Below are 140,683 nucleotides of genomic sequence, written 5' to 3' on the forward strand. Positions count from 1 at the left end.
GATGGTTATCAAAGCCCTAACCTTGTTTGCACTTGCTGCCTTCACTCCCAGGTTCCTTCCCACAGAAACCACATTCAAGGCTCTGGGCCACGCACACACTCTCCTCTTGTTGACCTGCCCTGTGCTTCCCCATAGAAACATCCAGGGGGTGTGTGTGTGGGGGGGGGGTACTGTGAGTTCAGGGTGTGTGTGTGCGCGTGTGGGGTGTACTCTGAGTTATAAACTCCACCGCACAGACCTCACGGATATCATCTCTGTAAATTAAGTCCCAGGCACAATTAAATTACCGAATGACAGGACTGGAGGCAAAGCTCAGCCCTTGCCTGTAACAGGAAGGAGACTGGAGCTGATGGATCTTCAGTACACCCAAAACAATATCAATAATACAAAAGCTGTTGGTCATTTCAAGGTTTTTTAATGTTTCACAGTTTTTGGAAGCAGAACCAAACATCTTTGTATGTAAATTATACTCTATTTTCTTAAGAAATATTTATTTACTTATTTATTTATTTATTTATTTGGTTTTTCCAGACAGGGTTTCTCTGTGTAGTCCTGGCTGTCCTGGAACTTGCTCTGTAGAGCAACCTGGCCTCCAACTCTGAAATCCACTTACATCTGCCTCCTGCGTGTTGGGATTAAACGCATGAGCCACCAGGTCCAGCACTTTTCCTTTCTTTTTTTTAAAGATGAAATCTCAGGTATTCCAGTCTAGCCTCAGGTTCACTGTATAGCCAGGGATGACCTTGAAGTTCTGATCTTTCTGTCTCCATCTCTCCAGTGCTGGGGTTACAAGCACAGGTCATCACACCCGGGGTTTTATGTGATGCTAAGTGTCCCAGACTTTGTGTGTGCTCAGTGAGCACTCTGAGCCGTGTCTCCAACCCACAAGTATCACCTAGAGTAAGAGCTGTCAGATAGGGTTGGAGATATGTCTTCCAGAAGACCTGGGTTCAATTCCCAGCACCCATCTCATGGCTCACAACCATCTGTAACTCCAGTTCCAGAGGCTCTAACACTGTCTTCCGGCTTCTGTGGACGCCAGGCACACAAGTGATTCATAGAGGAACAAGCAGGCAAAACACCCAGACATATGAAATAAATAAAATTTTAAAAGTAAAAAACAATAGCCAGGTAATAAAGACTTGTCCATCTCCATAGGACAGTGCCCCTTTCAAAGTTGAGGCTCTGCTATTACTGCCAGGGATGTTGGCTGATGCAAGGATTCTATTTCCCTTTCTAGATGTGTCCAGCCCCAGAGCTGTCAGCAGGAGGTCCCTGGGCTCAGGATGAACCCATCTTGGAAAACATCTCAAGAGCTGTACAGTGAGATCACTATTGAGAGGAAGGGTCTAGAAGAGAAACCCAAAGAGCTGCCTGTCCCAGCTGAACCTCACACAGAGCAGCAGTGTCACTCACTGAGCAGCTGTGTCACCCACTCCACCTGAGTCAGGGTCTCACCTGGCCAGCCCGCTCTCAACAGCCCAGGTCTCCAGGCTGGGGCTCCTCACTCATGGTAGTAAGTCCACCCAAGACAAAGCGGCCTACTAAGTGCTCAGAACAAGAGAGACAGAGACACAGATAGAGACAGAGAGACAGAGAGAGAAAGAAAGAGAGACAGAGACACAGAGAGAGAACACAGTAGAGGTTCCTTAGGGATCGGTAATAGTAATAGTAATAGCCAGAGCCTGAGTACCTACTGTGTGCTAGATGCTCTACTGAAACTTTCATCCATTTCTCAAAACATATTAAGGGTCTATGTGATGGTTAGTGTTGAATCTCAGTTGGGTGAGATCTAGAATTATCTAGGAGACAAAGTTCTGGACATATCTGTAAGTTTCTAGATTCGCTTAACCGGGAAAGGAAGGCCAACACTAACCATAGGTGGCACCGCTCCACGGACTGGGGTCCCAAGCTGAATGTTAGGGGTGGCGAGGAAGGTGTCTGAGCACCAGCGTTCTCAGCTCCCTGCCTGTGGCTCACTTGCTCTAGCCTCAGCCCGTCTGCGAGCCAATGAGCCCTTCCTCCCTTAAGTTGCTCTCTTTTTTTTTTTTTTGATTTTTCGAGACAGGGTTTCTCTGTGTAGTTCTGGCTGTCTTGGAACTCACTCTGTAGACCAGGCTGGCCTCGAACTCAGAAATCCGCCTGTCTCTGCCTCCCAAGTGCTGGGATTAAAGGCGTGTGCCACCACCGCCCAGCCCTTAAGTTGCTCTTATCGGGTGTTTTGTTACAGAGGAGAAACATGATTAATGCCATCTCCCGTATGCCGTTACCTTTCGGGATCCCAGATACAGCCCTGAAAGAAGCAGACAAGGACACTCCCCGCTTAGAGCTGCTGTCCTCGTATTCACCTGGGAGTTAGCACCAGCTCCCACCCAGTTCTCCTACTGATTTGTTTTGGATTTTGTTTTACTTTGAAGCAGGGTCTCCTTACTCAGCCCAGGCTGCTCTGGAACTGGCAATGCCCCAGCTGTAGACCATATGTGCTGAGATTACAGGAGAACGTCTCCATACTGGGCTCTGCTTAGATAAGGATACAGAGGACCAGGAATAGGCGCCAAAGGTACCAGCCGCTGAGCGCTGAGACATGACTTGAACCCAGACATGCCAGGCCTCTCAGCTAGAGCATCAGCTCAGGGAACTATGGTTCTCTGAGAGGCAGCCACCTGAGAGGAGGGTCCCTGGAGCCCACAGGAGGGGTGCCAGGTTCCATCTGTGCCCCAGATGCAAGCAGTGACTGAGGCATGGAGTCAGGGGCTGAGGTGGCCACAGCTGTGGAGGGATAGATGCTCTCTGAACACAGGCTGTTCGTTGTCCTTGTTTGGAATTTCCTTCTTGACGTAAAAGCTGTGAGTCACGGTCTCAACACTTGTCTTGATTGCACAACCCACAGAGATGATTGCAGACACTGTCATGCCTCCTGCCAGCCCGGTTTCAACGGTCACGATTCCCTTTCTCTCCCCCGGACGTGAGGGATTTCATTTGGAAGGATGACAGAGCAATACAGGAAGAGGTGAGCCTAGGACCTCGTGTGCCATTCAACGGGCCCTCATGCTAATCCTCTGGAATGGCTCGAACAGCTCAGTCAGCACTCTTCCAAAACCCAAGCCGCCATCCTTACACTAACGCCCCTGATGAGCAGATAGTCTCAGCCAACGGTTACATCTATGGCTTCTGGATCAATTGAGCGTAGGTCAAGCTCTGCTGTGTGATCACAGGAAAGACAGCATACCTCTCTGAGCCTCAATCATCTTACCCGTAAAATGATGAATAATGGTTAAGAAAAAAAAAGAAAGGAAATATAGGAGGCGGGGCTTGTGAGTCCTGTTCTACTCTAGGCAGTTAATAACTGCTGGGGAGGGGAACTCATACTCCTCAGTGCTTTACTAGTAAGTTAACCTTGCTCAAGTAATTAAGTGCTCCCCCTATTCATTTTCAAGCAAACGGCTATAATAAAATCCCCCCCCCTTTAAAAAAAAAAAGACATCGATGTAGGAAGAAGGATGTTAGGATGAAAGAGGGGCTCGGGAGTAGGAGGAGCTTGGGAGTAGGAGGGGCTCGGGAGTAGGAGGAGCTCGGGAGTAGGAGGAGCTAAGAGAGAATAATGAGGTCGAAATACATTATGTACAGATAAGATTGTGAACATTTTTAATTTAAAAATTGTAAAAAAATGGGCCTGGTGATGGTGGCACACATCTTTAATCCCAGCAGAGGTGGAGGCGGGTGGATCTCTGTGAGTTCGAGGCCAGCCTGGTCTACAGAGTGAGTTTCAGGACAGCCAGGGCCACACAGGGAAACCCTGTCTCAACAAACAAACAACAAAAGAGATTATCGCTGGGCCTTTCCCTTTTGATTTATCTCATTGCTTACTTATGGATGCCCTTAGAATGCGGGTCTCCGTGAGAGCAGAAGTCTGACAGTGCATTTCTCCTGGCTGTTCCCGAAGCTGGGGGCACTCAGATTTGCTCTTTGCTCTTTTCTTTTTTTTCTTTTCTTTTCTTTTTTTTTTTTTGTATTATGCCTGTCTAGCATGTGCAAAGTCTTGGGTTCAATCCCCAGCAGCACAGAAACTGGGTGTGGCTGTATCTGGTAGTAACCCCAGCTGTCCGGAGAGACAGGAGGATCAGAGACTCTAACTTCTGCTGCTTCACGGGTTCAAGGATAGCTTGGGCTGCTTGTGATCTTGTCTTACAAAAACAATCCTTTGGGTCAGAACTGTCCAAGATGGAGGAGTAGGGGAAGAGGCCAGACTGGCAGTTTAGATGAAGGGATTCCCTCAGTGCTTCCAGTCTGGTAGAAGGGAGGCAGCTACAGTCCCTGAGGGTGAGGCTGAGGCTGGGGACTTTCATACAGATGCCTGCTGCCTATTACAGCCTTATTTCTCTGCCAAGGTTCAGGAATCCCTGATCTTCATTGGGAATCTTGTAACTCATTTTAAGTCACGCTGGGTTTTGGTCAGCTTCTTGATGGGTCCTGGAGCTGCTGATATATGGACTTGCTCTCTCTGTCTCTGTCTTTCTCTGTCTCTGTCTGTCTCTCTCTCTCTGGTTGGTTTCTCTCTGGTTTTCAAGACAGGGTCTCTCTATATAACCCTGATTGTCCTGGAACTCACTCTGTAGACCAGTCTAACCTCCGACTCATAGATAATCCCCCTTCCTCTGCTTCCTGAGTGCCGGGATTAAAGGCGCGGACCACTATGCCCAGCCCCAGATGTTTCGTTCTTTAGGAATGCCCACTCAGGTGACCAGGGTCCTGTTTCCTCTTCCCCTTGCTCACACAGAGCGTATCTAGAGCTCATGGTAGTAGTCCTTGTCTGGAAAATCTCCATAAAGGTGGGTAAGGGTCACCCACAGTGCAGGCAGGTCACACCAGCTATGGGGTCTCCCTGTTCTCCAGTGGGACAGTACTCTTGTCTGGGCTCAGAGAGAACACCACCTTCCAGCCTGTTTTCACTTCCTTGGACACCAAGGACTTGTGAATTTTTGAGTCACAGAAAAACTTGATGACTTCATCAGATATAGCTACAGTGGATGCCACTTTTCAAGAAGCAAAAAAAGAGGCCAGGAAGTGCGCCACAGGAGACACAAGCCGCCATTGCACATGTGTGTAGTGTGTGTGGTATGTGTGTAGGCATACTCATCTCTCGAGTGGAAGCAGAGGACAACTTTGTAGAGTTGTTTCTTCCTTCCGTCTGTAAGTGCATTCTGGGATAGGACTCAGACCATTATGCTTTGCTCCGAGTGAGCCATTGTGCTTATTATTATTACTTTTTCTATTGTATATGTGTGAGTGTTTTGCCTGCACACATGCAGCACATGTGTGTGCCTGGTACCCATGGAGGTCAGATGAGAGCATCAGATCCCCTGGAGTTATGGATATCTGTGAGCTGCCATGTGGGTGCTGGGAACCAAACCTGGGTGCTCAGAGAGACTAGCATATGCTTTTAATTGCTGATTCATCTCTCCAGCCTCTTATTTTAACAGGACTTAATTTGTATGCCATGTAAGATCAGGGGTTCTAGAATGTTCTTTGGTCACAGAATGTGTTGTTTCCATTCTAGGTTTCATAGGAAGAGCCAATATCTGGACAAGACGAAAGCAGAGGGCTCCGGATGCTGGAGAGAGCGGCTCAGAAGGTGCCTGCTCATGAGACCTGTTTGTCCTTATCCTCAGGCTCCCCAGCCTCACCAACCCCAAGTTCTTCCACAGACCCCCAGGACTTAGAAGAACTCAGCTTAAAAATCACTGGACAAGAGCCATTCTCTATGGTTCCTCCCAGAGTACCAGAGCCACAGTGCACGGGAGAGGCCGCTGTTCCCAACTTACAGATGAGGGCTCTTCATTGAGTCAGAGTCCAGCTGCCTCCCGAGGTCATGAGAAAGAAGATGAGGGCAGGCACGGGGCACAGGAAGTGGAGCTGGCCAGCTGGGAGGCAGAAGCAGGCTCGGGTACTGTGGCCTCCTGGATGGGCCAGTGACATCACAACCCCAGGAAACAGCTGCCCACGAGGCCCTCACTGTCCCTCATTCCTCCTCTGGGAAAACCGGCCACCAGCTGTTCTTACTCTGGCTCTTCCTAGACTGTCCCTGGGCGATCCGTCATCCTGAGGAATGGCGTCCACTTGCTCTCGGATGGTCTACTACGTGCAGCACAGCTCACAGTTGTGTGTGTTCTCCAATGTCATTGCATCAGGGGAGGGGAGCAGTACTGTCTCCATCTCTCCAATGATGGAGGGGTTAGAGCAGTGGTCCTCAACCTGTGGGTCATGACCCCCTCGGGAGTCACATATTTACATTACGATTCATAACAGTAGCAAAACTATAGTTATGAAGCAGCAAAGAAATAATTCTATGGTTAAAGGTCACCACAACACAAGGAACTGTATTACAGGGCAGTTGAGAACCACTAGTTTAAGAGGGGCCAGGTTGATGACACAGGTTCACCCAGCCTGGTTCTGTCTGACTGCGAGGTTTCTTCTCATTTCATGAGCTAGCCTGTTCGATTTGATGCAAAGTGGCTTCTTCATGCGTGGCAACACGGAGCTGTGAATTGCAAAGCCAGTGTCTTCGTTGATGGTACCCCAGGCCTGCCATTCGGTCTGTCTTAGGGGTCAGTAAAGGGCAAAGGGTAACACCGAGGCTCGGGAGAGCAGCGGCAGGAACTAAAGATTTGGAGTAGGCGGGTGCCAGGACCCATCTGCAGAGCCTCCAGAAACACCAAACGTCAACTCACAAAGAAGAACGAGCCATGCAGCCTGGGATGGGACGAGCAGGAGCATGTATCAATCAGTCAGTCAGTCAGTCAGTCAGTCAGTCAGTCAGTCAATACCTACTTACTAATCATTCACTATGTATGAATCACTTTAGGAGAAAAATGTGTATTTGTCAAAAAGCAGGAAGGAACCGGGCACAGTGGTGGCGCACACCTTTAATCCCAGCATTTGGGAGGCAGAGGCAGGCGGATTTGTGAGTTCGAGGCCAGCCTGGTCTATAGAGTGAGTTCCAGGACAGCCCGAGCTACACAGAGAAACCCTGTCTCGAAAAACCAAAAACCAAAGACCGAAAAAAAAAAAAAAAAAAAAAGCAGGAAGGAGTAGGAAGATGGCTCAGTCATTAAAATGTCTGCTATATAGGCAAGAAGAATCAATCTCAGCTCACCATCATCCTGGCATAGGTAACACATCTGTAATCCCATTTGGTGTGGGAGAGACGGCTGCAGAGGCAGGTGGATCCTAAGCACTTGATGGTCTAGCCAATCAGTGAGCTCCAGGTTAAAGGACATATCAAAATATAAAGTAGAGACTGACATTCCAAGGCACTCAGTGTCAAACTCTGAAACTCTGGCTCTTAACATGTGCACACACATGAACACACACCTAAATGTATGTGCACACATGAACACACGCACACAACATACACACTAACAGAAAAGCCTAACTCCCAGCTTTCGAGTCAGAAAGAGCTCACATGTAGTCTGCCTGTCAGTGCCTCAGTTTCCCTATCTGCAACGTGGCAGAGCTGACAATATTTACCTCCCAGAGGTACAGCTAAAGTGAAATCACTCCAGCCTTCACCCGGCAAAGCACTTGGACTTTTCCCACGAACAGGAACCATGCTCTATAATAAGGAGCTAGCAAGATGCCAGGTATTGAAAAAGGACCAAATGGCATGCCAAGCCCTGTCCCTGTCCCCTGTCCCTTGATTTGTAAATTGGGTAACAGGCAGATATATGTATAACTGAGGTCCCAGGGAGGGTGTGGCCATGCCAATCTGTGCATGTTTCCTACAGGAAGCAGGGTGTGAATAAGACCCTGGAGGACCCGTAAAAAGAGAATCAAACATGGTGGTTCACAGCCGCAAGCTCAGCACCTAGAGGACCGAGGCAGGAGGATTGCCGTGAGCTTGAGGCTAGCTAAGCTAGATAGCAAGACTGCTTCCAAACAAAACAAACAAAGAAAGAAAACATGGTGACCTTTTCAGAAAGATCCTGGACTCCGGCAGGACAAATGAGCGTATATAAAAGTGAGAGGCTTTCTAAGTCTAAAAAGAAAAAGGGAAAAAAAGCCCCAGGGGTAAGTACAGAGGCAGAGACCGTACTTAACTGTGGCACAAACATTTGCATTTCTTTCAATTTTGCTCCAATTTTGGTGTCATGTTTTATGCAGGGAATTTCCTATAGTGAACAGATTCATATATTAATATACATATGTAATTAATTTTTGAGATAAGGTCTCACAATATAGTCCCGTCTAACTTAGAATTCACTATGTAGATCAGGCTGGCCTCAAACTCACAGGAATCCTCCTACGTCTGCCTCCTGAGTGCTGGCGTTACAGATGTGCACCACCACACGCCTTGGCCTCACATGTTTGTAGCATATGTAGAATTATGTATACAGTAAGCACTCAATGAGTATTGTGTTGAGTGAATATTTATCATCATCATCACCACCACCACTACCATCATCAGGCAGTGCTAGGAACAGAACCCAGGGCAGCGTGGGCGATAGGCAAGCAGGCTACCCCTTAAACTACACCCTCAGTTCATAGTTTACTTTCATATTTCTTTCTTTCTTTCTTCCTTTTTTTTTTTTTTTTTGATTTTTCGAGACAGGGTTTCTCTGTATAGCCCGGGCTGTCCTGGAACTCACTCTGTAGACCAGGCTGGCCTCGAACTCAGAAATCTACCTGCCTCTGCCTCCCAAGTGCTGGGATTAAAGGCGTGCGCCACCACCGCCCGGCTATACTTTCATATTTATTTCTATTTTACATAAAACATGACGTCTTAAGTGGTATGCTAAAATTCATGTTTCCTTCCTGGGACAAGAGGAATGTTCTTATCCACAGGCAAAGGCAGACCCTGGGCACAGCTGGAAACAGTGGTGGGCACAGCTGGAAACAGTGGTGGGCATGCCCCAGTCTCAGTGCTGTTAGGGCAAAGCCACACAAAAGCCTCAGGAATCTGAACCTGAGACAGCAAAGGCCATACACTGCTGGGCTGTGTGGCTCTGAACTTGGCCAGCCGAGGGGAGGTGGGTGCAAAGCCTTTCTCTGAGCAAGCCTGCAGATGGAGGCCTGACACTCGAGAGAACAGGAATTCATGCCTTGTCCTCTGCTCGGAGCCCTTGAGGTCTGTGCACACTGCTCTTGCCTTGAGATAAGAAACTGGGCGGTCTCTTGAAGGTTTATTTTGTTTCTGGAGCTGCTGCCAGATCCAGTGGGTGGATTGTGTCTTGAAATAGAAGCATCTCAAAAGGCCTGTGAATCATTCCTCCGAGCGGGTTTGCCTGAGAGGTTTCATATCCTGTTCTCAGCTATACCTTGAGCAATGGGTGTGTGTTGTGTGTGTGTGTTGTGTATGTGGGGTATGTGTGTGGTATGTGTGTGTGGTGTGTGTGTCTGTGTATATGTGATATGTGTGTGTGTGTGAGTATGGTGTGTGAGAGTGTGTGGTATGTGTGTGTATGTGTTGTGTGTGTGTTGTATGTGCATGTCTGTGTGTGTGTATCTGTGGTGTGTTTGTATGTGTGTGTGTCTGGGTGTGTTATTTTCAGGCCCATTTGCTTAGGATTTGGTTTTGAAACTTTTACTTTCTTTTAATAGCCTTTTTTTTTCAAGCTGGAAGAAGTTTTCAAATGTTTTTTTTTTCGAGAAAGTTCAAACCCTAGAATGACTAAGGCCCTGGGAGGAATTTGGACTTTGTGAGGGGAATTTGTATCGGCAGTGAATCATCCAGTTCCTGAGTTCAGCAGAGAGGGACCTTTTGAAAGGCTTCTGGGTTAGCCCCTCATTATGCAAACGGGGAAACTGAGGCTTGGGGTGGGAAAGGAGCTCTGCCTAGGTCCCTTGGGCTGTCAGTGGCAGGGGCTTCGAAGGCATTAGGACTGACTTCCAGATAAGCTTTGGGTTTCAGGGAACTCATGGACATCCTGTATCTATTTAGTGGCACATTTTTAAAATTAGTAGGAAGATCAGTGCTGGGAACACAGACTTCAAGGGGTTGATGAAGAGGGACAGCGTAGGACACATGCAGCTGTGGCACCCATGTTAGGCCACTTAACTCCCCAGGGTCCTGTTAGGCAGTGATTTTCAAACAGGGGACATTTGACAAAATCTGAAGGGTTTTGGTTTGTCACAGCTCCGATGGGGACTGCTACAGGCATCTGGTAGAGGTGGAGCCCAGGACGACATTGAGCATCCTAACACACACAGGATAGACAGGAAGAGTTGAATTATCTGCTCCAAAGGTCCACAGTATCAGGGCTGACGAGAGTTCTGTGTGGAGGTCCTTACTCTCACAGTACCTCAGCTTCCTATTCTATAAAGGATGTAACAATACCTCCGTTGATAATCATTATAAAGATTTAATAAATTAACATATATAAATCACTTAGAACAATGCCTAGCATATAGTAAATATGGAATGAATCGTTAACACACACACGCACACAGAAAAGGAAGCGTGGAGCCAGGCAGTGGTGGCTCACTCTTTAAATCTCAGCCCTAAGTAGGCAGGGGAGCCAGGCAGTGGTGGCTCACACTTTAATCCCAGTCCAAAGGCAGGATCCCTGTGAGTTTGAGGGCAGCCTGGTCTAACAGAGTGAGTCTCAGGACAGCCAGAGCTACACACAGAAACCCTGTCTCAAAAAACTAACCAACTAACCAACCATCCAACCAACCAAAAACAAACATCCGAAAAAAGTATTAGGTGCACCCCTGTAATCCTGGTACTCAGGAGGCAGTAGGATCTCCAAAAATCTGAAGCCAGCTTGGGCCACACTGTAAGGTTCAACCCAGCCAGGGCTGCAGGGAAGACCCTGTCCCAAACAAAATACACAGAGCTGACTAACAAATTAATGAGTCCAAGCTTGCCCTGATTCACAGAAAGTGGATGGAAGAATTATAATTAATGCCCTTTTTTTGGGGGGTGGGGGAGTGGGTATTGTCATTTTAAGGGCACAATAGATGAAGGACTAGAAGTCTGCTAGGCAGTGGGGGCCTGTCAGCAATGGAGGCACATCTATGTAGCATCCTAGTGTCCCCCAAGTTTTGCTTTTCAGACAGTCCGCCTTAAATTTCACTTCATGTTTTAAGATACAGTGACATGAACTTCCTCAGCAGGTTGAACTCAGGTCTTTCATAATGGCTCACGATGAACTCATTTTTCAGTCCCCTTCTGACATGCAGGCAACAACGAGGTCAGTAGACTCCCGCTGGCAAGTTTAGCTGGTGTTCAGAAACAGGCAAAAGGCAACGCAGACAGGCGTGAGGCTGCCAGACCATCTGTCCTAGTCAGGGTCACTGTCGCTGTGATGAAACACCATGAGAAAAAGCAACTCGGGGAGGAAAGGATTTATTTGGCTCACACTTCCACATTACGGTTGGTTCATCATTAGAGGAAGTCAGGGTAGGAACTCAGGCAGGGCAGGAACCTGGAGGCAGGAGCTGATACAGAGGCCATGGAGGGATGCTGCTTACTGGCTTGCTCCCTGTGGCTTGCTCAGCCTGCTTTCTTATAGAACCCAGGACCACCAGCCCAGGGATGGCCCCACCCACAATGAGGTGGGCCCTCCTCCATCAATCACTAATTGAGAAAATGCCCTACAGGGTTGTCTACAGCCTGATCTTATGGAGGCATTTTCTCAGTTGAGGTTCGTTTCTCTCAGAAGACTTTAACTTGTGTCAAGTCACCATCAGTCATTCCCTCAACATGATAGCAAGGCCTGAAAAAGGCCTTCAGATGAGATCATGGACCCGGGGCCTTGCACCTCCCTCAGGGCCTGCATCCGATCCTCCTATCTCGAGCTTTGATGCCCTTTTACCCAGTCTGGGCATGTTCCACACTGTCCACTTTAACCCTCTAATCCTGTTCTCAGCCAGAGGTGAAATTCCTGAACTGGCTACTGAGACTGCCAGCTAACTGGAACCTTCCTGTGTGCAGCCCCAGGCCTCACATCCCTAGAACACTCTCAGCATGCCTCTGCTCTGCCTGAGACGCTCTTTCCCAGTTTTCATTGAAATAGTGGATGGTTAAGTAGTCTAAGCATTTGCTACACAAGAGTGAGGACCAGATTTCAGATCCCTAGAACCTGGGTAAAGGCAGAGAGAGCATGTTGGCCAGTGGATACTCGGATGATCAGGGGTTGGAAATAGAAGATCCCAGGAGCAAGCTGGCTACCCAGGCTAGCTCTATCTGTGAGCTCTGAGTTCTTTTGAGAGATCCTGTCTCAGTGAATATGGCAGAGGACTCCCAATAGTCAACTCTGAGCCTTAATATGCCTGTGCACATATCTGCATCTTACACACGAATATGCACCCATGCTTAGGCATTACACACTCACATGCAAAAACAAACAAACAAACAAAAATTAGCTGTTGTTTCCTAAGCATTGGAAGTTAGGCACGTTACACACAGCATCTCTCCCGGCTGAACACTCTTTATCTATTGTATTGAGTGTCCATTGCTCGTCTAACAAACACTCCAGCCGGATGGCTTGAGATAACACAGTCCTGTCAGTTAGAGCACTGACCTGACCCCACTGGGCCAGAATCAAAATGCCAGCAGGACCACACTCCTTTTTGGAGGCTCAAGTTAAAACCTACTTCCTGGCTTTTCTGGCTTCTAAATTGGTCCCTATGTCTTGGCTGGTGGCTCTATCATCAAGAGCAAAGGTGTGGTATCCCCTCTCTCTATCCAGTGCCCATTTCTCTCCCTGATTTCTCTCCCCGCCCCATTTCTCTCCCTGATTCCATTCCACTCCTTGTTCATATTGAAGACATTGGCGAATTGTACAAAATGCCCCATCCCTGATAAACTAATGAATGGCCTTAGTTTTTTGTTTTGCTTGTTTTTGTTTGTTTGGTTTGGTTTGGTCTTGGTTTTTCTACCTGCCTGTCTCTGCTTCCCCAGTGCTGTGATTAAAGGCATGCACCACCACTGGCTGAATGCCCTTAATTGTCTCTGCAAACTAATGCCCGTTTGCTGTGTAAAGCAAAGGCATGCCTTTCATGACGGGGCTTTAGGCTTTTGTGAAGTGTTACTCTTTAACCCACTGCATTAACCCACACAGGGAGGGGTGAAGACCATGCCAACCCAGAGAGCCCATGCTCCTCCTAAAGGGAGCAATGCTATTCACTTACGGTGATGTCACTGGGCATGACGGCCGGCTTGGTGTGACCAGGTGTGCCGGTATTTTGGGTAAATATAGAAAATCAGATTCTTAGGTGAAACATTCTAATTTTGAAATCACTGTGAAGATAAGAGAAAAAAAGAAAGGGGGGGAAAACATCAAACCAATTTAGGGGCTATATCCGATCCTCAGCCACTCAGGTGTATTCTCTGGGACTCTTCAGTCTCATCAGCCTGGGTCAGAAGATAAGAAATCACTCAGTACATGCCCTGGGGATAAGGCACCATCTGAGCCTGGAGGTAAGAGGGGAACTGGTCAGAAGCACAGTGGGTACCTGTGGGGATGCCTCAGGGGAAGGCTCTGAGGGAGAAGGGACCAACCATCTCCCTGAGGGACCAGCTATCACCTGCTGTAGGGAGCAGCAGAGCATCAAAGAGGACAGGAACTCAGGCTGAGGTCAAGCTGCAGAAATCCTGCAGAACAAGGTGGCTTCGCGCCTCGGGGCCTCAGAGCAAACCAAGCAGAGCTGCTCTAGCAGCAAGGCACTGGATTCTTTTCTTCCCTAAAACCTTAGCTGCCCTACAGCTGGGGTATGGCAGGCATGGGCACGAGAAGGAAGTTTCCCACCCTGTTTATTCCTTTATTTATTATTTGTGTTTGTGCACCTTTGCATCTGTACCTGGAGGCAGGAGGTCAAGGCTGGGGCATCCTTCTTAACTTCTCTCTACCTTATCTTCTGAGAAAAGGCCTCACTCAACCTGGAGCTCGCTCATCCTGCTAGACTAACTGGCCAGCCGAGCCGAGGGACCCGCCTGTCCCCATCTCTGTGGTACTTGGATGGCACACATCCTGTCCAGCTGAGCCGAGGGACCCGCCTGTCCCATCTCTGTGGTACTTGGATGACACACATCCTGTCCTTTTTTCATGAGTTCTGGGATTCTGAACCCAGGTCTTCATACTTGAATGGTTCATACTTTAGCAACTGAGCCATTGCCCAGCCCCCACTTTAATCTTCTTAGTTATCTTTTAGTACTAGCGATCAAACCCAGGGCCTTAGACAGGATAGCTAGGGCTGTGCCTTTGAGCATAGCCCCAGCCTAACCTTTCGATTTTCTTGTTTGTTCTGTTTTGTTTTTTAATGACTATTTATTTGTTAGTTAGTTTATTTGTTTATCTTTGAGTTAGGGTTTCTCTGTGTAGTTCTGGTTGTTCTGGAACCAGAACTTTGTAGACCAGGCTGGCCTCAAACTCAGAAATCCGCCTGCCTCTGCCTCCCGAGAGCTGGGATTAAAGGCGTGCGCCACTGCCAGCTCTTAATAGTTTCAAAATTTTGAACCCAACAACATTATCACATACTTAAACATTCACCAAACATTCACGGGAACCCTTTCATTCATTAAGAATATTATTTATTTATTTTGAGACAGGGTCTTATTATGTAACACTAGCTAGCCTGGAACACAATATGTAAACCAGGCCAGCTTTGAACTCATTGAGATCCTCCTGCCTGCCTCTTCCTCTCCAGTGCTGGGATTAAAGGCATGTGACACAACTATATGTGACCCCAAAATATTTTAAATGCTTTGCATTAGAAGTAAAAATAAGATTGCTGTTTGGATGATGACTGCTTTCCTTTTATGAAAGTGGTATGTGTGGTCTTGCTACAGGATGGCCTAGGAAGGGGAATCTGTCCATTGACCAATCACCTGTCACCCATAGACCAATCATCTGTCACCTAAACCCATGGCTGCTTTTTCTTCATCCTCATCTTTTAAAACCTAATGACTCAGGTTTGTGCCTCCAGAGATCTGTTCTGCATTCTGACTGGAGGAGAGCTAAGAACCTAGAGGAGTCAGCTGGCTTGTTCCTCCAAGGCTGTAAGTCACTTACTTAACCTCTCTGAGCCAGCTTCCTTATCTGTAATATGGGAGGAGAAGTTCGGCCTACTCCACAGTGTGGGTGTGAAGATTAATGAGTCAATGTGTACAAAGCACTGGAAATGGTTCTAAGATCAGGACCCATAAACACTGACTTTGTGTGCTGGTCCCTTTTCTGTAGTCAGGTAGGACAAAGGCAACCTCAGGAAGAAAGGATGGAATCTGGCTCACAGTTCTAGAGGGACCCAGTCCATCACCTGGAGGGGCAGCTGGAAGGGGATGAGGGGGTGGGGGAAAAGGGGAGAGGGCCCAAAACAGTGGCTGACTCAAATCCACAGACAGGAAACAGAAAGAGGTTAGCTGGAGCTAGCTCCTAGTGAGCTTTCACCATTTTATACAAACCAAAATCTCTGGCCCAGGGAACAGTCCCCTCCACAGTTAAGATGGGTTTCCCCAAATCAGAGAAGATTATCTCTATCAAGATAACTCCTAGCTGTGCCCAGAGGGGCCCCCACCTCAGTGACTCTTGACTATTAACGCTAACCACCACAGTCTTCTTAGTGCCTGTGTTCATTATTTTACCTCTCTCTTTTGTGTTGATCTTTCTTTTTTTTTCTTTAAAGATTTATTTATTTTATGTATATGAGTACACTATAGCTCTCTTCAGAGACGTCAGAAGAGGGCATCAGATCTCATTACAGGTGGTTGTGAGCCACCATGTGGTTCTTGGGAATTGAACTCAGGACCTCTGGAAGAACAGTCAGTGCTCTTAACTGCTGAGCCATCTCTCCAGTCCCCTGCGTTGATCTTTCTTAAGACAGGGTCTCACAATGTAGCTCTAACTGGCCTAGAACTTACCACATAGACCAGTCTGGCTCCAATGTGTGCTGACTCTCCTGCCTTTGCCTCCTGAGTATTGAGAATAGGAGTGCAGGCCACCACACCAGTTTCCTCAAACTTCTTTTATTTCCATTTATATTTATTTTATTTTTACAAGTGTTTGTTTGTTTATGTTTTGTTTTTTTGATAGGGGTTCTCTGTGTAACAACCTTGGCAGTCCTGGAACTCACTTTGTAGACCAGGCTGGCTTTTAACTCATAGAGATCGACTCGCCCCTTATCTCTTGAGTGCTGGGTTTAAAGGACAGTGCCACCATGCCTAACTACATATATGTATATGTGTATGTGTATATATACATATATATGTTCTTCTGCCTGTCTCTGCCTCCTGAGTGCTGGGATTAAATGCAGGAGAACAGATCTCTGAAGGCATGAATCTGAGTCATTAGGTCTTGGAAGATGAGGATGAAGAAATGGAATGTCTATATCCATATCTAATCTATATCTAATCTATATCTATCTATCTATCTATCTATCTATCGATCTATCATCTATATATCTATATATCTCCACTTCCCGAGCCATGTGGCTAGCCCTTTTTCTCTAAGCTTTCTTGATGAATGGGGGAATTTTTTAAACTCTGACAGTTTAAGCAGGTCATGGGGACACTTGCCTGAAATCCTAGCATTCAGGAGACAGAGGCAGGAGGATCATGAGTTCAAGACCAGCCTGAGCTACCTAACCAGACCTTGTATAAAATCAAAACCCCAAATTTAGCAACTTACATTGTACTGAGGTGATCTATATGACATGGTAAAATAAAGTGAACTGACTTCACTTATTGTCTTCAAATCTTTACAAGCAATCTGAGGGAAGTATAGTGTTCAGTTTTTGTTTTGTTTTGCTTTGTTTGTTAGTTGTTTCGTGTGTGTGTGTGTGTGTGTGTGTGTTTTGTCTGTCTTGTATGTGTCTGTGCACCATGTGTGTGCAGTGCCTAAGGAGGCCAGAAGGAGTGTCAGGTCTCCTGGAACTACATTGTAGATGGTTGACAGCATCCATGTTGGTGCTGGAAATAGAGATTGACTATTCTGGAAGAGCAGCTGCTGCTCTCAACTGGTGAGCCCCTAATATTGGTATTTTATAAACAGGGAGGTGAGGCTTGCTTGACATCGGTCAGTAAGTTGCTCATTGACATTGAGTCTGGAAACAGGGACTACTAGGCTTCCAAGACATAGTCCCGTGGTCCCATAACTCAGGAAGGGAAGGGAAGGGAATTATAGTTTCTGCACCCTGGGCTACAGAAAGTGAATTGGAGCCCAGCCTGGGCTTCATGAGACACGAGGGGAGGGATGTTAGGGGCAGAAAAAGGGGGAACATGGGGTTTGAATTAGGTTTCCAGGACTCTTGACTTGAGGGTGTCCTACAGAAAAAGTAGAATCAGAAGCCAGAGGAGTGTCTGTTGATTTGATTTGAGGTCAGATCTTTGCCTTCATGGTCCCAGATGCAGGAGGCTCCAGGGTGGGGATCAGGTCAAGGCTCTGGATCAGATTTTAGCCTCAGTTTTGAAGCCAAGTTTCTCCTTCCCTTGAGAGAGGAGAGTACTAGGGAAGGGGTGTCAGAGGAAAGAGCTTGCTGCATGTGACTGGACCAGCTGCTACCAAAGTGTTCTCACCAGGAGGCTTTCCCAGCAACTCAAATGTATCTTAGGACTTCCTAGATCTTCAGCATCTGATAAACAGTAGTATAACTTGAAAACCTAGAAATGTATGGATAGACCCTGAGCACCAAATGAACTGGGTGTGGGAGCAGACACTTGCAAACCCAGCATATGGGAAGTTGAGGCAGGAGGATCAGAAATTCAAGGCTGGTTCTTAGTTACCTAAGGAACATGAGACCAGCCAGGGCTACATGACATCTTATCTCAAAAAAAAAAAAAAAAAGTAATAAAAAAGTTAGCTGGGCAGCGGTGGTGCACGCATTTAATCCCACCACTTGGGAGGCCGAGGCCGGCAGGATTTCTGAGTTCGAGGCCAGCCCGGTCTAAAGAGTGTGTTCCCGGCCCGCCAGGACTACACAGCCAAACCCTGTATTGAAAAACCAAAAAAAAAAAAAAAAAAAAAAAGTTAAAGGTGCACACCTTTAATCCTAGCACCCAGCAGAGATAAGCATTGACAGGCATTGTCCCTTTTCTCAGCTGTGACAAATTATGGCTAAAGATAATAAAGGCATAATTGCCAAAAGGTATTGGGAAAATTCCCTTCCTCCTCCTTCTGCTGTTCCTCCTCCTCCTCCTCCTCCTCTTCCTCCTCTTCTTCTTCTTCCTCCTGCTCCTCCTCCATCTTCTTCCTCCCCTCTCCCTCAGACTCAAGATCTCAGTCAGTCTAGGTGGAAACCTGTAGATAGAGGTGATCCTCCTACCTCTGTCTCCTCTTGGATGATAAGCCTCTATTACTATAAACAGCTTTTTCTTTTATTTCCTATGAGTTTTCTTGAGCTGAAATTTACATAAGATTCTTCTGCTTTAAGGACACAGTAATTTTTTTTTGCATCCGCTGTAAGTACACAGTAAATTTTTTGCATATTTACAGAGTGGAACGACTATGTCCACATCAGTTTGAGAATATTTTGTCATCCCCCACAAACCCGGTTCCCATTAGGATTCACTCCCCATTTCCCCTCCTTCCCCACAAGCCCCAGACAACCACTAATCTACCCTGTGTCTCTCTAGATTTGCCATTTATGGAAATTTCATGTAAGTGGAACCATACATTATGTGACCTTGAGAGTATGTTACCCTCACTTAGCACAGCTCTGGAGGTCCACCCATGAGGCTGCATGTTTCAGTAGTTTTTAATGGCTGAATAATATTCCACTGTGTGACTCTATCATACTTGGGTGATGTAGTCATCCATTATGAACATTTGAGTCATTCCTGATTCTCAGTGGTTATGAACTGTGGCCATGAGCATCCTCACAAGTCCTTGGGTGCTTCTGGGTATACGAGAGCTAGGAGGAGCTTGCTCAGTCACATGGTAAACTTGGGTTTAACTTAAAAACAAACACATCAGCCTTTTCAAAAAGTGCATGTGAGCCGGGCAGTGGTGGCACATGCCTTTAATCCCAGCACTTAGGAGGCAGAGGCAGGAGGATTTCTGAGTTCAAGGCCAGCCTGGTCTACAGAGTGAGTTCCAGGACAGCCAAGACTACACTGAGAAACCCTGTCTCAAAAAAACAAAACAAAACAAAAACAAAAAACAAAAAAAGCGCATGTGTGTGCATTCACATGCATGAGTTCATGTGTGCCACCACATGCATGCAGGAACTGGAGTTACAGCTAGTTGTGAGCTGCGTCTTATGAATACTGGGAATAGAACCCATGTCCTCTGGGAGAGCAGTGAGCACCCTTAGCCCCTGAGCCACTTCCAACCCCTTGCCAACATTTTGTTTGTTTTAATGTATTCTCTTGAGCAACATGTGAGAATTTATTGAGAAAATTAAAATGATGAGCTTAGGATGGGATCTGGTTATAGGACCTGTTAAAAATGGGTGGCTAATACTAATAAGCTTTTTTTCTTTTCTTTTTGATTCTTTATTTTCCACCCCTGCCCCCAAACCCAGGAATTCCTAAGCCCCGGAATTCCAGCAGGCCTAGGTGAGACTCAGCTCCAGACCTAGGAGAGGGTTCCAATGGGAACAACAGAGTTATAGTACCCAGAGTACTATTGCTTCCCTCACCGAATAAAGCAGCTGTCAATCTCTCCCTCCCCCCCTCTCCTTCCCCCTTCCCTGTCCAGAGCTCTCCCCCCTCCTCCTCCCCTCTCTTCTTCTTCACTCTCTGCTTCTTTTTTCCACCACTGAGGATTAACTCCAAGGCCCTGCATGCTAGGCAAGCGCTCTACCGCTGAGCTACGTCCCCAGTCCAATAAAGTGAAGCCCATCCAGACAGACACACCGACCTGTTGGGCCCCTTTTCTTTATCTGTTTAGATGCCCTTTAGCCTGGCTCCCAGAGTTCTCTGGATATCTCACCCTCATCTACCTACCCAGTTTTGGCTAGTCTGCTCTCCCCTCGACCCCTGTCCGTCTGTCTCATGGAGTTGCTCTCACATCATCCTGTGTCTACCTTCCCTCTCTTCTTGTGTCAAAATACCAGCCATCCTCAAGGCTCAGTGACACTTAATGTCCGCCAGCATCATCCAATCAGTAGCCAGGGTCCTAGTGGGCCTTTCAGTGAAATGTGTTTGGTCCAAACTGAGACATGCTGAGCTTTCAAACACTCACACATCTTAATGACTTACCATGAAAAATAGTGTTAAAAAAAAAAAAAAAAGAATAGCTGGGCAGTGGTGGCGCACGCCTTTAATCCCAGCACTTGGGAGGCAGAGGCAGGTGGATTTCTGAGTTCGAGGCCAGCCTGGTCTACACAGTGAGTTCCAGGACAGCCAGGGCTACACAGAGAAACCCTGTCTAGAACCCCCCTCCCCCCAAAAAAAAACCTTAAAAAAAAAAGAACAGTTTTTATATCAATTATGGTTTGGAATAATAAGTTCTGATGATTGTTAAAACCAACTTCAGGTGGGTGGGGGATGGGGTAAGGGGACAACATATGAAATGTAAATAAAACATCCAATAAAAAAATTAAAAAAAAAACCAACTTCACTCTTGCTAAAATTATTTATCCATTTATCTAGTCATTTATTTTTGTTTTCTTGAAACAAGAGCCTCATGTAACCCAGGTTGGCCTTGAACACCTGGTATAGCTAAGAATAACCTTGAATTCTTGATCCTCCTCCCGATACTTCCCTCGTGTTAGAATTACGAGCTTGTGTCACCCTACCGCGATCTCCTCTTTAAAAGACAACAAAAATATCCTTATTAATCTTTAATTTGCTAAGAACAAAAACACAGGACCTTCTGTAAGTACTCTACACTGAGGGACACCTCCCCCAGCCCTTCCGTATGTTTTTTAAATATTTCTACTAGCTAACGTAAAGTTACATATGTGGCTCACATTTGCAGCTCACATGTGGACGTGGGATATTTGCTGTGCACTTGTAGAGGTCAGAGGACAACCTTTAGGGATCTCTTCCTGCACCACGTGGGTCCCGGAGAGCCATCCTGCCAGCAGTATTTCTTACATTTTAATGTCTGTTGCCTTGCGTGCTTGTATCTGGCACAAAGCTCACCGCACTCCCGTGGGGTGGATGTTGTGACTATCTTTCTTTACAGAGAAGGAAATCCAAGGGAGAGGGTGACCTGGCCGAGGTCACAGATTCCAGTTTCAACCCTAAGCTGCCTGACTCCAAAGCCTATCTTCTCCGGTGGGGCCTTGCTGACCAGGTTACTATCGGGGTGTCTAGAGCTGGAGTGGACTTGTCCTTAGATTAGACCAGTTAAGCGTGGTAATCAATCTTGTTAATCAGCGCCCAAATGGAATGCATGTCTTTCATACAGACTAAATGAGAAAACAGATTAATATAACAACACGTTTGCTATCTATTGACTCTTGGAATACGTGGGTAAAATAAAAGGCAGAGGACCGCTGATCTGGGCAAGCATCCTATATTGCCAAGTATGGAGACTGATACCCCGGGAGGAGGGTGGATTTACCAAGGCTCTGCTGTGCCGGCAGTCCTTGGAGTTGTGTTTGCAAAATTCCGGGCTGAGAGTCCTTGGGGACATCAGTCTTTACTGGAAATGTTTCTGCCCTCAACCACCTAGAAGCCCTTTTCTTGAGCCAGTTCCCTTTTCCCCTTTCTTCCCTTCCTCTTCTTAAGGACTAGAATGAGGAAGGTCTCAATCTACTTTCCACCAGGGTCTCAAAGCCACCATGCGGTGCTGGGCCAGGAATTCCTTCAGAGACTTAAACAGAGCCAGAGATAATTGTGAACCCTTGGAGGTCTTCAAGAGCCCTCTCTGATCCTTTACTATCTCGACTTAGCTGACTCAGTCTCCCTAAAGTGTCTTTCCCGAGGTTGTCCTAGACTTTCCAGCTCTGCCTTGATTTGCTCTCACTCATGGTGAGGAGGTGTTGAAACAACCACCTACCTCCCCCTGTGCCCTCTTCCCAGCCCTGTCCAATGAAGCAGGAGAAACCGCAACAGAGACTCGCTGAATCCATCAAACCCCCGAACCCAGGAAACCACAGGCAGAGACTGAGAAGGCGCCGCTGAAATAGAGGCGCGGAAACAAAGGCTCAGAAAGAATGTCCGGGACAAAGAGGGAGAAAAAAAAAATGGTTGTAGACTCGGGAAAAAGCCTGGGGAGAGCGACGAATGGGGCCAGAAATGAGAGAATCTAGAGATGAGAGAACCAGACGAGAGAGTAGAAGGGAAGACGGAGAAGTCAGAGTTTGAGAAAGGGGGCGGACGATGGAGACAGCGCTGGCAGGAGACCTAGGCGCGCGGGGCCGGGCGCGGGTCCCAGGTCCCCGGGGGCGGACCCTACTGGCGGCGCCTGGCCCCGCTGCGGCCGTCGGAGCAGCCACATTCCTCCGGGTTTCCCACACATTCGCCATCAAAGCGTCCCCAAAGCCCCAGCTTTTCCCGCGCCCCTCCCCCGCCACTGGCTAGAGAAGCTATTTTTCACCCCCTCCTGGTCTTTAATCTGTTGTGGGAAAAGAAAGCGGCTTTTGTTGAACGAGGGGCTGCGCGGGGGGGGGGGGGGTGGGGGGGGGGGAGGAGGCGCAGGCGATTGTGTGTCCCGCAGCTGCGCGCCAACGCTGGGGTGGGGGCTGCCGGGGTGCAGGACGAGCTGGGGTGCCTGGAAAGGTGGGCCAGGGCGATAGGGACAGCCTGGTCGAGGGTTCCGGCCAAGTTGGGGCTAACCATGAAGGTATGTTAGGGCTATAGGTTGTAGGAACAGCCAGGGTGCGGTGTGCGCACAGGGAGGGTGGCAGTGGAGAGGGAACGGAGGAAAAGGCTGCCAGAGTGCCATTGGCCAAGAGTTTGCAAGGAGACGAGTCACATTGGGCTGGGCACATAGAACTCTGCCCAGGCTGGGGCTGCAGCACTGCAGAGAACTGGGCGCCATTAATTTGTTTGGTTTTTCTGGTGCTGGAGATAGCGCCCAGGGTCGCTTGTATGCTGGACAAACACTCCACCCTCAACCAGACAGCTTCCATTTAATCCGGCTTGCATGCAATCCTCACCTGTAGCCCAGACACACAACTAACACTCAGGAGGTCTCACACCAGAGTGGGACAACACATGCTGCTTGACCCCAAACGTTCTGTGAGGCTTTGAAGTGGTTTCCTTCGAATTCCATGCCCACAGCGTAACTTTGCTACCCTCACCGTTCGGTATCTCGACAGCTGGACAGCTGTGTGGCCTTACTCAGGTTCTGTCACCTCTTGGAGCCTCAGTCAATATGAGGATTGGTCCACGCTGATTCATGTAAAATGCCTGCTCAGTTAGGTTTGGTGGGGCCTGGCCTATAATCAAAGCACTCACAAGGCTGGGGCAGGAGGATGGAAAATTTAAGGACAGCCTGGGCTACATAGCAAGACTCTGTCTCATAAAACATGAAGAAACAAATGAGCTGTCAGCTCCTGACTGGCACTCAGCAGACGCCTTCACCACAGAAGTCAGCTTGGTGGCGCACTATTCTGTTGGAGCAATGTGGCCTGCTGGAGACTCCCTGTGAGCTGAGGCCCAGCCTCTGCCTTCTGGCACTCCAGCCTTTTCAGTCCTGCAGAGCTGGGGTCCGGTGTGGGGTGGGGGTGGGATGTCTCTTTCCTCTCTGGCAGAGTTAACCCTGTAGCCAGGCCCATTCCTCCCTCCCCTCCCATCTCCTTCCCCTGGCAGCTTTTGAACTGGTGCTGGGCCTCAGGCCAAAGCAGGACAATGTCTGGGCAGGGTGGACACTGCCCTTCAAGGTCTTTTTTGTCTTTGTCCTTCCTTGCTGTGGACTCTGGACCTCACCATCCTAGGATGTTTCCTGAACCCCCAAACTAAACTCTCTGCTGCAGGGAGCGTTATGCCTGCAAGTCACAGAACCAAAGGACAACCTGAATTTGAACTTTCACGTCTTTATTTTATTTGCAGCATGGGACATCAAATGTTTGAGCCCCTCCACTGCTGTACTATATTCTCTCTGCCCAACCTCCACCTCCCAGGCCACCATTCCTAATTTAACCCTGCAGGCCAGGACCTGGTGGTCTATAAGTATAATTTCAGCACTCAGGGAGCAGAGGCAGGAGGATCTCCACAAGTCATAGGCCAGGCTGGTCTACATATGAGTTCTAAGCCAGTCATGGGTTGGAGCACATAGAAAGACCTGACTCAAAAGAACAAGCAAAGTAAAAGCAAATCCTATCTCTAAGTGGTGTGAGTCCAAAAGTGCTGAAGATCATGGGGAGGAATGGAATTGAACTCAGTTGTCATTTATGTGCGTGCGCTCGTGTGTGTGTGTGTGTGTGTGAGTGTGTGTGTGAGTGTATGAGTGTGTATGCGTGCGCACGCATGCGTGTGCGTTCATGTTCACTTTGGTAGCACATATGCTAAAGTTGGAACAATACAGAGAAATTAGGCTTGGGCTCTGAGAAAGACAGTAAGACCCTCAAGTTAGTGAAGCATGCTGTACTAAAATGACTTTCCTATTAGCATGTGTATCCATGATGTAAGGATATACATGTCACATGTCACGGCATGAGTGTGGAGATGAGATTTCTTTATAGAATTGATTTTCTCATTCCAGCTTCACATGGGTTCCAGAATGAACTCGATTCATCAGGGTTGCTCAGCAGGTGCCTTTATCCATTGAAGAATTTTACCACGCAGACCATCCTCTTGCCTCTGCCTCCCGAGTGCTGTGACTATTAAGTGTATGCCACCAGGCCCTGGCCTGAAGGACCTAAAGCTGCCAGTACTTATCAGGGACTCAGACGAAGGCAAGGTCATATTGGACTACAGAGTTAGAATCCATTTCAAAAACACCTACAGCTTCCCCTCCATAAAACTAATATCTTGCACAGGGTAGGTGTTCAGAAAATAGCTCCTTCTGGCTTACCCTATGCTAGAAGCAGAGCCAGCCCTGGAGCAGCCTGTAAGTAATTGTTTGGTGACGGGTGGTATTGCTTGACTAAGCGTGGCCAAAAGACAAAGGCAGTCAACTCCAAGGTTGATCCCTAAATTTAACAATAGTCACCATGTTGTTTCTGTAGTGGTTATCACGTTTGCCTCACACTCGAAAGGTCCCTGGTTCGAAGCTGGGCAGAAACAATTAAGTTTACTATTTGCCGGGCAGTGGTGGCGCACACCTTTAATCCTAGCACTTGGGAGGCAGAGGGAGGCAGATTTCTGAGTTCAAGGCCAGCCTGGTCTACAGAGTGAGTTCCAGGATAGCCAGGGCTACACAGAGAAACCCTGTCTCAAAAAACAAAAAAACAAAACAAAACAAAAAAAACAGTAGTCACTGTGCAACTTCTGAGGAAGTATCAAACTGGAAGGATGGATGGGATGGTAGTAGAGGTGGAGATGTGTGTGTGTGTGTGTGTGTGTGTGTGTGTGCACGTGCTCGCTAGGCTCTTGAGTTTTGTCCCTAGCACCTAAATAAATATACCTTGTCTGTCACCCTACCTAATGAGCCCAATTTACTTTATCTGGTGAAAGACAGTCTTCTCAAGGAGCTGGTAAAATGGCTCATCAAACAAGGTTGCTTGCCACCAAGCCTGAGGACCTGGGTTTGATCCCCCTGGAGTCACATAGTGGAGGGAGAGAAACACGTTTTGTCTTCTGATCACCACACATTCATCATGGTGCATGCGCATGTATGGGCGTGTGAACACACACACACATACACACACACACACACACACATACACACCAATAATTCCCAAGAATTCCTTTGGAAAGATGGAGAGAATGAATACACACAGAAGGATAAACACTTTGGAGACAGGATGAAAACCTTGGATTTGCCACCCAATAGCTCTGGGAGCTGCACACAACAAGCACATTCGCCTCCCTGAGCCTCTCTCTACTCATCTAGAAAATGGGTCGATGAAGCCAGGCATGGTGGAGCATATTTGTAATCCCCGCATTGAGGAGGCTTAGGTGAGAGAATTTGAAGTTTGAGGCAGCTCAGGCTACACCATGAGACACCATCTCAGAACAGGCTAAGGTTGAGAGTGGAGGGGTTTGCCTCTCACTCACAATGCCACAGATTCCATCCCCAGCACTGTAAAAACAAAACAAAACAAACCAACAAACAAAACAAAACCAACAAAGATTAGGTAAACAGTCCCCGGCAAACAGGACTCAGCAGCAAATTGGTGACAGCTCTGAGTGTTTCTGAAGTGTTTAAAAGACCACTTAACACCCCCCCATCTCCAACTCTATTAAGAACTTAGGTTCCCCCCAACCCCCATCTTCTCGGTGTTCCTCATACTGTCTTTCTTAGTAATGTCCATGTTTTTGGCAACTACTTCCAGAGGAAGACTAACGTCCAGGGCACCTTGGATCCCACCAAACACATCATCTGACAGAAAGGTCTCCACTTCCCATCCTCTTTCTCCTATGGTCCTCTCAGCTGTCAGGTGGTAAATATAATTTCTTCCCAATTTTATGAAGCTGATAAGTGAGAAGGAGCAGCCTATGTGTAATAAGTTATAAGTGACCATGGATAGCCTAGCCAACGCCAGGATCTCTGCCTTCTTTGTATCCTCTGGTTCTTAGATTGTACTTTGGGGTTTGAATTTGCTGAGGAGAACAGGGACAGGCTCCCAGTGTATGGCTAGAAAGCTCCCAGAACATCTTTAAGGCTGCTTTCTGAACAAATAGGTAGATATCAGAAAACGCATGGGCTGACAAGATGGCTCAGTATAAGGATGCTTGCCCTGGAACCCTGAAGGTCTGCATTTGATCCCTGGACCCAGAGTAGAAGGAAAGAACCCAATTCCCAAAAGTTGTAGTCTGATGTTCTCGAATATGCTGTGGCATGTACACATTGTGGCACATGTGTGACCACAGTTACATACATATACATCATTTACACATTTTTTTAAAAAAATACAGCTTCTGAGAACCTTGAACCCACATAGAGCACTAACATTTATGAGAACCAGGGCCAGAGGAGTCAGGGAGTCAGGAGAGCAGAAGGGCTGGATCTTAGCCACAGGGCAGTCACAGACATTCGACATAACCTTGGAGAAGGTTCTAAGGTCACCTGAACCCCCTCATCTACACATGGAGAAAAGATAGCCAGCGAGGGTGACGGAAGCCCAGTTTAAGGGACACATCTGCAAACCTCATCATCATGACAGTGACTTTGAAATTCACAACCCAGAGACCCCACTACCACCACAATCTTAAATTTCTAAAGACGAAACAGTAATAGCTTACAGTTCTGCCAGCTCTTCAAAAAAAAAAATCAGAGAGCACAATATTGTCTTTTTTTTTTTCTTTTTATAATTTTGGCAGAGGAAGATGCAGTTCCTGGAAATGCTTACAAAATGATTCCTGACACTAGGAGGAGATAGTTAAAAGAGGAGAAAAGGAAAGAGAAAAGTTATCTATGTATACAGATAGAAAGGAGGAAGGTGGAAAGAAAAGGGAGAAACAAAAGAACTAAAAGAGAAAGGGGGGCTTTAAAGGGCCCCAATTCAGGGGACGTTATCAAGGTCTCAGCATCTGCTATTCACAAGCCGCTCGCCGGCTGGGGTGGCGCAGGCCCCGCCCCTATCTCGGGTGTCCGGCGCTCATTGGTGGGAGAGCCAGTCGCCGGCCGGTGACTGCCCGAGGAAAGGTTGCCTGGGACACGCATCCCTGTGTGAACGCATGACGTCCCACCCTGGCGCCAGGCTGTCTGGGGCTGAGTCTTAGATCAACACAGCTGTGGGACCCGGACCCACAGCTGGGCAAAGGAGCGGATTCCTCAACAAAAAATAGGATTGTGGGAAAAGTTCTGAAACAAAAACAGCGCAGACAAAAGCCTTAATGACATCCTTTCATAAAAATAAAAAATGCAAGAGGGGGGAAAAAGCTGGTAAAAGGAGCAGAACTGGGAACAGAAAGTTCAGAGGCGTTTGGAGTAAGAGGCTGAGGCCCCGCCACCGCTAAACAAGTTGCAGAAGGCCAGGGCGAGCCGGCCAGTCTGCTGTGCAGGCAAGAGAGAGTCTTTGGGGTTTAAAATCTATTCAGTGATCCCAACCCGACTGAAACCCACTCCTTTCAGACTTAGACTCTTAGGTCAGAAAAGACCCTTAAAGGTCATTTGCCCTCCCCCGCCCCCAAAGTAAAGTCCAGGAAGAAAGGATTTGTGCCCAAAGGTAAGTTATTAGCATGGAAAGGAACAGAATGCGGCTTGATAACCCCACAGCACCTTTCTACCCTATCCCACACAGCCTATGGCCATTTCAGCCTGGAAGCATCCCGAGGAAATAATGAATGCTATGAAGGTACTTTGCAAATTATAAACCAAGTGAATCTGCTATCCAACCCTGAGGCAACAGAAGTCGTAATAATGGAGGACTGGAGAAGAGAGGGCGGACCTGGGTGGGCTAAGCACCTACAGCACATCTGGGCCCATGATGAACTAATGCAGACCAGGAAGCATCCCCTTCTCAGAGAAGAGATGTTTAAGATTCTTTCCTTTATGGAGACAGGGTCTCACTAGTCATTCCCTGGCTGTCCTGACACTCACTATTGTAGACCAGGTTGGCCAGGAACTCACAACTTTCTGCCTGCTTCTGCCTTCTGAGTGCTGGGATCAAAGCCCCCTCCCCCTTTTAAAAATAAATTAGATCAGAGCTGGGTACCCCTTTACTGATGTACCCCTTTACTCCCAGCACTAGGGAGGCAGACAACTCCAGAGTTTGAGGTCAGCCTGATCTACACAGAGAGTTCCAGGACAACCAGGGTTACACAGAGAAACCCTGTCTCAAAAATAAATAAATAAGTAAATAAATAAATGTAAGGTAAATAAATAAATGAGGTCAGTTTTATTAGCTCCATTTAACAGGCCTGGAAATTGAGGTTCAGAGAGTAATTTATTCCAAATTCACCCTGTTAGTGAAATAAAACAAGTTTTGAACATAGGTCTACCAGTCACTGAAGGCCATGATTTTTCTAGAAGCTCCTGACTTGACTATTTTGCACACACATACAGAAGTCTTCATGACAACCAAAGAAAGGATCCTCTGTTCAGTTTTCAGGAGTCCACACAGCCACGGAGGTTTCCCTTCCCGTGACCAAATAGCTGGCATTTAATTTCTTCAGCATATAGAGCCTGCCTTGTGTTTTCCCAGGTTAGATCCTTTTGTCTTATACTGAAATAGCTGTCCTTGAAAACTTTAATATTCCTAGGAGAAAACTTTTCAGAGACTTCTTTCTTGGGACTCGGGCCTGTGGTATGATGGAAAAGAATGGGGTCTCCAGACTGGCTTACCTGTGATGTGATATTCAACCTGTTTTATATGCCCTGTCTCAGCCCTATGCTGGTCTACACTCCTCGTCCAACTGCCAGACAAGTATCTGGAGTTCTGAGTCAGAAAGTATTTGTAACAATCCCCCAGTGCCATCTCTCTCCTCTGCTTCTTTCCTCATGCAGCTAATCAAAGCCAGGGTATCTGGGTTTGCTCAAGATTATCTGTAGATAACCAGTAAATAGCAGAGCTGTCTGTTGAATCTAGGGTTCTGGCTCCCTAGACCAGTGTCCTTCAAACTATTGGAATTGTCCCAGCTCAGGGGTCCCATTGTCCAATTGATCAGTGCCACACACTACTGAACACTTAATTGTTTCCTGTGTTAATCTTGTCCCCAGACATTGTGATAGTCTGGAGAGCAGGAGCCTCTGTTTCATGTGAAACAACTCCATAAATATTTACCAGGCTGATTGTTGAAGAAAGCAGTCATGGCTGCGAAACCCCACCTGTTCTCGTCTAAGATGGAAACCAGAATTTTGGAACTGCAGAGGCTTCAGGGACTGGAAAGCAGAGACCGGCAAAGAATAGAGTGCACTGTCCTTTTGCAATGTGGGATTGCCTGCCTGCTGGCTCCTCTCCTGCTCTCTCAGATGGTGACTGGGGCTACTTCAGCAGGACTAGAGATAATCACGTCCAGGTGCTGCCCTTCCAAGGCAGAAAGGGACAGACGACGCAGCGATGAAATTGCTATGGTTTTCTGCACAGACTGTGCAAAGTGCACAGAGGGAGGGTGGCTGTGCGAGCGTTGGACTGCTGGCCCATTTGGTGTATGTACGCACGTGGAGGGGACCTTCTAAAAGGGTCTATCTAGCAAGCATTCCTTCTAGTCCCCATATTTGAAACCTTGTCCAAAATTCTAACCTAATTCACTTCCAAAGCACAACTGGGCATGTATTTAGTTCCTTAAGGACTTCATGGTGCAAAAGATCCATGCTTTTCCTTTCTCCATGGAAAAGGATTAGATTCAAGCTGCTTTCTTCTCTCTCTTACCCCCTTTTCCCCTGTTGCTCAGTGTTCTTTGCTCAAACCTCCCCTTCCCTCCTCCTTCTGCAATCTCAGCGCCTAGCCCAAATCTGTTTTCTTCATTGTAACCTCAGCTTCACCGCAATTAATTTTTTCCCCCTCTGGTCACAAGATAATTCCTGACGCCAGTGAGTCTGGAGGTCAGACGAGCAGCAAATTGGGGAACAAGGCGGCACTAATTCCTTACAAGTTTCCCTTGAAACTTCTTGAGAGAGGAGAGGAGAGGGAGAGAGAGTTCTTTAGTTGTTCAAGGGATTTATGACCTCAGAGTTATGGGTTCGAACCAGTATTGGACAGGGGGGTTTGGAGACCTCAAAGAACTTGGGCGCCTCCAGAAAAGGCAAATTCTTAAAAGTTAATGGTTTTAAGTGATTTTTTTTTTTTTCCCAAATCTGTGCGGGCTCAAGAGCCCCGCCTCTCCTCGGTATCAGCGCTTCCTCATTCCTCGCATCCGAGGCTCAGCGGTCCTCGGCGTCAGACCAGCCTGAGGAAGCCTGTTAGCAATTTAAACCCACTGTGAAGGCCCAGGGCTGAGGAGGCGGTGCCCAGGGCGGGCGGGGGTGGGGCCTTGGCGGTCTGTTTTGAATAAGGGGGTGTGTCCTAGAGCGGACTCTATAAAAGCCGGCCGCTGCAGGCGTGCGCGCACTGTTTGCTGCTTTAGGTGTCTTTTTCCCTACGCTTTAGCTTTACTCTCCAGCATGAAGGCGCTGACCCCGGTGCGCGGTTGCTACGAGGCGGTGTGCTGCCTGTCGGAACGTAGCCTGGCCATTGCGCGAGGCCGCGGTAAGAGCCCGTCGGCCGAGGAGCCTCTTAGCCTCTTGGACGACATGAACCACTGCTACTCGCGCCTGCGGGAACTGGTGCCGGGAGTCCCGCGAGGCACTCAGCTTAGCCAGGTGGAAATCCTGCAGCGTGTCATAGACTACATCCTCGACCTTCAGGTGGTCCTGGCAGAGCCGGCGCCTGGACCCCCGGACGGTCCGCATCTCCCGATCCAGGTGCGAGAGGGAGCCAGACCAGGCTGCTCGGAGCGTGCGGGCTGGGATGCTGCGGGTCTTCTCCACCGCGTCCCCGTGTACCTTTGCTAACTCGTCTCTTTATCCTCCTTTCACAGACAGCTGAGCTCACTCCGGAACTTGTGATCTCCAAGGACAAGAGGAGCTTTTGCCACTGACCCGGTCGTCCTGGCACCTCCCGGTAAGTTTTCTCCTGAGGCGGGAGAGGAGGGAGGCTTGCATGGGAAATCCTGCCTTTGACAGAACATTGTAAGGCGTAGGGTTCAATCGGTTTAGGGAAAGCCAAGCCACTGAGCGGCAAAAGACTTATCCATGATCACTTAGAATAAACGACAGAACCAATGTCAAAATCGCGTGCATTCCTAAGGCACGCAGTCTCTGTTCATCCCGGGTGGCCAGAGAGCCCAGGGCAAGTGGGCCCGCGGGTCGCACCAAATAAGCCTTTCAGTTATGGGAGCCCCCTTCTTAACACTAGTGTTATTTCCAAGCGGGAGGGGGAGTGGTGACTCCGCCTGTGGTCCTTTGGCGCCAACTGGGTGGAGGCAATGTGGGGCGCGGAGTTATCAGCTGGAGGTAGAGACCGAGTTTCCTCCCTGGCGCCGGCCAGTCTGCGGCATCCTCCGCCTGGGCGCGCTCGGCGGAAACTGACGGGTCCCTCTCTTCTCTCCTCCCCCGCCCAGAACGCAGGTGCTGGCGCCCGTTCCGCTTGGGACCCTGGGACCCTGGGACCCTCTCTCCAGCCGGAAGCCTGAGGGCATGGATGAGCTTCGATCTTACCCAGCCCTCTTCACTTACCCTGAACTCATGCCTCGAGGCTGGACCTGGAGCCCGAGAGCGAAGGACTGAACTTGGGTGGCCCGAAGAGCTAGCACTCGCTGGTCAGCAGCTGGGCAACGTCACTCTGTCCCCACCCTGACTCGAGTCTGAAAAGACTGGCTTTTCCGAGAATGGGGTGTCGAGGGTGTGGGGGGATGCGAGAGGCTGCCCCGCACACTCTGCCAAGGCAGCATAAGAGCTGGTCTTCTGGTTTCCTTGGGGAAAAAGCTCTGCTGCCCTGTTTATGAACTCTATAATAGAGTATATAGCTTTTGTACCTTTTTTACAGGAAGGTGACTTTCTGTAATCATGTGATGTATATTAAACTTTTTATAAAAGTTAACATTTTGCATAATAAACAATTTTTGAACACTTTGTGTATCATATCTTGCGTCATCTCCTAGGAGCTTGGAACGAGCAAATTGGCATACCCTTTTTAGGGATTGAGAAAGTTCCCCAGCTGAAGCTGAGGGATAGGGTGGCTTGGTAGGAAGGGCTTGGGATAGGATTCTCCAAATCCTTTGGAGGTTGAAAGCAAGGGTTTGTGATCCTACCCTCAATTACAGGAGCCTCACCTTCAAGCCTGCAAGTCTTGAGGCTGAATCTTTTTTCAGTCCCTTGAAACTTTGTAGCAGCTTTTTTTTTTTTTTTGGCTTTTCGAGACAGGGCTTCTCTGTGTAGCCCTGGCTGTCCTGGAACTCACTCTGTAGACCAGGCTGGCCTCGAACTCAGAAATCCGCTTGCCTCTGCCTCCCAAGTACTGGGATTAAAGGCGTGTGCCACCATTCCCCGGCTTGTAGCAGCTCCTAAATGCTGCAAATTATTGGACATCCCTTCTTGGCTCCTTTGGATCAAGTGTGGTGATGAGCCATTTAGTATATGAGTAAGCTGCTCCCGCTAACATCACGCTTTCTGATCTGGCTTCCAGACTTCAAAACTTGGAAAAAGGAACGTTTGGGGTGGGGGGTATGTATAGTGATGTACTTTAATCCCAGCACTTGTGAGGCAGAAGCACACAGAGCTCTTGAGTTTGAAACCAGGCTATTATATAGCGAGTTCCAGGATAGCCAGAGCTACGGAGTTAAGACCCTGTATAGGAAACCAAACCAGGGTCTTGCAGATCTGCAGCCACTTTTCAGGGATGCAGGCTAGCTGGGAAACACTTTCAAACTCCCTTAATGTTTAGTAAATTTTGACCTGGGATTTTGAGAGTAGTATCGTGGTTGGCAGGAATAAGACCTTAAACTGGCCATTTTGGGGGTCAGGCCTGGGAGTTGGGCAAAAGGACAGGTATCAACCCATTCTCCATCTATCCACCCCAACATGGTTTCTCCCCAGGTGGGCTGCATCAGGCCTCCATCTTCACAGGATTCCTGTTTATATGATCTCATCTGTGTCGGCCTTGGCATGTGTTACTTCTGTTTCATAACATTTCATTACCCTTTGTGCATTAACACTAGTGAGCTTTCTGGGGTGAAACAGGGTCGTGGGGAGGGGGGAGGAGCAACCTCTTTGCCAATCGTCCTTCCAGTCTGATTAATAGTTTTTAACCTGTTCTGGGACCTGGTTTCCTCTGATGAGCTGATGGAAGGAAGATATGATCGTCCTTCAGAAATCACACATGAAATTTTGCAGAGTAATAGCAGACCTCCCACCTTCTGGAGGTCCTGTTTCCATGTAAGAAAACTGCCTTAAATTTAATACTAATGGCATCCATCTTGGACTGTGTGTTAAGGTATGCCGTGTTCTCTGAATACAGCCCATCAAGCATGAAAGTCCTGGACTGGCTGAGTGCTGCAGGCTACAAGGCTACGCCCCCAGTGAACCCGTTTCCACAGTTGTACCAGGCAACAGTTCTGAGGGGTCTGCCTTCTGTTCAAGGAAGGATTGAAAGCTTCATCGGAGCAGGCGACTTCTCTCTGAGCCCAGCTGCCTTCAAGCACAGAAGATAATGATGGGAAACCTCTTTGAAATGCATCACACACCTACGAGGCATTATTAAGCTAATTCCAAGGAAATTGCTTGTCAAGACTCCCAGGGCTGAGCAGTTCAGGTGGCCAGGACAAAAGCTCAGACCATCTCGCCAAGCCATTAGTCATTAGAAACTGAAAGCAGTTTAGCCTTAGGTCAGAAACCTCTGAGACTGTCTGCTGTTGTAATCATTTAGGGGCGTGCCTACCAGGTGCTCCGAGTCCATTTCATCCTAATCTTTTTTTCTAATCAGCAAGGTGTGTATCTTGACTTGGTTGATTAAGGTCACAGCAAGGAAGTGGAAGATGGTATTTAGGAAAGCCAGCTTCCTCTAGCGTCAAAGTCCGGGTTCTCGGTCTCTACTTCAGACAGCTCTCTCCCCCATCAACTGCTTCGTGAATGGGGTACAAATTAGGAGCCCAGTAAGAGCTTGTTGGAAAAAAAAAAAAACCCACGAAGGTTATCTTAGCTCTGCATGAAATGGGATGACGGTACATCCCTTGAAATTGTATGGTTCGGATAAAAGTCCACTCATGAACTATCTTCCTGGCTCTCCTTGAACTATGCAATTTAGAGTCCTGAGGTGATCTCGCAGCCCTGAAGCACACACACGCACATACATGTTAACACATGGCCACACAATTGCTAAGTGACAAAGCAGGGATTCAAATTCACGTCCGCGACACTTGCAATGGCGGCCTTCCAAGAAGGCAGTTCACCACCCGAAGTACACAGAATGGGACGATCCTCCTCAATTTTAAGTCTTCCGAGTAGTTATGGCAGTCCGGGGTTACCACTCTTTCCCAGCCCCCGCGCCTCCCGGCTGCACCCTTTAAAACTTCTCTCGTTCACTTTCCCGCAAAACTGCAGCTCTACCCGACTAGCCCGCCTCCAGGCAAGAAGCGGCTCCGCGGCGCCAGGGCAGGGCTGAGTCTCGGCCCACGTGGCCCAGAGGCTGGGAGGGCGGGGCTCCGGGTCCCGCCCCCAGCTCGGCCCCGCCCCCGGCCCGCTGCCCGCGCTCCCCCGCCCCCCGCGGGCCCTGGGGGCCGCTCGCAGGTGTTCGCTGGCGCCCGGATGTCTGAGCTCTGGCTCCACTCTGGCTCCGGCTCCCTCCGCAGCCTGCGGGCGGGGCTTGCAGCCCATCCGGAGCCTCGCGGCGCCCCCGCTGCTCTGCCAGCAGCGAGGCTCGCAGCTTCCAATCCGGCCTGGGGGAGCCCACCCCCCCGGCCCAGTCACTGACCCCACTGCTCTCGCGCTGCCCCCATCGGCGATCGGGCCGCTGCAGCATTAGCCGCACCCCCACCCGGGTTTCCTGACTCGGCCGGGAGGCCGCCTGCATCGCACCCCGCTCCTTCCTTCCTTCATTCTTTCAGGCAGCGCACATTCCTCGGGCGCCTGCGACATGCCCTGCACAAGGCCTTGCCGACCTTCCGAGAGTGGCCTCCGGCCACCAGGCTTCCCTGTCCTCCCTCCCCAACCCCGCCCGAAGCTGGCCATGACACCCTACTTCACTCCACAGTTCTCTGATTATTCTCCATTCAGTTAGGATTCACTCCGAGGCAAGGCTAAGGGGTCGCTGTTGTAATTATGATGGGGTCAGCCTGCAAGCCCACTGATGGGTCAGAGAGTGGAACTGGGGTTCCAACTAGCTTTAGTAATAGTTTGTGGTCTGGCCTCATGGACTAGGTGTGGGATCAGAATAAGGGGACTTGGAGACCAAGATTTGGGGGTTGCCTTTGACAAGTTATGTAAGGAGGGGCAGCTCTTCCCCTAGCACATCCCTCTCTGATGGGGGCTTGTCTTAGCCACCCATATTGGCCTTCCTGCTGGAGACACCTCTGTCCTGACCAGCATTTTGCTATTCTGAGCCAGATATCATAGGCCAAAGCCTCCTTGGGCCTGAAGCCCTATTGTCAATAGAAACCCATGTTGGCCAGGGTGGGGAGGGACAATCACCCAAGAGCCACATATGATTAGCAGCAAGCTGCCATTCCTCCCAGTACCTTTCCCCATTTGTTCACAGGTCTAAAGCCTGTCAGGATGGAAAGTCCCCCAGAATTGACATATGCGGCCTGTTCAGAGACATCCAGCAAGTTAGAGGTCAAGACAAGACTCTTAAATTGTGGTGTCATGTGCCTAGCATAGGAGGTTGAGGCAGGAGGATACTGAGTTTAAAGTCAGCCTAGGATAGAAAGCAAGAACTAATCTTAAAAATAAAAATAAGAGGTTGGAGAGGTGGCTCACAAGTTTTTTTGTTTGCTTGTTTTTTGTTTTTGTTTGTTTCTTTGTTTGTTTTGGTTTTTTTGAGACAGAGTTTCTCTGTGTAGCTCTGGCTGTCCTCGAACTCACTCTAGACCAGGCTGGCCTCAAACTCAGAAATCTGCCTGCCTCTGCCTCTCAAGTGCTGGGATTAAAGGCGTGTGCCATCACTGCCTGGCTTGTTTTTGTTTTTTTTGTTTTTTTGTTTTTTAAAAAAAGAGCAACCGGGTCTTCCAAAAAGCCAGAGTTTGGTTCCCAGCACACACACTGCAGATCCAGAGGATCCAACGCCCTCTTGTGGCCACCAGAGGCATGAACACATATTAAACACACAGATAACAATGAAAATAAGTCTCTAAACAAACAAACAAACAAACAAACGGAGTCAGGTGTGGCGGTGCATATCTGTTTTTCCTATACTTGGAAGGCAGAGTCAGAAAGATCAAGAATTCAAGGCCATCTTCCACTACATTGAGAACTGGAGGCCAAGTCCAGTAGGTCAAAGGAGCTAGCTGCCAAGACTGATGACCCAAATTCAATCCCCAGGGTGTCCATAGTGAAAAGAACACACTCCCACATTGTCCTCTGACCTTACATGCACGCTGCAGCATGTACATACCCCAAACATACTCACACATAATAATCCACTTTATAAAGTCAGAGACCAATCTGAGCAAAAAGAACTATGGACGGGGGCTAGGTCAGCAGTTAAGAGCAGTAGATGCTCTTCCAGAGGACCTGAGTTCGAATCCCAGCACCCATATGACAACTCACAAGTGCCCGTAGCTCCAGTTCCAGGGTATCCAACACTCTCACACAGATATACATTCAGGCAAAACACCAATGCACATGAAATAAATAAACTAGTTTTAAAAAGAACAGGATTCAGGAAAAAACTGAATGATCTAGGCAAAAAAGACAAAGTCTGAGTACAAGGAAGGCAGAAAAATCTCTGAGTTCAAGACCAGCCTGGTCCACCGAGTTCCAGGATAGCCAGGGCTACACAGAGAAACCCTGTCTCAAAAAGCCAAAAGAAGAAAAAGAAAAAGGCTTGAGCCTAAACCTCCTAGATTTGAATCTAGGTCTCTTTCCTACCACGGAGGTGTCCCTAAGCCAGAATGGGTCGTTATTATTCCTGCTTTGGGGATGGGGTGGGCTGGTGTCTTGGCAAGCCAAGGACTTCACCCACAGCTCTTATAGAGCAACTGCCAGGGCCTGCTGGAAGGCACAGCCCTTCAGAGGCTCTGGAAGAGAGTGGTCAGGAAGGCACTTGTCCTCTGTTCCTTCCCAGCATCCCTTGCCAGGAACAAACAGAGGAAGGGAGACCAAGCCGGACCTCAGAGCTGGGAGGGAGGGAAAGCTGTGAGAGGCGCTTGCTCGGCAGCTGAGTTGGGCTCTTACAGACACACACGGAACTCATTACCGTACATCAAGGTGGTCGCTGGCCAGCTGGCAGGGATGGGTTTGGGGCTAGAAGTGTGTATTGTATGGCAGGAAAGTACTTACAGCCCAGCTGAGTCCCCAGGATAACTCACCCACTCCATGACCCTGGTTCTTACTGAGCCTTGTTTGGTTTTCAACCTGTGTTGTTTCTAGCATCCCAACAAACTTCTTTAAGACACAGGTCTCTGTACCCTGTGCCAAGCCCCTGTAGGTTATGTGGGACACTTGGTGGGGGCACCAATACAGACAAATACATTCTCCCCAACTCGCACCCGATCCTCAGCATATGGGTCTGTGAGCACATCCAGATGTGTGACATGCTGCACTCTCCGTGATCTCTTGGTTTTTCTCCCAGGACTTACCCTGCTGGGAGGTCCTACAACCTGCCAATCACCTCTTTCAATGCAGATGCATCTGCATAGACTGGAACAGCCAGACATTGTTCAAAAGAGCCTGTTAGGAGTCCACAGCACCTTACAGTCTACACGGCAACACAGTCTGAAGGAAGGGTGTGCCTTCCATCTCACCCCATGAGGTTGTGTGACCCTAAGCTATTAGGGTTAACTTGGAGTGACCAGTGTGTTTGCTGTCTGCAGTGCTTTGGAACTTTTGCCCAGCTTGGGGACCCAGCTGAGCAGTAGACCCTTAACTCAGTTCCCAGCATCCTCAAGTAAAAAGAGAAAGAACTTTTCACTTAAAACTTTGAGACTCGCCGGGCAGTGGTGGCGCACGCCTTTAATCCCAGCACTTGGGAGGCAGAGGCAGGTGGATTTCTGAGTTCGAGGCCATCCTGGTCTACAGAGTGAGTTCCAGGACAGCCCGAGCTATAAAGAGAAACCCTGTCTTGAAAAAACAAAAACAAAAAAAAACAAACAAAAACTTTGAGACTCAGAAGATGGCTCGGTTAGGAAAGAGCCTACTGCGCAGGCTTGAGGACCTGAATTTGGATCTCCAACACTCACATTAAAAAGCCAGTGCAGCAGCAGCCCATGCCTGTAATTTCAGTACCAAAGAAGGAAGGGACAGGAAAACCCCAGGGGTTTACTGATAAACCATTCTAGCCCAATCCCGGAGCTCCAGGTTCAGTGAGAGGCCCTGTCTTAAAATATAAGTTGAACTACCGTGGAAGAAGATGCCTGACTCCGACCTCCGGCTCCTGCACGCACATGCCCTCGTACACACACCTGTGTACACACACATACACACACTAACCCTGCAAAAGTCCATCCCAGTCCACATAGCATACAAACGGTCACAGCCACGGCAGTTCTTCTGGGCCTTTCCTTCTGGGAGCCTGGGAAGCAGACACACCTGGCTGGATTCCCGGCTTTGTCATGTATCAGCTTTGCTACCACAGGTAGGTAATTTTTCCTCTCAGAGCCTCCCTGGATTGATGCTCTGATTGTATTTGATGACATGTGTAAAGCTCCTGACACTTGATGGGCCCTGGGTGACCCCCCACCAGAGAGTCTGTGGGGTGTAGTGTCACATTCCCTCACAGGGTTCCTCCCCAGCTTCTTAGGTACTGCTGTTGGCAGAACTCAGCGTCTCAGGACCACCTACCCAGCCTGTGTGTTCTCCACAGCCCATCCAGGAGAGCAGACTGGGACTTAAGGAATGAACAGCGCAGGGAAGCCATCGTCTGGACTCCACTCCTGAGCTCTGCCATCTTGGACATACTACCTAACCCTCTCTGTGTCTGGAGTGCCTCTCTGCCATCCTGTGAGAAGAAACTGAGTCCCAGAGTAGATGACAACTTAGACAAGGTCATATGGAAAAGCAATACTCACAAACCTGGAGCTAAAAAGCCGGACTCTAGGGGTCAGGGATCAGAATGCCTGGTCTAAGTGAACCGTTCACTGTGAGCAGCCTCTATCCTTCTAGCCAAAAAGTCCAGGAGAGGCTCTGTATTCTCCTCCCTGCTCTGTCCTCCCCTCCCTCCTGTCCTTCCTACCCCGCCCCCTCTTCTTCTTTCCAGGCTCCTCTCCAACTCTCTATATAGCCAAAAATGGCCTTGAATTTTTTTTAAAGATGTGTTTATTTTTACCATAAGTGTGTAAGTGTTCTGCCAGCAGTGTGCCTGTGCAACAGATGCATGCAGTGTCTGAAGAGGCCAGAAGAGGGCATCAGTTCCCCTGGAACTAGAGTTACAGACAGCTGTTAGCTGTTCATACCTTTACTAGGTAAGCACTTTACTGACTGAGTTTCACCCTAACCTGCTTATCACCCTCATTCTGTTAAAACTTCTGTTTGAACATGTGATGCCTAACACAGATATTCAGGGTTTTTTTTTTTGTTGTTGCTTTTCGAGATGCACAGAGTTTCTTTATGCATCCCTGGGTGTCCTGGAACTCACTCAGTAAACCAGGCTGGTCTTAAACTCACTAAGATCTGCCTGCCTCTGCCTCAAAAGTGCTGGGATCAAAGGCCTGCACCACTGTTGCCTGGCCAGATATTCTAATATTTGTGTATTAAATACCTGTGCATTTTAGATTGTCCCATTTACTGGCTATGTGCATTTGGACATATGGCTTAACTGTTTCTGTCCTCAGTATCTCCATCTGTACAATGGGAGCAATAGAAGTTTCTCTCATGGACAGTTATGAGGACCAGTTAGCATATGGTACCTAAGAACTGTCCTCCCTCCTCCCTCCTTCCCTCTTCCTTCCCGCCTCCCTCCTTCCACCTGGCTGTTATCCACTATCTCTGATGCCAGGAGAGGACTCTGTTCTCAAACATTCTGTAGCCATCTGTGTTGTCTTCATGTAAAGATGTGGCATCTCTTTTCTCTTTTCTCTTTAAGTTAAATTGACATCTCAGGAAGATATACCAGATTTTTATCACATGGTTTTCATGAGACCCGGCACCAGGCCAGCTTCACACGGCCACACATGTGCCTGCATGACACAGCCCCGCGGACACACATGATCTGAGAAGCCTGAGCCACGCTCAACTCCTTTCCAAATGGGCCGGAACAGGCCATGACGAGCTGCAGGCAGGCTGAGCGAGGCAAGGCCGCCACGCCCAGCCCCGCCTCTGTCCCGCCTAGCTGTGCAGTCTGTGCAGAAAGCTTCCTCTCTCTTGGACTTAGCTTCCTGGTCCCACCTGTAAAAAGGGTTCATAATATCTACAATTTGGGGTTCTTCTGTGTACTGTTGGGGATTGAACCCACAGTCTGGTGCATGCTAAGCAAGCGTTCTTCCATCAAGACACATCTCGGGCTGGAGAGATGGCTCAGTGGTTAAGAGCAGTGACTGCACTTCCAGAGGTCCTGAGTTCAAATCCCAGCAACCACATGGTGGCTCACAACCATCTGTAATGAGATCTGACGCCCTCTTCTGGTGTGTCTGAAGACAGCTACAGTGTATTCATATATAATAAATAAATAAATCTTTAAAAAAAAAAAAAAGACACATCTCTAGTCCCTTTTGGATTCTTGCAAGGTCTACAGAAAAATGTAGAGTTCTCCACTCAGCTATTGCCATGTGCCCAGCCAACGAGGGCCCAGCCAACGAGGGCCCAGCTAACGAGGGCTCTGAGGCATCTGGCTTGATTTCAGTTGAGTAAAAATTGTTTGAAGAAAATGGGTCTAAGGTCTATGTACCGTATTTGAATAGGTCTACATTATTACCTCTTAACACCCCCGTTAAGCCAATGAAAGGCTTTCCCCATAAACTTATTTTATTTCATCCTCAATTTTGAATAAGAGATTAAGTGTCTGGGCCAGAGAAGGAAGGCCAGTGTGGCAGGTTTTTCACTCTAAAACGGACATTTCTTCTGAGGCATAGCATCTCTCTCTCTCTCTCTCTCTCTCTCTCTCTCTCTCTCTCTCTTTCTCTCTGTGCGTGCGTGTGTGTGTGTGTGTGTGTGTGTGTGTAAATACCTAATAACTTTCTCTATTGGTTGAGGTTTTTGTTGTTGTTGTTGTCCATGGTAATGGGAATTGAACCTAGGGACTCTGGTATGCCAGGCAAACCCTCTCACCACTAGGCTATCACCCTAGTTCCCCTTCCACCCCCCAGTAATTCTGAACCCAGGCACAAAGGTGCACTCCTGTAATCCTGGCACTCAGGAGTCAGAGGCTAGAGCATCAGTAAAAGATTCAGCCTGGGCTACAGAGCGAGGCCCTGTCTCTCTCAGGCTACAGAGTGCGTCTCTGTCTCAGCAGACTAGAGAAAAACAAAACCAAGATTATTTCGAGAACTCACGGAGGGAGGTGGTGAATGTAAGGCTGTGTGACCAGGGAGCGAGCAGGGTCTGCCGTCCCTCCCCCCAGGTGATGTTCTCAGAGAGCGCCAGGGTTTCACTCAGCCTTGTGATGAGCACTGCCGATGCAGTAATAAACTCAGTGACGCTAACGAGGGCAACGTTCATTATCAGACACTTGGTGTGCGGGAGGCTCTGAGCTACATGCACACTGGGGTCGACGTGGTAAGGTACCTGAGGTGCCAGCCTGGTGACCTGAGTCGGGTCCCACAGTGAAAGAACAGAAGTGACTCCTACAACCTGTCCTCTGACCTTGACGTGTGCCTGGCCTGACAGCACACACACACGTGATTACAAATGTTATAGAATAGGGATACAGATGCAGAGTGAACATTGAAAGCATTTAAATTTTCTTTGCTGATTCCATATTTAAAATGCTTTTGCTTTTTGAGGCAGGTTCTTACTCTAGTCTAAGCTAGCCTGGAACTTCCTATACAACAATCCACTGTCTAGCTTCTCAAATGCTGGGATTGGGTATGAGCCACCACCGTGTTCCACTTCTTGCTGGTTTCGTTTGTTTGTTTTGTATTTGTTTTGAGGTAGAGCCTCCTGTAGCCTTGTCTATCCTTGAACTCAATATGCAGTCAGGAATACCCTTGAACTTCTACTCCTCCTGCCTGTATTGAGAAATCTTACAGGGGCGTAACTGGAGATGGAACCCAGGGCTTCATTTATGCGAGGTGAGCACTCTACCAACAGAGCTACTTTTGTAGATGTTTGTATTGTTTTTTTTTTTACATGCAGAGCATCTATTTTACTTTTTTCTTGTGTGTTTTCCATACGCAGACTAGAAAGTTTTTTGCTTGAGAGACTTATGCATTTGCGGCCCAATCTGTTGGGTAGCATGGCAATCTGGGTTGCAGCTGGAGTGCTGTTTGCCTAGCTTGTAGGAGGCCTTCGGTTCCGTCACCAGCGCCGCCTTGGGTATATCTGTATGTCCTCACTTCCTTAACATTAATATGGAGTTAGTGATCAACTGGTCTTAGGCAAGGGGTCCCAGGAGTGGGATACAGTGATGACAGCTCCCAGACTCCTTCCTCCCTCCTCTCTTACTCATGACCTCCTTTGGTGAGGTCTGGTCGACCAGGTGACAAAGCCCTTCTGAAGTTCTATTTCTCCCTTACACGGTGTAACCCCTTCTGCAACGATTCCCCTATTCTGAGACCCTGGGCCTGCTGCTCAAGTCCCGTGTTCACCAGCAAGCTCCTTGAGCTCCGGTGCCCTGACTACCACAACCACCCCTGCCACCCTGGATAGTCCAACACCATGGAATAGATGTTAGTACCAAACAGGTGATAGAGAGAGAAAAAGAGAGAGAGAGAGACAGGCAGACAGACACAGAGGGAGGCAGAGACAAAGAAAAGAAAGAGAAACAGAAACCTGGAGAGATGGCTCAGTGGTCAAAAGTGCTATACTGCTCTTGCCGAGGACCCAGGTTCAGTTCCCAGCACTTACAGACAGCTCACAACTGTAACTCAAAAGACAAACTCTGGCCTCTGTGGGCACACACACACACACACACACACATTATTGAAAACAATTACACATACATAGACACACACATACAAACACACATTTTAAGAAATCAGGGCACGGCCCGGCAATGGTGGCACACACCTTTAATCCCAGCACTTGGGAGGCAGAGGCAGGCGGATTTCTGAGTTCGAGAGTTCGAGGCCAGCCTTGTCTACAGAGTGAGTTCCAGGACAGCCCGGGCTACACAGAGAAACCCTGTCTTGAAAAACAAAAAAAAAAAAAAAAAAAAAAAAAAGAGAGAGAGAGAAAGAAATCAGGGCATGGTGGCGCTTGTCTTTAATCCCAGCACTCAGGAAGCAGAGCTAGATGGATCTCTGTGAGTTCCAGGAAGCCATCTTGGGCTACATAGTAAGTTTCAGACCAGCCAGGATATACAGTGATAACCTGTTTAAAGAAAAAAAAAGAAAAGAACACAAATTTGGACTGGCAAGATGGCTCATTTGGAAAAGTACCTGATGGGATAACAGGAGGACCTGAGTTCAATACCCAGCACCCACGTAAAATGCCAGAGCAGGGGGCTAAAGATACAGCTCAGAAGTTAAAAGCACTGGCTGCTTTTCCAGAGTGCCTGGGTTTAATTCCCAGCACCCACGTGGCAGCTCACAACTCTCTGTAACTCCAGGATCCAGCAACCTCACACAGATGTACATGCAGGCAAAACATCAATGCACAATCAATAAAGACAGACAGACAGACGGATGGACGGACGGACGGACGGACGGGCAAACAGACAGACAGACACCAGGGCAGCACCCTTGTGGTCTCAGCTCTGTGGACCTGGAGATAGAAAGATCCTTGGAGCTCGCTGGCTACCTAGTCTGGCTAAGTCAGCAAGCTCTGGGTTCAACGAGTGACCCACTGACCCACTCTCAGAAAACAAAACAAAGCAAAACTGCGGTCTGGAGCGATGGCTCTGCGGTTAAGAGCATTTGCTCTTGTGGAGGTGCTGTTCCTAGTACCTAGATGGTGTCTCCTGACCAGCTCTAGTTCCAGGGGATCCCATGCTCTCTTCTGACCTCTGCCGGCAACAGGTATTCATCTTGTGCACTACGTTCACAAAAGCAAAACACTCGCACACATCAAATACATTTTAAAAAGTTAAAAATTAAAAAAAAAAGGTGGACTGTAACTGAGAAAAACAATGTCAACCACTGGCCTATACACACGCATGTGCACACATATAAACATACACATACATGTGCACACATACACATACAGACATGCACACATGCAAAGACATACATACACTCACATATACACACAGATACACATACATACATACATACACACACAGATGGACGGCTGGACAGATGGACACAGGGACACACACACAGAAAAAAAAGTTATTACTATTATTCTGATGCTGGATATCAAAGTAAGCCTGTGCATGCCATGCCAGGCAATGCAATGGCTCTAAGACTAAACTACACCCTCAGCCTAAGAACTTTGTATAAGCTCATCGATGTATTTTACCCCTTAAACCTTTCTAAGTCCCCAAGTCATAGATGGTCACCTGAGGCCCAGAGAGAGGGTTCTTGGTCAATGTTCTGTCCCAGGCATGCCTCAACCTCTCTGAACTCCTGGACTCACTCTGAGCACCTTCCTGTCTGCAGGCTTTGCCTGACATCTTCTACAGCAGTTTAATAAAATGGGTGGTGTTCACATGTGTTAAGGATGTTGAGACTCGGGTAGGTAAAATAACTCACCCAGTCACACAGTGAGGGAGGGAACAGCCTCGTGAGCTTATCAAAGCAAGCTCCCCCCACCCCCAGTGCATCAGTGCATGCCTTCTATTTAGTGCCCGGAGGCCTCCGTGTCTTATTGTTAGGGACCCTTAGGCCTAACTCCCATGGCCCTATGAAGCAGTGTGGTACCCCAAGGCAAGGCTGGCTACAAAGCCTGCCCCATTACCGTCCTCCTTCAGCCTCAGCAGCTAGGGTCAGGGGGCTCACAGAGAGGGCACACAAGGCCAGGCTGCAGCTATGATCCATACATACAGCCCAGCAACCCCCAAGGCCCATTGTCTCCGGGAGAGACAATATAGATAAAGGACCTAGCCTAGCGGGCTGCTTGCATCAATCTGTAGCCATGGAAACCCCTAGGGAGACAATTCCAAAGCCCTCTCTGTTACCTCCCCTACACCCTGCAGCTGTGTCCCAGCCCCCTGCGGGAGGGGAACTGTTGGTAATTGCCAGCTCCCCTTCCCACTGCCACCTCCAAATGGGACACAGCTGGATTCCCCTCAAGTCCCCTCCCCTAGCAGAGCTGATACTGCTGAAGGGTCCTTGGCCTTAAGTTCTAAGCCTTCTGGGTCAGCTTAAGGTTCCAAGGGGATGAGAAAAGCTGTTGATCTCAGGGTCAACTACCAGAGAAAAGGCTCAATAGAATCAGCCAACTTAGGAACAGTGATAGCGCAGGTTTTTTGAATGTGACTGCCCTCGTGTGGCCAATCCGTGCAACTGCCGGCTGCGGCACTGGAGAGAGAAATGTGTTTCTACAGTGTTCTGATGCCGTGCCTATAGATTTTATTCTCACCCTGTGGGGTGGGAGTTCTTATCCTACTTACGAAAGCTTAAGCCGAGGCTTCCAGAGAAGATTCCAAGGGGAAAAAAAGTAGGCAGTTAAGAGAGTCAACCTAAACAGCATTAACTCAAAAATACCAGCCACTGCTGTTACCGGCCTCAAGACTGGGTGAGGACGAAATGACCAGGATGGGTGGAGGAGTAGGAGTGGGAAGTGGGTTAGAGGGAGAAGCTAAGGTAGAAGCTAAGGTTCTTTTTCCAGGGGTCTGGAGAAGGAGATACGGGAGAATGTTAGCCTCCGCGGTGACCTATGACCCTTCCAGGGCCCTGACTCAGTATTTCCAGACACAAAGCTCCAGAGACTGTGTCAGTGGCCTGCAACTATTTCCGGGAAGGGGCTTGCATCTACTTCCCCTTCGCCATGTGAAGACTAAGCCTGACAGGACACATGGAGCTGGACAAGAATATCTTTAATCTAACGGGGCAAGCGGAGTGTGTAAACAGCCATAATTATTAAGGAATTGCTGTTGGGCTAAGATACAACAGGATGGTGTGAACTGGGGTCAGAGTCAGCTTCTGGGGATGGCCATTAGCCATCAGCACCCAACACCAGTGAGATTCCAAAGGCTGGCTGGCCTGGGATTCACAGAGATCCTGCCTCCCCAGAGCTGGGAGTAAATTTGTGTGCCATCACACCTGTGGTTGTTTTGTTTTTGGGGTTTTTTTTGTTGATTCTTTTGTTCTTTTGTTTGTTTGTTTTGACACAGGGTTTCTCTGCGTAGCCCTGGCTGTCCTGGAACTCATTCTGTAGACCAGGCTGGCCTCGAACTCTCGAACTCAGAAATCCACCTGCAACCTGTAGTCCCTTTCTCCTAGTGTCCAAGGCAGGGGGGTTTCGAGTTTGGGGTCAGCCTGGGCTATACATTGAGGTTTTCTCCAAGAATCAAGAAACTGAGTCTGGTGATTCACATCTGTAATTCCAGCACACGGGAGGTAGAGACAGATGCCTCAAGAACTCAAGGGAAACCTTGGCTACATAGAATGTTGGAGGCCAGCCTGGGCTACCTGATGCCCCATCTCAAAAACATCTGCAAAAAAAGATGAGAGAGAGAGAGAGAGAGAGAGAGAGAGAGCGCTAGCAAGCATAGGGTGTTTTCCCTGGGGTTGGAGATGAAGAACGACATTTTAAGCAGAACACTGCGAGTCATGGAGGAGCAGAGAGGTGGCAGAGGCAGTTAGACAAGTGTGTTATCAGAACTCAGGGCCAAAATGTGAAGAGGCTGGAGGTCAAAGGTGCTGGGGGCAGGACAAGGTCCAGCCATGGTGGGGCGCTGCTTGCTAGACCTTAAGCCAGAAAGAGACAAGGTGAGGCGCTATCAGGAATATGAGGGGAAAACATACTGAGCATAGAGCTCCCCCAAACTGCTCCAGGCACCTCTATTGGTTCTCTCTCTGACTCTAGACTGGCCTTGAGCTACTGGCAATCCTCCTGCCTCATCCTCCCAAGTGCTGGGATTATGAACATGAACCACTAAATCCAGAAAAAAAAAAAATTGAACTAGACCAGCAGTAAAAAATTTTTAAAATAGCTGATGTTTAGATTAAATTTATTCTTTGACAATTCCATGCATATATACATATATATATATATATATATATATATATATATATATATATATATAATGCGTTCTGATTACTCTTATCCTACCTACCCTTTTCTCTACCTCCCACTCCTGCCCCCTTGCCCCAAGAGCAGCATTTTTTCCCCTTAGTTCTGGAGAGTAAACAAACCCCTCATCAAGTGCCCTGTCACTGAGCTGTACGTGCGGATGGATGCCCCCTTTCGTGTGTGGTCACCTCCACAGGTCCCAGCATCTGTGAAAAACATAGTCAGCGTCTGGAAACATCTGGAAAGAATCTGCCCAAACTGGAAGCCCGGGCTTTCCCACCAGGGCGGCATTTTTCCCTCCACCGTCTTACGCGTGCGCCCGGTGGGTGCGGCAGCTGCCCTCTAGATGGCAGCCTTCCCCTTTCGCCCCAGCCCTTCATCAAAGGCACCGAGAAGGAAGCCAGGCAAGCCGGAGGATTTGCAGAGCCCACTGGTTGAAAGAATGCAGGTTCACCAGCAGAGCATGGCCCTTGAACCTGATAAAACAAAGACTTAAAATCTCACAGATACGTGGGAGCAGGACCCATTCTGCGCTTTCCTTCCCTCATCTATAATGAAGATAATGAAGACCGACCCATCCTCAGCAAACGCTGGTTCTTTCTCTGTCTCTATGTAGACTGCCCATTCCTGGACTTGTCTTAGTGTTTCACATAAACTAGATCCTATCATATGTAGCTCCTTTGGTGTTCAGCGTCTTCCACTTGGCAAAATATTTTAAAGGTTCATTCATGTTGGAGTATAAATGGTCCTTCTCTTTTCATGGCTAGCTAGCTAGCTAGATACACTGGGCCTATAATCCCAGTACTCAGGAGGCAGAGGCAGGTAGGTGAACTCTGTGAGTTCAAGGCTGTACTGGTCTAAAGAGTGAGTTCCAGGACAGTCAGAGAGAGATCCTGTCTCAAAAAAAAAAAAAAAAAAACCAGATGCACACACTGATTGTATGGCTATGATTTATAGTTTACTTAATTTATCCGTTTATTGGTTAATGGCACCTGGGTTATTTTTACTCTGGAGTCATTAAAAACAGTGGCTACTAATACTTGTGTACACACTTGTTTGTTTGTTTGTTTGACAGGGTCTCCCTTATGTAGCCCTGGCTGGCTTGGAACTCATGCCTGCCTCTGCCTCTGTTAGAACCAAACGCACGCACTGCAATGCCTAGTTTGTGTACACACTTTTATGTAGAGAAGGGTTTTCTTCTTCTCCTTTGTTTTGTTTCTTGAGACAGGGTTTCTCTGTGTTTCCTGGCTAGCCTGGAATGAGCTCTGTAGACCAGGCTGGCCTCAAACTCACAGAGATCTGTCTGCCTCTGTCTCCTGAGTGCTAAGACTAAAGGCGTGCACCACCAACACTAGGCTGGGTTTTCAGTTCTCTTAAGTTTATATCTGGGATCACTATTGCTGGAGCATACTAGGTGGTTTGCCTTTATATTTTTGAGATAAAGTCTCACTGTGTAGCCAAGGATGGCCCTGAACGCATAGAGATCTGCCTGCCTCCCAACTGCTGTGATTAAAGGTGTGTGCCATGCTCAGACTTTCTGCTTCATTCATTTATCTATATATTTGATTTAACGGAAGAGGGGGTCTGCTGAGTTTTGGCCACACTGTGTAGGCTGAGTCCAGAGATTACAGGCCCGCTCTGTCTGTGTGTGGGTTTTTGAGAAACCGCCAAATTGTTTATGAAGCAGCTGTGCACGAGGCTCGGATTTCTTCACATCCTGGCCGACACTTGCTGGTGTCCATCTCTCTCATGTCGGCCATGCCAGTGAGTGGGAAACAGATTCTCATGGTGGTTTTGTCACCTCCCAAGTGACCGAGGATGTTAACTGTGTGCTGATGTACATCTTCCCTGGAGAATCATCCTTCTTTTTTTGTTTTGTTTTGTTTTTCGAGACAGGGTTTCTCTGTATAGCCTGGGCTGCCCTGGAACTCACTCTGTAGACCAGGCTAGCCTCAAACTCTCGAACTCAGAAATCCGCTTGCCTCTGCCTCCCAAGTGCTGGGATTAAAGGTGTGCGCCACCACCGCCTAGTGAAAATCATCCTTCTAAATCTCCAGACGGCTTAAGAAATGTTCCTGTACCCTCAGCGAATCCCCAGGACCCACGAGGAAGAAGGAGAAAACCAATTCCTGCAAGTTGTCCTCTGACCTCCATACACACACTAGTCATTGCACATGAAACACACACGCACACACACACAACCACACACACACACACCAGGAGCATTCACATCTCCATCCCAGATTCACTTCAGTACAATAACCTGCGAGACTGCCACAATCAGCCTCATTTCTCAAGGGAAGAATGGAGGCGCAGGGTGGTGCAGTGGTCTGCATAAGAGCACATGACTTGGGCTGGAGAGATGGCTTAGTGGTTAAGAGCACTGACTGTTCTTCCAGAGGTCCTGAGTTCAATTCCCAGCACCCACAAGGTGGCTCACAACCATCTATAATGGGATCTGTTGCCCTCAGAGTAACAGGGTACTCATATGCATAAAATAAATAAATAAATCTTTAAAACAGAGAGCGAGCAAGCACAGGACTTTATATGAAGTACTTCAAAGTCTTAACTCTCCATACTGAATGGATGTACCAGGTACAACAGGAAGGCCAGGACCCAAGCTTCATTGCAGTGCCCTAGCTCCCAGCAATGGTGTTCTCCTTTGGCCTAGTTTCACTGAGGCAGCAACTTTTTTCCTCCTTCATACGCTTCCTGCTTTTCAGTGCCAGGATCGAACCCAGGGCCTTATACGTTCTAGGTCAATGCTGTACTACCAGGAGCATGTTTCCACCCACCCCCCCTTAACATCTCCTCTTCCCATCCACTGAATAGAAAGCACAAAGATGAGGGTAAGTGGGGATTTTCCTCCTTGGTACACCTGCTCAACTTCTATCCATCTGGACAGGTGACATGTGGTAACAGGGGACTGGAACAGGGGGACTAGGCTTTCAGGATGCCTGGCACTTTTTTGGCCTTTTGTTTATGGTTTTTGTTGTCATTTGTTTGTTTGTTTTAAGATTCTAAAATTTGGGGCTGGCTCAGCAGTTAAGAGCACTGACTCTTCACTCAGAGGTCCTGAGTTCAATTCCCAGCAAACATGTGGTGGCTTACAAACATCTTGTAATTCCAGGATCCAACACTTTCACACAGACATGCACGCAGGCTAAACACCAATGCACACAGAATAAATATAAAAAATTTGAAAACTAGAACAGAGATTCTAAATTTTATTTTTATTTATGTATATGGCGTTTATGTGTGAGTGTGTGTGTGTGTGTGTGTGTGTGTGTGCCTGTCCAATTTATGATGGGGGTGCTGGCCCATGACTTAAATAATCCCAACACTTGGGAGGCAGAGGCAGATAGATCTCTGTGAGTTCGAGGCCAGCTTGGTCTACATAGCAAGTACCAAGAGATTCAGGACTATATAGAGAAACACAGTTTCAAAGAATCAAAATATAAAATAAAAATATTTTTATTTATATGTGTGTATGTGTGTGTGTGTGTGTGTGCATGCTTGTGTGTGATTGTGTGTACCATATAGAAGCAAGATCCCCTGGAACTAGAGATTGCAGGCAGTTGTAAGCTACTATGTGGATGCTGGAACACTATGTAGATGGTGGGAACCAAGCCTGGGTCTCATCCTCTACGAAAACACTGTGTTCTTTTTTTTTTTTTTTTTTTTGGTTTTTTGAGACGGGGTTTCTCTGTGGAGCCCTGGCTGTCCTGGAACTCATTCTGTAGACCAGGCTGGCCTCGAACTCAGAAATCCGCCTGTCTTTGCCTCCCAAGTGCTGGGATTAAAGGCGAGTGCCACCACCAAAACACTGTGTTCTTAACTGCTGAGCCATCTCTCTGGTCCCATGAATGCTCTCTAATTCTGAGAAAGAGAGAGAGAGAGAGAGAGAGAGAGAGAGAGAGAGAGAGAGAGAGACAGGTTCTAGAACTCTAGTTGGTCTGGTATTTGCTATGTAGCCTGTTCTAGAACTCTAGTTGGTCTGGTATTTGCTATGTAGCCTGTAGTCTAGGGTGATCTAGACTCAAGGCAATCCTCCTGGTTTAGTCTAGTAGGTGCCAGGATTGCAGGTATGAATCACCACATCTGGCTCTCCCAGAAGCCTGTACCAAGTATTCCAGGCTTTGATAAACAGGATTGATTTTTTTTTTAATTTATTTTTCAAGACAGGGCTTCTCTGTGTAGCCATGGCTATCCTGGAACGCGATCTCTCACTCTATAGACCAGGTTGGCCTCCAACCTGGCAATCCACCTGCCTCTGCCTCTTGAATGCTGGGATTAAAGGTGTGTGCCACCATGACCTGGATGCTAAACAGGGTTTTGAGCCGAGGAGTCTGAGATATTTTTCAGGAGACACACCAGCAGATGATTCACATGGAGAATGGACGTTTGCACTGGCTTAGGGACTTTTCCAAGGCTCTTTGTGCCCAGCTTGGACAAGGACTTTATCAGCTCTGTGCCTCAGGCAGGTCCTTAATATCCTGAGTCATAATTTCATCATCTGGTAAATGGTTTGAAGCATCTCTCATGTACCCAGTTGTGAGCAGTGTGTATGTATGTATGTATGTATGTATGTATGTATGTATGTATGCATGCAGGGTCTCATATGGTCCAGACTATCCTAAGACTATGTAGTTGAGGCTGACCTTGAACCGCTGCTTCACCTCCAGCCTCCATGTGCCGGGATTGCACATTCTTTCTGCAGTCCCGGAGCCCCTGGCTCACTGGCAAGGCATGGATTTCTGAGACTGGTGCTTTGTTTAGCGTTCTTGGTATACGGCCCCATAGAGATGGCTCAGCAGTTAGGAGCACTTGTTGCTCTTGTGAAGGACTCAGGTTCAGTTCCCAGCACCCACACGAAGGCTCACAACCATCACTAACTCCCTCTAGCACCAGGCATGCACACGGCACCGAAAAAAAAAAATACACAAGCAAAGCAATTGTACACATAAAACCTTTTTTACGAGTACATCTTTTTAAAAGACCTCAGTGTCTTGAGAGACAGAGATCCCCTGAAACCTTCCCTATACAACCTTTTCTCACGTGCCTTTATATCAGTAGTCCTCAGCCTGTGGGGCGTGACTCCTTTAGGGTGGGGGAGTGGGGAGGCATGTCAAATGACCCTTTCACAGGGGTTGCTTAAGGTTGCCTAAGACCAAGCTGGGCGGTGGTGGCGCATGCCTGTAATCCCAGCACTTGGGAAGCAGAGGCAGGCGGATTTCTGAGTTCGAGGCCAGCCTGGTCTACAGAGTGAGTTCTAGGACAGCCAGGACTACACAGAGAAACCCTGTCTCGAAAAAACCAAAAAAAAAAAAAAAAAAAAAAAAGTTGCCTAAGACCATCAGACAACACAGATACACAGATACTTACACCACAATCTATAGCAGTAGCAAAAGCACAGTTATGAAGCAGCAGTGAAATTGATGTATGGTGGGGGGGGTCACTACAACATGAGGAGCTGTATTAAAGGACCTCAGTCAGCATAAGGAAGGTAGAGCGTCACTGCTTACACGGCTCATCCTGAGTTTTCTCATGTGCTCATGAGCTGTTACAAGAGAACTCAGAGACTTCAGTAAAATAAGCATGGTGGCACATGCTTTCATTTTTGTTTTTTTGAAACAGGGTCTCAGTTTTAGAACTCACTATGTAGATCAGGCTGGCCTCAAACTCAGAGATCGGCCTGCCTTCTGCCTCCCAACTGCTGAGGTTAAAAGGTGCAGGCCACCATACTGGGTTGATGCCATATGAATTTTAATCCCAATACTTGGGAAGCAGAGGCAGGTGGATCTCTGTGAGTTTGAGACCAGCCTGGGCTACAGAGAGAGGCTAGCCACGGCTGCATAGTGAGACCCTGTTTCAGAAGCACCACAACTACCACCAAACAATAAAAATAAGCTAATGTTAAGTGCACAGCTGGGTGTTTACATCAAGCACCCAGGGTGCACCTGGCACCCTTCTGTGGATTCCGTACTCAACATATGGGGCGTCCCAGAAAACGAATGGAAAGGCCACTTTTTGCTGTCCGACTTCAAAGGTGTAGGTGTTGCAGTCCAGCGCCCTGACTGATACAACACGAAGCAGGGACGGATGAATGGACGGATGGACGGATGGCCGGATGGCCGAAGCAAGAACTCAAGCTGCAGGGGACCTGCTTGATGCATGCCCACACCTCTCACAGGAATCCATCCGTTCCCAGGGAGTGAAACTCCAAAGCCAACCCCAACCACCCGAAACTCAACCACAGAGAACTGGCTCTCAGCCCCCTCACTGGCTGCTGGCTCTCTCCTCTGCTCCCAGCCCCACCCTGCCACCTCCATTCCCTCCCTGGCCCTGGGGCCCTGCTTCGGCTCCAAACCTGCTCAGCCACAATTCCTTCCAGGTTCCCTCATCTGTAGAATGGGGATAATGACTGTGCTGTGTGTTGTGGGGATCAGGAGACCCCGGGGGTGAAGTGCGTGTGGTGGGGCCTTGCTACAGACCCGTGGCCATCATTTCCACTGTCCTGTGAACGGTGCCTCTGAAGACCTTGGCTGAAAGTCGAGTGGCAGCTTAATCTGTATTGGGTGACTGAAGACATGGAGGTTCAGAGAGGTGGGCCGACAGCTCACCTGCCCAGGGTTGTTCAGCCAGAAGTAGGGGACAGGACTTTGCGAGGGACCCCTAGACTTTATGACTTCAAGTCTCACTCACTACCTTTCTTAGCCGGACACACAAGCAAGTCATAATGTTTATTGTCCACCTACTGCATTCCAAGCCAGGCCTCATTCGAAGAGAGACTTGACAGGGAGCATTGAACCAACGGAGATAGAAAGCAATGACTTACAAGGCAAGAAAGCCAAGTCTAGCTTGAGGCAAACCACAATAAACATTTAAAGTGTAAAGGCCTTCAGGGTGAGAGAGGGCAAACAGGCAGGGAAGACTTCCTGGAGGAGGAGAGGTTTAAACTGGGAGTTGAAGAACCAGTGAGATAGCCGACTAGTTTTTTATTTGTTTATTTATTGGTTTCCCATGACAGTGTAGTCCTGGCTGGCCTGGAACTCACTCTGTAGACCAGGTCGCCCTTGAACTCAGAGATCTACCTACCTCTGCCTCTCAAGGGCTGGGATTAAAGTCATGTGCCACCACCCCTTGTTGTTCTGCTATAGACTAAGGGGTCTGTGTGTTTCAGATCAAACTCCCGTATAGCAACAGCTGCCAGTTCTCACGGACCAGGCTCTGTGCAGAAGGCTTTGCGTATACTATCTCATGGGATTTCTCCGTGACCGCCAAGAGGTGTCATTAGGAATGAGAAAAAGAGACCCAGAGAATGGAGAAGAAATCTTGTCAATCAGCTTTTGTAGAAGGGTTAGGGTCCTGGATGTGAATTAAGAAGACAAAGCCTGGGCCACCTGATTTGTGATGATCTGATGAGGTCTTAACCTGGGGACTCACTCTGGAGGGCTTCGAATGCTAAGATCCAAACTGGAAACATTAAACCGAACCAAACCCAACCCACACAGCAGTAAAGTAGGCCAGCACCTGCTGATGCCCCGTCTCTCCCTGCCTCACACTCCTCTAGCCTCTCTTCTCTTGGGAGACAGTAAGTGGATGATCAGTAAGGGAACTTTATGAATGAGAGAGACTGTTGCAGTAAAATAATTGTTTAGAAGAAACCTGGAGGTGTTTGACTCAGTAACCGTGTTGGGCCCTGGGAAAAGGACTGTGTCTGACAACCTCTGGACCCTCACCCCTGCTGTGCCTATCAAGGGCAGGGCAGAGCTAGGGAGAGTCCGGAGGAGCTCTTTTCTAGAACAAAGACTCCCAACCTGGACTGTCCTACATTTGACTGCCAACTCTCAGATCAGCAAATGTGTGAATGACCCTAGGCAAATTATCCCGCCCCTCCGACTTTCTGGTCTTACCCATCCTACTGCTCAGGACTTATGGGATAAATTAAACAACATAGCACATGTAATGGTCTAGACTTGGTGTACTGTGCTAGTGTACAGTAGGCACTCAATAGAGGTTAGTTTTTTCCTGAAGAAAAACATAAATGGGAGGTGCCACCCTTTCCTTCCCCTCTGTCAACTAAAGCCAGGAGGAACAGGTTCCTGGGTTTCAATTGAAGAGAAAGGGGACATAATGATTATATTAATTAATATGTTAATAAACGATTTAATTTAATCAAGCAACAAAGAGAACAAACAAAAGATTTTGTGGCCTCAGAAATGCACTTGAGGGTCAAGGCTCAGGTCCAGGTTCTGACTCTCCTTTAAGTGTTTGGCACCACCCCAAGGAAGTGAGGTCCACTCCTCAGCGCTCTTCGCTGTACTGTCGTCGGTCGTTGTGTTGGGAGTTCCAGATGCACCTCCTAACTCAATTTCGCCGGCTGTTACGAGACGCTGAAGTCAGCAGATGTCGCGGCCCCTTTAAGCTACTAAGCTCCTGTCGTAATCGTTGTTTCTGGGACTAAGCCTTTCCGGGGGTGGGAGGGTGGGAGGAGCTTATATATGCTGTAGCAGCCAATCGAGGCGCGGCATTTTCCGCGGGAGATCCGAATTTGGCGGCACTTAGTTTGGCGCTAAAGAAAAAAAAAAAAAGAAAGAAAAGAAAAAAGAAAGACGAAAAAAGAAAGGAAAAGAAAAAGGAGTCCAAGCAAGGGACGGGAACTAGAGGGTGAACGGAGAGCTCAGCGGGGCGCACAGGACACCCTTCGCGGGTCAGAGCACACGCGTGTCGGTGGAGTCCGTGGGCATCCCGGGACGCTTTCACGCACCGGGGCGACCCCAGGCGCCCAGACATTCGCGGCGCGGACCGGGCCGGGCCAGCCCCTGGCAGTGCCACCCGCGCCACGCGATCTCCGAGTGGCGATCTCAGAGCTCCGCAGCGCTGGGCGGCGGGCCAGGAGGGGAGGGTCCGGCCTTGCCCGGCGGGCGTCCATTGGCGGCTGCTCCCGGCGTCCGCGGTGCAGCCGGCTGCAAAGCCCGCAGGTGCCCCGCGCGCGCGCGCCAGACCCGAGTGGGTAGGGGGCGCCGCACTCGCCATGCTGCGCGCGCCGCGGACCCTGGCTCCGGCCACGGCGCAACCCACAAAGAGCTTGCCGACGTTGAACCCCACCGAGCTGTGGCCTTCGGGTCTGAGCAGCCCCCAGCTCTGCCCGGTCACCACCGCCACCACCTACTACACTTCGCTTTACACGCAGACGGTGCCTTCCTCTGCGGCGCTGGGCACCTGCCTCGACGCCACTCCCCACGGACCCGAGGGCCAAATTGTGCGATGTGTACCCGCAGGCCGGCTGCCGGTAATGCTGGGGACCCCCCGTACTTCCCGTATACGTGTCTGGGTGGGGGAAAAGGAGACAGGGTGCTCGGGACGCCGTACAGCTTGATTACAGCTGGTTGAGGTGGGGAAGCGGGACTGGCAACAGAGAGAACCCCTTCATTTTCCGACTCCATGAAGTAATCTCGCCTGCTGTTGCGGAGTGGAATGAGCACTGGACAGTTGATCCTGGAGACCCAGCCCAGTGTCCCTAGCGCCTGCGTGACCTTGAGGGAGCCCACTAGGCATCGACGTTGCTACAGTTCATTCATTCTTTCATTGTTTACGCCAGAGCCAACACCTGCTATTTCAGGCCAGGGGCTTGGCCTGTGGGATTTCCTGGTGACTTTAAATACAGATAGGTCTCCCAGGTCTCTTGGTCCAGCCTGGTATGGACAAAGTTGTCTAGCCAGCTCTTTCTCACGTGTTGTCCTCAGGTCCTCCCCACAGCCTGGTCATCTTCCGAAATAGCCAGTAGCAGATGCAAATGGGGTTAGACTCTTGGGTTTCCTGTTCAGATGGACTGTGTCCTCTGTAGAGCTGCAGATGTGTTGTCAGGGAGAGCCTGGTGTGGTAGCGTTGGACTGGAGTACGGGGTGTGTGGAAATGGTTAGGAAAGGGCCTGAGGGAGTTGGAGGGAGGGTTGGAGTGGCTGGTTTCAGCTCTGGTCATCACTGTGTATATTTGGATAACTCAGGGCCTCTGTTTCCTCTTCTTCTTCTTCTTCTTTTTTTTTTTAAGAAAAAAAAATTTTAAAATTACATTTATGTGGGGGATGGGGCTGTTTGTGCCACATTGCGTTTGGAGGTCAGAGCAACAACTTTCCAGAGTTGGTTTTCTTTTTCTGACTGGGTCCTGGGGATCAAACTCAAGCTGTTTAGCTTAGTGACAAGCTCTCTACCCACTGAGCCATCTTGACAGCCCCACCCCCCACCCCGTTTCCTCTTCTAGAAAATATACCTTCCTCGGCTTCTCTGCTCCAGGTTTGGAAGCAGGTGCCAAGGAGGGGAGATGATGTTTGTAGGGTAGGGTAAGTGTAGGGGCAGGGATAAGACCACTCTGTGTCCCCAGGGCATTTTGTCCAGCCAGCCCGTGGATCTGTCTCTGGCCCTCAAGGGCAGGCTCAGAGCTCAGTAGTCTCAGGAGCTACAGAGATCAACTCTCTGGCTACGGGCAGAGCCTCATTTTCTGCCTTTGGAGCCAAGCTTTATTTTTACCTCTCATGATCCCTTTCCTGGGAGTGCAGGAAGTGGCACATGGCAGTATTGTCATGCCCATTTTACAGATCAAGAAATTGAGGATAACTGCTCTGTTGCTCTGTCTGGTCTTCAGCATTTTCCAGCAGAATGCATTTGTGTTAGCTTGTGAAGTAAACTGAACAGGAAGAAGCTTCATGTTGTAGAAGTGGAAAACTGAGAGTCAGAGGCCATCCAGAGAAATGACCCACAAGGCAGCTCTCTCCATGCAGCCGTGCTTTACCCCTGAACTGCTCATTTTAGGAGCTAGGTGCCCCCAGGAAAGGGGACTCTGGAGGACTAATCTCTCCTTTGACCACCTGCTTTTGGATGTGGAGTGTCAGTAACAGCTGGGGTTTTTTAACTTCCCCACCAACTCTGCATCTGTCTGTTCTATTCTCCCAGGGCGGGCTCAGGGACCTTAGCCAGAGTGGCTCTTGCATGCCAGACACTGCTTGGCACTCTGCACTAGTTATCTTGGTTAAGGGATGAGGCTCTCTGTAGGTGAGGAAACCAAACCGAGGTGAAGTCACTTGCCTAACTCACAAGGCCAAGAAGTGGGGGTGTCATCCTTGCATCAGACTCCCTAAAAGCCTGCCAGGCTCAGAGACCATCTCTGGTCCATCTCCAGATGCTGGGGCCCCAGTGCCCCGTGGGCAGGCCTAACCCCCTGCTTACTCATTTTACAAGGGTGTGACCTGGAGCTGCTCCAAACCCAACCCTGGGTGTGGCCTTCTGCTTTGTGGCTACAAAGTGTGGGGTGAGCAAGATTTGTTGGGGAGCTGGCCTCTGAAGGGATGACAACTGTGAAGCTGTAGAAGTCAGGCCAGGACTTAGGTCTCCTCGCTTCCTGCCCATTGGTCCTGCTGTCTGCTAGTAAAGACTCCAAAACATTCCCTATTGAGTCTCACCTCTGGCCAGGCTCCTGGCATTTTCTGTGGGTCCTACAGCTGGTTTCTGTGATGACAGTGGAGGAGGCTCTTCTGAGTTTCTCTTTGCCCCTTAATTTGTCGGTGTTGTCCACATGACTGTCCAGGAACTCTGTGTAGACCAGGTTGGCCTCAAACTCAGTCACCTGCTTCTGCCTCCTGAGGGCTGGGATTAAAGGCATGTGCCACACACCTGGATAATGTTGAGATAGGGTCTCGATGTTGCCAGGCTGGTCCTGAATGCCTAGGTTCAAATGATCCAGCTAAGCTGGGCATACACTCCTGAAGTCCTAGCACTGGGGAAACTGAGGCAGGAAGACTGTTGACCCAGCTGAGAGTGGTGGTGTGGGTCTTTAATCCCAGTACTCTGGCAGCAAAGGCAGGTGGATCTATGAGTTTTGAGGACAGCCTGGTCTACATACAGAGTGCTGGGACAGCCAGGGCTACATAATAAGACCCTGTCTCAAAACAAACAAAAGGATTCTGCCTCAGCCTCTCCAATGGCTTAGATTGTAAGACAACTTTTTTTAAAAAACAAAACAAGCCGGGCAGTGGTGGTGCATGCCTTTGATCCCAGTACTTGGGAGGCAGAGGCAGGCGGATTTCTGAGTTCGAGGCCACCCTGGTCTACAGAGTGAGTTCCAGGACAGCCAGGGCTACACAGAGAAACCCTGTCTCCAAAAAAAAAAAAAAAAACAACAAAAAAAAACCAAAAAACAAACAAACAAACAACCCCAAAACTCTAACTACACCAGGCCAGGAGATGACATGTCCTAGGCTGTCCTTTGGAGCTAACAGCAAAGTGGTTCCTAAATTTGTTTTCACCTCAGTGCCTGCCCTAGATTGGAAAGGAGACCCAGGTCCCTGCCTGTGTGACCCTTCTCTTCTCTGGTCCTGGTGTTCCCTTTGTTTCCCTGCTAGCTATTCTGTTCCTCTGGGGCTCCTGAGCAAGGGGTGTGTTCTACATTTAAAGGCTTGGCAAGTAGATTAAATCCTAACTGGGGGCTGCTTCAGGGGGTCCAGATTAGAGCCGCGTGCACTGGTCTCTGGGTGTGGTCACAGACCTTTGCTCTCCCTGGCCCCTGCTGTCTTGTCAAAGTTCACTCTTGAACTTCACTCAGGGGGATACTCATGGCTGAGTGGCTGCAGCCGCTGCCCCAGCCTGCTGCATTGCTTTACTGACTCCTCGGCACGAGCAGACTGGCCCAACTCTGTAAGTGGGTCAAGGTTATCTGACCTCCCAGCTCACCTAGCTAAGGAGGGAGAGGTCTAGCTTTGACCCCATCTGACCCCAAGGCCTGTGCTCAGCCTCTCCTGGTGCCACCTGGCCTTTGCAAACTCAACCCAACCACATGCTGACTTTTTTTTCTGGGCAGCACCCAAAGGTGTTAGGCTGGTGTCCTTAGGTGGAGGACACATTGCTACTTAGGGACCCTGGGGTTGCAATGAGTGTGCATCCAGTGCGGGAGGGTGAGAGAGGAGGAGGCAGCCTGTGAACGTGTGAGGTGCTGGGAGTAGATGGCATAGCGGGACCTTGGTCCACATTCTAGCTGTTCTTGGGGGAGTGTGCACGGATGGCTCTTGGAGCCTGGCACATGGCTTTGGAGTTGGACAGACCTGGGTCTGCACTCTGGCTCTGCTTTTTGTCCGTGTGACTTAACCTCTCTGTCCCCACTTGTCTGTCAAGACAGAGTGTCCGTGCCGATACACTTCAGGACTATGAGAGAATGTGACAGGCTGGTCCGTGCCCCCTGCCTTGCAGACGGCCAGTAAGATTCTGATGGGGGGTCTGCAGCATAGGATGAGCTGGAACCAGGCTTGACCAGTCCTTTTGTCAACTTGCCCTTGTTTGGTGGGAGGGATCAAAATGAACCATTTTGATCAAGACAGAGTCCGTTGAGCCCACCTGGCCTTGATTATAACAGCCATACAATGGGTACTGGTGGGGCTGGAGGCTTGATTAGAACTGAGTGCTGGAGCTTAGCTTGGATTGTATAGTGGGTCTCAGTGGGTGCCTGATGCGGGGTGAGCTCTCTCTGGTGACAGGATGGGGCTGCCTCCCTAGAGTCAAGGACTTGGTTGGTTACGAGGTAGGTGAAGAATACTCAGGAGACTCTTTCAGAGGGATGAGCAGACAAGTGTTTGGATTCTGTGTGAGCCTTGGTATGGAGGCGTGGAGGAGAGAAGTTAGACATTCAGGCTCCTGGAAGCAGTGAGTATAATTTTTGTGCCAGTCCAGGGAGACTTCCTGGAGGGGGCAGGAGTCAGGGAGGGGGCTGACACCTGTCAGGCCAGCTGTGCTCAGCAGCAGTTAGAAGGCTCAGCCCTGCTGAGCGTGACCTCACCACCAAGTGTTAAAACAGATCTCTCAAGTGGGTGGAGGTATCTAGGGGTCAGGGAAGGAAGGAAACAGAGGCTCAATGGCTCCAGAGGGTGTGTCCAGGAAGATGCTGGGATCGTGTTTGGGGAATAGACTATGCATTTCCTGAGCCCCTACTGTGTATCTCTCACTGAGAACTTCATAGGAGTCCTCACCACAGCCCTCCAGGTCGTGATGTTCTGCCCATTTTACTGAGCAGGAAACTGAGGCCCTTAGTGATGGTGGCACATGTCCCTAGGTCACACAGTGAGACTTCAGACTTGCTGGAGATTCCAGCTGGCCCTTTGCCCAGTGTCCCAGTGCCCTAGTGTCTCTGCCCCACCCCTGCCCAGCCCTTAACCATCAGGGAGGGCTTTTCTGGGCAGTGCAGCTAGAAGCCTCATTGTGGCCCTGTGGTGGTGGTGGTGGTGGTGGTGGGTGGTGTCTGGGTAGAGCTGAGCAGATGGGCTGTGGTTTGGTTTCCCCAGCAGGTGTTTCCCAAGCTTGGCGGGAACGGGGAGGGGCGGCAGGGCCTCAGCTGCTTGTCCTCAAGACACTGGGGAAGGGCTCATTGTGTCTTAGTAAAGAAAGAATGACAAGCAGTTCATTCAGGAGGCCCTGGATCCTCAAGCTGGAGCCCAAACGGGGAGGGGGCAAGTGTTTGCACTGTTTCCCAATGTGGGCACCTCCCTGGGGTGTGGCACTGAGCCAGGAAGTCCCCTGGGCCTGGGCGGATGCTGGCCCCACCCTGATAAGGGCCAGCTGTGGAGCTGTGATGGGCACCAGGTCTGTCGGAACCAGCAGCTTCTGAAAGGGACAGGTCCCCAGCTTGATGTAGTTTAGGTCCCACCCATTTCTTCTTGTGTGTGTGTGTGTGTGTGAGTGTGTGTGTGTGTATTTATGTGTTTGTGTGTGTATGTATGTCTGTGTGTTTTGCATTTGGTAGTACCTATAGGGTCTGGACCACAGAGGTGGAAATTTTATTTGCCCGTCAGAAAATGTAGCACTCACTTCAGTGGGCATTGAAATTTCATTGCCAAGTTCAGCCGGCCAAGCCGCACTGAGAGCTTGTGGCAAGCACATAGGAGATGGTGGTGATGGCTTCTTGGCCTTGCTGCAGTTCATACAAAAGGCCAAGGAAGGCCTGATCTCTAACTCTTCCTCTCCCCTTCTCTCCCTGTCTGTCAAAGGCCAAAAGGAAGCTGGACCTGGAGGGCATTGGGAGGCCTACAGTCCCTGAATTCCGGACTCCCAAGGGGAAGTGCATCCGTGTGGATGGTTTGCCAAGCCCCAAAAGTAAGAGCTTCCGATGGGCACCTACGGGGTGTGTGTGTGTGTGGCAGAGGCAGGAGGCCCTACCCGAGTCACCAGCACAGGAGGCTATCAGACAGTTTCCTTTTCCAAGGTTTCCTGTGTAATCTCACACTTGATTCTGTTCAGTAATTAGGATTATGTCCCGATTACTGAGGAGGTAACTCAGGCCAGGGTCACACAGCCAATCAGTGGAGTCAGGACCAAGGCCTCGAATGGCTTCCTGTACTCTGGGCACCTGCCCCCTCAGGGCTAACCACCATGACTAGTGTTTATTTGGGAACCTAGTTTATTATTATTTTTTTTAAGTTTTCATATTTGGGTTAGTCAGACCTTTTTCTAAAAGAGAACTCTGGGAGAATTAGTAGCTAACCAGGGTCTGCCTCCCACATACAGACTGCTAAGTGATTCAAAGGAAGTGAAACTTGGAATAATCCAGCCCGTACCACCCGAAGGTTTCCAGGCTGTCTGCCTAGAACAATGGTTCTCAACCTGTGGGTCGAGGCCCCCGTGGGGGGGGGTCAAGACAGGGGGAGGGGGTCAAATGTCTCTTTCACAGGGCTCACCTAAGGCCACCAGAAAACACAGATACTTACCTCATGATTCATAACAGTGAGATTACAGTTATGAAGTAGTAGCAAAAATAACTTTATGGTTGTGGGTCACCACAACATAAGGAACTGTATTAAAGGCTTGCAGCATTTGGAAGATTGAGAACCACAGGGCTGGAGCCTTCCTAAAGCTAGGGTGGAGGGGATTCCTACCTCTGAGATTTTTCCAGTCAATATTCTGGTTAACCTGGGAGTTTAAGCCAGTATGTCTAGGAGATATATGGATTTACCCAGAGACCTAGCGAGGGCATAAGGTTAGGTAGAATGTAGATGTCAGGAATTAGGGAAGCAGGTAAGGGCTCCCATCTGATGTTCCTGTGAACCCTCATTATCGCTTTTAATTGAGGCACAGGTAGATCAGGATGATGAGGAAGTTTACTCTCCAGTTGGTTAATTGGAGGTGACCTAGAACCAAGACTGAAGGACCCAAAGCCCAGTAGGACAACAGAGAATAATATACTGATCGATTATTAATGTCTGCCATGAGCACAAAACTGGAGTAAGCAGTATGTGTGTCAAATGCTTGGCCTCTGAGTGTTAAGGGATTCTCAAGTCCCCTTCTTGAGGGATCTGAGACTAAAACTTAGTTCCCATGACTAGTTTGGACGCCAGCTTCTGTGAGACTTAAAGTCATTTGATTGCAAAAGTCCCCTTGTGGTTTTAATTCGCTTCAGCTGAGAAGTGATGTTGCAACAGCATCTTTGTTGAGAAAGGGACCTTTTCCATGGACCTGGCCCCCATTTGATGTTTGATGTTACATGATTCCCCTCAGATAATTATCGGGCTACACATGGAAAGAAAAGGCAAGTGTGGATCTATAAAAATGCTCTCAAATCCAGGCTTGTCCTTTCCTCCCAACCGTAACTCCTAATTCCTGGTATAATTGTTAGGAGACGGTAATGGTTGAGGAGGAAAGCAGGAGCCTGCCTGGATTTGACTCCTGCTTTGCCATCTGCTGAGTGAAACGAACAAATGACTTAACCAGTCTGTGCTTCTGTACTGCCTTGTAGGGTATTCCCTTAAAGTGCCCACCCAGAGCAGCGACCCTCCCAACAGTTGTTGGAGCTGTTGCTGTCTGCTCTAAACTATGGCGGAAAGGTACTCTGAACCGGGAGTCGGGACCCTTGGCTTCCGGTCTCGACAGCGCACCCTAGCGGAGAGACCTGGAGCAAGTCTCCTTCCCCCGAGGCTACAGGTTGCAGGGCTTTGTGGCAGTGGAGAACCCCCTGCCTGGGTGCTCTGCGCGCTGGACAGCTCTCGGTGAAGGGTGGGATAAGGTGTTTTTGAATGGATCTGAACTCATGGAGAGAATTCAGGCTGGCTTCCCCAGAGCAGTGTGTGAGTGGGGTCCTTTTCTCCTCAGCCCCCAAGTCTCCTGGGGAGAAGACACGCTATGACACGTCTCTGGGGCTGCTGACCAAGAAGTTCATTTACCTCCTGAGCGAGTCGGAGGATGGAGTCCTGGACCTGAACTGGGCAGCCGAGGTGCTGGATGTGCAGAAGCGGCGCATATATGACATCACCAACGTGCTGGAGGGCATCCAGCTCATCCGCAAGAAGTCCAAAAACAACATCCAGTGGGTGTGAGTGCTGGGCCCCGGCCGTGGCGCCATCCAATGGGTGCATGTGGGGGGAGGCGGGGCCAGGACCAGTAGCCAATAGGTGTGAGTCTTAGGGTGCCCTCCCCAGCAACAGGCAATTCGCACAAGTACAGGGTGGGGGTGGTGGTAGGTGGTAGGTGGCCAAAGGGGCATAGCCTGTGTGTTTGAGTGGGGTGGAGCAGGTGTTAAATGCTGGCATAGTAGCGAGAGCGAGCCAAGGGACTGGGCAGAGCGGAGGAGTTCTAGGGATTGTACAGGCCAGAGAGGACCCTAGCTCCTTGTATTAGGGGTCCCAGGATCCCCCTCTTGACTTAGGAAGGCCTTTGGGAATTGCTCAGGTCAGACTCCTCCCCACTGCTCCAGGGTCTGAAAGCACCCTGGCATGAACCCTTAAGGAAACCCAGGAACGGAGCCAAGGCTAAAGTCAACAACTTCTTACCATCTGATGGAGGCTGGGGCCTAAGGGTTGGACGCTGGGGTTCAGGCTTATCTTTAACCTAGCCCCAAACTTCAAGTGCTAGTCCATGATGGTTCCCAGGGAGCCGGGCATCCCCACTGATTTGCATAACAGGGGAGGGGGGCACTGCTGGTGACTAGCCCTGCCTTGGCGTTTCGCCAGCCCTGCTATGCAGTTGTGCAAGGCAGTCCTGAGGTGGGGACCATGACGTTGGGGGTTGCTCTGTTCCCAGAGGCAGGGGAATATTTGAAGACCCCACCCGACCCACCAAGCAGCAGCAGCTGGGGCAGGAGCTGAAGGAGCTGATGAACGCGGAGCAGACCTTGGACCAGCTCATTCAGAGTTGCTCGCTGAGTTTCAAGCACCTGACCGAAGATAATGCCAACAAGAAATATCCTTTCTGCGGGGTGGGGGTGGAGGGGGAGGGAGCAGGGCTGCTGGCTGTACACTCAGTTGATTTCTTACTTCTTTACAGGGACTAGCTCCCTCTAGGGGACAGTCACAGCTGTATCTCCCTGTCAAGTGTAGGGAAGTTTGGGGTTTGTTTTGGGTTTTTTTCTTTGGTGAGATCCTGCGGAGGAGATTTAGGTACTATGCTTGGTACCCACTGTATATGCTGAAAAGACTTCCAATGGGTGTTAGGATCCAGCCTGTAATTTATTTTTTAGTTATGCTTTATTTGCGTGTGGAGGGGTGCACTGTGCTATGGGATATGTATGGAGGCCAGAGGATGACTGCTTATGGAAGTTGGTTCTCTCTTTCTACCACGAAGTCCCAAGCATCAAATTGGTGTGCTTGCAGGCAAGTGTTTATTCCCTGCGACATCTCACCGGCCCAGAGAGTTTGTTTTGTATTTCTTCTCCTTTTATTTAGTCTTTGAGGGTTTCATAAATGGTATAGATTGATCATATGTACTTTCAATTTCCCTATCTCACCCTCCCCAAAGCAGCCCCTCCCACCTCTTCATATCCTATCCCCCTCTCTCCCCCTTCCTTCCTTCCTTCCTTCCTTCCTTCCTTCCTTCCTTCCTTCCTTTCTTTCTTTCATTCTTTCATTCTTTCATTCTTTCATTCTTTCCCTGAGACATGGTTCTCTGTGTAGCCCAGGCTGTCCTGGAACTCACTCTGTAGACCAGGCTGGCTTCAAACTCAGAGATCTGCCTGCCTCTGCCTCCCAAATGCTGGGATTAAAGGGGTGCACTACTGTGCACGGGTTTTTTTTTGTTTTGTTTTGTTTTGTTTTTTTGTTTATCAAGACAAGGTCTCTCTTGATAGCCCTGGCTTTCCTAGAACTCACTCTGTAGGCCAGGCTGGCCTCCACCTTATTTTATTTAGTTTGCATGTATGTAGGTGCATGCATGTCAGGACTCATGTGTGCAGGTCTGAGAACAACTCTCAGGAGTCAACTCTTTTACCACGTAAGGTTTAAAGATCCAACTGAAGACCTTCAGGCTTGCTGAGCTCTGGCTGTCCGTATTATTTTATTTTTTAAGATTTGTTGCCGGGCAGTGGTGGCGCACACCTTTAATCCCAGCACTTGGGAGGCAGAGGCAGGTGGATTTCTGAGTTCAAGGCCAGCCTGGTCTACAGAGTGAGTTCCAGGACAGGACAGCCAGGGCTACACAGAGAAACCCTGTCCTGAAAAACCAAAAAAAAAAAAAATTGTTTATTGTATTTATATGAGTACATTGTAGCTGTCTTCAGATAGACCAGAAGATGGCATCAGAGCCTATTACAGATGGTTGTGAGCCACCACATAGTTGCTGGGAATTGAACTCAGGACCTCTGGAAGAACAGCCAGTGCTCTTAACTGCTGAGTCATCTCTCTCCAGCACTGCCAGCCTTTCTTTCTTTCTTTCTTTCTTTTTTTTTTTTTTTTTCGAGACAGGGTTTCTCTGTATAGCCCTGGCTGTCCTGGAACTCACTCTGTAGACCAGGCTGGCCTCGAACTCAGAAATTCGCCTCCCTCTGCCTCCCAAGTGCTGGGATTAAAGGCGTGTGCTACCACCGCCCGGCCAGCCTTTATTTCTAAAAACATATGTACTTAACTGAGGTGGACCTTCTCATCTCCCACCATCTCCTTTCCCCCAACCCCTACTTGTAACCCAACCCTAGAATCCCTCTTTTGGCTTCCAGAAGGGTCCAGTGTAGGGCCTTGTGTGTGACAGTTGAGGGCTCTGCCCCTGCTCTCCAGCCCCTGCCCCTCTCATTAAATCTTGTAACCCCAAAGAGAGCAAAAAAGCTGTCACCCTAAACTATTTTCTTTGACTGGGTCATCCCAAATTAGAGTTTAAAGTTACTCTCATACCTGGCTTACTGAATTATATATTCATTGCTCTGTAGCACGAGACAAACAGTCACCTACAAACTTCCCCAGGTTTGGGGGCCGCTTGGCAGCAAGAGTCCGACCTCTAGGGTCTCCTAGGCAGCTGCCATTCAGGCAAGCTGCTCCTGGCCGGGCCTCGGGAGCATTTTTACCTAGTTGACTGGCTTCTTACCTCTGCTTTCCAGCTTCTTGTAACCCCTAGGATTCCCGCTTTGGCTTCCATATTCCATTACTTGTGTTCTATAACCCTTCCCACTCCCTTCCTTAAAGCTTCCCCCATCTTCTCTTTCTAACTTTCTGACCACTACCCTCCCTCCCCCACTCATATATAACACACACACATAAAAATTAGCAGTTAGGAGCCACTCATAAGAGAGAACAGTGTCTCTCTCCCTTTTTGGGAGAAGATTGGCTTATTTTATTATTATTATTATTATTTTTTTTTTGAGACAAGGTTTCTCTGTGTAGCCCCGGCTGTCCTAGAACTCCCTCTGTAGACCAGGCTGGTCTCAGAAACTCCGAGATCCACCTGCATCAGCCCCCTGAGTGCTGAGATTAAAGGTGTGCACCACCATCATGGCCAGACCAATGTTTGGTTTTTTTAAGCCTGAGTTACCTTGCTTCCTATAACATTTTCCTGTATATTTCTTTTTTCATTTTCCTTTATGCTGATATAATTCGTTGAGAACATACTATATTTTCAGCATCCGTTCATCTGTTGATGGGCACCTAAGCCAATCCCATTTCCTTGTGGTTGCAAACAGCTATACTGACCCCGGATATACAATCTGTTTGCTTCCAGGGATGGAAGGTTGCTTGTGCTACTCAAAGAACAGTCTATGGTCGTTTGCAGTTTTTCTGAGCTGTCGTGTGTGAGGATTCAGGGGCTTAGAAGAGGAGAGGAAAGCCCTGGCAGGCTGGGATGTATATTTTGACTAGGTTGCTTTTCTTAACTTTCCTGCCCCTACGCTGGCCTATGTGACTTACCAGGATATCCGTGCTGTGGGTAACTTCAAGGAGCAGACAGTGATTGCGATCAAGGCCCCTCCACAGACAAGGTTGGAAGTACCGGACAGACCGGAGGTAAGAAGGGTGGAGGGTAGGGTGGGAAGGCCCTGGGTGGCTCTGTAGTCTGTCTGGCACTCCTAGTCCCAAGCTCTGCTGGTCCACTCTGGAGTCTACGGCAGAAGTGTCCGAAACTGGAAGAAACAATGGAGACTAATTTCTGGCCCGAGGGCATCGCTGATTTTACAAGGGTTTTCTTCTTTGCAGTTAGGGCTGGGAAGAGTCCTCAGTCCTTGAAGGTGAGGACTGAAGCCTTCAGTGCTGAGGCTGGAGCCCAGTGCCTCGATGTGCTAGCACATTCTCTACAACTGAGCTGTACCTGTACCCTTGGCTTTTTTAAGACAGGGCCTGTCTATGTGGGTTAGTATGGCTTTAAACATACTGTGTATCCCAGCCTAACCCCAAATTCATGGTCATCCTGCCTCTGCCTCTGAAATGCTGGCGTTAAAGGCAGATACCACCATTCCTGGCAAAAGATCAAATTTAAAAAAATTTTTTTTTAAATTTTATTTATCTAGTCACTGTGTGTGCGCGCGTGTGTGCATGTGTGGACAACTAGTGGGAGTCAGTTTTCTCATTCACATATTATTAGTCTTGACAGAAGGTATTTTTCTCTTAAGGGATCTCTATTCCAAGACCAAAGTTCTTTTTTTTTTGTTGTTTTTTGGGTTTTTTTGTTTGTTTGTTTGTTTTTGGAGACAGGGTTACTCTGTGTAGTCCTGGCTGTCCTGGAACTCACTCTGTAGACCAGGCTGGCCTCAAACTCTCAGAAATCCGCCTGCCTCTGCCTCCCAAGTGCTGGGATTAAAGGCGTACACCACCACTGCCCAGCTCAAAATTCTTTTTTATTTATTTTTTTAATTAATTTTTGGAGATTTATTTAGATTTTCTATATATGTTTGGGTGTTTTGCCTGCATATGTTCTCTGTGTGTTACATGCGTGCCCCTTGAGACCGGAAGAGGGCGTTGGGTCTCCTTGCAGCCGGTTGTTTCAAGCTCTTGTTAATTGCCATGTGAGCACTCTGGGAGTCAAATCTGGGTCCCCTGAAAGAGCAGTGGGTACCTATAAACCACTGAGCCATCTCTCTAGCTCCAGACAGAAATCTTTCATAGTCCCGTAAAGCCCGTGGCACTCTGAGCCCAGAGGATTCCTGGTTTCCTCTCCTAAGCTGCCTTCATATCTCTGTTCTTGGCCACGTCAGCCCGTCTGGAACTCGGCCTCCTCAGTGTAGGGCCTTTGCGCATCCTGCTCCTCTCCCTGCTGGTGGACTGCCGTCCTCAGCTCTCAGTCTGAGGCTGAGTCCTGAGTCACTTCCTTCCTCACGAGCCCCAGACCAACTGGACTAGATCCTCCTTTTTGTTAACCACACTAAATCTCAGTTCTCTGGTCCGTCTTTGACAAAATTCCTCACAAACTCACTATGTAACCAAAGACAACCTGGAAATTCTGGTCCTCTTGCCTCTGCTTCCAGAATACTGGGATTATAAGCACATCTACCATCTGTTTAGATGGTCCAGGGGCTAGAGCTCAGGGCCTTATACCTGCTAGGCAAACCCTCCACTAAGGGAGCTAGATGCCAGCCTGTTGGTATCCTAAGCTTTACGGAAGAATGTGCTGCTCAACTTGTTTCAGGGCGTGGCACATCCAGAAATGATATTTGAAGGAATCCATACTGCAGAGGTAAGCCCCACCCCTCAGCTCAGGACCTATGTGTTTGTTACAGGAGACCCAGTCAATGTGACAGGTAAACTAAGCATCAGAAGTTACAAGGGTTTCTGCCAAGCGAAGTGATGCATAGAGTCCTGAACTACGTGTGTGTGTGTGTGTGTGTGTGTGTGTGTGTGTGTGTGTGTATTCACTGTGTCTTATATAGAAACACAGTGGAAAGGGACAGGAGTGGAGAAACCTAGTCCAACTGGTTTAAGCCTGTGGGCAAGGGGAAGACTGGTGACAAGCCCAGGATCTGAAGATTGAAAACAAAGTTTAATTCAATGACTCAGTGATGATTCCCATCTGCCTAGGGCTGTCTACCCCTGCCTGCCTCTCTCTGCTATTCTCAAGAAGGCCCCCATCCTGTGGTAGAAAGCTCGTGTGACTGCAGCTCAGCCACCCTGGTAGGAAGGGACCTTCTGTTCTCCTGTCCAGCAAGAGTCCTGTGCCTAATGCTGGTTCGGTTGACCTCAGCCGTGTGACACCCTGGGGGAGCCATGTAACCCTGACTCTCCTAACTGCATCACAAGTGGGGCCCCTGGCGTTGGAGGGTGATTTCCACAGTCTTCATGGCAGGATGTAGGTAGGGAAGGCTGATTTCAAGGTGTCCTCCGTACAAGGAGACGTGCAGGCCGGACAGTGGAACGGTGATGTCCAAGCAGGGCAGGGCGGTGTCAGGCTTGGGCTGAGCTTGCTTGCGTGAGTAGCGCTACCTGTGTCCACTGGAACCGCCTGACCTGTGGGCCTGTGTCCAGTGGTGTAAGATGGTTTCTCTTCCTCCTCCAGGAGAACTTGCAGATTTATCTAAAGAGTACCCAAGGCCCCATTGAAGTCTACCTGTGCCCGGAGGAGGAGCAGGAGCCAGACAGTCCTGCCAAGGAGGCCCTCCCCGCCACCTCTACCCTCAGCCCCGTCCCTGACTGCGCTCAGCCCAGCTGCAGCACTGACTCTGGGATGGCAGAGACCATAGAGTCTTCAGGTAGGCCTCCTCTGGGAGGGGGTGTGGGCGTGGCTCTAATTCTTCCCGGTCTGCCTTTGTCGGTTACCCAGCCTACTCCCAGCAGAGGAGCCCGGTGTCCTCATGTGTGATCTCTGAGCTTCACGCTTTGCGAAGTCCACATGTATCCCTGCCTCACCAGGGAGCTGGGGCTGCTCTGGGGCAGCTCAGCTGCTTATCCCCTCAGCTGTGTGGCCTCCGACAATTTCTGCTTCCATTTCCTTATCTGTAAGTTGGGCAAGAGTAGTTAATATTTAACTCTCAGGCTAGTAAAAGGATTAGTGAACTAATGTAAACCGAATGCTTGGCCTGGCAATAACTGTTATTTCTACTGCCGTAACTGCTGTGAGGGTGGCTTGCAGCCAAGCACGTGGCAATCAGGGAGCCACGGTAAGTGGTGGCATGTGTGTGGGGTGGGAGTTGGACTCAGGCACGATACATCCTAGGTAAGTGGGCACCGAGCCACGGCCTGTGGGTTTTTAAAATATTTTAATTAAAAGTTTATCATAAAGACTTTGAAAATGAAAAACACCATGCACTGAAATGAACCAAATCCAAAGCCTATATATACATTTCAATGTACTTCTGTACCGTTAGGATAGCCAAGGCTGAAGAGATGGCTCAGCAGCTAAGAGCACAAAAGGACGAAGGTTCAGTTCCCAACACCCACATGGTGGCTTACAGCCATCCATAAGTATAGCTCCAGAGGAGCCAATGCTTTTTCGGATACCTTCCAGCACAGTAAGAGTGTGAGTACACGCATGTACTCATACACACACATGTGCTCACTCTCTCACACACACATGCACATATATATACACATGCACTCATACACACACATGCACACACTCGCACACGTATACACACCACACACACACTCCCCACACAATGTACATACATATGTGCATACACACACACACACACACACATACACACAGAGGCAACATACTCATACACATAACACAAATACAATTTTGTTTTGGTTTTTCTGAGACAGGGTTTCTCTGTGTGGCCCTGGCTGGCCTAGAACTCACTCTGTAGACCAGGCTGGCCTCGAACCTGGAGATCCGCCTGCCTCTGCCTCCCAAGTGCTGGGGTTAAAGCCCCACACCACCACCGCAGGGCTGAAATTAGTTTAGATAGCCATTCCGAAGCTGTGGGGCTTCACCTTAGATCACACACTTTCGCTACTGAACACTTCATGCTCTTAGCTGCCGCCAAAAAACCCCAGTGAGCTAGATACGTAATTACCTTTATATCCTTGGTCATTAGCTGAAGATTAGGCTGGCTTTGAACTCTCGGAGACTGTCTCTGCCTTGAGTTTTGAGACTAAAGGCCTATGCCGCTCTTCTTGGTGAAGTTTTTTGTTTTGTTTTGACATAGGGTCTCATGTAGCTCAGGCTAGCCTCAAACTTTCTGTGTCTGACAATAAATTCTCATCCTCTTGCCCCTAACCCCTGAGTGCTAGAATTATAGATATGCACCAGTATGCTTAGCATATGTACTGTTGGGAAGCAAACCCAGGGCTTTGCACGCAATCGGCAAACATCCTACCAACCGAGTCACGTCCCTAGCCTGAGTCTTTACTGCTGTTTTACAAATTACTTATTTATATATTTATTTTACATTTATTTATTGTTATATGTGTAGGTGTGTGTATGTGGGCAGGAGCAGGCCATGACACTTGTAGAGGGCAGAGGACAACTTTCCTTGTGCCATGTGGGTCCTAAGGGTTGAACCCAGATCAGTAGACTTTACCTGCAAAGCCATCTTGCTGGTCCCAGGTCTTTTTAATTGTTTGAGACAAGGTCTCTAACCCAAGTCATAGCTGAGGTCCTCTGTCTTCTCCTCCCCGGTGATGGGATTACTAAGGGGTTACCTCTATACCTGCTTAACTGGATTTCCAGAGGAAGGCTCAGAACTTTCTCTGGTGACAATAGCTAAGTACTTTTTTTTTTTTTTCCTACCATGACTCCATATTGGGCTGTCCCTCTCCATACCACACCTTGAAGGAGGTCTCAGCTCTCCTGGTTTAGCATTAGATAGCCAAGGTGGAGAGATGACAGTTTAGCCAAGGACAGACAGCTGGGAGGCAGCCCAGTGGTGTGTTGACCTTTGGTCTACAGAGGCCCAGTGCTGTGTCCTCGGGCACAGGATAATCCAGGAAGGGCTCCTGGCTGCTGGGCCCACACCTGGCTGGGAGGTGGGTGGTACAGCTAATGACTCAAGGGAGCCAGAAGCCACCTCTGCAGAATGGCCTTGCCTTCTACGGATAGTCTGCCCCAGGTCACGTGAACGGGTTCTTCCGGACTGTGGAGGCCAGCATTATACTTTTTTAATGTTCTGAAGTAGAACCCTAGTGGTTTGTTGTTTAATTTTTGTTATAGTTATTTATTAGGGGTGGTGGTGCGCATACCACCCACATGTAGAAGTCAGGGAATAACTTTCAGGAAACGGTTTTTCTATTTCCACCCTGTGGGGCCTGGGCTTGAACTCAGGTCACTAGGCTTTGCTGCAAGCGCCTTGAACCATAGTGCCTTGTCCCATAGTGTCTAAAGAAAGGAAAACTAGGATTGGTCTGGTAGTAAAGGCTTGGTGTGAAGTTCTACAGAACAGAGGTTGACTTCCGTCTAGGCCAGTAAGCTGATGGTTTTGAATTTCATTTTTCTTTTTATTTAGTTGGTCAGGCTAGGAACTGAATCCAGGATTTTGCACATGCCCAGCAAGCCCTCTATCACTGAGCTACACCTTAGCTTGGTTTTTACACTTTTCAAGGGTTGAGGAGTGGGGCTAGAGAGATGGCTCAGTTGTTAGGAACATTTATTTATTTACATGTGTATGAGTGATCTGTCTTCACACATACACACGCATGCGCGCACACACACAAGAGGGAATCAGATCCTATTACAGATGCTTGTGAGCTACCTTGTGGCTGCTGGTAATTGAACCTTGGTCCTTTAAGAAAAACAGTCAGTGCTTTTAACCAGAGCTCTTAACCTCTGAGCCATCTCTCCAGCCCCTAACATTTGCTGTTTTTGCAGAGGACATGAGTTAATTACTGGCATTTACATGGTGATTATAACTCCAGGTCTAGGGGATCTGACGCCCTCTTCTGGCTTTTGCTGACACTGCATGCATATGGTACCATTCACACATGCAGACAAAATAAAATGCTTATACACATAAAATATAGTCAATAAACCTTAAAAAAAAAAGAGTTGGGTAGAGGGCAACTGTGTCGCACACACTGTACATGTCCCCCCAAACAGGAAATACTGTCCAGCCCTTTACAGAAGCTTCTTGACCTTGAGCTATTCTATATGATTCTATTAAAGCCCAAAGACAGCAAGTGGCTTCCTTAGGGTCTCACAGCAAGTCAACAGAAGCTCTGGGCCAAGAACCCATGCTTTAACTCTTCCATGGATCTCTCTAGTGTTGTTGTTCAGGGACCAGGGCTCCTCTGTGTGCCAGCCATCTGTCCCTTTGGGCACCTCCCTAGTCACTATCTTTTAACCCAGACCTGTGCCTCCTGTGCCCCACCCTCTCACCCCTCCTGCGGTTCTGCCTTCTCGCTCAGCTGTCAACGTGTACATGGCTCTCCAGAGTTAGAACTTCCTATGTGTTAGCTGTCCTCCGAGACCTTGTGTGGAGACAGTGGTAAAAGCTTCCTGTCAACTTTCTGGTGTAAGACCTGAAGCTCAGAGGCCACAGCTGAGCTTAGGGGTAGAGCACTACCCTGCCACTGAGGCCCTGGTTCTGACCCCAATGGTGGGAGCTGGCAAGAAAACCCGGAGGCCCTGGGACAGGCAAGGGTGGAGCCAGTTTGCTTGCTACCTTCTCGCCACTGAAGGGAGGAAAAGGAAATTGTTCTGAAGTTGTACACTTACACACTTACACTGAAAGGATGAAAAGGAAAGTGTTATGAAGTATACTCTCACACACATACACTTCCATGCACACTCTCACATATATACTTCCATGCACACTCACTTAACACTCACACAATACACTTCCATGCACACTCACATACATACACTAACATGCACGCTCACACATACACTTAAATGAACACTCACTCACACTTCTGTGCACACTCATTCACAAAGATACAGATATGGGCTGTGTGTTCCAGCTTAAAGTAGAGGTTTTTGGTTGTTGTTGTTTTTAAAGATGGACAGACATTGCAGGGCCCATTCCCACCAGAGTGTGGTTTTTATAAATAATTAATATGAACTGAGCACCCGTGTGGGGCCTACTGTAGTTTAGAGCTGTTCTGAGGACTGGAGAGATGGCTCAGTGGTTAAGAGCACTGACTGTTCTTCCAGAGGTCCTGAGTTCAAATCCCAGCAACCACATGGTGGCTCACAACCATCTGCAATGGGATCTGATGGCCTCTTCTGGTGTGTCTGAAGATAGCGACAGTGTACTCATATATATATAAATAATGTTTTTTTTAAAAAAGGGAAAAAAACCCACATAGCTGTTGAGAGCAGGAAGAGCAATAGGTATTACAAAGAACAACCCTAGCCGGGCGGTGGTGGCGCACACCTTTAATCCCAGCACTTGGGAGGCAGAGGCAGGCGGATTTCTGAGTTCGAGGCCAGCCTGGTCTACAGAGGGAGTTCCAGGACAGCCAGGGCTACACAGAGAAACCCTGTCTCAAACAAACAAACAAAGAACAACCCCAGTCCGGTGGTGGTCAGCAGCAGGAAGGAGAACAGGGTTCACCTTACCCTAGGGCCTCCCAAGCTTTGCCTCAGTTTCTGCTCCCCACGATTTTAAGTAGTTTCCACTTTAGCCTCCTGAGGAGGTTGGGGCACCAAGTCCACAGCTGATAAGAAGCGGGGCTGGGGTTTGCAGCCTCATTCTTGTTCCCTCTGCCAGGCCCCTTGCTGTAATCTCAGCAATGTGGTAGGATCGTGATGTGCTGGGGATCGAACCCGGGGCCTGTGCATACTAGGCAAATGCTCCAGTGTTGAGTTCTGCCTCAGCCCCAAGCTTCGGTGAAAATGGTGATTATAATGGATGTGGAGGGTGTGTGTGTGTGTGTGCTCGTGTGCATCCATGCATGTAAAACTGTGCATACACATTCACACCTGTGCAGAGGCAGAGCAGAACATCAGGTGTCTCCCGCTGTCACCCTCTGAGTTGTTGTCTTGAGATGGAGTCCTTATATCTAAAATTGCTATTATTTGGCCTGTGAGCTCTCAGGATCCCCTGTCTCGGTCTTCCAGTCCTACGGTTATAGGCACTCACAGCCACGCTAGCTTTTATGTGGGCACTGGGGATTTGAACTCAGGTCCTCCTCCTTGCAGTGCAGGCAGTCTTAACCACTAAGCTGTCTTCCCACCCCTTGTTCAGGATCTTGTTCTGTAGTCTCAAATGTATGATGCTTCTGCCTCTGCCTGCCAAGGGCCAGAATGAGAGGTATAAGCCACCACACGTGGCATGAAACTTTGCTCTAGGTTTTCCTGTAAGAATTTAATGGACCGAGATCTTGGGTTTGGTCTTTAGTCCTCTCTGAGCTAATTTTGAGAAGTGGTATAAGGCCTGCTTCATTCCTCTGCACATGGACATCCCACTCTCCTGGGACCGTTTGTTGAAAGGACGGCCCCTTGGGGGTGGGAGGGTCAATGCTTTAAAAAAAAAAGGTTTATTTTATCTTTTGTTGCTTATTTGTGTGGGGTATGTGCATATGAACACAGGTACTCAAAGAGGCCAAGGAAGGCATCTGATCTCTGGGATCAGGAGCTCATTGTGAGCTGCCACATGTAGGCCCTGTGAACCCAACTCAGGCCCTCTGCATGAACAGCAAACTGCCCTGCCTCTTCAGCTCAGGGGGATTCTGGTTAAAGATAGGCGTTATCAGGGTGTCATGCGTGCGTGTGCTGACGTAAGGAGAGTTGGGGAAGCTGGAAACGTAGGAACCAAAAACTGGCTTCAGTAGCAGTCCACAGGTAGCAAGGTGGACTGGATACAGAAGCCTGGGAGGGGTAGGCTTTTTGGGAGCAGGTCACTGTACCCAGTGGAGGGGAGAAGACGAGAATGGGAGAATGAGGTTTCTGTGACTGGTGCCTGGAGAGATCGGGTGTCCCCAGGCCGTTAAGTGGAATAGATGGAGGAGAGGCCAGCCATCTGGAGAGCGAGCAGGAAGACTGCCCTGTGTACTCAAAGCCAGACATGACCCTTGTCTATTTGTTTCCAAAACCAGTACTGATGCCCGAGCCGGTACCACCACCACCACCGCCGCCACCGCCGCCAGCACCATCCCTCATCCCCTTGGAAGCCACTGACAACATGCTGGAGCTGTCACACCCACTTCTGCAACAGACTGAGGACCAGTTCCTGTCCCCGATCCTGGCGGCCAGCTCACCCCTGATCAGTTTCTCCCCGCCCTTGGACCAGGACGAGTACCTGTGGGGCATGGATGAGGGGGAGGGTATCAGTGACCTCTTCGACTCCTATGACCTTGGGGACCTGTTGATTAATTGAAGAGTCCTGCATCTGTCTCTACCTCCTCACAGACAGATTGACAGGCTCTCTGCCCAGATTGGGGACACCAGGTGTCACCCTCCGTATGCAAGCGACTCCATTACAGCCTTCCTTCGGATGGAGGCCAGCTAGGGAGATGTGGAGGAGATGGCTGAGGAGTGTATCGGGCTAAGCTCTGATCCTCCTCTTCTGACCTCTGACCCCTTCATGAAGGACTTCAGGTGCAGGTGGCCATGTTCAGGGAAAGGGTCCACTGCCTCCCTCTGAGGGGCAGTCGGGCCCTGGCTTTTTCAAGAAGCACTTAATGCCTTTGTATTTATTTCAAGTTGAGTTGTGTTTGTTTGTCCACCCTGAGTTTTAGCAGGGAGATTTGTTCTAGTTTCTCCTCAGACCCATGCCCAGTGCCTAAGGGCACATCTGAGTTTCCAGGGGTCTAAGCCACCTCCTTGCCCCCTGCCCCCATAGTGGTACCTGGGTCTTGAGGAGACTATTCAGTTTGCTTGAATATTAATTGCACTTAGGTTTTGATTTTAGTAAGTGCCGGGCCCAGCCAAGGCATAGGCTTGGGATCCTCCATCTCCTCCATCTTAGAGAAGGTTCCAGTAGCTATCCTGGGGGAGGTAGCCAAGGAGGCTCGCTTCCTGTTGGATCTCTTATCTTTCCTGAGTCTCAGAATGTAAATGTAGGCCTTCAGGAACTAGCCCAGAAGAGCTGGGAAAAGCAGGAAGTGTGTGTGTTTCATGGCTCCTAGATGCCTTTCCTCAGAGCTTCTGTCTTGGTCAGAGACTTGGAAGGTGGAGGCAGAGAGAAGTGTGAGGAGAAAGGAGAATCATCCTGGGGGCTGCCCTTGGTTCCCTGGAATATTTTGTTTCTTGTGGTTGTTGGAGGGGGAGGTTTACATCTACCGTCCCAAGCCCTCATTTCACTTCCAAGGTCAGACATGACAGGAGCTTGGGAGCGGGTTTGCACCTTTCCCCGCTGGAGTGCTGAGGGGGAGATGGGGCAGGAGTGGGGTGCTCTTCACCGCAGACTAGGCCTTAGCAGTTCATGAGGAGATAGGCCAGCAGCTGCCACCTCTCCTGGCATGGGGATCTGGAAAGAGCTCTGGGTCTCACTTGTTTTTCCCATCAACTGACCATCCAGGGTCCCTGTGGTCAGACAGGGACAGGAGTCTGCTTTTCTCCTTTGCCTTTCTGGGGATGGAGAATGAGCTTAACCAATGCCATGTGTCTGGAGAGGTGACCCAGGGGTGAGGGGGTCTGAGAGGCCTTCCACCTACCCTCAGGGAGCCTGGGTTCCTCAGGGGCTCAATGGGGCAGCACTTTTTTTTGTTGTTGTTGTAAGTTTGTAGCATTAAATTGATTTAAAAGATGAAGTTGGCTATGCCAGGTAGCTCCTAGCTAGCTGACTGGCATTTTGAAGTTTGGATGTAAAGCTAATATGTACTGGTGCCCATTTGGGTCAATTTGTCTTATCCTTGGCTCAGTTTCCTGGGTCCAGGAGTTAGTCCTGTCCGAGGAGTGGTCAGTGACTCACAACTCCCCCACTTGAAATTTGTCTACTCTTTACACCAAGTGTCCAACCTTTTGACACATGTGACTTTGTTGTCTCTAAAGTTCACCCTCAAGAACCGCATAGATAAGCTACCAAAAAAAAAAAAACTCATGTTTTACGTACGTTTACAACTATGTGTTGGGCTGTGTTTGTAGGTGTCTGTGGCCCATGCTGCAGGTTGGACACAACCTGCCACAGAGATGTCCTTGGTCTCTACCAAGCATGGGGGTTTCTCAGACCACCTGGAAACCCAGTGTGCTCTAGACACAAGGGGACCCTTGAGTGATGAGGGTGCTACCTGGGATCTGGTTTGATGCACGTGAGGCTGGAGGCAGCATTACCGTTTCCTGGTCTTTGCTGTTGAGCCATGTGCCAACTCTGAGAACAGAGATGCCTGACCTCTGTGCCTTGGGCTCTGGGTGGAGAGCTAGCGCTGGGGGAAGAGGGCTGTAGTTCCTGTCTGGGGTGAGGTTGGGAATGCAGTCCAGATTTAAGTTCAGTCACCAAAGGCCCAGCACAGGGATGGAGGGGGCCTTCCCAGCAGCTGTCTTTTGCTCTCTGTGCTGTCTCTTTTCAACCCTGTCTGGTCAAGGGGCTGGGCCTCCTGGGAGAAGCCCGAGGCCAGCATGGGCTCATGCCTCTTTCTTGCCAATGGTACTTGAGACCTCTGAATTCCTTCGAGTGCTTTAAAAGAATAGGGTGTACCCGGCTTGGAACACTGTTTCGAGTGGTATGTCTTTTAGGCCCTAGGGAAACTTTCACGCTAGGGTGGGAAAGATACCAGTTTCTTTCTGAGGGGAATACTTTCTTCAGGGAGGTTTCCCAGCCTTACCAGTGTCCCCTGGTGATGTCCCTGGGGACCCCAGAGCACTTAGCAGAATTAAACTTGTAAATAGGCTTGGAAATGCACCATGAAGATGTCGGGATGCATCCCTTCTCTGTGGTGACATGGCCAGCTCGTGTGGCTGTGAGCAGCGGGAGTTTGGGGAGTTTACAGAATGTGCAGCTTGGTTTCCCCTCCCTGCGTGTTCTCAGCCTCTCTTCTGCACAGATTAGTGTTGTACAGAGTTTGCTCATGCCGCCATCTGGTGTTCTGTAGCTTTAGGACATCTGAAACCTCTGGGGTTGATTAGAAGCGGTGTTTTTGGTTTCTGTCTTACCCAGAGGCCCCACCTCACCCAGGTCATCTCTTCTCCTACAAGGCTCTTCAGGGATCATCATGGCTATAGGTCTGGCCAGCCTCTGACTCCTGGGAGATATGAAGTCTTGTGGGTTTTGATCATTTTGAGGATGCCTGGAGGTTGAGGGGGGCAGTCTGGAGTCCCTGGGTTGGGATTCCATGTGGGTCACCTACCTCCTGGTTTTACCCAAAGTCCTGCCTTGAACAACCAGCAAGTTTCATTCTGTTGTGATAATTGGGCATTAAATAATGGCAGCTCTGGTAAGCTTTGTCTTTGTGTGATTTCTTTTTGCAGAACTGGGGATCCCACCCCTCATACACGTTAGATATGTGCCCAACCATTGAACTGTACCTCAGCCCTCTTGTGCTTCCTGAATGACACTTATTACTGACTGAGGGTCTGGTCTCTTGGTTGGGGTAAGGACCGTATTTCCCAGCTGATGTCCCCCTCCCCGGTGTCCTCCCTTCCCTGCCTTACTGTTCTCCTGCCTGGAGTTAGCGGTGCCAAGTTCTTGCAGTGTGGTCCACCTGCCTACGCCACTCCTCACCAGGGTGTGCTGTCACCTCCCTCATAACCTCCCTGTTTCTAACCACCTCCAGCATGTCTTCTGTATCTCAAAGTGGGGTCCCCAGACAGAGGCTTCAGCATCATACACATGGGTGTGGGTGCACAGAAGCCAAAGACTGGATTTCAAGGCCAGCTGCAATGACCTAGGAAACTTGAGGCTAGCCTGAACTACTTGAGATATCAAAAAAAAAAAAAAAGGAACCAAGTTAAAATTAAACAAGCAAACCAGAACATCATCTTTAATGTGAAAAGGTATCTTATAGAATGGGAGAAAATATTTTCAAATTATATATCCAATTAGGGACTTGTATTCGGAAGAGAAAATACTCAGTGCTGGAGAGACAGCTCAAAGGTTAAGAGCCCTGGCTGCTTTTGCAGAGGGCCCAGTTCAATTCCTAGCACCCACATGGCCTTATGACTTCTCTGGGAACATACAGGCAAAACACTTGTACTCATAAAATAATCTCTTTTAAAAAGTGATTTTATTTTATGTGTATGAGTATCTTGCTTACATATATATCTGTGAACCACCTGCAGGTAATGCCCACCAAAGTCAGAAGAGGGTATTGGATCTCTTGAAACTGGAATTAGAGACAGTCCCATGTGGGTGCTGGGAATTGAACCTGGGTCCAATGGGCAGCGAGTGCTCTTAACTACTGAGCCATCTCTCCAGCCCCCACATAAAATAATCTTAAGAAAATGAGCTCATATAACTAATAAAAAGACAATCTAAAGCTAACCATGGAGTGAACACCTTTAATCCCATCACTTGAGAAGCAGAGGCAGGCGGATCTCTGAGTGAGTGTGAGGCCAGTCTGACCTACATGGGAAGTTCCAGGCCAGCAAAGCTACACAGTAAGAGCCTGTCTCAAAAGGCCAACCAAAAATAAATAAAAATAGACAAATGGCGGTGATGGTGTATACCTTTAATCCCAGCACTCAGGAGGCAGAGGCAGGCAGATCTCTGAGTTTGAGGGTAGCCTGGTCTACAGAGCAAGTTTCAGGACACCCAAGGCTACTTAGGGAAACCGTTTTGAAGAACCAGAAGAACGTCAATATATGGGTATGGGTGGGACAGAGCACACCTGAGACAACCCCTGCCTACCGCCACAGGGTGAGGGCAGGGTGAAAGATCCAGAGGCCTGGGTACCACTAAGATGAGCGAGCAAGTGGTGGGAGAGGGAAGCAGAACCGTGTGCACAATGAGGAGAGGCAGAACTGGAGCCAAGGGTATCAAGGAAGAACCTGATGTTTCCTGCAGCCATGATGAGGTCCTGGCCCATGCTGCAGACGAGGGCCATGTTTGAATCCATGGTGTGTGTGTATGTATGTGTGTGTGTACACACGCATGAACGCACGTGCTTGCCTGTCTGTTTGCCTGTCTATGTCGATGTCCTTAGCCCATGGGAATGTCCCTGGTCTGGGCTGCTGTCTGGTGCCATGATGATGTCCAAGGGCTGTACAGAGCTGGCCTTAGTCCCTCAACAGCTGCAGCACTCAGAAAAGCATGCTCCAAACCTTGCCTGGTCAGCACAGCAGAGCTGGCCCTGGTTTCTTGGGCTACCAGTGAGCTGGCCCTGAGGATGTGATGGAGAGGGAGCTGGCCCCTTCCCTCGCTTGGGCAGCACAGTAGAGCTGGCCCTGGTGGCATGAGTGAAGAAGGGCCTTGGAAGCTGCGGTGTGTCACCATGTGTCACACAGTGTACCTTTTTGCCCAAACAGCTGCACTAGCAAATGTTCATTGCAGTGAGTCGTTGGTCTGGTTTCAGACCTCTGGCTTCTGCTACACTGTCAACACTGGCTCCTGCCGAGACTCCGCTCAGATACCCTGTTGTTGCTCTGTGTCATGGAGAGCCTGCGGCTTTGGATCTGCATGAGCAGCCCCTTCATGCACTCCAGCAGTTCAAAGATGAGGTAGATGTTGGAGTGAGCCAACTCAAAGCCCTGAATCTCAGCTGGTAGCTGAGTTGGTCAGCAGCCAGCTCTCCCAAGCTCACGCTATTGAACCTACACTACCACAGGCCAGCTGTCGATGTCGGGGGGCTGCAAGAACATTTGCGGTATGTTCTCGATATGACAGATATCAAGGCATGTTGAGAAGATGAGTGGGATTGGGGCACATGATGTGACATTGACAAAGAATCAATAAAAAGTCTTTTTAAAGGCCAATATATACATTTAAAAAATTAATGCCATTAGCCATCAGGGAAATGCAAATCAAAGCTATAAGGTATCCGAAAACTCCCAACTACAGAAACAGCTCGACAGAATAAGGACCATGTGCTGTGAAGGGAGGAACTGGGAGGCCCCAGGGCCACCAATGGTTTATGAAACAGAGCAGCCAGTCACTTAGGGAAAAGACAGTTCCTCAGTAGGTAAACACAGTCCAATCACTGGATAGAGACCCAGGACAATGAGGAAGTGAGTACATAAAAATGTACATACTGTTCACAGCACGATTAGTGGTAAGAATCTAAAGATGGGACAGCTCAAGGGATCAGCTGGTGAGGACATAGATGTGCCCACATAGCAGGAAGAAGCCAGGTCCGCCCACCTCTACCACCTGAGCTACCACCACCTGGCCTCAAACGAGTCTCAGTGAGGGGTTGTCTGCATTGGGTTGGCCTTTGGGCATATCTGGGGGAGGGGGGACAGTCTTTTTTTTTTTTTGGTTTTTCGAGACAGGGTTTCTCTTGTAGCCCTGGCTGTCCTGGAACTCACTCTGTAGACCAGGTTGGCCTCGAACTCAGAAATCCACCTGCCTCTGCCTCCCAAGTGCTGGAATTAAAGGCGTGGGCCACCACTGCCCGGCATGGGGGGACAGTCTTAGTTAAGTGAATCGATGTGGGAAGACCTAACCCATCATGGGCAGCACTATTCCCTAGGCAGGTTGATCCGAACAGTGTGAGAGCGGCGAAGTCCAGCTGAACACTAGGAAGCAGGCAAGCATGCTGCATTCATTTCTGCCCTTGACTGAGGATGTGATACCTTGCCTGCCTTGACTTCCCTGCAATGATGAACTGTAACCCAAAACTGTAAGCTGAAGTAAGTCCTGTAAGCTGAAGTGAGTCCACTTTCCCCGTTACTTTTTTAAAAAGGTTTATTTATTCTATGTATGTTAATATACTGTCACTGTCTTCTGACATACAAGAAGAGGGCTTCGGATCCCATTACAGATGGTTGTGAGCCTCCATGTGGTTGCTAGGAATTGAACTCAGGACCTCTGGAAGAACAGTCAGTGCTCTTAACCACTGAGCCATCTCTCCATCTCTCTCCCCAGCTTTTTGTCAGGATATTGAATCACAACATCAGAAATGAAACTAGGACAGTCTTTCTTTTTGTTTTTGTTTGTTTGGTCATTGCTGTTGTCATCGTCTTTATTGTTAGTAGGATTCCCTGGGGGGGGGGCTGGAGAGTACAAGCCTGTACTACCACGCGGAGCTCCTTTTTGTTTGTTTGTTTATTTGTTTTTTGTTTTTGTTTGTTTTGAGACAGGGTTTCTCTGTGTAGCCCTGGCTGTCCTGGAACTCACTCTGTAGACCAGGCTGGCCTCAAACTCAGAGATTTGCCTGCCTCTGCCTCTCGAGTGCTGGGATCAAAGGCGCACATTGCTGCCTCCCCTGTGGCTACCCCCTTCCCCGCTCATGCCCAGCTTTCTGAGTATCTTGGAAAACCTCGAACTGCACTCCTGAAGTAGATATAACAGGTGTACAGCCCATCAAAGAAGAAACACAAAAAAATTATAGGTTAGTTATTTTAAACATAGAGACAAAAATCTAAATAAAAATCAACCAAGTAAATATAGCCTTGCAAAATAAAAAGGATTCATAGCCAAGTAGGATTGAGACAGGGATGCAAAGAATTCATCAGCACAGTTACTGGAAAACTCCAGGCCTGTCTTACAGAACGCAAGTGTAAGCATATGAAGAAGGTTGGGGGATATCAGTGGTAGGGCCTGTGCAAGCATCAGACCCTAGGTTCCATTGCCTGCACCTTCCCCTGTGATAAAGGAAGAGGAAAAAAAAAAAAAACCCGCTGCTTGCCCAGGACATGTGAAATTAGCTCCTTTGAGCAAGGGTCACACGCTTATCAGACATTTATGGATGGAGCATCTATCCCTTGCCTGGATAGGGTCAGAAGTCTCCTTCCTGGTCCACACTGTGCACCTGCTTTCAGCTTTTGCTTCCTCTTTGCCGAGGTAGCCACAGCCTGGCAGGCCTGGCAGCAGTGGAGCCCTGGGCGCTCTGGTTAAAATCAAGGTCAAAGTCCACAGAGGAGAGGGTGTCAGGGCTCAGCAGGGGGGACTTTTGATTATGTCTGTCCATTCAGATGTTTAGTAATGCAGATGAAAATGTAAGATATGTAGAATCATAAAACAAGACAAAACCCAGAGGCTGGTGGAGATGCTGCATACCTATAGTTCCAGTTCCTGGAAGGTGGAGGGAGGTGGGGGTTCAGGAGTTCAAGGCCAGCAGCTGTGGTTACATCAGACCCAATTTCAAACAAGACTGGAAAGGATCTTCACTCATTTATTCCATGAATTTTTTTTTCTTTTTTAGTTTTCGGAATTGGGGCTCAAACCCAGGGTCTCACACATGCTAGTCAGAACATTTAAACACTCACCTGGGCACCCCATTTTTTGTTTGTTTGTTTGTTTGTTTGTTTTTACTGTGTTTTCAGTCTTGCTAAAATTGCCCATGATGGCTTTGAATTCACAATCCTCCTGCTTCAGGTTGCAGAGTAGCTAGGATCACTGGTGTGTACTATCACACCTGGCTCACAAACATTTTCCGTGGACTTACTATGTGCCTGCATCTGTTAGGTGATGGGGGAAACCATAGCAACCTCCCTCACTTTGTGGTGCTTACAGCCAGTTCTAATTTAAACCACGGGGTTTATAAATTGCTACATTCATTTAAACCACAATACACAGGCTCTATATGGGGTGAAATATCTGAATGGGGGGGGTGAGGTCACACAAGAGGGGCAGGGCAACAACGAACAGTTTCTGAATGTATAGTGACCAAAAAATGAATTTAAAACCAAATCTATAAAAATCTTGAGGTGTTTCTGGCCAAGCTGGCGAGAGACGCATTGTGGGGTTTCACAGCCTCCATGGCTCTGAACACAGTAATCACACCCTGCACGGGTGTATATTCTTGTGCCGTGCACAGTGAACTCTATCTCAACCATCTCTCTTGAACTGGAGACGGTGGAAAGTTTCTACCTTCAGTAAGAGGTCGTTGCTGTGCATATGAGGTTTTTCTGTTCTTACAGAAACGTAATGGCTTTTAATTATATAACGTAATGTAATTACAGAGACTAGGTCGGAGGCTCACACCAAATGGTCCCTGTAGGCCGGAGGCAGGAGGGGAGGATGCTGGGTTGATCTATTGGCTGGTCCAGGCAAGGACAAACTTCCTTTCAGAAGTATGTGGTCCTTTCATGAACTTCATTAGAAACTACCAATAAGTATTCCAGAGGCAGAGGCAGGAGGATGGAGAGTTATAGGTCATCCTGGGCTACATAGTGAGATGTTTCTGCAAAAAAAAAAAAAAAATGAGTGAAGTGAAGGGAAAAGGACAGAAAATAAAAGCAACACAGCCCTCTTAAGGTGTGAGTTCTGTCTGGGTGCCAGATATTTGTTCATCCAGGGTGTGCACTACTGCCCTCTGGTGGCCACAAGGAAAGGCGCTACTTTCAAAACCTATGTCGAAGTCTGAGGCCCAGAAAGACCGGTGAGGCTCAGAAAGGTGAATTTACTTTTCTGAAGTCACACAGATGGCAAGTGGCCATGACAAGGTAAATAAGAAAGCTTGCTGATCGATCTCATCCTTGGTGAACGGAGTTCGAAGCTGACACTGGGCATCCAATCACATCCAATCACTGGATGCTGGCTTCCTCACTTCCCGGCTAATGAAGTTAGGCTTTGCTACAGTGCTAGGAATCAAATTCAGGCTCTCACCATGCTACCCAAACATTCCACCCCTGAGCTATGTCAACCGACCTTTGGATAAGTTACCTTTGTGAGGATTCCTAAGTTTGTTGTTGTTTGTTTTTGAGACAGAAACAGGCTCTCTCTCCCTTTAGCTCTGACTGTTCTAACCTTTAGCTCAGAGACATCCACCTGCCTCTGCCTGCCTTGCTGGGATTAAAGGCATGTGCCACCCTACCTGGCACAAAGTAAGGTTTTGATAAGTTTCAATTTGATAATTATTTCATGTCCTGGGATACCCATCCCACCCCAACTCCTCTCATTTCCTTTAAATATATTATTGTTGTTGGTACTGCTGTTGTTATTGTTGTAATTAATTTATATGTCTGCATATGAAGTTGTCAAGGGAGTGTTAGATCACTTGGAACTGGAGTTCCGGGCAGCTGTGGCTTGTCTGATGCGTGTTGAGTTTGGTCCTTTGCTATGTATTGTAATGCTAAATACTGGCTGCCTAGGCCTGGTTACTTCCAGGGACTAAAGAATCTGCACAAACTCAAGTGGCGCTGTGTAACCTTGCCTGCCAAATTATCCCTGATTGGTAAATAAAGATGCCTACAGCCTGTAGCTGGGCAGAAGAGAGATAGGTGGGGTTTGGGTTCCCAGGCTTGGAGTCTGAGGAGAGTGTGGAAAGAGAAGATGCCATGGGGTAGGTGAGTCATGAAAACACGGCCATTAGGGTTAGCCAATTGGAGTTAAGAGCGGCCCAGACAGAACATGGCGAGTTATAACTCAGGGGTATTGGCAGGGAAGTAGATTCTAATAGCTTAGAGGGTAGATATCTGCCCAGCTCTAGTGCTGATTAGGCTTATTATAAATATAAAGGTTGTGTGTCTTTTTCTGTGAACTGAATGATAAGAGGTGGGGTAGAAACCCTTGACTTGAGATGAAGTAATTATTACAACAGATATGGTTGCTGGGAATCAAACTCGGGTCCTCTGCAAGAACGGTTTGTGCTCTAAGCCACTGAGCCCTCTCTCCAGTTTTACCTTTTTCTGAGACAGGGTCTCATGTAGCCCAGGCTGGCTTCAAGCTCTCATTGTAGCAGAGGATGACCTTGATTTTATCAGTCTTCTTTCCCGGACTCTTCAGTGCTGGAATCACAGGCATTATTGGCACGCACTGCCACACATTGTTTTCATGACTTGCTGGAATGGAATCCAGGGCTCTGAGCACGTGAGACACGAAATCACACCCACAGCCTCTCAATCCCTCCATCTTAGGAGATGAGCTACTGAGGACTGGAGAGAGGGCTCTGTGGTTAAAAGCATCTGTTGTTCTTGCAGAGAACATGGGTTAGGTTCCCAGCACCCATATGACAACTCTAATTCCAGGGGATTTATGACATCTTATGGTTTCCATAGGTGCCAGCCACATGTGTGCTATACATACATATATGCAGGCAAAACTCATACGCATAAAATTTAAAAAAAAAAATTTTTTTTTTGGTTTTTCGAGACAGGGTTTCTCTATGTAGCCCTGGCTGTCCTGGAACTCACTCTGTAGACCAGGCTGGCCTCGAACTCAGAAATCCGCCTGCCTCTGTCTCCCAAGTGCTGAGATTAAAGGCATGCACCACCGCTGCCCGGCTTAAAAAAAATCTTTTAAAAAAAATTTTTAAAAATCATCATAGATATCTTTTACAATTTATTTGTTATTTGTGTGTGTGTGTGCACATGTGTGGAGCATGTATAATGCATGGGTCCTGGGGATCATGTGTATGTGTGTACATGTGTGCCAGAGCATGTACTAGACATGGGTTCTGGGGATCAAACTCAGATCCTCCAAATCTCCGGCTCTCAAAGAAATCATGCCTTTTTTTGTTTTGTTTCTTTGTTTTTGAGCTAGGGTCTCACTATGAGCCATGGCTGGCCTGGAACTCTCTACCTAGATGAAGCTGACTTCCAGCCTACAAGACATCTGCCTGCCTCTGCTTCTCAAGTTTGGCAAGAAGCAAGTATCTTTTGGCACAGAGCCATCTCACTGACCCTCAGTCCTGTTCTTAAGCTCTGTGGTGGTGACTGCCTGTGCAGAAGTACTCTGATATACATTCCTGTATCATATGTTTTTATGTAACTACCAAATATCTCTTTAGAAGATTCCAACCTTGTTCACTGATTCCCTGACCCTTTGAGAATCTGATTTTGAAGTATCTAATCCATTCACATTGTTCTCTGGAAATTGACATGTGTGGGAGAAAATTATGCTTCTGCTCTGTGGGTGGGCGTGCCCCTTCTGCCGGTTCTGCCCACCCTAATGGATACTCAAAACAGCTGCTTACTGTGTTCTGCTTTCCAGCTGTGTAGGCTGTGCACTATTCAACGCTAGGGGGCGCCATGACACCAACTATGGTGCTCAAGTTTGGGGGTTGTCCTCTTCTAAGTCTCTTTCTGGCAGGAAATATCTAGTTTCTCTCTTAAAGAATTTTTTTTTTTGGGGGGGGTTTCGAGACAGGGTTTCTCTGTATAGCCCTGGCTGTCCTGGAACTCACTCTGTAGACCAGGCTGGCCTCAAACTCAGAAATCTGCCTGCCTCTGCCTCCCAAGTGCTGGGATTAAAGGCGTGAGCCACCACCGCCCGGCTCTCTTAAAGAAATTTAAGAATTGAGATTCAAAGATTAGGGTCAGCTAGGTGGCTTGAACTGAGGTTATACAAAAAAATCACTGAGCCCTGGAAGCAACTGTGTTTGACTCGGGTACTTTTCAGTTCCTTGGTGGGGAACTCCTGGGTACAGTTGAGGTCAGGGACTTACCAAGCTGGTAGATGAGAAAAGAGAGAAAGTAGGGTCCCTCTATGTCTCAGCAGATAGTGTTAGCATGCCTTCTAGGCTTCGCCCCACAGTTCCCTGGCAACAGCCAGGTATACCTGACTCACTCACTATAAAAGGGGCTGTTTGCCCCCTTCTTACCCTCTTTCACCCCCTTACTCTCTTACCTTCTCTGTCCCTTCTCTCCCCATTCCCCTCCCCCGTCTCTCCACTTGTTCCTGGATGGTTTCTACTCTTTCTCTCTCCCCTAGTCTCTCTTCTCCCTCTCTCTCCCTTTCTCTGCCTCTCTTCCCTCAACTCTCCTCCCCATCCCCCTAAATCAACTCTATTCTATACTATCTATACTATGGCTGGTACCTCAAGGGAAAGGGATGCCTCCACATGGGCCCACAGAGGCCCTCCCTTCCACATCACCATACTGTGTTTCAACAAACACATCCTGGTTCTTTCTTTTATATAAAACACAACAGTGTGAAGGATAAACAAGAAGACAAAGTGTGCCACATGGGGAGCTAATTTTGAGAAGATTGTATGGACTGGACCTAGGATCAAGACAAAGAGCATCTCTGAGAAACAGCTTCACTTTCATTATTAGTTCATGTCCTGGGGACATGAAAATCCCCTTCTTAGGAACTCCAGCTGTATAAATATAGATTGACACTTATACCTTCTTATTAGATTTATTTTTTTAAGTTATGTGCCTGTGCATAGGTATGTACCCTGGTGTGCAGGTGCCTGTGGAGGACAGAGAGGGTGTTGGATCTCCTGGAGTTGGAATTACAGGTGGCTCTGAGCTGGCGGGCAATAGGGACAGGCTTTGGGGCAGACAGGTGACAAGAGCAGCCAGATGTCAGTTTGGTGCCCTCAGAACTGTGTGGAGGTTGGTTCTTTTCTCTTGAGAGAGGGAAGAGGTGGAAGAGGCAGGCGGATCATGCTAGTTCAAGAAGGTGCTGGGAGCCCAGATCCTCAGGGTAAGGAATCCTCGTCCCTGCCAGCCACATGGCCCCTCATCAGTTCTCATTTGAACTAGAAAGTATGGATTACCTACATCCTGGAGATGAGCCTGGAACTTGTCCCCGGAAGGTAGCTCCCATGGCACCAAAGGAAGCAGGGAGTCTGACCTCAGATAAGCCTGGATTCAGATTCTGCCCTTTCTGCTCATGGGTCAGCTGGCTTTGAGCACAGGGAAGCTGCCATGCCAGCCTGTGTTCATTGCTCGCCCACTGTGTATCAGCTGTGGGACCGATGATTGACATGGTAAAGGCCTTCCAAGGCTTAACCCTGTATTTTGTTTAACATCCACTCAATTTGATGATCTTAGGAGGGAAGGCATCCTCATCCCACCAGTGAGAGGAAACTGGCACACACAGAAATGAAGCTACTTACCTAAGGCAGATAGCAAAGACAGGATTCAACCAGACAGGCTGTGCCTCTGGACCCTAACCTGGTCTCCCACAAAGCCCTCACCTAAACAAAACCCTTCTTTTCTTACAGAACTTACATGGTAGTAGGAGAGAGAGCGAAGGGTAGATGATCGACAAATAAGAAAGCAGCATGATATAGACATGGTGGCACGTGCCTTTATCCCTGCAGAGGCAGGCAGAGCTCTGGTGAGGTGGAGCTCAGCCTGCTAAATATACTGAGTTTCAGGACATCCAGGGCTTCATAGTAAGACTCTTTCTCAAAAAGAAAGATAGAAAATGGAGGAAGGAAAGAGGAAGGGAGGAAGCAGTATCCTGGACAGCTCTCAGAGTTGTAGTGCATTAGAGTTCTGGGCTAGCACAGAGAGCATCTCAGAACCCTGGTGTGGTGGTCCATGTCTGCAGTCACATTCAGAAGGTGGAAAGATGTAGGTCAGGAGTCTGAGGTTACCCATGGCTACACATTAAGTCTGAGTCTGTATAAAACCCTATCTCGAGGTAAATAAACAGATAAGAAAGGGAGCCCGCTCTCAAGCCTGATGCCCCGAGTTCAGTCCTTGGAACGCACGTGGGAAGGAGAGTCAACTCCAGAAAGAACACATGTGGGAAAGAGAGCCAACTCCTGAAAACTGTCCTCTGCCCTCTTGAGTTCAGTGTCCTGCCAGTGTACACGTGCGAGCACACACACATACATTCATGCACACTGCAAATTTCTAAAAGTGAACATTTTAAAAAGGGGATGGATAGATATCTCAGTGGCTAAAGAACATCTGTTCTTACAGATGACTCTGGTTCAATTCCTGGCACCTACATGGTGGCTCACCGTCATCTGTGGCTCTAGTTTCAGGGGATCTGATACCCTTTTCTGGCCTCCAAGAGCACCCAGTATTCATTCACAAAAACCAAGCAGAATAAAGATGATTATGGATGGGGCGAATGGGGAGTGAGGGGCTGGAGAGGCAGCGGGCGACTAGTTTTGAACAGAGTGGTCAGGATAAGCCTAGTGGTAACGTTTGAAACTTTTAGGCTAAACTTAAAAAGAAAAAAAAAAAACCAACCCAAAATCAAATAAACCAAAACTGAGGGATGCAGACCAGAAGAAAATTTAGAGGACTCAGCATGGAGCCTGAACAACTGCTGGAGTCATTTAGCATCTGGTCTAGGAAAAGGGGACCAGATGCTAGGCGCCAGGTTGGGCAGTGAAGGTGTCAAGAAGAAGACCCTGAAAGAGCCCAGTGAGAAGATAAGGCTTTCAAGCAGAAGCAGAAAGAGATGCTGTTGCCAAGGCAATGAGAAGGGACCCTGGCTCACAGCTGGAATTAAGAAATCGGGCAAAACCAAACCAAAACAAAAAACTCCGCAAAACAACAACAACAACAACGAAACCCGACCTATTCTGTGTACCTGCGATAAGGGTGAACCTCTTCCATTCCTATTTAAACGTATTCTGGGTTATGACACGATTACTTCTAAAAACCAGAGGGACAATTGATTCAATAGCACATAGCTGGCTGATGGCGGAGATCTTATATGGCCTGGTGGCACAGGCCTTGCCTTTAATCTCAGCACCCGTGAGGTAGAGGGAGACGACTGCTCTGAAGAACCAAGAGAAAGGAGAAGTGAACAAGTGAACAAGGAGCCAGCCAGAGCACGGTGGGCAGAGCATCGAGCTAGGGGCGGGGCTGGATGAAGCCGGACTGGCTGCGAGCGTGTGTGCCGCACTCAGAAGCTGGTAGGCCTTGGGGGCGGGGCTAGGAAGGGAAGCGGATCGGGGGCGGGGCCTGGGAGTCAAGAGCAGAGCCCCGGGAGAACGCTCCCCAACTGTAGGTCTTGGAGGCAGGACAGAGTGGGGCCAAAGCGAGGTTGGGGCGTGACCAGGGAGTTAGGGGCGCGGCTGGGGTGTGGCCGGAGCGTGAGGGCTGGGGGCGTGGCCAGGGATTAGGTGAGGCAATGGGTCTTGGCCAGGGAGTTACTGCGAGTAGGGGGTGTGGCCAGGGAGGTAGACAAGCGGGCCAGGGGCGTGGCCGAAGAGAAAGGCCCGCGGCCGGGGGCGTGGCAGAGAAGTTAGGGGCGGGGCGGGGCAGAGAGTGAAGAGGCCTCGACTGGGACGCTGCGGGCAGTGAGACAGGGCCTGCGGGAAGCAGCTATACCAGCACGGTTAAGTGCAGCGTCCCCCGCGCTCTAGGCAGCCCCGGCGTCTCCTCCTCGCGCCCGCCATGCCCGAACAGCTCAGTGTCGCGGAGTTCCTGGCCGTCACCGCGGAGGACCTCAATTCCCCAGCCGGGGCAGCTGCCTTCGCCGCCAAGATGCCCCGGTGCCGCGGGGCGGCGCTGGCACGGGAGGAGGTGAGGGGCCGAGGCGGGAGGGGACCTCACGTCAACTTGGGGCCTGGCTTTGACCTTTGCAGGAATGCTTGGAGCTAGGATGGCTCTTCGCTGCGCTCCAGAAACGCGCCCCTCCTAGATCTGTGGGAACCGAGCTCATCTCAAACATCTGCGTCCCCACGGTGGAGCCGGGGAGAGAAGACCAGATGGACTTTGTGGGGGATCTCGGGGTCACCTCGAAACAGACTCCACATGTCGGGGCACATCTCCCAAATACTTTGGGCGACCTGCCCATTATATGTGTATTTGCTCAGCGGCTTACAGTTCTGTGTTTTCGCTTTTAGAGCCCCACAAATATGCAACCCCTCAGGTCACTCCCTTTCTGAGAAGCAGGCTCAGTCCTGACTTACCTCTCTCCCAGGCTGCAGGAGAGAGGAGGCCCCCTCCTCCTGGCCGCTGGTTCTGAGACTTGGCTCGCCTTGTGGTATGACTGTGAATGGGAAGGCGCCAGGAGCCGGGGTTCACCTTGGCTGTCGCGGGCAAGTTTATAGGCTCCTCTCCCCTCCCCTCTCCTCTTTGTGTTTCCAGTCAAAGTGTCCCAGGCTCTTTCTTTCGCCCTTGTATGCTGCCCCACCCCATTCCCAAGCTCACTGGAGTTCATTCCTCTTCTCTGAACTCGCTGAAGGTTTTCGTCCACTAGGAATATTCTGGAGCAGACAGCCTGTAGTCTGGGGCCAGAGGGGGGGATAATATGAGCCCAGCTCTCTTCTAGAGGATGCCCTGGATTGAAGTGGCATTTTGGACCTCAGTGGTCAGTCTGGTCCCCCTACCCTTCCTCGTAAATTGTACCTACTGTGTGGCAGATACAAAGCTACACAGAAATACTCTGAGCCGAGATCTTAGGAAATCTCCCTTCCTCTTTTCCCCTGCCTGGCTGGCTCTCTGTCTGGACTTTTTCCTCCTTGGTAAGGAAGGCAGAGAATTATACAAAGACTGTCAATTTTGAGTGATGTATAGCTTCAGAGCCACCATGTCTCAGGACCCTTCCGCATCTTTAGGGATTTTTTACCCATTATCCTCTTCTCCAGGTGGTCCATTAGAGCGTTGAATCAGAGCACAGGGGTCCGCTCTGGCTGTAAGTGCCTGTGCATTTGACTGACCTTACCTGGCTGTGTAAACTCAGATTTGCTTCAGGTCAGGCCAGACAAAATCCAGTTTCTTTTCTTCTTTTCTTTCCCTTCAGATTTGTGTGCTTGCAAGCTCTCACTTTTGCAACGGAAAAGCACAAGATCCCCAAGCTCATCTTTCCCTTCAACATTCCAGTGTCTCAAAATTTAAGAGTCTGACTTATGACTTATGACTTAGATTTTGCTGGAGTTTTCTGGTTGGTTTTGTGGTCATGTCTCTCTGTGATTGTGCTGTGATTACATGTAGTTTGATACTGGGATTTTTTTTTTTTTCCTCCCTCCAGTACTGAGTATGACTAACTCAACACCAGGATTGAAACTGCAGTTGCTTCCCAAATCAAGGCTCTTAGTTCTAACCAGTTTCCTGGAAATAACTAGGGACTCTGTCCCAGGACCTGAAGACCTTTCTTTGTAAACCTTACTGGGAAAGACCCTGGACAGGAACTAAGAATGTCCAGGCTGAAGGACCCCAGTAAAAAAGAACACAGCTAGAATTTCTCTCATTTAAGATGGAGAAGCCAGTACAGAGAGAAGGCAAGACACTGCCTGAGCTCCCAGAGGGAGAGAGTGGGGCAGTTGGCATTCCTTCATCATTGTCTTAGCCTCTGGTCCTGCTGCCTTTCTTGCAAACATCACCTTTCAGAACGTCTCCAGACCTCAATTATTTCATCTTGAAACGGAATCTCATGATTCCTCCCTGCTTAAAACCTCACTGAATTGCTAAATGCTGCCCGTTTTTCATTGTGACTTTCTGTGCAACATGAGGAAGTATTACAATAATTCCTGCATCAGACAACCCTGCCTGTCCTGGACCCCTCTATAGCCATCACCCCATTGACTTTCACAGGGAAAGTAAGGCAGCTGCCCCGTGGGGCACAGCAGGCCCGGCTAGCTGCTGTGCTCTGTGCTGTTCTCTGTGCTGTTTCTGTGCTGGGCACCAAGGGCATAATGATCCTGCTTTGAGAAGGCCAGTTGTCCTGAGTATCCAGTGAAAGACACAGTCAGTGCTGTCGGAGGCCAAAGGAACAGGCTAGGGAGAGAGCCAGTGAGGACCAGTGCACCATGGGAACTTCCTGGAGGAAGTTCTGTTTCCAGGTGGAAGACTAAGTGACCTTTAGTGGAGAGCACAAGTGAATGGATTTGGGAGCCGGTTGGAAGAAAGCATGTCAGGAAGCCAGGAGACCATCTTGACCCATGCTCTGTGACAGGCAGTCCTTGTGGACACGTGCATTCTTCCAGTGCTTATCTTCAGAGCTGATAGGTGGGGGAAGGGTCATGGCTGGGGGAATGTTTACCTAAAATCCATATCATGTCATACATTGCATAGCTGAAATTCTGATGGAGTCAAAATTACCGTTTCTTTGTTGTGTGTGTGTGTGTGTGTGTGTGTGTATTTTGAGACATGGTCTAGCCTAAGCGATCCTGAAATTCATGATACCCCCATCTCTCTGACTACTGAAAGCTAGGATTACAGGTGTGTACCACCACAACTGTACCCATAGGATTTCTTTTCTTTCTTTTTTCCTTTCTTTCCTTTTCTTTTTGACACAGGGTCTTGCTACGTAGTTCCAGGCTGGCCCCAAGTTCTGCCTCAGCTTCCTGTTATAATTGTGGATATGTACCACCTCCTCTGGCTAAGGATTTCATTCTCAAGTTTTAATATTTGTAAGATGGAGATATAGTACAGCTTAGCATCTTAGGTCTAGTCTTTTTTTTTTTTTTTTTTGGTTTTTCGAGACAGAGTTTCTCTGTATAGCCCTGGCTGTCCTGGAACTCACTCTGTAGACCAGGCTGGCCTCGAACTCAGAAATCCACCTGCCTCTGCCTCCCAAGTGCTGGGATTAAAGGCGTGCGCCACCACCGCCCGGCAGGTCTAGTCTTAAGTACCGTAAAAATTAGAGCAAAATGGCAGCGTACGCAGTATGAATGTCCTTATGGTTTGCCTCATGGTGTGTCTTTTTGTTTTAGTGTAAAGTATTATGTAGACTGGGCATGGTGGCTCTTGTCTTTAGTCCCAGCACTCCAGAGGGAGGCAGAGGCAGGAGGATCTCTATGAGTTTGAAGCCAGCCTGGTCGTCATAGCGAGTTCCAGGACAGGCAAGGCTACATAATAGAGACCCTGTCTCAAGAAAAAATAAAAATAAAAAAATAAATTAAAAAAAATTCCAGGATCCTGGAGACCAGGAGGATACAAACACTCCTGGCCAGTTTCTGTGGAAAGGAAGCTTGTTTTAGAGAAACAGAGATGCCTCTTGGAACTGGACCCCATGTGGCCCAGGAGTTCCGGCTTGGGAGGAGTCAGGAGCTCGGGAGCCGCCTCATCCACCTTGTCTTACACTCTAATCTGATTGTTGCTTCTGCTCCTTTCTCATTGGTTAGGCCTCAGAGTGCAGCTTCGGTCCCCATGGTTATGTGACCTCACTTGTCCCGTGTCTAAAGGTAACCCAGCCAGTCTCCCATGTCCCACTTCCAAGTTCCTGACAGCCCAGCCCAGCTTCTGGACTGATTACAGAAGCTGGGTCTCCACCCCCGGTTTCATCAACAGAGGTCACAGAGGTATAGACTCAGGCATGGTAAACATGACCATGGATTTAACCCTGGGGGAGGAGATCACTTCTTAGAGAAGGAAGACAGGGTCCAGAGATCAAACCCTCCCCACCCCCATCCCCCACCCCCTGCCGTGAGTGACCACAGAGCCTCTCCATTTCTCGTGGTCTGGCCTGTGGAGAGGCTTGTGAGGCCCTCTGCCAGTGTCTCCCTCTTTAGAACACTTGCATGTTATCCCAGCTGATGCTGAGCCTATTAGAGAGCTAGACAGAGTTTAAAGCCGGAACAGTGTGCTAAGGGGTGCTTAGCATCTTGGAGGGTCCGGACACAAGTTAGGCATTTGGACTTTTTGCTAGACATTGGGGATCAAAAACCTAGTTGCATTGTCCAAGGACTGGATGAGACAGCCTTACCAAGGGTCTCATAATGGCACTGTGGTTCCAAGCAGTAGGTGCTTGGAACACTCACTCATCTCTCAGCAAGAGACAGGCAGTTCCTGCCCTAGGGAGAAGTCAGCCCAAGGAACAGAGGAGCATAGTCAACGGCGATTGCCTATGGTAGCAGGTGGCAGGAAGTTCATCCCCGTGTCCGGGCCTTCCTTAAGGCTGGGCCCTGGGTCATCTCTCTTCCTGCCGCTGCCCCTCTCTCCAGGCTGTCGAGCCCATGGCTTCAGTCACCTCCTGCCTCTCAAGTGACTCACCCAACCCAAACTCCCATGTCCAGCGGTTTGCAGCAGGTTTGCTTAGACCACATGTGACTCTTCACGCTGGGCGCCTGGCTCCATCGCACAAGCTGGGAGACTCACGCACTTGTCCTCACCGAGGGCCATGAGTCTTACCTGCTGTGTATGTGCCATCTGCCCACCTCTCCTTAACTGTTCCCCGGTCCACACCTATCAGCTCTTCAGCTGGCCTGGCTGCTCAGCGTTTTTACCGTATTTCCTACTGGTCCCACAGATAAAATTTATATTTATTACCAGGTAGTGGTGGTACATGCCTCTAATCTCAGCACTCGAGAGGCAGAAGCAGGTGGATTTCTGTGAGTTCAAGGCCAGGCTGGTATACAGAGCAAGTTCTGGGATAGCTGAGTCTACACAGAGAAAACCCTGTCTCAAACAAACAAACAAACAAACAAAAACCCAATTATATACATATTTGTATAACTATTTCATTAACATCTGGTTTCTTTTTTTTTGTTTTTGTTTCTCGAGACAGGGTTTCTCTCTGTAGCCTTGGGTGTCCTGGAACTCACTCTGTAGACCAGGCTGGCCTTGAACTCAGAAATCCACCTGCCTTTGCCTCCCAAGTGCTGGGGTTAAAGGCGTGCGCCACCACTGCCTGGCAACATCTGGTTTCTTGATAGAATAGATTTTTCTCTTCCATGAGACTAGACTCTAAGCTTGATATTGTATTCCCAGGTTTAATTACTGTTTTCAGTGTGGCTAGCAATTAAATTTATGGTGTCATGCATACTAAACATGCCCTCTGCTGCGAGCTATACTCCCAGCCCCTGGTTGTAGCACTACAGTAGGTGCCTAGAAAGGATTGGTTGAGTAACAAATAAAAAAACATAAAAACTAAGCAGAGAGCAGTGGCCTGGGGTTGTCCCAGTAGGAGGGGACAGCTTCAGCAGAGGTCCTCTGGCAGTAAAGAACCTCACACGTAAAGAACCTCAAGTGGACGAGGCGCTGAAGAGAGGCGGAAGGGAGAGAAGCCTAGCGCGGGTAAATGGAAAAGCTTAGCAGATGAGTTAGGAGGAGAGACGGGGCAGGCTGTACAGAGGCTTGTAGGCAATGCTAGTAACTTATGCTCCGCTGTGGTGTGTGTGTGTCTCTGTGTGTCTGTGTGTGTGTGTGTGTCTCTGTTTCTGTATGTGTGTGTCTGTCTGACTCTATGTGTGTCTGTGTGTGTTGTGTGTCTCTGTGTGTCTGTGTGTGTCTGTGTGTCTGTGTGTGCATGTGCACATGTGTGAGATTTTTACTGTTATTGTTCTTGTCATTATTCAATACTATTTTTTTGAGACAGGATCTCACCCTAGTTCTCTTCCAACCAGGAACACACTTAGAACCTGGAGCAAACTAATTCAATAGATTGGCTGTCCAGCCAACCCCAGGGACCCTCCCATCTCTCCCTCTTCAGCCCTGGGAGGAGATGCTCAGGCAGGCACAGGCAGGCCTAGCTTTTCATGTGGGTGCTAGGGAGTCAGGTCTTCATGGCTATGCAGCAAGCACTTTACATACTGAGCCATCTCCTGATGGCTTCTCCATGTGTCTTGTTTTACTGAGACAGGGTCTGATTCTGTAGGTGTGGCTAGCCTCTTAACCAGCTATGTAGAACAGGTTAGCCTCAAAACTTATGCTGCCCCTGGAGTGCTAAGATTACATGGGACCTTATCTCAAAAAAGCAAAATAAGCTGGGCAAGGTGGCACACACCACCAATCTCAGTTTAGGAAGCAGAAGTGGGAGGAGCTCTGAGTTCAAGTCCAGCCTGGTCTACAGAGCAAGTTCTAGGACAGCCAGGGCTACAAACTGGGTATGGTGGCACACACTTTTAACCTCAGCACTTGGGAGGCAGAGGCAGGCAGATTTCTGAGTTCGAGGCCAGCCTGATGTACAGAGCGGGTTCCAGGACTGCCAAAACCAAAATAAATGAATAAGATGGAGAGTGACTTAGGAAGACACCCAACGTCAACTTCTGGCCACACTCAGACTTACACACTCCAGGTCCAATCCGTGGGATGGTAGGTGTATCCTCAGACAGCTTACTGTAAGCCCAGAAACACCCATCTGGGCTGTTCTAAACAGAATAGGAAGTCACTTGATGGGAAACTCAGTAGTTCCCAGAAGCTCTCAGAGCTGGAGAACTGGGGCTGAGCAGCAGGCAGATGCCAGCCAGAGTGACATCACAGGCCAGGTTGGCAGGACACTGCTCCATAATGCCACAGCTTTAGGTGCCACTGTTCCCAGGACACTGTCACTGCCATCGGTTATCAGCACAATGGGTTTTCCATGCTCTGGTCTTCTGGTTCAGACCCACAGTGAGAGTCTCTTATTAACTAAGCCCAGGTGCAGAGGCCTAGAAAAGCAAGAACACCATCTCTCTGGCTTTTATGAGACACGGCCTGCTAAGACTTGTGTCTTGGTGTCAGATGTCCTTGGCACAGGTTTAGCAGTGTATAAGGTGTGTGAGAGTCTATAACCCAGTACTCCAAAAGTCCCCGAATCTGCACATCTTGTTTACGTCCATCCTGTCAGTGGAAACAGAGGAGATCACTTCTGGGGAGGGATTCAGGGGCCCCAGCCCGTGCTCCAGGGAACTGAAGTCTGGAGAGACAGCAGAAGAAACTAATGGAAGAGACTGGAAAGGCGCTCCCAGGGAAGAAGCGAGGGATGTGCGGACTGCAGGACCTCAGAGCTGCGAGGATGGAGGAGGGAGGGGTGGCCAGCTGCCAGGGTGCCTCTGTAGCAAAATAAGCAGACAGCAACACCATCGATGGCTTCGGCGCTATGTAGGCCTATGGTGAGTGTGGGAACCGGGTGTCATTATCTCCCGTGTGCTGGAGAGAAGAGATGGGGACAGATTATAGGAGATTGATGCGAATTATTGAAGAGAGGTGAATGTGATCCCAGCCCTTCCTCTCTCAGCTGCCTCTGTCTGGAGTGAGGGTCAGCCTCGGCCTGGTGTCAAAGTCTAGCCTCCAGCACATGCCTCAGCCTTGAGCGCTAACTTTTGGCGGATGTCCAGCTCTGTCTGGTCCGAGGAGTAGCAAGGTAGATCTGGGAATAGAAACTGAAACTTTGAAAGGAAGAAACAGCCTCAAAGGCAGTTTGATCATCCAGCTGTGTTATCTTTTTACTCCTAGCGTGTGTGTGAGGTGTCCGAGGGTGGATATGTTGTTCTATGTCTGTGAACATGTGTGCTGCTAAATGTCTACATGTGTGGAGGTGGCCAGAGGTTGACCTCTGACGTCCGTGTGTGATCGCTCCTGACCGTTGTGTTTTGACACAGGGTCTCATTGCGGCCTCGCCAGTGACCACTGTATCCGTTTGCCTGGCTGGGTTCAGTAGCAGCGGTCAGTAAATGAGGTCCCACTGACCTGGCTTTGAGTTCCTACTGGCTGTGTGACCCCAGACAAAGGGATATCCCTGTTTCTGCCTCACAGCGCTACTTGCAGAAGTGCTGTGAGCCTGGCTGTTTATGAGTGCCAGAGATCTGAATCCAGGTCCCTATGCTTTTGCAGCAAGTACCTTACTGACTGAGTTATCTCCCTAGCTCTTGATGGGGGTCTGCCATAGCTCAGGCTGGCCTTGAACTTCCTTTGTATCGGAGAATGACTTTGATTCTTGATCTTCCCGACTTTCAACTTCCTGGTGCTGGGATTGCAAGCACGTTCCACACAGTATATGCAGTATTAGGGATTGAACCCAGGGTTTCATGCATGCTAGACAAACACTCTACCAACTGAGCTACAGCCTCCCAGACAGTTAGTTCTTAGGCATATTAGTCCCTTTACAGGGAAACCTGGTGTTTTCTGGGAAAGCACACAGGGTTCCTCTGGCTACAGGGCAGGCCCCAGGAGTGTCATGCTTTCCAGTCACCAGGAGCACTTTGAAGGACTGAGCTGGCTGATCAGGTGGAAGTTGCTGAAGGTTCCTCTATGCTGGTTCTAGACCTTACTTACCCAAAGAACCTCAGATACCTTGGGCCTTGACCCTGTGGAATCAGAGTCAGAGTCTCCCAGAGGAAAGGCCTGAACAGGAGCCGCTTGGAAATTCTCCAAGTGACTGGGCAGTCAGTGTGAAAACAGATCAGTGAGCTTTGAATGCCCACTAGAAGTTAGTGACCCATTAAACCATGTTTACAGAACATCGTGTGTACAAAGGTCACAGAGGTGATCAGACAAGGTCCCCATCTGCTAGAAGAAGGACTCTGTCTGTGAAAGCATGACCAACCTGTGATGTCCACAGTATCCATTTGCCTGGCTGAGTTCAGTAGTAGCGGTCAGTGTGTGTGATCCAACGGACTTAGCTTTGAGTTCGCACTGGCTGTGTGACGCCAGACAAAGAGCTTAACCTTTCAGACTCCATTTCCCCATGTGTAAGTCAGAGAGGACAACTCTTAGGGGTTTGTTTGAGAGGGTTACATGTAACATGCACGTAACAAGACACTTTAAATAATGTGTGTGCATGCATATGTGCGTGCTAGTGCTTGTGTGCCTGTGTGTGCAAGAGTATGTGCATGTGCGTGTGCGTGTGTCTGTGCAGGGTAAAGGGGTCAGAATCACATCAAGACAACAACTGCAGCAGAGAGGAGGCAGCTGTTCAGAGCGAACAATCAAGAATGATCCAATCTGACCTGCTGCCAGCTCAGGGAGGACTGTGCTCTGGAAGACAGAGAGTGAGGTGCAGAACCTGTTTGTTTATTATCATCTTTTCTTTAGAATTTTAAAGGCAGGCTCTTCATTTGTGGTCCAAACTGGCTTTAGACTTGCAGGGATCCCCTTGCTTCAGCCTCTCGGATACTAGGATTCTAGGTCTGCAAAGCCAGGCCTGGCTTGGAGCCTGGTTTTGAAGGAGGCAGGATCTTTCCTCTGCTCTGCCCTCTGCTCTCCCATCCACCTGTTTCTGAATCAAACATTTGTTAATAACCTCTCCAGAGGCCCCGTGCTGGCTGCACATTACAGCCTCCTGCGGTGCAGTAGGTAGACTTACTTAAAGTGGTGATAAAATGTACATTATGTCACATTCACCATTTTAAACCTTTTCTTCTCCCTCTGTCAGTCTCTTCCTTCTCTTCCTTTCCCTCCCTCTTCCTTTCTTTCTTTTTCTCTCTTTCCTCCTGAGACGTGATCTCAGGGTCTCACACATTCTTTGTACACGTGCTTTACCAGTGAACTACATTTCCACTTTAAAAATTACGCATATAACCAGGCAGTGGTGGCACACACTTTTGATCCCAGCACTCAGGAGGCAGAGGCAGGCGAATCTCTGAAAGTTTAAGGCCAGACTGGGCTACAGAGTGAGTTCCAGGACAGCCAGGACCCTGTCTCAAAAAAATTTATTTAGGGGCTAGAGATATGCCTTATGGTTACTCATGGTTAAGAGAATGTTCTGTTCTTCCTGGGGACCTGAGTTTGGTTCCCAGCACCTACATCATGGATCTCTTATCTGCCGATGTCTGCACTCATACACACACTCACACTCAGATACACACATACACATGATTTTAAAAACATTCATTCATTCATTCACTATTATGTATGTACTAGAGTTGAATAAGGACTTCACTTTCTGGGCAAACGCTACCCTTAGGCTGTATTCCCGTTTAAAGCATATGAAAACATAAATATGTCTTTATTACATCTTCCGTGTTGTACAATAACCACCACTATTTAATTCTCAAACACATGGCCCCAGTAAGGAGCCCCATACTGCGTAGTGGGAACCTCCTGCCCCGGCTACTTTGTGTTTTTGGATTTGCCCATTCTGGAAATTTTTCGTAGCTGGACCCCTATAATACATGGTTTTCTGTCTCAGCTTCTTATAGCTAGCACTGCGTTTTTAAAGTCTGTCCCCTTCATCTGGCTTAGCAGACAGAGCAGGCACTGTGGAAGTTATTTTCCACAGACTCTCTTGTGTGATCCCCACGTGAGGAACCTTCCAGGGCTCGAGGGGTAAAGTAGCCTGGCAAGCGGGATTGCCAGGTAACATACAGGATGTCCTGGCAACATCTGGGCAGTACTTCACCTCCCAAGTTGTTCAGCAATTGTCTGAAATGTAAATACGGCTGAGTGTTGTGTATTTATTTTTGCTAAATCTGGCTCCTCTACCAGCAGGAAGTGGCAGAGCCGGCCTTTGCACCTGGGAAGCTGGCCCAGAGTGGATCCTGCTCCCTCTGCTTGGTGATTCCTGGCTCCTCCCGCTGTCCCCAGGGTCTCTGGGGTTGTAGGTCTCATCATTCTTGATTGATTGATTTGTGGTTTGGTTTTTAGCACTCTAGGTCGTGTTTTCCTGGGCAGTCTGGGGATACTGTAAAGGCAGCTACTGGACACTGGATGGTAATCGTTATTAGGAAGCTCATTCTGCGTACAGCACACACAGCAGGGTAGTTGCTTAAATGCTGAAGAGGTCTGATATTCTGAGATAGATGCTGTTATTACCCAACTTGACACCAGGGGAAATGGAGGCTTAGAGAGGTTAAGTCTCTTGCCTCACATCACACAGCTAAGAATACTGGACATCATACTATGACAATCGGTGTCCTTAACTCCTGCTGCCTTTTTCCTGTTCCTGCGGGGCCTTGATAACATTCATTCATTCATTCATTCATTCATTCATTCATTTGATCTCTTATTCCTACTATAGGTATTAATATACATTTCTGTGGTGGGTGATATCCATACAAAAGTAATGATGGGGGTAGAAAGATGGCTCAATGGGTAGGAGCTTGCTGTAAACGTATGAGGACCCGAGTTCAAATCCCAGCACACATTTAAGAAGCTGAGTTTGGTTATGCTAGTGCCTGTAAACACAGCACTATAGGAGTATTGTCAAGACTTACTAGCTGCCAGCCTAGCTCCATGTTCAGTGAGAGATCCTGTCTTAAGGGCAGAGAGACGCTGCAGGGCATCCAGCACTTCCCTGCCTTCCACTACTGCACGCACAAAGGAAGTACTCCCTCCCTCTGTCTTCAGTCTCACTTCCAAGATCATGTGTGTGTGGCACACAGGGCAGTAAGGGCTCTGATAAAGACCTATAGGTTGGCACTGGATAGCAAAAGGCAAGGCAAGGCAATTCAGCAGTGGTGGGAGTTGGGGGTGACCCTCGTGCTGAGTCAGGATAGATGAGTGTTTCCAGAAGGAAGGAGAAAGAGTCCCTCCAGGCACAGGGAGCAGCTGAGGTGACTGGAATTAGCTTGCCATGGTCAGGAAATTGCTAAGAGCTTCATAGCTGGTGCCAGAGGGGCTCATGATGGAGAACAGGGGTTGAGTGTTGTCCTGGTTACCAGTGGAGGCCAGAGGGCTCCAGGCTCCAGATCTCCTACTTTTCTGTCCAGCAGGCCAGGCTGTCTCCCTCGGCTGGGTGGAATCCAGGGCTGGCAGCCAGGGGTCAGGCTGGGAATCTTCGGGAATCTTCAGCCGTCGGTCCAGCAAAGTTCTTGTTCTCTTAGTTCATCATTGCCGAGAAGTCTCCTGAGGAAAATCCCAGCCAGGAAACTTGGGGTTTGCTGAGGCCTCCATGTGGGGAGGGCGTGGTTCCTTTCCTGCATCCCCTCTTCCTTTCGGCTTCCAACTACCCCTCAAGGGGTAGTGGAGGGACTGAGCTGGCCAGGCTGGCCTGCTGCCCAGGATAGGAACCATCCACTGAGGCCCCACCTGGGTCACACGGCAGGCTGAGGCTCCAGCCTCACAGGAAGGAAAGCAGCCAGAGCCCTGAAATAATAAATGGCAGAGCCAGCAGGAGCCTTCCTTGTCACCGCCCAGCTTCTTCATTCCAGAAGAGGGACTCTGAAGTGGGAGGCCCAGGGATGGGGGAGACTGGGCAAAGTCACTCCACCGGCCAGTCCTGGCCCCCATGGGGCTGTGCAAAGGCAGGGGGTTGAACCCTCCTTTCCTCCAGCACCTTCTAACTGCTCAGCAGGACAGAGAGGCCTAAGGCACAGGGACATTGGGTGAAGTCACCCAGTGGACTTGTGTTCCCGCAGCTGGCTAGGCTGGAGCAGCCTTGCAGGGCATCATGAAGTCAACTCTGAGTCTCAAGCATCCCTGAATGGGCTTAAGATCTCAAGTCTCTCAGAGAGAGAGAGCGAAAACTGAGGCATAGAAGGAGAAGGAGCTTTATCAGGGTACACAGAGGGAACAGGCCTAAGACTCAGTACCACACCGCCTCCAGCCTCTAGTCCAGTACACGTGATCATGCAGCTGTGAACATACGTGCTGGAAATCGGTTCTTCCGTGGTCCTGTGTTGCCACCAAGGAGCTGGCACTCTTTAGAAAAGGTGACTGGGAAATCTGGTGTGGGGGTGTAGTGACACATGTTTATAATCCCAGACATGAAAGGCTGAGGCAGGAGGATTGCTATGAGTGAGAAGCCATTCTGGGTTATAGAGTAAGACTCTGTCTCAAATGAGAAAGAGAGAAGAAGGAAGGAGAGAAGTGGGAGGGGGAGGGTAGAGGAGAAGGGTAGGAAAAAGTCCCAGAAGGGTCTTCTCTGAGTGTTTGTGAAGCTCTGGGTTCATTCTGGAGTAAAAGCAGCAGAATCAGAAGTTCAAGGTCATCCTCCCCCAAAGGAAGCAAGGAGCAGGGAAAGGAAAGGAAGGATGAAGGGAATTCCTCCTGCTTGCGTTTGCCTCATGGATTCCTGAGACTGTGTGTGTGTGTGTGTGTGTGTGTGTGTGTGTGTGTGTGTGTGTAAGCGCGCGCGCTTCCTCCAAGACCTTGAGCCCACTGCTCAGCCTCCCTAGCCTCCCTCCCTCCTCCCTCTGACATGGAGAGGCTAATGATTACCTTACAGCAAATGGATGATGGGGAAAGCAAGGTACCACAGAAAGTGGCTGCCCCAAACCTAGCATAGCAACCTTAAGTGGGGCAGTAGGTGACTTCACAGAGGTGCAGGTTCCTGAGCCGGCTTGAGTCTGCGTCCTTCCTGCTGGGTAATCTGCTCCCCAGAGCTGGCTGTACTCCTATCTCTCTGTCCTGCCCCAGGGACAAATATGGACCCCCTGTCTCCCACCTGGGCATTGGCTGCAGCTGCCCTCAGAAGACAAACTCTTTGTTCCAAACCTTGTCAACGCACTGCCCTTGTTCAGACCGTCTAGGACAGTCAGGGGTTCTCTATCTTCCTAATGCCAAGACCATTTAATACAGATCCTTGTATTGTGGTGACACCCCAACCCCCAAACGATTTTGCTGCTACTTCGTAATGGTGATTTTACTACTGTTATGGATTGTAATGTGAATGTCTGATGGGGACCCCTGTGAAAGTGTCATTTGTCACGACCCACAGATTGAGAACCACTGTTTTAGGAACTCCAGGATTTGTAGGGTAAAACCCAGGGATTGGTTCAAGCTTGTCCCCTGGAATCTGTCTGTCTGTCTGTCTGTCTGTCTGTCTGAGGGATTAGACTCTCGACCTTTGGACACATACCATAACCTGTGACTGGCTGTAGTCTCCATCTGTAAAGCCTGCTTGTGGTGAAAGGGCTCCATCGATGCAGGGTGAGCCTGCCCCTGCCCCTGGGAATAAACCCTCGTGTGCAGTGACGGGCAAGCGTGTCCACTCGCTGCCCTTCGGTGCACCAGCCAGTCTTCAGGGTGTAGCAGAGGCTTAGCTCTGAGGCCTGACTGCTCACACTTCCTCCCTGGTCCCGTGAATGCACAGTGCTGGGGACCCCAGACTGTTGCTCAGATGCACCTGGTGGGGGTGCTGACCATCCATACAGGCGCCTTCTCTTGCTTTGCTGGACCTGTGGCTACTCTTTTTGGGGTCCGAAGACGCATCACTTCCCCTGGGTGAGTCCAGAGCTGCTCTGTGTTCTGGCTCTGGCTTTTCCAAGCCTCCTCAGCCCTTAGCAGGTGGCTTCTCACTACTGTTCTGTGTTTACCTAAGCTGTGAGCACCCGAGACAGGGACAGTGTGACATCCTCCATCCCCAGCATGCTTTACCCAGGGCCCAGAGGATAGCAGGGACTTATTGTGACTGAGGTACCTCAGAGTCAGTTTTCCAGAGACCCTCCATCAACCGTCAACCCTTAGTAGTGGAGCTAAGCTGCAGTTGCCCCAGAAGTATGAGGCTGGCCAAGTTTCCAGGCCCACGGTGATGGTTTGTATTCGCTCTGCTTACGGAGTGGCACCATTAGGAAGTGTGGCTTTGTTGGAGTAGGTGTGTCACTGTGGGTGTGAGCTTTAAGATCCCCATCCTAGCCAGGCGTGGTGGCGCACACCTTTAATCCCAGGACTTGGGAGGCAGAGGCAGGCGGATTTCTGAGAGTTTGAGGCCAGCCTGGTCTACAGAGTGAGTTCCAGTACAGCCGGGGCTATACAGAGAAACCTTGTCTCGAATAACAAAAAAAAAAAAAAAAAAAAAAAAAAAAATTCTCATCCTAGCTGCATGGAAGTCAACTGCCATGCTCCCACCTTGATGATACTGGACTGAATCTCTGAACCCGTAAGCCAGCCCCAATTAAGTGTTGTCCTTATAAGACTTGCATTGGTCATGGTGTCTGTCCACAGCTGTAAAACCCTACCTAAGACACCCGCCCTTCCCCTCTCTGTGTTAGCCACCCAGGCAGTGTCCTGACAGCTTCTAAGCATCTCTTGGATCTCATGGACGAGAAGTAAAATCATTGCTAGACGCGGACAGAGCAGCTCACATGCGCAGAAGCCACAGGCGCAGCTTTGTGCAGTTCCAGCTTCAGTGGGTAGGGCGTGGCTGCAGCTGCCCTTCTCATTGCGTGGTGGGAGCTGGCAGGCCAGGGACTAACTAGGGACTTGCTGAGAGTCGCCATGCCTGAGAACGGTTGGGCTGGGGAAGAAGCAATCTCTTCTCTACCATGCACTCCCTGACTGACCGGCCACCTCTACCAGGTGCTGCCTGTCCTTGTCTCCCCTGGGACCCTCCCACCAGGCTTGGGCCCCAGAGCCTCCCCGTCTCTCTTACTGAAAGCTGAAAGGGGCCAGCTCATTGGACAACACTGAAGTCGCTGAGCGAGTTTCAGGCTGCTGGAGCAGCCCCCAGCCTGGCTCCCAGTAAGAGCCCCTTTGTCTTCTTTACTTTATTTGCTTTGTAGAAATTTTTGAGCCTACTCTTAGCTTACTCACCCGGTTTCAACAAGTGTCTTATTCTTTCTCCCCCCCGCCCCAGCCCCCAACTTTTCCTTTTTATGAGACATTTAAAACATTGACAGAGCCGTGCAGTGGTGGTGCATGCCTTTCATCCCAACACTTGGGAGGCAGAGGCAGGTGGATTTCTGAGTTTGAGGCCAGCCTGGTCTACAGAGTGAGTTCCAGGACAGCCGGGGGTATACAGAGAAACCCTGTCTCGAAAAAACAAAAAACAAACAAAACAAAACAACAACAACAAAAAACCCACCAACATTGACAGAAACGTCACGTTGGCAGACTCTGTCCACTCCTTGCTATTCCTTTCCAGCCCGTATCTGTCCTCCCCACCCCCTGCGCGCATAATTTAAGACAGGGTCTCACTATGTAGCCCTGGCTAGCCTAGAACTCAGTAGACCAGGCTGGTCTTGAACTCACAGAGATCCACCAGCTTCTGCCTTCTAAGAGCTGGGATTAAAGGCGTGCACCTCTATACCTAGCTTCCATTAAGATCTTTAAGATCTTTTTTAACATAACGTGCTTTTGAGGTCCCCCACCCACCCCTCACTCTCAGCTTTTTACATGGGTTCTGGGGATCCGAACTCAGACCTTCATGTTTGTGAGGTGAGCGCTCTACTGACTGACCTGTTGCTCAGCCCCCAGCTGTTCTCTGAGACAAGCTTTCACTATTTGGCCCAAACTGGCCTCAGACTCATCTTGAACTGGATCTTGCCACCCGCCCATCTCAGTTCCCCAAGTACAGAGTTTACAGTGTGTGCCATCATACCCAACAATAGTTAATTTTAAAAAATCAGGGCTCAGGGGCTAGAGAGGTGGTTAAGAGTACCAACTGCTCTTCTAGAGGACCCAGGGCCAATTCCAGCACCAGCATGGCAGCTCAAAACTGTTTATAACTCCAGTTCCGAAGGATCTGTCCCCCTCTCTGGTCCCCTTGGGCACCGCGTCCAAGTCATACATGGAACATAGGCAAAACACTCATATACACAATATAAAAATAAATAAAAAATGTAAAATATCAGGGCTCAAATAAAACTTCTGTAATGTCATTTGTTGATACATGTCTTAAAGACTGTTAAGATTTCCCCTGCAAGGATCAGGATGTAGTTCCAGGGTAAAGCACTTCCATGGCATGCTCGTGGTTTGCTCTCCAGCACTGCAAAGAAAGAAAAAATTTAAAATTTCCCACCTTCTCAAGTCTGTATGGTGGTGATGCTCCCAGTACCCAGGAGGCAGAGGCAAGCAGATCTCTGAGTTTGAGACCAACCTGGTCTACAGAGAAAGTTCAGGACAGTTTGAGAAACCGAGAAACTGTCTCAAAAAACAAAACAAAACACCCTTCTCTAATCCTCTCCCTCTTTCTCTCTCTCTCTCTTCATTGAAACTTTGTAGTTTCTATATTATTTGCTAAATGTGTTCCGTGTAATTGGTTAGGGCATTCAAATAACCTGCTTTAATGACCACGTTTCATATCTAGAACATGTAATTTAATCTTTCCCGTGAACACCAGTCAGAGATCAAAGGAGCCAGGATTCACCAGCTCACAGAACGCATTCTGAGGAGTGGCAAAGCCTCCACGACTCCTCACAGCAGTTGTTGCTGTTGTCTGGTTAGCAGTCTAGGAAAGGCTGGCAGGGAGGAGCCCAGGAAAGCTTTGAAGGGGAGAAGGGATTGTTGAACATCAGAGCCGCACAGTCTTAGAGGGTGACCAGATGCATTCATGAGACCCTTTATTTCTTCTTTCTAGGTCTTTCCTGGTAGAAAGTGAGAAGATTTTAAGTTGATAAGGGTAACTCCAGAGGTGTAGATCACAGGTCGTGGACCTCCAGGTTTAGGTTACAAGGAATGAACCAGGGAGCTAGGATCTAAGCTATGTGGCCTTATGAGACTTAGGTTTAGGTTACAAGGAATGAACCAAGGAGCTAGGATCTGAGCTATGTGGCCTTACGAGACTTTGTGAGTCTCCAGGACTTGTCTTCCAGATGAAAATCAGCAAATACCGAGCCTATCTGCACAGCCTCATTTGAATCAGAATGCTGGGCTGCCTACACTGGTGTGTTATACTTTCTTAGGAATAGTAAGCCGGGCGGGCATGGTGGACCACGCCTGTATCCCTGGGCTCCAGAGGCAGGGGCAGGTGGATCTGTGCCTTCAAGGACAGCCTGGTCAATGGAGTGAGTTCAGGGCTATGCAGAGAAACCTTCTCTTGGGGAATAAATAAATAAATAAATAAATAAAAATAAGTGAGTGACTATTTAAAAAATTAAAAATGAATCTTAAAGTTCCATTTGGCTTTTGCTTTGTTTTGTTGTTTTGAGACAGAGCATCTCTTGTAGCCCTGGCTGGCCGTGTAGAGCAGGATGTTCTCAAATTCAGAGAGATCCACTTGCCCCTGCCACCTGCTGGGATTACAGGTGTGCACCACTCATGGCTGGTTTGTTTTATTTTCTTCTTTTTAATTTTACACTTATTTATTTCGTGGGCGCACACTTACACATGCCATAGGATACACACGGAGGTCAGACAACAACTTGACAGAATCTGTTCTCTCCTTCCACCATGCAGGTGTCTGGCTTTGAACTCAGCTCCTTGTCTTGGTAGCAAACCCGTTTACACACTGAGCCATCATCACCCTGTCTGGGTTCTGGTTCAGATCTTCCCTTAGTCTATTAGGGGAGGCTCAGGGAATGCCTCTGGACTTTCATTTTTCAGTCTGAGTGTTATAGGTAATGGGTTCAGTCTAATATTCTGTGGCTTGGTTTCTCCAGAGGCACCCTCATGGTCCAGGGCAAAGCAGTAAGTGGCCTGCCCACCTCCTGCTTCAGCTGTAGGCTACAGCAGGAGTTTACAGGTGGAGGGTACCTGAGAGCTCTCTCAGTAGAATGACAAACCCAGAGCCAGTAGGGAAAACTGCTGTTTCTGATTGGTGATAGCCATAATGGTCACTGGAGATTCAAAAATGGTGTCTGGGCCTGGTATTATAATGGTCCAAAGAAGTGAAATTTAATCTACAGCTCCCAGGGCTTTCTGTCCCTTTGCTCGGTTGCCATGGTAACCACAGCTGGCACTGCGAGCCACAGGGATGAAGAATGGGTACTATTGATGCATCCTGACCCAAGAAGAGGTGCAGGCAGAAGACCTTTCTAGGCAGGGCATCTGGGCCTGGCTTGGTGCTGCCATCTGTGGTCTTTTACACAGGCAGAAAGCACAGACCAGGAGCCAGAGTGGTGAAGTGTGTATGCGTGTGCGTGTGCGTGTGCGTGTGCGTGTGAGTGTGCGTGTGAGTGTGTGTGTGGTGGGGGAGGAGCACAAAGGACAATGCCAGTAGTTGGAATTCAGCCCTTTTCTTGGGCTGGACGGGCAGGGCTGCCTGTAGGACTCCACTGGGCTTCCAAGTTCAAACATCTCTTTTGTGCTGGGGGTTTCATGCATCTTCCTCCAGTTCCTGTGTAGGTTTTTGTGTAGAGGCACTGGCTCTTAGTGTTAAGAGAAATCTAGGTGGCCACCAGTCCTTAAATTTCATGTATTTATTTATCTGTCTGTTTGTTTCAGTGTATCTTCGAGTATGTGTGTGCATCTTTTAGAGTGTACACATCAAAGCGCAAGTGTAGAGGTCAGAGGTCAGCTCCAGGGACTCAGTTTTCCCTTGCCACCTTGCAGAATCCAGGGATCTAACTCAGTTCATCAGACCTGTACACAAGCCTTTTTACCTGCTAGGCCATTTTGCCAGCCTTTGCCTGTCTGCCCTGATCTAGAATCCAGGGCCTCAGTCTCTGTAGCACTGAAGTCCCTATGTACAGTTGTAGAGAGCTCTTGCCCTTGGGAAGAAATTCTTCCTCACTTGGGAACATCCTGTTTGGAGTAAAATCTGTGTCTCCCTGACTTCCACCTCCCTGTTCTGGAATCTTCTCCAGGGTCATCCAGACCACTTCTATTCTCTTTTCTGCAGAACAGGCTCGAGGGCGTTAGGAATTGAGGATCGAGGACTGCTACCCACTTTGGTTTCTTTAGAGAGGTTCCCTCTTTCCTTCCTGCTTCCTCGCCTACTTTCTAGGAGACAGTGAGAGAATCTATGCAGATGTTGGAGTTGGGGTTGAAGTGGAGATGATTTGAGGCCACAAATCAAAGCTGCGTTCTTGACTCTGTGGATCTGCTTAATGTGGGCAGACTATAGACCCTGGATTTAGCCCATCCTGGGTTGAGTTCTGACTCAGCCTCTGTTTGTGAATGAATAATCTAGACATTTTCCTTCCACTTCATCTGTAAAGTGGTCATGTGATGCCCTCCTACCTGTGTGTGTGGCTGGGGGCATGAAGTCCGCTGGGCACAGAGCACGCACTGTGACAGATGCTGGAGCCTAGAACCTCAGCTCCTGATTTGTCACTGTTGTTACAGGGTCCTAGAAACTCCTCTGCCTTTCCCCAAACGCCTTCCCTCCCCAGGCTGCTCTCAGAAATCCCCCCTTAATACTTTTCTTTTTTTACTTTTTTAATTGATTTTTCTCTTTTTTTTTTATTTTTTTTTTTATTTTTTGAGACAGGGTTTCTCTGTGTAGCTCTGGCTGTCCTGGAACTCACTTTGTAGACTGGGCTGGCCTCGATTTCAGAAATCTGCCTGCCTCTGTCTCCCAAGTGCTGGGATTAAAGGTGTGTGTCACTCTGCCTGGCCCAAGATTTTGTTTTATTTTTATTTATGAATATGTGGATGTGTATGCATTGGCCACATTGTGTGGGCACCTGTGTAGCCAGAGGAGAGCATTAGGTCCTGTGGAGCTGGACTGACAGCTGACTGTGAGCCTTCTAGTGTGGATGCCGAGAGTTGAACTTGGGTCCTGTGTAAGAGCATCGTGTGCTCTTAAGTACCGAGCCATCTCTCCAGGCCCCAGAGAGGACTAATTTGGTGCATGCTGAGGAATAATAGGAGAACATTCAGCCTTTGTTTCCTATAATCAAACCATTGTGTTTCTGAAAGAGCAGAAAACTTTGTGTGTACAGTAAGCATCCCTGCAATTCCTGAGATGCAAGTCTTAAGTGTGCACCAGGGTGTTTCAGGCTGCGTTTGTTGATACTGTATGGTGAAATGACACCATGTAAGGTGCTCATGTTGTGTGTTCAGAACCAAGGCTGCAATGACCTAGCTTCATAGAGTGTGGGTGAACGATGCTAGAAATACCTCAGATTTGGGGGCTGGAGAGATGGCTCAGTAGTTAAGAGCACTGACTGCTCTTCCAGAGATCCTGGTGGCTCACAACCATCTGTAATGGGATCTGATGCCCTCTTCTGGTGTGTCTGAAGACAGCGACAGTGTACTCACATATATAAAATAAATGCATAAATCTTAGGAAAGAAATACCTCAGATTCATGATGTGCTTGATTTTGAGTTAATTTTGGGTCATCACATCTTCAGAAACATTTTATAATTGCTAAATCACTTGCCACTCACACATTCAGTTCTGTGAGCCATCAGTTAAGAAGCCTTGGTTAGGTTGAGCTGAAGTTCCAACTCTAGCGTGGTGACCCCCCTGTGTCATACATCTCTGAATCTCGAGGTTTATGTAGCTCTGGCTGGCACTGGGTTGGTAGAAAGTCTGTGGTCTTTCTGGAGTAGCTTCGTTATTTTGTGGCTTCTGTGTGGTCAGGCAGAAGATGGTGGTCAGCTTATATTTGGCAGGGAGAATCCAGCAAGCTCAGAAGACAGCAAAACTCTGTGTGCGCTCTCTCTCTCTCTCTCTCTCTCTCTCCCTCTCTCTCTCTCTCTCTCTCTCTCATTCTCTCTCTCTCTCTCTCTCCCTCTCTCTCTCTCTCTCTCTCTCTCTCTGTGTGTGTGTGTGTGTGTGTGTGTGTGTGTGTGTGTGTGTAGGGTCAAATCCTGAAGTCAAGGCCTTCTTGCATAGCCCCTCTGAACCTTGGACACTTTGCCCCTAGGTCCTGGAAGGAGACCAGGCTATCTTACAGAGAATCAAGAAGGCTGTTCGAGCTATCCACAGCTCTGGCCTTGGTGAGTGAGCCTGCCTGGGGTCCGGGGCCTGGGGCCCAGCCAGGCCTGCAGCAAACGCTGAGAGCCTTTCCTGTCTGCAGGCCATGTGGAGACTGAGGAACATTACCGAGAGGCCGTGGAGGCCTTGGGGAATAGTCACCTATCCCAGAACAGCCATGAGCTGTCCACTGGCTTCCTGAACTTGGCCGTATTCACCCGCGAGGTGGCTGCTCTCTTCAAGAACCTGGTGAGGCTCCCTCCAGATTCATAGCAAATCCAAGCTCTTGGTTATCTTTTAGGATATATTTATTTTTATTCCATGTATGTGTTTGTATGCACGGATATGCACTGTGAGTGTGTCTACCTGGTGCCCTCGGAGGCCAGAAGGGGGTGTTGGATCCCCTGGAACTGGAATTACACGTGATGTTTATCTACCATGTGAGTGCTGGGAATACCCAGAGTCCTTAACCACAGAGCCATCTCTCTAGCCCAAATCCAGCATCTTAAGAACTGACCAGGAAGAATCGGCTGTGCCCCTTGATCTCTGACCCCTGACCTGAAACTTCTGTACAGTTCTGACCCATCTTTACCACTTGTTTTGAGACTGGTCACACTCCTGCCTCAGCCTTCTGAGTGCTGGAATCAGTCTGTTGTGTTCCCACCCCACCCCCTTTCCCAGTGTTGTTTCTAGCCTCCCTTCCTTCTGCCCTCCTCTGCTTCACCCAGGAGCAAAAGGGGTCCTGCAGCAGGGCAGGAAGAGCCCCACGCAGGGCTGGAGCAGTCCAGGGCGGGCACTGTGTTCATTACTCCCAGCCCCCCTCTGCCCCTTCGTCTCTCCCTCTCCCTGCCTCTTAGAGTCCTGTGGCTCGCCTTTGCCTCCTGGTACTTCCCTGGACCCTGATCCCCTTGGGGCGGGGCCTCTGCTTTTTGTAGGTTCAGAACCTGAACAACATCGTCTCCTTCCCACTGGACAGTCTGATGAAGGGGCATCTAAGGGATGGGCGACATGTGAGTGTGCATGTGGGAGAGGGCCTGCTGAGGGTGCAGGGGATGCAGGGCTGGGTGGGGGGAAAGGCCAAGTGAGGGGCTGTCACTACAGAGAGATACTGCCTTTGGGTCAGCTGGAGGGCCTGGCATCTAGGCCATGTGTACAGTCAGTGGTTCTGAATCCTCTCCTGTACCAGTAGGCTAAAGCCGTACATGATTCACAATGCTGGTACATGAAGGTCCAGGGTGCAGGCCAGGATCCTCAGTGTTCTGCTGCTGCTCTTCTGCACCCAGCAGCCCTGGGTCCATGCAGAGAGGTCCTGTGAAAGGAGGTGGCAAAGTCACCTCCCTGGCACTCTGCCCCACAAAGCATGGGGAGGAACTGTCCTCATCTGAGTGACACCATCCTGGGAACCTCCCAGACCAGACCGGTGACTTTTTTTTCTCAGAAGTTGAGGCTGTCTAGAAGGGTGTGGAGAGTTGGGCTAGCTAAGGCTCAGGCATCCAGCCCAGGCAAGCCAGATCAGGGGTCAGCTGAATCTTACTGGTTTGCCGCAAGGCCTCTGGGAGACTTCTCCACTATTCTTTGAATTCATACAATTTCCTGGTGGTCTCAAATCAGGCAGAAGAGATTGGTAGGATAAAATCGGGGTGGTGTTTGACCTTCAGCTTCCTGCCTTCATCCTCCACAGCCCATGACAAGACTCATAGCAGAGCCCAGAGGCTGGCTACAGTCCAGACCAGAACCCACCACACTTGACTGGTTCTTGGCAACTCTGGGGAGAAGCTCGGGTGGGCTGAGCCTGGGGAAGGGAGTTGGGTAGGTGTGTTAGTGTCCCCTGGAGAACAGCTCTGGACAATATCACTCACTCATAGCTCAAGAGTGGGATTCTCCCAAAGGCAGCAGAGCGTCCTGTTATCCCAGGGTCCGTGCCTCCCTTTGGGCAACTCGTTCTTTTCTTTTTTCTTTTTTTAAAGATTTATTTATTTATTATATATGAATACACTGTAGCTGTCTTCAGACACACCAGAAGAGGGCATCAGATCTCATTACAGATGATTGTGAGCCATCATGTGGTTGCTGGGATTTGAACTCAGGACCTCTGGAAGTGCAGTCAGTGCTCTTAACCACTGAGCCATCTCTCCAGCCCCCAACTCGTTCTTTTCTCAACTCCAGGATTCCAAAAAGCATCTGGAGAAGGCATGGAAAGACTACGAAACCAAAGTGTAAGTGACCTTGGAAGGGTAGACTTCAGGAGAGCATGTCTGCGTTGAAGAAGGAGGCTGACTTTGGGATGTGTCATTCAGGGTGTCTGGCTCTTCAGAGCCTATAGTCAGGCCCAGCTGGGTTCTGGAGGCCACGCTGCAAGACAACCCAAGGGAGCTGTAGTGAAAGGACCATGGGATGCTGCCCCCAGTGACCTTCTGGCCTTGTGGTGCCCATGTGAACGAGAATACTGCATCCTCAAGATAACTCAGCCCTGAGAAGGAAGTGTTAGTGTCCAGAAGCTCAAAGGGGCTGAGTTGTTAGTTAGCTCAGGACCATACAGCTGGGCAGCAGATGATAGTGGCAAACATAGAAGACGAGGGGGGAGGTACCCAGGTTTCCTCATGCTGTCCCAGGGACAGAGAAGTCTGGCCTCCAGTGGCCAGCTCTCCCTAAGCAGACTCCTTGTGCTACCTCAGGTTCCAGTTTCAGAATCTGTATTATTCCTTAGAAAAATTAGTTTTGCTTACATTGTGCTAAAGCAGAAATATAATCTAGAAAATATGGTGAAGTTAAAAAAAAAGGAGACGGGGAGAGAGAGTTTGCTCAGCATGGTGTTACATACCTATAGTCCCAGATACACAGGAGGCTGAGGCAAGAGTCACTTGGTTCCAGGAGTTTAATCATCTTTAAGAGAATATTAGGGTTACTTTGTGGGGACTGTCTCTGTTAGACATGTTATTTTATCTTTTACAAATATGCATAGCACTATGATTTCATAACTTTTAAAAAAAAAAAAAGAGGTTAGGCGGGGTCCAGGCGATGTCTCCGTCGTGTTCACATTGCAAGCGTGAGGACCTAAGTTCAATTCTCAGAAGTCACTTAAAAACACACACACACACACACACATAAACAAAACAAAACAAGGTTGAGGTGTGGTGGCGATACACTCCTATAATTTCTGCAGTGTGTAAGACGTGGGGGCAGGAAGAACAACTTCAGGGCTAGCCTCTGCAACATGGCTAGTTTGAAGCCAGCTTGTGATATGTGAGGCTCTATCTCAGAAAGATAAAAACTGAAAAGCAAGGTGAAGTAGGGAGGAACTACCAAAGCATAGGAGAAAAAAGCCTTTAATCCCCATGAAGAAGACAATATTTTTCCACCATGAAATATGTTAACAAGACTGAGACCAAAATAACCATATTGTTGTGTGCTATTTTTATTAAGAAATATTATGTGAAGCTAGACACAGTTATGTGTACCTACAATGGTCGTACTTGGGAAAGTGAGGCAGGAGGATTGCAAGTTTGAAGCTAGCCTGGTACATAGAGAGACGTTGCCTCAAAATGGGCTGGGCTTGGTGGCTCATGCCTTTAATCCCAGCACTCTGGGAGCAGAGCAGGTGGATCTCTATGAGTTTGAGGCCAGCCTGGTCTACATAGTGAGTTCAGGTTAGCCAGGGCTCCATAATGAGACCCTGTCTCAAAAGCAAGTAAACAAAGTGGGGGTGTAGCTCAGTGTGCAGAGAGAGTGCTTGCCTATGGCACTCAGAGCTCTGGGTCCAATCCCCAGCGGAGTATAACTGGGTGTGGTGGTGGCAAAGACCTGTTATTCCAGTACTCAGGAAGACAAGACAGGAAGGTGAGAAGTTCAAGGTTACCGAACCCTACTCACAGAGTTTGAGGCTAGTCTAGGATTTATGAGACCCTGTCTCAAAAAATAAAACAGAAGCCAAAATTGTGACCCATCTTTCTGCATTAGTATAATATTCTCAGACAGCAGTGGTTAGCTGGGGCAGGGTGTGCCAACATGCACATTCTACAATCTACTTAATCTCCTGTTATGGGGGAAGCATCCTGGGAACTAAATATTTGTCCCTTGCGTAATGGCCTCTGTGGGACAGGTTCCAAAGAGCAGCTGCTGCAGCATCTATCGTCCTTCCGTCTCCTAGAGCTATGCACACCTGTCCAGGTCCAGGGCCTTCCTCGTCTTCTAGCTGAGAGCACAGGGCCTTATCCTGTCTGGGATGCTATGTGGCCATCTGCTCATTTTAGAGATCCAAAAATGGGCAGCAGAGAGACAGGCTAGCCTTATCTGGATGAGTTGCTGAGGGAATCATGTGACTCTCCTTTTCCCTTCGTCTTGTACTGACACGTCTACCAAAATGGACGGAGCGACCTTTCCCTACAGACCTTCCCAGGCAAGTCTGCCTTCTCTAATTTTTTTCTAGAGAAGTTTTTGTAAGATTTCAAAGGCATAGTAGCAAGTGCCTTTGATCCCAGCACTCAAGAGGCAGAGACAGGTAGATCTGTGAATTGGAGGTCAGCCTGGTCTACAGAGTGAGTTCCAGGACAGTCAGGACTACACAGAGAATCCCTGTTTCAAAAAAAACAATAAATATGAGTTTGTGGCCAGCCTGGTCTACAGAGTGAGTTCCAGGACAGCCAGGACTACACAGAGAAACCCTGTCTCCAAAAAAAAAACAAAAACAAAAACAAACAAACAAACAAAAAAAACACAACCAAAAACCAATAAATAAATAAGTCTTTAAAAAGAACAGAAAAATTCAACAAGTATTCATTTCCCACCTCTGTGCCAGGCCTGAGAAAAGTCCTGAGAGGCAGAAGCCCAGAGTTGGGTGTTATCTGCCCCAAGCATTTCCTCTGACCAGCTTGTTTTTTTTTTCATTTTTAATATTTATTTTGATTTTATATGTATTTGTTCCTGTGTTGAGTGTGCACTGTGTACAAGCAGTGCCTGTGGAGACCGTCAGGATCCCCTGGAACTAGAATCAGACATGGTTGTGAGCCTGTCCATGTCGAGGTGGAGAATTGAACCTGGGTCCTCTGGAAGAGCAGCCAATGCTCTTAAGAACTGAGCCATCTCTCCAGCCCTGGCTTGTGATCTTGAGCAACTTATTTCTTCTGGGTTTTAGCTTTAACACCCTGACTACAAATTCTAACAAAGACAGTGTGGCTGTCCCCAGATGGTGGAGGCTAAGATAGGTGCTAGCATCAAATAGATCTGGGTTCAGATCCCACCTCGGCCACTTCAGAACTGTGTGGCTAGGACAGGCCTTAGGCTTCTCATCTGTGCAGTGGAGTAATGAGTCCTGCCTCGTGAGCTTCTCACTTTAGTGTGTAAAAATAATAGTCAGCTTTAGGATGTAGCTCAGTTGGCAGTGTGATCGCCTGGCACACACAAAGACCTGGGCTTGCTCCCCGGCACTGTGTAGGACCTGGTGTGATGCACACCTATGATCTCAGTGCTTGGGCGGTGGAAGCTGCTGGAGGGTCAGGAGGTCAAGACGATCTCATACATAGCGAGGCCAGGTTGGGCTACTTAAGACCCAGGCTCTGAGAAAGAGTAAAGCAGGAAGAATCACAGTTAATGCTTAGGAAGAACTTCCCTGGTGGAGAACTCTACAGTTTTACTCCCTGGGCAGGAGAAGATGCTACCGCCACCCCCAATTCATAGATGATAGATAGATAGATAGATAGATAGATAGATAGATAGATAGATAGATAGATAGACAGACGGACAGACGGGTTGGTGGATGGATGGATAGATGAACCCAGCACCGGGGTCCCTACCTTATTGTATCCTCCTGGTTTGAACAACAAGAAGAGAAATGGCTCAATAAATAACAGAACAGAAAATGGCAGCACCATGGTAGTCTCCGCACAGAGGGGAAGAATGTGCAGGCAGTTTGGTTGGATGGAGAGGACAGCAGTAGGCAAGGTGTGCAGGAGACTGGGCACTCCACCCAGCTCAGTGAGGTGGGGACAACAGGTGTGTGATATGCCTTGCGTTCTCTGTCCCTCCTCACAGCATCCTGATGCCGGCCTTTACCTCCCAGAGTCTCATCCTTCCACCCTTCTCTTGTTTCTGTCTTCTGCTTGCCCAGTCTCTTACTTGCCTAGCATCTGGGTACAGAAAGCTTTCCCATTTTACAGATTTGAAGGGTGAGGCTCAATGAGGAGGAGCTGTGCAGTTCATTGCCTGCAGGGATTAGTCCCACCCCATCTGTGTGCTCTGCCCTGCTCAGGGCTCACATTCACTGGGAGGCAGAACTGTTAAGCAAATGTCTCCTGTACATGGGACTCATGAATCCCCACACCCAGTCTGAGATGTGCAAATACACTCTCTCTCTTTTTTTTTTTTTCCAAGACAGAGTTTCTCTGTGTAGCCCTGGCTGTCCTGGAACTCACTCTGTAGACCAGGCTGGCCTCGAACTCAGAAATCCGACTGCCTCTGCCTCCCAAGAGGCAAATACACTCTTGACCACCATAGGTGGACTTCCTGGAAACAATCCACAAGTGGATCCACCAGCCCCAAAGAGGAAAAGCAGCTACCCCTGGGGATCTGTTGGGGTGCAGGGGAGAGACCCTCCCCCTGGGGATCTGCTGGGGTGCAGGGGGGAGGCCCTAGCTCTTTCATTCTTTAGTAGGGGAGGTGTGGAGATTGAAACAGAGATTCATGGGTACTAGGCTAACCCTCTGCCCCAGAGCTGCAGCCCAGCCTGGGTGCCACAGGCTTTCCGAGCTTTGACTGAGAAGCTCTGTGGGCTCCTGAGAACCAGGGCTCTGTGGTCATCTATCTCACACACATTTTCTAAGTCCCTTCTAGCTAAGCAGAATGAGTTGCCCTCGGTCCCACCTGACCCTTAATACCTATGGCATGAAATCTTCACACCCTTGCTCTACCTTAAAGGCCCAGAAGCTTAATTGGTGGGCTCCAGGCCCCCTGTGGTCCAGCCTCAGCAATATCCCATCCCGGTCCATCTCCGCACAGCTCCCTGAGCTGTCCACCTAAGGTATCCCAAGGTCTAGCCCTCCTGCCCAGCCCTAGCTATCCCCAAGCTAATGCTTCTGGCTTCCAATCACAGGCAGCACAGGCATCGCTTGCTAAGCTGCTGTGACAAGGCCAGGACTCTTTGTTTTGCTCCCCTGTCTCTGTTTTGATGTGATTTGTACCTTTCCCCTCTGTGACCCCCTGGACTCCCCAGACCTTCCCACTCTCTGTCGTTGCCAGCGCTAGCACATAGATGGCACAGGGAGGGCTCTGTCCGCACATACGGATCCATGGTAAGGATGGTGGGCCGCAGAAGGGCTGGCGAAGCGTCTTCAAATGTCTCCTCTTATGACCTAGGGCCAAGCTGGAGAAGGAGAGGGATCGAGCCAGGTTCCCAGGAGGAAGCCACCACGGAGTGATGTCCCAGGACACACAGCGAGAGCGACGAGTCTTCCAGCTGCACATGTGTGAGGTGAGGTGTAAGTCCCCAGTGAGGATGTGTGGCGTGTGTTTCCTGTTTGTTCCTTCCAAACCCTCAAGGCAACAGTCGCAGGCCCTAGGGCTGGCCAGCTGGCCTGTAGGATGTAACCAAGGTTCATTCATGGCTAAGAGGTTTAGCCCTGGGGCAGGGGACAAAACCAGGATCCAGTTTACGTCACACATTCTTTTGTCTTGTCCCTTGCTAGTACCTTGTCAAAGCTGGAGAGAGTCAGGTGAAGCAGGGCCCAGACTTCCTGCAGAGCCTCATCAAGTTCTTCCACGCCCAGCACAAGTGAGTCCGCTGTCTCCACCCTTAATACTTTGGAGGAACAAGACAAAGCACCCCCCTGGGATTTGCGACTCTCCAGGTCTCTGTATGTCTGGACCTGGTTGGCAACAGTGTTTTACACAGATGCCACTTTATAAAGCACTCAGCACGGTTCAGGCACTAAGGGTGGGTATGGTGATCTCACCAATGGCCTAGCACCCGTGAGCAGATGCAGCGTTTATCCATGTTTTAGAGATGGGAAAACTGAGGCCCACTTGCCAAGCTCTTGAAACTAGCCAGTGAGAGCCGAACCTGGCGAGTCTCACCTCTGCACGCCCGCCCTCACCCTCAGGCTACATGCCATGGGTGCCCTGTGGGAACCTTCTCTAACTTCTGCCGCATCCCCATTTCCTCCCCTCCCTGATCCCTTGTTTGGCCTCTGACTTTTTCTTAGCTTCTTCCAAGATGGCTGGAAGGCAGCTCAGAGCCTGTCCCCCTTCATTGACAAGCTGGCAGCCTCAGTCCATGGGGTAAGTCTGGCCTGTCCCTCAGTGTGGGGTCAATACTCCCCCTCCCCCATCCCTTTGGGGAGCTGTGAGTATGAAGAGCTGGCTTCTGTCACAGAGCGAGACACTGCCCCACACACTGGGTCAGGCTCTGCCCTGCACCGTCTCCTCTGCCCGTAGCTTCGGCAAGCTCAGGAGGAGGAGCTGCACAAGCTCACCCAGCTCCGGGACTCCCTCCGGGGGATGCTGCATCTGGAGAGCAGAGAGGTCAGCCTCTGAATCATTCTAAAAGAGAGGTCTGACCCATCCACCACACCCTGACATATGGAGGGAGGCAAGGGAGGAGAAGAGCCCCCACGTGTCCCCCTGAGGAGCAGTGCAGCACGGGGCTCTTCCCTCCCAGACATCCTGAAGTCTCCTTTGCATGTCTGAGGGGCAGGAGCACCCAAACCGGAAGAACTCAGGGGGCGGCTACAGCATCCACCAGCACCAAGGCAACAAGCAGTTTGGGACTGAGAAGGTGGGCTTCCTGTACAAGAAAAGTGATGGGTGAGTGACACAGAGAGCTTAGGCAACTTGCCCAAAGACACACAGCTAGGAATGAAGGTTCTTCTTACAGTCCCATGGGCCATTTTGCACAGTCTGCTAGAATACAGTTATCAGAGGACGACTGGGCATGTAACTCTTTCCTAAAGGTCACTAGAGGTTATTCTTCAAGAATTGCAGCAACAAGGCCATTCCTGACACATGCCCTTAATGCCAGCATTTGGGAGTCTGATGCAGGGGATTGCCGTGAGTTTAATGTCAGCAGCAATTGAGACTTACCAAACACTAAATATACCTTCACCCTTGGCCTCTATACAGTATACTGAGTATCCCCAGATGTGAAAACCTCGATTTCTGCCTCGCTTCCTGGTGTTAACTTTTTGTTTTTAAAATGACCCAGTGAGACCACTTAGAGGGTAAGGGTGCTTGCTGACGTGCTTGAGTCTGAGTTCAATCTCTGGAACCCATGTGGTAGAAATAGAAAACTGACTGTCTTAGTGACTTTTCTATTGCTGGGAAGCCACACCATGACCAAGGCAACTTATGGAAGGAAGAGTTTAGAGGGGGTTTGCAGTTCCAGAGGGTGAGTCTGTGACCATCATGGCAGACACCATGGCAGTAGGCGAGCAGGCTTTGGTAGACGACAGCTCACAGCTCACCCTCAAGCACAGAGCAGAAAAAAAAAGAGCTACCAAGGAATGGTGCAGGCTTTTGAAACCTCAAAGCTTACCCCCCAGTGATACATCTATCTCCTCCAACAAGGCCACACCTCCTAATCCTTCCCAAACAGTTGTGCCAACTGTGGACCAAGTGTTCAAGCCTGAGCCTATGGGGTTATGTTCATATGACTCCCTCAGTTCACCCTCTCTCCCCATCTGTATGCTTGGGCTCACACACACAGTGAGGTTGTGGGTTGTGTCTCTTCCATCAGGCTGGAAGCGCTTAGGGTACCAGAGTCATCTGGACCCTTAGAGTAGGAATTCCAAAGCATGAGGCTTTGTTCCAGCATCCTGGGAGCTTCTCGAGGGCAGGGAGTGGCGAGGCACGGTGGACGGGAGGGAAGGTATCCTGCATTCTTGTTCTCGGATGCAGTGGGATTAGATGTGAACCACTGGACACTGTTTTTCTGTCTTTCTGGGCTTTAGGATTCGAAGAGTCTGGCAGAAGAGGAAGTGTGGAGTGAAGTATGGCTGCCTGACCATCTCGCACAGCATGGTGAGATCTCTTCGGGGTTCTGAGCAGACAGATGCCAAGCCCTCCCTCTAGAACAGGCCTCTAATCTTAGATAGCGGAGTATTAGCCATCTCTGGTAGGAGAAGGATGGTATCCGAAGGTTCAACTTAGGATGCCCATCCCCTCCCCAGGAGGAAAGGGTCTTTCTTTTTTTGTTGTTTTTGTTTTTCTTTTTTCTTTTTTTTTTTTTGAGACAGGGTTTCTCTGTGTAGTTCTGGCTGTCCTGGAACTCACTCTGTAGACCAGGCTGGCCTCGAACTCAGAAATTCACCTGCCTCTGCCTCCCAAGTGCTGGGATTAAAGGAAAGGGTCTTTCATACTTACCCAATAGATAAGGAGACAGAAGACTCGAGGCCCAGAGTAACATGGGGTCCTCTACCCTCAAACTTCCACAGATCAACAGGCCCCCAGTGAAGCTGGCCTTGCTGACGTGCCAAGTGAGGCCAAACCCTGAGGAGAAAAGGTGCTTCGACCTGGTGACCCGTGAGTAGTCCACGCCAGCCCCACACTGCTTCTCCTGAGGGGCTACAGCCCTGGCTCTATATGAAGTCCTGCTATGTAGCTTGCAGGCCCAGGGCTCCAAGGGCTTAGCACTTTATAGAGTTTCACCTCTCATCCTACTGAACATGAAAACACATCTACCTCCCGTATAGATCAAGCGTGGCAGTCATGTAGAGCACATTTGAACGGGTCTGGCTTATCTGGCTCTTGAAACAGGTTTAACTGTTTTTGTGGATCTGAGGGTAGGGAGCTTTAACGCCAAGCTTTAGGGAAGTGAGTGATGGCTAGGAAAGAGCTGGCCTCTTGGGCCAGAAGAGTTAACACTGCCTAGCTTGCATAAGGCTCTGGGTTCAGTGCTGGGGACCATCTAAGGAGGCACAGTGACCTCTGTAATCCTGGGAGGGCTATCAGAAGTTCAAGGTAATCCTCAGCTTCATGGGGAGTTTAGGCCAGCCTGGTCACCAGAGACCTTGTCTCGGTTTTTTAAAAAAGGCTCTTGTCTTCCGGGAACCCTCTTAATGATTTACTTTTATTTTATGTGTATTGGTATTTTGACTGCCTATGTGTGTGTTGGATCCCCTAGAACTGGGGTTATAGAAAGCAGTGAGCTGCCGTGTGGGTGCTAGGGAATTGAATCTACATCTTCTGGAAGAGCAGCCACTGTTCTTAACCGCTGAGCCATCATTCCAGACAGGGAAGCCTCGTAGAAGGAGTGAGCCAGGGACCCAGGGCTCTTGCAGGGTGGCCCTTCAGAGGAGGGAGGCGTGCATACAGATCCTGAGCTGCTATAGGGAATTCAGAGCTGTTGGAGGACAGCATTTGTGTTTAGCCTTGACAGATGCAGATACTGATTGTAGCATTTAGGAGGAGGGGGGCTTTGGGAGGGGGATAGCAGGGCAAAAGGCATGGAAGCGGAACAGACTCCCCACGGCAGTCTTCCAAGGGACTTCACACAGGAGCAGTGAGAGGCAAGGCCTGGGACTGCCTCTTTAAGGTCTGGACCTTGTTCCCTGATAGTAGGGACCCTAGGGTGTCTGGAAGCAGGGTGCAGTATGGTTAGATCCGTAGACACAACAGCTTGGGAGCTGGTAGGGCTAGGAGAAGGGAGAGAGGAAGGAGCCAAGGAGACTAGAGTGTGGTGGGGCTGGAGGTGAGGGCCACGCTGTGCTTGAGCTGGGAGGTGTGCTGTGCACTGAGCCTGGATCATACAGAGAGCCTTGTCGGGGTCCTACGTTGACAAGATGACGTATGGAGGTGGTAACACTCACTTAGGAGGGCCTGACCTCAGGGCACCTGATGTTTGTCCTGGGGAAGGCCTGCTATATCTGTGGGCTTGATGCCCTTTTCTCTCCTCCACAGACAATCGTACATACCACTTCCATGCAGAGGACGAGCAAGAGTGTGAGGCGTGAGTACCTGCTCTGGGCCAGCGGTGGGGGCGGGGAGGCAGTGCACGGGGGGCGGGGAACTCCTGGTCCACACCCAGTCTCCTGTCCCCAACCTGCCATCCCATCTGCACAGATGGGTGTCTGTGCTACAGAACAGCAAGGACGAAGCACTGAGTAGCGCCTTTCACGGGGAGCCCAGGGGCGGCCAGTGGTCGTGGGGCACCAGATTGGAGACAGAGCCCCACGACCTAACCAACATGCTCGTCGCTGAGGTGAAGAGCAGACCAGGGAATGGCCATTGCTGCGACTGTGGGGCACCAGGTCAGCGGTAGGGGAGCTTTGGTGGGAGGCCTGGAGAAGGGGCCCTGGGATGTAGGCTCCAACCGCGCTCCTCTGCAGATCCCACATGGCTCAGCACCAACCTGGGCGTGCTCACCTGCATCCAGTGCTCGGGTGTCCACCGGGAGCTGGGCGTGCGCTTCTCCCGCATACAGTCGCTCACCTTGGACCTCTTGGGCCCCTCGGAGCTGCTGGTGAGAGCCGGGTCAGGAGCGTGGAGGCGGGGCTTAGGGAACTGTAGGGAGGGACTTTGAAGGGTGAACCTTGCCAGGAACTATGTCCTAACACGTGATTTTACCCGCCAACTTCCGCTCCTGCTGTACTGTGCCTCCAGCTGGCTTTGAACATCGGAAACTCCCACTTCAATGAAGTCATGGAAGCCCACCTGCCCTCCCATGGCTGCCCTAAACCCTCTCCTGAGAGTGACATGTAAGAATGGTTTTAGAAGGCGGGGCTTGCTAGCTCCCCAGGTTCCAGGGTCTGAGAAGGATCTGGGGTCAGAAGGCTGGGAAGAAGGGAACCCTCTGACCCGGAAGTTTTCAGCACACCAGACTCACCTGGAGGGTGGTTCCAGAAGTTACTATGCTGAAAAATTTCTGGGGTCCCATGATTGTCTATTACCTTGGTAGGAGCAGCCGCAGAAACTACATTGTAGCCAAGTATGTAGAACACAAGTTTGCACGCCGTTCCACACCTGAGCCCCAGAAGCTACGGACAGCCATCTGCAGCCGGGACCTCCTGTCAGTTCTGGAGGCCTTTGCCAATGGGCAGGACTTCGGACAGCTGCTGCCAGGGCCTGATGGACAGGTGAGAGCCCCTCCCAGGGCCTCTGAGGAGTCCTATTTCCTCGTTTATAAAATGGGTTAGCATTAGCCTTGGGAGTAAGGAAGACCAGGTCTGATCAGAGTAATGAAAGCCACTGCATTTTGGTGATAAGTTCATGAGGGAGGAAAGATTTCATCAGCAGGATTCCTGGGACTGAGTGGACATTTAAAACTGGGTGTATGAGACTGGAGAGAGGCTTCAGTGGTTAAAAGCACTGGCTGCTCTTCCAGAGGACTGACATTCAGTTCCCAGTCTTCATATGGAGGCTTACAATTGTCAGTAACTCCAGTTCCAGGGGACCCAATGTCTTCTCTGGCCTCTGTGAGCACTGTATGCATGTGGCACACAGACATACAGACAAAACCATGCATGTAAAATTGGGGGAAAAAAAGAAGGCAATCTTTTAAAAACAAAACAACTGGATGTCACTGGCTGGGGGTGTAGCTCGGTGATGAAGGACTGTGAGCTTGCCTGTGAGGCCCTGCATTGTCCCCTGCACTGCAGGAGAGATGTTTCTGAATTGTACAACTGAAACCTTCACGGGCCACCCAGTGGGCAGTGGGGGCACAGCACTTGAGTGAGCGCTTGGGTAAGGTAGGCAGCACAGTATGCTGGAGAACAGGAGGCCAGAGAGACCTCAGTGAGGAAGTGGGAGAAAAGGGGAACCCCGGGCAGATTAAGATTTGAGAACTACTGAAGGAAGCCATAAAGGACAGCCTGGACCTTCCCAGGCTTCCCTAATGTGAGGGTCTGTCCAGACATCTCATCCCTTGGGGTTTCTGATGACATCATATTCAGAGATATTGGGGCAACAAGGGTTCAAGAGGACAGGTGACAGGGGAAACTCAGCCATGTGTGTGTGTGTGTGTGTGTGTCCAGGCACCTGGAGAGCTCGCCCTGCACTTGGCCATCAGAGTTGCCAGCCAGGCTTCTCTGCCGATAGTGGACTTCCTCATCCAGAATGGGTGAGAGCCTGTCTGCCATCAGCAGCCTTGCTGCTCCCAACTCCCTCCTTGTACACCTCCCCCCTCTTTCCCTGGGACTTTGCCCCGCCCCCCTCTGCCTGCCTGTTTCTCTCCCGGAACCTCCCTGCAACCCCCTCTTCCTAGTGGCCACTTGGATGCCAAGGCTTCAGATGGAAACACCGCCCTGCACTGCGCTGCGCTCCACGGCCAGCTGGACTGTCTCAAGCTGCTGCTGAAAGGGAGAGCTCCCGTGGGGGCAGGTGCGGCTCTAGGCCTCCCGCAGACTCCTTTCTGACCACTGCGTATGGGGCCTTCTGCCTTCACAGACCAGAGCATCGATAGCAAGCACACCCTTTGCAGGGATACCCTCCCTGCTGGCTTCTGCCTTCCTCAGGGGTGGGGGTTGTCATTCTAGAGTCTTAGCTCTGCCATGTATAAAATGAGAGTTTCACAGAACTGGTGAGCCTGCCCAAAGGTGTGTAGACTGAGCAAAGCAAATCCTAGCTGAATCTGGGTTCTAGTGATGTGACTGTTACCTGCTTACACAGCCTGAACAGATAGTCTCACGTATCACGTTCATTTAATAGATAGACAGTTAAGACCCAGCGGGACTAAGTAGATCACCTATGACTTCACAGGAAGTAGAACCAGTTTTCATACTCAGACACTCTGATCCCGGGGCCCCTACTAAACTCTAAGCTGCAATGTCCCCTTGATTCTGACCATGGTCCCTGGATTTCCTTTCACAGTAAATGATGCTGGAGAGACAGCCCTGGACATAGCCAGGATCAGACAGCACAAGGAATGTGAGGAGCTGGTGAGTCTGAGCGTAGAGGCTGGCCTCTAACCCTTCCTCAGCCTGTCGGCCCTCTGACGTGGCCAGCCTTTGTTTTTGGCAGCTGGAGCAGGCACAAGCAGGGACGCTCGCTTTCCCTCTCCATATGGACTACCACTGGGGACATTCCATGGAGCACGGTTTTGACAGTGAGGAGGAGGAGGAGGAAGAAAAGGTAGGATTAGCTCTTTCCCCTATCGATTGCACCAGACAAGAGCCATATTGGGCCTGCTGTGGGAAGAGGAAAGCTGAGCTGTGAAACCAAGATGGCCTTGTCTCCTCAGCACTGCCCTGTGAAGCCCCCAGCACAGGCCTGCTGTGGCAGTGGGAGGCTGGACATCAGCAACAAGACCTATGAGACTGTTGCCAACCCAGGAGCAGCCACCTCTCAGAGCCAAAGCGAGGATAGTCCCCCGCCCCTGCCCATCAAAAACTCTTCTCGGACCATACTCCTCGGGCAAGCCGGACATTCCAGTGGAGGTATAGTTGGCTGCCCCAAAGTACTGTGATCCAGCCATTTACTGAGAGACTGCTGTGTGAGGCACTGAGCCGTGTGTACATGACAGAGCTGAGGGTGGTGGCTGGTACCTGCTATCTCAGCTCTCAGCAGGTGGAGGTTGGAGGGTCAGGACTTCAAGGAGCTTGGGCTCCTTGAGACCCTGAAAACAGCAGAGTGAAGGGTGGCAAGCCCATCCTGCCATCAAAGTTCTCTTAGGGTTGCCACCCTCTCCTTCAGGAAATGGAGATCTCGAGTGAGTTTAAGCTTCTGTTGTGAGATCACAACCCAGGTTGGTCTTGCTCAGATCCTTCAGTGCCGCACTTCAACAAAAAGACAAGCATGTGTAGAGCATGCCCTGCATCAGTCTAGTGAGGAGATAACCGCCAGGAAGCAGTCAGTCATAACGCGAGGCTCTGCACACTGGAGACTGCTAGTCCATCCCAGCGGGTCCAGGTTTGGACCTCCGCAGACTGCTCTCTCTCCAGCTCTGAGCAGAGCCTGGCTGTGCTCTTGGACTCCGTGTTGGATGGGTGGAGCTTGTTTTGGGGTTGGAGCTGGCAGTGGGTTAGGAGGGCTCCCTGAAGGAGCTGGTGCCAAAGTGGAGCTTGAGGGATGGGCAGGAAGGCCCAGGCCAAGGGGAAAGGCTGAATAGAAACAGCATGAGCCATCATGGCTGATGTGGGCGATCACTGAGCGACAGTACTGGGGACGTTGGGGAAGGACAAAGATGGACCCTAGAGACCAAAGTCAGCTTTGACAGTGAGCGAAGAGGAAAGTGTTTCTTCTTCCTCCTTCCCTCTCTCCCTCCTTCCCTCCCTCCCTCCCTTCCTTCCTTTTTTCCTTTCTTTTTAAAAAAGTTATTTATGTACTTTTTTCTTTTTTTAATGTGAGTGTTCTGTCTGCATGTACACCTGCACGCCAGAAGAGGGCATCAGATCCCTTTACAGATGGTCATGAACTACCATGTGATTGCTGGGAATTGAACTCAGGACTTCTGGAAGAGCAACTAGTGCTGTTAACTCCTGAGCCGTCTACCACCAGCCCAGCAACTCTACCTTTGTACTACAGGGAGGAAGGGGCACAACTAAAAGAAAACATTGTCACTTGTGGTTCTAGATCGTTCTGACATTCCTAGCCTGAGATCAGAGTCTCCTGAGGCCCCTGAGAACCGGAGCAGCCCAGCATCTTCCTCCTCCAGCCTCACCAGCTCTGTGGAACCTGGAGGGTTGAGCCAGGCCCCGTCTAGCCCTGAAGAAGGCCTCCAGGAGCCACCCAGCACTTCCCGACCTGGCCTGGCATCTGGAACCACCCCTGCTGAGGTGTATTTCCCTGTCAAGTTCAGGTTGGTAAGGGCTTGGCTGTGCCATCCAGCGTGTCCCCTGACCCTCCACGCATTCGTTGGCTTCCCCACTTGAACCTGTCTGAAGCCTGGGTCATAGTCTCACTCTAGGAGCCAAGCTGTAGGCTGGAGCTGAGTGGAGGATGGCTTACCTTTTCCTCTACCATCTACCTGGTTTCAAGGCTGGCTGGGAAAGCCAAGGGGAAGCCTGGGGCTTGGGCTGCTGAGGTTAGTGGGAGGAGAAAGGGCTTAGTTCCCCCTGCATGGATCCTTCTTAAGGGCTCTGTGAAATCTCCACTTGTCCCCAACTGTAATCCAAGATCCAACTGCCTCTCTTCTCTGCAAACCCTTGTTGTCTAGACTTGAGTTTGAGGAGAATTGAACTTGAGAACATCCCCATAGTCCTCTGGGGAGAGGTCAGTTCCAGACCACCAGGGCCTGTGAGGACCCAGCCTAGGGGCCTGGTGGATTCTGACTCCTCTTCACCACTATCCCCAGCCTTGTTTGTCGACCTGGGTCCCTCTGAGGGGCTTCTGGCCGCAGGGTGACAATTGGTCATCTTTGTCTTCCAGCTCAGAGAGCACTCGATCCTACAGACGGGGAGGCCGGAGTCTGGAAGATGGTCCCTCTGCCCGGCAGCCTCTGTGTAGGAGGAACATTCCGGTAGGAGCACTTGTGTATGCTTTGAAGTCTGGGTGCCTGGGCTGTAGAGTTGTCAAGAGCAGGCAGAAAGGGGAAGGAGACCCCTTTCCGTGGTGACAACACTATGGGCTGAGGTGGCCACTGTTAAGCTTGGTGCCAGCTTCCTGCTTAGCCCAGGACTGTGTGAAGCTGAGCCTGACTGTAGCTGTTTCCCAGAGAAGCCACAAAAGGAGCCTTAACCATCAGCTTCATCCTTCCTTTCCCAGGTTGGCCTCATAGAAGGAGATGGCTCAAAGATTGGGGTCCTCCCGGCAAATACCCTGCAACTCTTGCATGACTAGCTCCTTGCTGACCCCTCTGCATGGCTCACACTGGACCCCAACATTCAGAGCTGGGACTTGAGACCACAGATCTGGGAGCTCGTCTTCCTTATGGGAACCATGACCCTGCCAAGGACACTGGCCCTTCTGTGTCGGGACTGATGTCCTGGGCCAGACAGCCCAGGAGTTAGATCTGACAATGTCTGGATCGGGTTAAGTGACACAACCTACTGTACCAGGATTGTGTTTCTCTCTACAAGGGCGGGACCCGTTCGCCATCATTCACATGCAGACACTGTCTCATGGCCATTTATCAATCTGGTGATTTTCTTTCTGAAGTCTAGCTTTATGTCCAGACCTTTCCTAGGTACTACAGATGCCATATGAATAAGATACAGATCCTGCAGGTGTGCTTCCTCACTGGGAAGCTGGGCTCAAGGACTGACTTGGGACGAGCAGACCCAGATGGCAGAGGGATGGCGCTGAGCTCAGGGCCCAGACTGACATCAGCTGCTCTGTCTCGTCATTGCAGTTGTTACAGCCCAGTTCGCAGGTGGCCAAGGCCTGTGATGCCCAGGCTGAAGTACTCTGAATGGCTCTGTTAGAGGGTAGTCTTCCCCTCCCTGGGGTCTGTGTTCCCAGCCTGGAAGTAGACTGTGACTCACCTGCCTTGATCAACAGAAAGGAAAGGGATGGTCGGGGTTGACTGATCCCATATCTCTCACTTTCTTCTTGATGAAATCAGAAGCCTGGGGGAAGTGAGGGACCAGGAAAGGAGAAAGGCATTGGGAAGATAAGAGAAACTCCAGGAGTCTGCTTTCTAGGGCCAGGAATCACACCATTGCTCGGCCCCAATTACAAAGCCAGACCTTCGGCAACCACGGACAGCTCTGCTTGACACCTGCTTGGTGGGGGGTCCTGCAGGGGTGGGCCAAGCTGCACAGGGGAGGCCAGAGGGCACCCAGTGAATAGCCAGCAGTGCTGCTGGGAGTTGAACTGCTTGCCCTGGATGCTGCTGTGTTCCTAGGTCCTAAAGCAGCAGGATTGTTTCTGAGCCCCAGGTCAGCTTGTGTTCATCTCAGACTTACTGTTTTACTTATCTCTAATAAAGGATTCTTGGGGGGGAGGGACGAATCCCCCTGGGAGACTCTTGGGACTTAGGATTCTTTACCTGGCCCTGGTGATGGCCATGTTGGTAAAGAATAGGGGTCAGAGCACAACAGGGAGTTTTGCCCCAGGAGACATTTGGTAAGGCAAAGTGTTGCTGCTGGAGGGGCATCCCTGAGGTCCGGGGGGTGCTGAGTATCCTCCACTACAGCATCTCAGTCTGTTTTGTGTGGTAACGGAACGATGGAGGCTGGGTGCTTTCTACAGTAAAGAGTTGTATTTGGCTTAGGGTTCTTGTGATTGGAAAGTCCAGACAGCATGTTGTGAATGCTCTGTAAAAGGGCCTTGACTGTCACAACATCACAGAGAAGGAGAAAGGAAGCACTTATGTGCAGTGATCTCAGTTTGCTTTATGGCTAGCACCTCATTTGTCAGAACTCACACCCTAAAGGCAGAGCCCCTCACACGATTGCCTTCTGCCAGGTTCTGCTCCTTAAAGGCTCAGTCACCCCTTCACATTGCCACACCAGGAACAGAAGAAAACACACTGAAAACATACCCACATGCCAAGGGTCATCTCCACAGCAATGGGTTAGCCAATCCGAAATGTCAGCAGCAAGGCTCAGAACCCCTGGTGTGCAGGAAAGCATACTGGACTAGGACCTGAGCACCTGATGCTTGACTCTCCCAGGGTCCTGACCACACCCTCCTCTTGATTGCCCTAAGAAGATGGGTTGGGTAAGGAGTTTGTGAGGTGAGCCCTGGATGCATAACAAGGGGAGAAAGGAAACGGGTCAGTCAGCAGTGAAGGACATGGAAGAAGGCTGTCGGGAAAGTGCTTGCCCAACAAGCTTGAGGATGTGAGTTCTGCAGGGCTCATGCAAAAAGCTAGGCATGCAGTGTTCTCCACACTCCTGGCTCTGTGGAAGCAGAGACTGGAGGAGCCCAGAGGCTGGCCGAGCAGCTCCAGGTCCAGTGAGAGACCCTATCTCAAAAAAATAAGGAGGCTAGCAATTGAGAACACCACCAGCCTCTGGCTGCCGTGTGCACTCTCACACACACAAAAGCATAAAGGATGCTGGCACAGCGACACACATCTGTAATTCCAGCACTGGGGGGCTGAGGCAGGAGCATAGTGAGTTAGCAAATACCTTTGAGCTGTCCCTTTGAGAGTAAAGAATAGGAGGCCTGCCCTTCTTGGGGTATCAGTTCCCTGTCTGTCCCCAAAGCTCACAGGAAGATATGACAACTGTGTGTCATTGTGTGCAGGGGACCTCTCCCTTGGACAGGTGAGCAGAGGAGATATAAAGGATACCAGCAGTGCTGGCTACATTCCAGGAGTATTGGAGTGCTCCAAAGACAGCGTCCCACGTCCTGAGATTCAGTCTCCTATTTGCATAATAAGGTCGGATACGTTTTCTTAGGGTCCTTCAAGCTTCTTTTGGCCAAGAGGGCCTCCCAGAAGCTCCACTGAAGAAAAACTTGGCCTTGACAACACAGTGCTAAGGCCCTGCCCATCCCTTCCACATCCCTAGCCACAGACTTTTCAGTTCCTCCCCCGCTGACATGTCAGGGACCCTCCTGTTTCCAAGCTTTGTGCAGGGAGTGCTCCAGGAGAGCAATCTCCTCCCTTCTGGATGTTAGGAATACCTAGAACACAGTAGTTGCTCAGTAAATAGAATAACCGCTTGCTGCCTTGTCGATTACACAGACCTCTTCCCCCCACCTCCAAACTTCCTCTTGCGGCAATAAATTTCATTTCTTGGGAGGGGGGTGAGCCCCCAGCTGGGCCTTACACTTGCCCTCTCTCCCTCCTCTCCCCACCCCAGCTGTGATGAATACAGTCCTCTTTAATGGTTATTTTGCCCAGCCTGCTGCCCGTGAGATCTTTATGCTAGTTGATTAGATACTGTTTGTCGAATAAAAAAAAAAGAAAAAAAGAATCCTTGACCGTCATCACACGGCAGCAGTTGGGAGACAGGTGTCCATAACAGGCTCCAGACTGGGTTTTCTGAGGCTATCACAGAAAGCTGGGAGATTTCACAGTTCCTCAACCCTCTCACACCGTGCGCCCTCTTCTGCCCCCCCCCCCCGCAGATCAGAGACCCTCGCAGAAAGATCATTTCCTGTCAGGAGGGGAACTAGGTCTGCAGAGAATTCTTGGAAGATTTTTCACCCGAGAGCAGTTGTATGCATAGCCGAGTGGGAGGCACAGTTACTCCCTCCTCCCAAAGTTACTCTTCCAACCCCACCTCCTATGCACCGCCCTAAGAATCACCCAAAGTTTAGTCTTTCAGAGCGCGGTACCCAGATTGGTACCTTTGAGAGCTTGTCAGAAAAAAAAAAGACTGGCGGGCAAACGGCTCTGAGCATACCTCCCTAGTGCATGCACACCACAGGCCTTGGGCGCACCAAGGAGCCTACCTAAGTTAGGGCACAGCTGACCAAATCTGGACTAAGATATGATGAATTCACCAACTTTTCCGGCTTGGGCATAGCCAACGAAGCTAAATCCTCCGTCTGGGAGCAAAGTGATGCTGAGACCCAGCAGCTCTGAACTTCCCACAGAGGCGCTGACACCCCTCGGAGAACTCTCATGCTCAAATCTCCCTGTAGTCTGGGGCACCCCTCGGAGAGTAGAAAGAGAAGAGCCCCTTCTCCCAGACTGGTCCTCCCCCCCACCCCCCGTCCCCCGAGGCACGACCCGCCAGGCTCAGACAATCTTTGCCCGGGCAGTCCTTGAAGTCTATATTTAGTGCCTGCCACCCCTCCCCCAGCGCTGGGAGGGGCGCGCCCCGCCCCCTCCAGGCTCGAGTGTCCGGTGTGTTTGCGGCCCGTGCCGCTCGCGCTTTGGCGCCCGCTGCTGCCCTGCGCCCCTAACTCCGCCGGACGTCGTGGACCAACATGGGCCTGGAAGAGGAGCTGCTGAGAATCGCCAAAAAGCTGGAGAAGATGGTGGCCCGGAAGAAGACGGTGAGGCTGCAGAGTTTGCAACGCAGCCCCCGGGCCACGGAGGCGCGACTGGGCCAGCCACGGGCTTGGTGGGCGTGCCGGCCCTGTGCCCGAAGGGAGCGCGCAGGACACGGGACTGCCAGGCAGGGGAGTCCCCTAGCTACTTGCTGGTCACTTAGGGTGGGCGTGTGCGTGTCCAGGTCTGGAGGGCATCGTACAGGGTCCCCCAAGGCTCGCGGCTGCTGCAAGTCAGTGTGGATGGGTAGGGTGCGCTCCTGGGCAGCCTGCGCCGAGCAGAGAAAGCGCAAGGAGAGACACAAACCCGGGGGAGGACATTTAGGAGTCCCGGGGCTCAGGGTGTGCACAAGGCCCGGAGAGCTGCAGGCGCAGAGAGAACTGGAGGGACATATTTTGGGTGACTTCGAAAAAGATCGGAGAACCTCGGACTGAGAAGGGGGCGCCGAGCCGCGTTTAGACACCCCAGGGAGTGGACCTACAGAGACCCAAGCGCAGGGCTGTAGCTGGCGTGCCAGGAGTTCGTTCTGTTTGCAACTTTTTCCTTGGCCGTTGGATGGGGCCTTGGCGGGCAGAGGTGAACAGGTGCCGGGCGGGGGAAGGAAAAGATGGGGCCTGGGCTGGCCCAGCGGGGGAGGTGCACGGAGGAGAACTGTGGCGGGAGGTGGGGGTTCACAGCCATGGACGCTCGAGGGTCCCTGAGCCCTCAGTCCCAGTAGCACAGAATTAGAGCCAGGTGGAAAGTTAATGTTTGATCTACCTAGTGATCTTTGCCTCAGGCTGGTGGCTGGCGCCTGTGCCAATTCTGGAGGGCGTGGACTGAAAGGGAGAAGACCAGGGACCCGGTGAATGAGGCCCTCCATGCTGACTTGCCCCGGGGTCCTTTTCTTCTCCTACATAGGTTCTGGCAATCTGTTGCACCAGGACCTGCATTGCCAGGACATTCCAGGAAAGTTGGCAATGCTGGGGCCCAAAAGAGAGGTTTCAGACCTGGAATGAGTGACAGCCTTGAGCAGCCAAGGAGTGTTAGGCATCCTGCTATAGTTACCTGGTAACTGTGAGAGAGATTGTGGTGCTATTACAACCGTGAGAGCCCCGTGGTTTCCTTGTCTGAAAGATGATGGATTGCCTGGGGGAAGAACATGGTGGCAAGGGGCGGGGGTGGGGGTGCTGCAGTAAGGAGGGTTGAGGAGTGAGACAGGCCTGGAGGTGATGTCAAAAGATGCCTCGAACATGTCACCTGCCAAGCTGCGCCACCTCCCTCGGCTCCCCCAAGGTCGCCAGCAAAACCTAACCCCAAATCACAGGACACTCCTCTAGTTAAGAACCCCAAACTGCATGGTATTTCAGGTAGACTGATTGTCTAAGCCTAGGCTCCTTGCTCACCCCAGACTTGGGCCAGTAAAGGAAGCCTGGGCTTTGGGGTGGAAGGATTAGCGGTAGGAGGAAACTCAGGAGGCTCTAGGGAAGATAGCCAGAGTGGGAAGATTAAGAAGACTACTATGGCTTCCCTCTTAGTCTGTTTACATTCGTAGACCAGCTATTCTACTCTCCTTTGTACCTCAGTTTCCTCTTCTGGGAAATGGGAAGAGGAAATAGTGCCTCTTGGGGATGGGGATCCCAAGTAGTGGCCAGGACTGTCTCCAGGAAAGTTGCATGGCTGGCCATAGGGTCCGTACAGGACACAGCTGTGTAGAGAGTCACAACTGTGTCTGAAGTCTGTGCCTGAACTCTAGCAGGGTTTGGGTAGACACAGAGCTCTGGCCTTCTGCCTGAGAAAGGCGGGCCTGAGTGAAAGTGGGCCCGCCCAGTGGTGGTTAGTCCAAGAGACATACTTCCTGCAATAAGACAGATCCTCCACGTAGCAGCACAGGGCTGGAACTTGTTTATTCAATGGCTTAGGGCCGTGTCAGATACCGTGAGCACGCACTGGCTAAACAGCTTGCAGGAAACAAACACACACCAGCTAAGTGCACACTAATGACACATCAACAGAGCCACACACTGCTGTCTAATGAGCAACTTCTGTTTGATGGCATGTGGGCCGTGTCTCCTGACGCTAACAGAACAGGTATGACACACGTGCTGTGTGTTCTCTTACAGTTTGAGTTAAAGCAGAAAGATACCCCAAAAGCCGACAGCACGGCTTCCCAGGGAAATGCAAAGCCAACAGGCTCGTCTATAGCTTTAGACATCATCATACAGGGACGAAGAGATACAGAGGGTTTCAGGCTGCACCTTTTCATGCCAGCACCAGAGAATAGCCACAGAGTGAGAGAGGCACATCTAGCAAGGTTGGCACATGGCTTTATGAGCCCATTTACAACATGGGCTTATGAGTGTTACATTCCAGTATGACCCAGTTATTCAGAAACATGTACTTGCTGGTAAACTGCAGATGACTTAATGCTGACTGTGGAATTTTCAGGAATTTTGCAAACTGTTGAACATAGACTTAAAAAAAACATTAATATGCTTATCATTAAAAAGAACTCCTTGCTCAGGGTCTCCCCTGCCAGTTCTGTCCCACACACTATTAGGGGTCAGGGATTGGCAAAACAAAAACAAAAACAAAACCTTGGGCCAGCAAAATGGCTCAGTGGGTAAAGGTGCTTAGCACTAAGCCTGTTGAACTGAATTCAGAACCTGTGGTGAACTAGGCATGGTGGCACATGCCTTTAATCCCAGCACCTGGGAGATAGAGGCAGGTGGATCTCTGTGAGTTCAAGACCAGCCTGGTTTACAGAGTGAGTTCTAGGACAGCCAGGACTACACATTCTCGAAAGCCCAACCTAAACCAAACCAAACCAAAACGTGGTGAAAGGAGACACCTGACTCCCACGGGCCTGCCTCCACATGTGGGCTTTGACATGTGCATGTGTGCACACACATACAACACGTAAAAGAAAACCCAGTTCAGGGACAACATGTTGATAGCTTGAGAGTCATCACTGAGACAGTGTTTATTCCACAGAAGCTAGCAGATGCTATGAATCAGGGTTCTCTCCTTGAGAACTGGCTATCAGTCTACGCCAGCACATGACACTACTTGCTCTGAAGTATCCATGACTGTGAACATATTGGTAGATCTATGTCTTGAAACAATATGTGAAGCTCCAAGCCCAGTGTTTGTTCCAGACTGGCCTTTTACAAAGTCTCTTGGTTCTCTCTTCTGTGAAATGGGTTGATAATTCTGTAGAAGTGGAATCATAAATAGGACCCACTTCCCTAGGGCCTTCTGAGGAGTGGGTGATTTGTTTGTTTATTTTTTTTAAGAATTATTTATACAGGAATACGCTGTGACTGTCTTTAGACACGGGCATCAGGTCCTATTACAAATAGTTGTGAGCCACCCTGTGATTGCTGGGAATTGAACACAGGACCTCTGGAAGAG

General features: G+C 49.5%; 4 protein-coding genes across 7 annotated transcripts in view; all 4 read left to right on the forward strand.

The window, feature by feature from the left end:
* Positions 1 to 30,933: 30,933 nt before the first annotated feature.
* Positions 30,934 to 32,489, forward strand: Id3 (inhibitor of DNA binding 3, HLH protein). Its single transcript, XM_028759866.1, has 3 exons — positions 30,934 to 31,283; positions 31,400 to 31,482; positions 31,982 to 32,489. The coding sequence occupies exons 1-2, from the start codon at positions 30,984 to 30,986 to the stop codon at positions 31,457 to 31,459; spliced, it is 360 nt and encodes a 119-aa protein (XP_028615699.1). The 5' UTR covers positions 30,934 to 30,983; the 3' UTR covers positions 31,460 to 31,482; positions 31,982 to 32,489.
* A 24,331-nt stretch (positions 32,490 to 56,820) lies between these two features.
* E2f2 (E2F transcription factor 2) lies at positions 56,821 to 81,187 on the forward strand. Of its 2 annotated transcripts, XM_028759980.1 has the most exons (7): positions 56,821 to 57,078; positions 62,809 to 62,914; positions 64,904 to 65,123; positions 65,831 to 65,989; positions 68,892 to 69,006; positions 71,486 to 71,678; positions 77,908 to 81,187. In XM_028759980.1, exons 1-7 carry the CDS (start codon positions 56,821 to 56,823, stop codon positions 78,186 to 78,188), a joined length of 1,332 nt encoding a protein of 443 aa, XP_028615813.1. In that variant the 3' UTR covers positions 78,189 to 81,187. The 2 variants fall into 2 exon arrangements, with proteins under 2 accessions (XP_028615813.1, XP_028615814.1); XM_028759981.1 differs by lacking the exons at positions 56,821 to 57,078; positions 62,809 to 62,914; positions 64,904 to 65,123 and adding an exon at positions 65,365 to 65,606.
* A 12,588-nt stretch (positions 81,188 to 93,775) lies between these two features.
* Positions 93,776 to 134,363, forward strand: Asap3 (ArfGAP with SH3 domain, ankyrin repeat and PH domain 3). Of its 2 annotated transcripts, XM_028759694.1 has the most exons (25): positions 93,776 to 94,015; positions 115,490 to 115,562; positions 115,643 to 115,788; positions 116,475 to 116,549; positions 117,706 to 117,755; positions 122,887 to 123,001; positions 123,216 to 123,301; positions 123,732 to 123,807; positions 123,964 to 124,050; positions 124,223 to 124,332; positions 125,475 to 125,544; positions 125,958 to 126,045; positions 127,423 to 127,471; positions 127,585 to 127,772; positions 127,851 to 127,984; positions 128,125 to 128,219; positions 128,420 to 128,597; positions 129,495 to 129,580; positions 129,725 to 129,840; positions 130,330 to 130,397; positions 130,480 to 130,590; positions 130,700 to 130,895; positions 132,031 to 132,256; positions 132,826 to 132,916; positions 133,162 to 134,363. In XM_028759694.1, exons 1-25 carry the CDS (start codon positions 93,887 to 93,889, stop codon positions 133,234 to 133,236), a joined length of 2,718 nt encoding a protein of 905 aa, XP_028615527.1. In that variant the 5' UTR covers positions 93,776 to 93,886; the 3' UTR covers positions 133,237 to 134,363. The 2 variants fall into 2 exon arrangements, with proteins under 2 accessions (XP_028615527.1, XP_028615528.1); XM_028759695.1 differs by lacking the exons at positions 93,776 to 94,015; positions 115,490 to 115,562; positions 115,643 to 115,788; ... (3 more) ...; positions 123,216 to 123,301; positions 123,732 to 123,807 and having other exon boundaries at positions 123,963 to 124,050; positions 124,187 to 124,332.
* Positions 134,364 to 137,134: 2,771 nt separating this feature from the next.
* Positions 137,135 to 140,683, forward strand: part of Tcea3 (transcription elongation factor A3) — a 31,582-nt gene continuing 28,033 nt past the window's right edge. Inside the window, exon 1 of one of the 2 annotated variants that reach the window (XM_028759932.1) lies at positions 137,135 to 137,295. In XM_028759932.1, the coding sequence (XP_028615765.1) occupies positions 137,227 to 137,295 (69 nt within the window). In that variant the 5' untranslated portion in view covers positions 137,135 to 137,226. The remainder of the gene's footprint in view (positions 137,296 to 140,683) is intronic. The other variant, XM_028759931.1, reaches the window with a different exon arrangement.

The sequence above is a fragment of the Grammomys surdaster genome, unplaced genomic scaffold (assembly GCF_004785775.1).
Source record: "Grammomys surdaster isolate TR1022 unplaced genomic scaffold, NIH_TR_1.0 126313, whole genome shotgun sequence".
Lineage (NCBI taxonomy): Eukaryota > Metazoa > Chordata > Mammalia > Rodentia > Muridae > Grammomys > Grammomys surdaster.

What these genes read in the sequence shown, in the direction of transcription:
- Id3 (XM_028759866.1), top strand. Translation starts at nt 30,984, where the DNA reads ATGAAGGCGCTGACCCCGGTGCGCGGTTGCTACGAGGCGGTGTGCTGC. An exon ending in GTCCGCATCTCCCGATCCAG is followed by an intron (nt 31,284 to 31,399) that starts GTGCGAGAGGGA and finishes CTCCTTTCACAG; the next exon opens with ACAGCTGAGCTCACTCCGGA.
- E2f2 (XM_028759980.1), top strand. Translation starts at nt 56,821, where the DNA reads ATGCTGCGCGCGCCGCGGACCCTGGCTCCGGCCACGGCGCAACCCACA. An exon ending in TGGTTTGCCAAGCCCCAAAA is followed by an intron (nt 62,915 to 64,903) that starts GTAAGAGCTTCC and finishes TTTTCTCCTCAG; the next exon opens with CCCCCAAGTCTCCTGGGGAG. An exon ending in AAGTACCGGACAGACCGGAG is followed by an intron (nt 69,007 to 71,485) that starts GTAAGAAGGGTG and finishes TTCCTCCTCCAG; the next exon opens with GAGAACTTGCAGATTTATCT.
- Asap3 (XM_028759694.1), top strand. Translation starts at nt 93,887, where the DNA reads ATGCCCGAACAGCTCAGTGTCGCGGAGTTCCTGGCCGTCACCGCGGAG. An exon ending in GACTTCCTCATCCAGAATGG is followed by an intron (nt 129,581 to 129,724) that starts GTGAGAGCCTGT and finishes CCCTCTTCCTAG; the next exon opens with TGGCCACTTGGATGCCAAGG. An exon ending in AGGAGGAGGAGGAAGAAAAG is followed by an intron (nt 130,591 to 130,699) that starts GTAGGATTAGCT and finishes TTGTCTCCTCAG; the next exon opens with CACTGCCCTGTGAAGCCCCC.